Raw genomic sequence first — 144,179 nt, 5'->3', positions numbered from 1 at the left:
TTAAATGAAATATCAAAATTACAATTTCTGTGAACAGTAGTTTGTTTTGCTCTACTGCTAATCTTAATAAACACACTGCAGGTTAGTCCCATTTATACTTTTCTGTCTGATCTTCTTAAAACTCATTCTGTGATCAGTTTTGGTCATGTTTCAGCACCTAGCTAATTCTGATTAGCATTACAATCCAGTACAATAAAAGCAGTTTAATCAGAAATTGCAAATGAACCTCAACCAAATCTAGTATAATCAGCTATTTTGCTGACATTGCTTCAGCAGAAGGATAGTCAGGCACAGAATGAATTAGCTGTATGTATGAATGGCTTTAGGACATGTTTGATACTGATTTAGAAGAGAATTTGCATAAACAGCAGTTAAAACTTAATTAAAAGTAAAAACCCTGTAGGGTGCTTCTAAGGGCAAGCAATCTTTGCTAAATTTAATGATGAGGTCTGTCCTCAACTAATCCTTTCCATTTTCTCAGTCTATCATAAGCATAGTTTCTTGCATTGATTGTGTAGACAGAGGTTATAGGTCCTAACCATCACAATACACTTACAGTAAATGTAGTCACTGGATGTTCATGGTTCAGCACTTCATTACAATTTTTTTTTTAAGGGTTGACAAGTTTACTTTGGCATGGAGCATCTTCTCCTAATTAAAAATTGCTTAACACTGATGACTCATTACAATAATCATACATTTTATGATGCTCAGAAGCCTGACAAAGGAATAGCAGGCAGAAATTTATTTAGGTCTGCTAGGGCAGACTTAAAAACAAAGAAACAGGATGTTAAGCATTAAGAAACCTGACAAACTGGAATGATAGGCTAGTATCAAAAACAATAGATAATGAGTCTGGATAACAAATAGTCTCAAATAATAAAAACAAAAAGATGGCTCAGAGACTAGCCTATTGAAATAATTTCCTTCTCTTTTCTCTCTGTTGATCTAAAGAAACCAATAGTTCCTCAGTAATATTAACATTTTGGATAGATTTATTAATTCATCCATCTGGAGTCCTGAATTTGGGCTGCCAGAGCTAAATATCTGAAAGTAAAATGCTGAAGATAAAATCTTGTGACACATATGGCAAAATTCCCAAGGTCTTTAGTAAGTCCAAGTGCAGGTTAATGAATCAACCTTAGCTAAATAAACAGACAAGGATCGCTTTCAGAGTCTTATATTCTCTTTGGAGTTGGCAAAGAGAGGGAAGCAGAATGCAGACAGTACAGGCTACACATGCTTATATAAACATTACTGAAAGGCAGTACAAAGTGGACCAAACTCCCCATTCAAATGCTCAAAGCCTCTGATTGCCCTGTCATTATCATTCCAAAAAAGCTCACCAGAAAAGGCCTGAAAATAGTATTTTAATACAGGACATTTTAATGAGATGAAGAATGTATTTTTAATTGAGAAAGATAATTTTCCTACAAATAAGAATGTTAATAAATCGACATTTTAATAGAAATTCTAAAAATTTAAAATACAATAATATTCAGAAATAAGCAGCCTTTTCCAAAGAGAAGATTTTTTAATTATTTTTATAACACAAATTATACTGAAGGAATTCTACACAATTTTAAGCAGAAAAGGTATCATCTGTGCAGATGGATTTCAAAACTTACACAAAGTGAAATCCAAAATTGAACTAAAGAGCTGCATTTGTGGCAAAAGCCCAAAGGGTAATGTTGAAGTTCTTTTATTTATTGTTGTTTGTTTGTTTGTTTTCCCAATGCTTCTCTATACATTCTTTAAGCTTTTTCTCATGATCCATACCGGCAAATTTATTTATTTATTTTTTGTATTTGTACCCAGAATTTTCCTGCTGTTTTGCCTTAGCTTCTTTCATTGCCCTTTTTCCCACAGGTCTTCAAAAAGCAGTTTCTAGTGAAACACCTACTCCTACATGCTCTACAAATACTTTGTAAAGCGTGCTATGGGCTTTGCTGGTGGGGAGAATAGAAAGAAAGAGGATAAACCTATTTTGCCATCTACCAATTACACCACAAAATGATTAATTCCTTCTCTTCAATACTGAGCGAAGAGGAGCTGATTAGATTTCTGGTCTCCACACACACATTTGCAATGAAGTTTGACACAACCGACAGCAATATTAGCCACTATGCTATTAACAAAAAACAGAGTACAAATCATAATGTTGAAATGTAGTACAGAAAAGAAAGCAATTGGGTACTGATTGACTCATCCACTTAAGCTATTACAATTTGTGTGATTTTTATTTCATCTTTTAATTTCATTTTGCTAGATAATGGAACTTTGGACTTCATTTCTTCTTCCTTGCATACTGCAGTCCAATCTCTTTGAGTTTTGAAATGTTTCCTGCTAATAACAATGAACAGATCATTTTCCTTTTCATATCTGTAGTATTTATAACTGAATGTTTTTATCTCTGAGTCTTAGTCTGCCTGTCATGCTTATTCTAAAGCAGAACTGATAATTTGTCAGATAATCCACACTGCTATTGCATGATTCTGCAGAGAAAGTTTGCTGAAATTGCTTAAGTCATTAACTTTATCTAATTAAGGAATGACTTTTCAAACATTGCTATTTACTCACTTTCGGAAAGTCAAAATTTTCTCTTTTTTTTTTTTATATTTGGTTTAATCATAGATCAATAATATTTTGAATTTGAATTCAAAATAATATTTCAACAATATATATATAGATGTACATTATCAGTAATATTCATACAAACATGTCTTTACCCCCAATTTTTTTGAATGCTTATTCTATTTCATATTTCTTTTTCATTTCACAACTATTTGGAATGGAAATCTGTTTTGTTTTAGTTAATTTGTTTAGGGTAGCTGTATAAATATTCCTTTATGATTGCTATGCCAATAATCTGTTATTGATCATCACTACATGTTTCTCTTGCAACTTCTCTTTAAACGATCAAATATACAGATCTCAGTGAAAACGTTATATTACAGGCATACGCATTTTAAAGTTTCATAGTATAATGCAAATGAAGGAATTGAAGGTTGTGCAGGCATAGTCCTTAGAAAGGGGCAAGGTCTACCTTTGGAGTGTTTAATGTAAGAGCAAGGCCTAAGAGCTCATGAGGTTTGTTCTCTTCTGGAACAGGCCAAACTTGGTTTTAGTTTTATTTCAGAAAAGATTGGGTTGAGTGCATAAAAAAAATGCATCTTTTCGTTGAGAGAAATGTGAAAAGTGGAAATGTTTTTCCCACTGTGACTGTGAGACAAAATGTGATTTTCCCGGATGTTGCTATTAGAGTTGCATTTTGTTTGCACATCCAGTCCCTGTTGGTGGCCAGAAGCACAAAAGAAAGAGCGAAAAATGAGGGACAGACTGTTGGACCCACCTTACAGTACCTAATTATGAGACTTTCAGTCAGACTCTGTGGTCTTGAATGCTCATTTTCATCTCAATTATTGTTGAAATTAAATGCTACTCACATATTGAAGTTGGCTGAGGGCCCTTATTGTTAAGTAGATCTGGAAAAATGGTGAAAAAAATCAGATTTGTTAGGTAATTTATTCAGAAAGTACTGCAAGAGTTTGTCAAAAAATATTGAGTAAAAATATTTGAGTAGTTCGCCTATTAACCATATCTTGTTTTTAATGCTGTTAGGTGTAAGAAAAGCATCATAATTGTGACCTGCAAGGGATTTACATAAAATATGTTGCAAGATGATTCTTTTGTTTCTTATTGTAATACTGTTAGACAAGAAATAGTCTATTTTCCCCGGTCCCCTTCTGCATTAATACTGGAATTAATCTGGAATGTTTTAGGGTGACTTCAGTGGTAGCTGAATTTATGTATATATTTGTATATGAAATCTTTCTTTCTTTTTTATTTTCTTCTCCTCCTGAATACAAATAAACATTAGTAATATGTCCACAGGTAAACAACTAATTTTATTGAATTCCAAAGTGGAAGAAGTTGCTCAAATCCATTTGGGAAATTTGTAATCAAAACATTACCGCTACTATTGTAGTCCTTCCATGGAATTAGTCATTAGAATTTTGCATAAAGAAAAATAGATCTGAATATTTTTCTTGCCAACTTGGATGCAAATATTTTGCCTACTCACTTTTCTGATGAGAATAAGAGCTAGACAGTTTTGAAGCTTATGTGAAATTACTTGTGTGCCAGTTTCAAATGATTGCAAAAACCAGTAACTGTGTCTGGAGCAAGACATTTTATCTTTGTTAGCAATAAATCAACAAATCTAATTAAGAAAGTGTGGCAGAACACAAACTTGACAAGAAAATATAATCAACTTTTAGTTTTATAGACTCAGAATCTTTAAACAGGTAAATAAAGCAAGCAAAGTAAATTATTCCAGAAATAGTCTGTAAAATTCCATTGCAATCAGTGGAAAAGATTTGTCTGAGGAGATGAATTGTTATTCAAACTGTGCAACTTTTATCAAAAACACAGTCCTAGGCACCTGAACTCCATTGTAAGATAAATAACAGCTTTTCTGGGTTTGGCAGTTTTTGTGGATTCTTTTTTTTTTTTTTTTTTTTTTTTTTTTTTAATGATGAATAACTGTTTACCTGATGTTTACCTGATATTCTAGAGATGCAAGAATTCTATGAATAGTATTTCTCAAAACTGTGGTCCTTACATCAGAAGAAACACTGAATATTTCTTGTCCTAGGCTTAAGAACACCAGACCATACACAGTGTATGATATAGTTTTCGGAATTGTAGTAATAGGACTATGTATGACTTGAGATACATGCAGAGCAGTTTGCACTGGTCAACTGCAGCTTATTATTATTTTTTTAATCATGTCAAAAGACTCTGGAGGTAGTAGAGCTAGCTATCTTTCTTAATAAATTACATTTGAAAATATGAATAAAAGCCATGAAAATGCATGCTGTAATATGCAAAGATTTTTTATTTTTATTTTTATTTTTGCTTTTCTACCTCTGACTACTAAATTTAGAAAATATAAGTATTATCCTTTTAAATATTTCAGAGTGCTGTAGCTTACTTGCTTATAACAGGAGATAAGGAGATATATATTTAAAAATAATCTGATTTCTCTCCTACAGATTTACAATTTCATAATAAATGCATGCACTCATAAATATCAAAAGGGAGGCTTGGAGGGACAGTAGGATATAATTATAAGCTTGCCATTCCGGAGGAAAAATACAAATGTTTATGCTCTTTTTGAATTAAACTTATCCATTGTACCTTGGAGATTCTGAAAAAGTTTGGATTTGCTAAATAAGGTTCACTATGGAAAAAGCATTTAAAGAATTGTGAATTGTCTAAAACTGAAAAATGATATATATAATTGTAATGCTTTTGCATTGACCACTTAAATCCATGGGAAAACAGAAAGAGCAAATCATTTTTGGCTGTCTGATTGAACAAAAGCCCTCAGTATTCTTTTTGTTATAAACTAATTACACATTTATGCAGAGATGAGTGTAAAAATATATTTAAGAATTGTTTATTGAGGTTAATATTGTAAAGTGACATTTTTCTCAGAGTTTCTTTATTAAAATACTCTCTAGACAAGTAGAATCATATGTTATTAGGAAATTGATCATATAGAAACAGTAATTTGAAGCTCAGAATATGGATTTTGCTATTAATCTAATCAGGTGGCAAATGAATACACTAATCCCATATATTTCCTGGAAAGGTGGTTATTCTTGCAGCAGACTGAATTATTTATAGGAAATAGAGCATCTGATGAATATACTTTTTTCTTTTTCTTTTTCTTTGCAAACTGATAGCAGGTGCTACAACTGTGTTTCTTATTTCCACGTATTCATTGAACAGATTGAGGCATCAGTTAAATATACCCCTATCTACCCTACTTTATGTTCTTAAATAATCCGAGGGGATACCTGTTTTATTACCTGCTGAGCGTGGACTTTGCTCACTGAAAAAGAGATCACCGATTTTCTTAATCATGTTTAATTACTTGGCCAAACGGAAGCATTGAAGGCAGATAAATGCATTCACACTGCACCATGAAATTCTGCATGAAGCACAGAAGCAAGCTAGAGATTCCCAATGTGCTGCAGCTGTGATGCTCCCCATTTCCTTATGCAGAGTCACTGCTCAGCTTTGATCCCTTTCCTAGGCATTGCACCAGGCTTGGAAGCAACAAAACCACTTTTCTGTTCTCCTGTTGTAACTGTTTTGTTGCCTGTTTCAATAGTCTCCTCTCTTTGAGCAGAAAGATGTTGTCTAGTGACTAACAGAATGTTCAGCAAAAGGCTTTTGAGGACAGATGCAGCTCTCAGTTATTTTTGACCAAAAATCACGTATGCGAATAAACTGATCTCCACCTTATTAGCCTCTCAGGCCTCTCTTAGAATGATTTTTTCTCCGTTACTCTGATAGGATGCATGTCTTTTTTCACTTCTCCGTTTTTCTTATTATCTACTTGCTGTACTAGTAGATTTTTTATTTTATTTTATTTTTATAACTAGGACATAACTTGAAATATTTTACATAATTTTTGTTTGCATACTAATTTTATTCACCATGCAAGAGAATGCAAACCCTTATGTATTCATCTGCATCATATACTTACCTGAATTTTAGCTGTTCTTCTGGAATAAACAGATGTATTAACTCTGAGAAGTTGGGGTACACAAAGGACTTGCATTCACTAGTGGCACCAATAACAAAGCAGAGGGGTCTGGGATGTACATTTCTTCATGGGACATTGCCATTTTCAAATCAAAGCACCCCCAGACTCTATGTCATTATGTTCCTCAGAAAACCTAGAACAAAATACTAAAAATTACTAAAAAGGAGCCTCTTTTATTTTTATTTAATATTATTCTTCAATCTGCTCTCCCAGATGCCCACCCAGCATCACTCTCTGGCGGGGCCCTTTGGAGCCGGCTGATCTGACATGGGACAGCTGCTGGGCTGTGCTCACAAAGGCCACCCCTGCAGCCCCCCACTACCAAAACCAAAACCTTGCCTCATAAACCTAATACAATGCTGAAAGTACATCTTCAGCAGAACTGAACTCTCTGTAAAGTTAGTGAGGGAAACACAGCCTGTGCTATTATGTTTCTCTAACAAGACATATATAGTTTAAAAATCACCTTACTTTTATACTTCCACAAAGCAGAAAGATAAAAGGCGTTTAATTATTGAGCTTAAGAAATTGTAAATGTTACTTTAATAGCTTTCAAAAGCTTATTTTGAGAAAATTTCATAAATCTTGATGCTAAGTACCTCATCTACCTTTAAATGCAGATGGGATAACCAAAATTTATTTTCTAAGTACAGCTGAATTCTTTGTCCTTAAGGTGACAAAAAAAAAAAAAAAAAAAAAAAAAAAAGAGGCAGTGAGTGTGAGTCAGTCTTCTTACAGTGAAGAAAGAAACGATGGTAGCAGAACAGCGAAATCATCTTTGTGAAGAATTCTTGCCCTTAGACTTGAACTTTTATGAAATTTCATTGCTAAATTTATCTTTCTGAATTACCAAAAATGATTTACTGAATTTCATTTAAGCCTGGTCTCTGACTAATATTATTCTCTGTTTTTATTAATGTCAGACACAAAGGTACTATTCTGATGCTGCTACTAATGTTACGAGTATATATCTTCTATATGACAGTTATTTTAACACAGGAATAGAATCTTAAAACATTTATAGAAGAAAAGGCTTTAAGTGCTTTTGAATTTATTTAAATACAATTTACTTTGTCTCATGGTCATTAACTGTGGATAAAGCAAATGTAACATTTCTGTACAGCTAGCTCTAACTTATTACTAACTTTCAGTGCTTCATTCTTGATAAGGAAATTTAAATCAACCAGGTTGGTTAGTGATTTTTATAGTTTAGGAAGTGGTGTTGGAACACCTTGTTATCCTCTTTATAGATGGTAAATGCAACTCTCTCAGGACCCTGATACCTATTATGATGCTATCGCTTAAGTAGTACCTTGATCTCAAAAGGCTGACTTTTATAATCTGAGAAGATTGAGTTTTTTTTGGAGCCTGAACTCAGAAATTTAGGACTAGAAAAAAACTTCTCTTTGCTTCTTATTGTCACATAAATTATTTCATAAACTTAATATTGAAGACATACTCGTCTGGATGTGTGTGTATTTGAGAGTTAATGTCATCTTGTCAATTCTTCCACCCCCCCCCCCCCTTTTTTTCCTACTTCAAATGCTGATTTTCTTCCTGTACCAGGTAGCCAGTATATATATTTCCTATATAGCCTAATGGGTAGTGCATAGTAACAATATTATATTGTCTGTTATTACAGTCTATCCATCTACACATTCACAATAATGTTTTGTTTGCCTTTTTTACTGCTACTATGTTCTGTATTGCTGGTTAAAATGATTTTCCATAATAACCTTCAGATTGTTTTCCTGATCAGTGTGCTAATTATTGGGCCATTTGCCACATATTGTATAGCTTGTTTTCTTGCTCCAAGCCTAATTATTTTGCATCTTTCTGCACAACACACCTTTACCATCTGCTCTGCTGTTCATGTAAACTGTCAAAACCTGAGTTAGTTTGTACTATTCAACCTTATTTGTTCTATCTTCTAATCTTTGTATCATCTGCCCACTTGAACATAATGACTTTATTTCCATGTATCTGTTTAATAGAATGAGTCACCAGCCTCAGAAGCAACAGAGTACTAAAACCAGACTGCTACTTTCATGCTCCATTTTTCACAATTGGGAAAGATATATCAATGTTGATTGATTTTTATAATTATAACTATAATAATTATTATTATTAATTATTTTTTCTCCTTTTCACTTTAGAACTAGGCTTCCAACCACTACCGTAATGTACTTTCTCTATAAACCTTAATCTGAGCTATTACTCTCTGGGTTTTAATACTAGGTAATATGCTATATACAATATCTGAATGAGGAACATATGCTGAGTACCATTTGTCATGATATAATATCATATCATATATATCAAAGATCAATGTAAGACAGTTGTGAATGGTTCTGCTTACTTCTAGCATTCCTTTTTCTCTCCAATATTTTCTATTGAGACAATAAGGATTGAAACAGTTTACCTCTCATTTGCATATTTTCCCATGTGTGTCTTACGCATAATTGTAATAGTATACTAATGACATTATTTAATGCACCTTGACTTTGTGAGTCCAAGTACACTTGCTCAGTGGGGTGTATTTTAAATACTGTCTATGGTGAATCTATTTCAGTGATTCCATTTATTCTACATTATGTTTACATTGCAGAAATAAGGATTATTTTAAAATATTTCTTCTCTAAACCACCTAATATGTTAATATAAACTAGATCTTTTACTACTGTGAAATTTCCAGATGCAATTTCAGATATTAGAGTAAGTAATTTAGTATAGTTCTGAGTAGACTTTGGCATTTTCTACATTACATTAGAAAAAAACCAAACTTTTACTTTCTCCAATAAATGCATTGGAGAAAAAGGATGCTATAATGTCATCCTGTGGTGTTTACAGGTGAAGTGGAAATCAAGCCACCAATGCATTTAGTCTGTCACCAAATTACATTTCATTATACCCTCTATGCTGTTCCAGTAAGGCAGAAATAAACTGTGCTTTTTCATTGTTAAAGGTTATATATTTATAATTCAGTTTGCTTAAGTAAGGAAAGCTCTAGCTCACGTGGGCTTGGTAATAGAAATTTCATGTTAGGCAGGTAGCCCTTGTGTTAATCTTTTTCTGTAGGTCTCCTTGTTCTATAACCAGAACAATAATTTCCTATTCCATATTTGAAATGGCTTAAGATAGGAGAAACTGTTACATTTTGGTGAAATTATACATGCAGTTGTTATTTGGGGATTTAGAAATGTTTACTGTTTATCAGAAAATCATTTTATCTTTGCTTCTCTCTCTACTAAAAATAGGTAATTGTATGCTGTTTATCAACATACATAATGCATTGTCACTGACATAATTAGTTTCCCCTCTTGTTCACTTCTCCCTACTTTTCTTGGAATTATATGTTGTCTTTATATGATGAGTAATGTAGTTTAGGGTTTTTGCATTCAAAGTTAAAGAAATGAAAAAGCAACTGTACTTAAGTTTGCCACTCGATACACTGTGAAGGCTGTCGAGTTAAGAAAGAAGACAAGTAGTTGTGATGTCAAAATTAATTAATCTAATACAAAAAATAAATTGTTGTCTACTTGAGAAGTGCTACTGGAAAAAAAAAAATACTTTTAGCCAATATAATGAAGAACTTGGTGTGCTCAGAGATAAGACAACAGATAAGAGACAAAATTTAACAAGAGGAATTATGCTTTGTTGGAGGATAAACCATCTACTTAAAGTGATAGATGTGTGGTGGAACAGAGAATGAGGTGTTCCTACAATACAAGAGAATGTGCTGATTATAAGGGAAGACAGATTCAATCTGGACACCAGTCCCACAATCTTCTGTCACCAGTAAATAACAAAGGAATATTAGTCCATTTTCACTTCATTCAAGGCATATGAAGAATGAATGACTTAAGCCATTAATCATGGGCCTTAAAAGATGAGCTGCTGAGTACTCCAGCAAATTAACTAAGCACATCCATATTTTAAGCACTGAAATAATCTAATGAAAGATAGTCTTTATTATGCCTAATAATAAGAATATGCCTGTGAGCTTTGCAGGTTTGTGGGTAAGTCAGCATCTTGCTGGGAAAAAGTCCAAGTATTTAAAAGTAGAATGACCTATTTTATTTTATTTTATTTTATTTTATTTTATTTTATTTTGTTTTGTTTTGTTTTGTTTTGTTTTATTTTGTTTTGTTTAGTTTTGTTTTATTTTAATTTTATTTTATTCTATTTTATTTTATTTTATTTTATTCTATTTTTTCATATTTTGTGGTTCTCTACAGAATGAAGGGCCATAGAAAGAAGCAAAAATCTAAAAGAAAGCCACGTTCTTTTTAAGAATATAGACTTATTTTCTTTGGGAAGAAGAGAACAATTTTTCACACATTACCTTTGGTTCTGCAGATCACAGGATTTTTTTGGATCCGTGTGCTCCTTTATATTCTTTGATCCCTAACAACAGTCCTGTTCTTAGCTGTGTCCACTAATCCCTAACACAATACAACCCTGCTCATGGCTGATGTCACGGTGATAATTATAGAGATAGACACGGAGAATAGACACTGATTCCTTTTCAGTTTTAACAAAATGCTGTATGCTCATTGGCAGTGGTCAAATTACTAGTTTACTGTCATATTGCTAATGTAATTGAAAAGGTAATTTGTTGATAGACATTTAAATCACATTTAATATTGATTCTTTGGTAATAGTGAAGTTTTCTACTTTTCTACTGAAAAGATGTAGCTTTACTCACATTTGCTTATGGGGTCAAAATATCACTGATGGCTCTTCATTTGTGATCTATAGGGGCTACCAGCAACTTCTGCACATCCTGAACAGGTCAAAATAAAACCATTAACTTTACCACAAAGTAGCATAACTCCTGCAGAGGGGATTCCTGGGAGTATACTTCCATGGGGCAATGTTTTGAAAACAAGCCAGATTTTTAATAAATATCTGAAGCAGAAACATATTCTCCAGAAAATAATTAGTGTTATTATTCTACTTCTCCTTACATGCTGTGCTTTTCCCTCACTGTTTGCATTGATTAACCCTCATCCACTGCAGAAAAGCTTACCTTTTTTTTAATTATTATTATTATTAGCTCTCCCTAACCTCAGTAGGGATGGAACTTGTTGCAGGGACAAGTTATAAGTGATAAGAAATGTTCTATTTCTTTACCTTTTTTTATCTAGCCAAAACCAATAAAAGGTCATTTTTGAATAATATACATGCATATATGCATATACATACATGCGTATAAAATATAGTTGGAATTTTATCAGGCTACTTTGATGTCTTGGGAAAAGAGCAACTCCCTGGGACTACAGAAAAAAATGGGAAAAAAACAAAACAAAACAAAACAAAACCATCAATCCTCCAAGAGCCTCTACACTTCTCAAAAAAATCCTTCAAAATCCTTCTTCATCCCCTCAGCCTTCAAAAACTCTACAGGGGCAGCATTAAAAGGTTTAATAGCAATTAGGTATTTAATGCGAAGTCACTGGAAGTTGGTTGTCTGTCTGCATCATGCACTTTGAACACTGAGCATTTGAACATTCACATAGGGTGTTCCTGTACATGGTCTCCACCCGTCATTGCCTTACTGTCCCTTCACTTCACATTTTGAAGTTCATTATTGAAAATGTTTATTAAAATTGTTTCAAATGTTCTCCAGGCTATGTTAGACATCAATGCTACTTGAAGTTTAATGTGGTGAGACTAAGATCTTTTCCAGATTCTACACCAACTTTTTGAAGTACATTGGGATGGGAAGTACTATTGATTCAAGCTAGTGAAGAAATACATGTGGTAGCAAATAGCTGCAATGAATCAGCCTGTTCTCACTGAAAAGGACTAATTTTATGCTTTCAAATTTAAGAATGAACAGCAAGGTCTCATTGTGGAGCTTCAGTGTGTTAGTGTGATTCACCAAAGACAGTGGTACTGGAGTTGCATTGCAGTTTTCATATAGATGTATTCATGTCAACCTTGTTAAAAACAAACCAAACCAAAACAAAAAACAAATCAAAACAAAACAAAAAAAAGCAAGTAAAAGATGGTCCTTCTAAAACTGGAAGTATCTACATTGTAAAGAAATCTAGTTAAATACTAACCAACATTTGCAGGTCTTATAATTTTTACAGAGTAAACACCGAAGCTGTCAAAGACAGGTATGATAAGCATACAATAAGGGAATTGGTACATACACAAGACAAAATGCCAAGAAACATATAGCAGTGTTCAACAAATCAGGTCACAGCATAGTAAGAAAACAGAAAACCAAAGTCATGCACAGAGGTATTTCAGGAAAAGACAGCAGTGATGCATTCGTCTTTTGAAGCTGGTCAAGGACAAAAAAAAAAAAAAAAAAAAAAAAAAAAAAAGCTTGATAATAGTTCAAGGCATATCTCACAACTTTGAAGCAGGAAAAGCAAAGGCCATTTTACAAAAATTATTAGGTATCCTGTGTAATAACATATTTAGGTCAAGGTCACTTCTGATTTCCTGGAAGTGAATGCTTTTGTGAATAATGAGCCTTCTGCAGACTTTTTGAGAAAGTTCCTAAGGTATTAATGGGATGAAATAACAACGTGTGTCTGCTGGTCCAAAAGAGCCATTTTAACAAATCAGAGTGTGCAAGTGATATATTCTGGAATTGCATTTTGATACTACTGGATCATCAAGATAAAATAGGACACCAGAGATGAGGCAGAGTGTAAGTGCCACCTACCTGAAGCAGAAAACATCCTACAGTTTTTTGAATATATTCCAGGTTCCAGTGCAACTTTAGTCTGAAGGTTTAGCTTGATAAAATTACTTGAGGAACTATGAAATATTTTGTCATTTCTCTTTTGTCATTGTGTTTGAGTAGGTTAATTTCAGCCATCTTAGATGTTCTTTGCTTCTTTCATTCCTCTGGTTACAGTTGCTCCTAAAGGAAATTCTGTCATCAAATGTGCCTGGGACTCTAATTTTTAGGTCAGTTTGTCTCTTTATTCCACAATGCTTATCTGTTCCCTGTACAAAACAATATTCTGCTGGTACTGTAGCACATATTTCTCCGTAACTACTTCATCTTTCTTACTTCTCCTGTGAAAATTGATGAGCAGTATCAGTTTCTGAGACCCTTTTTTGGAACTCATTTGGTCCTAAACTTACATATACAGCAGTGATTTCATTTCATCAGTTCATCTTCCAGATTCATGGGAGCGGTCACCAGTTCTGCACAGGGCCCTACTCTTACCAAAGTGCTTACAATCATTTGAGATGGTGCAACCTGAAAAAGTGAGAAAAACAGAAAGTAATGAAACAAATTGGCCAACATGTCCCAGATCAGGGAGTCAGATGTTAGGGATTTCACATATCAGGATCATGACTGTGTCATTATTCTGAGAACCCCAGGTGCTGTATCTTGATAATCAATCCTCTCTCTTCTTTTTAACTTGGAGTTTGATTGAATATATATTTTTTGATTTGGTAAGAGTTTTCTCTCTATTGAGAGAGATTACTTGATAGAATTTCACTTTCCTAAATGTATATGTTCATATTTTAAAGAATTTTATGAAGGCTTACATATGAGGTAAAAATGACTAAATACCCTTCACGATCTTTGAAATCTCTCTTTTCATCTGCCCTAGATTCCACTGATTGTTCTTCACACATGGCTCAAAAATACCAAACAAACTCTCTTTAATTAGGAAATACCCTGCTGTCTCCTACCAAAAAAAATAATTCTCTACAGCAGCTGTTTTAAAGCAGTGTCCTCTATAAATTATATGGCATTATAAGGAAGGAAATGTAATTGGAGGCAAAAATACATATATGGTACTTTCAAATGTAAGGAGGAGAGTGAGAAATAAGATATCTCTGTAGAAATATTTTAAGAACATTTATAGTTACATTGACTTTTTAGAGAAAGAAAATGATATTCATGGTGATTTCTGGTTGGCAAACTTCATTAATTTTTAGTTTTCACTTTAGTTATATTTTGCATTATTAAGTGGTTTTATTTATTTTTTATTTCCTCAGTATAGGGAAGAAAATATTCTGCTTTGAAATTTATGGAATATGCAAATTGAATATCTGAGTAGACTTTAGATTGGGATATATGCTATTCCGCTAACAGATATTTCCTGGCAGCAATCTAGTACTTCAGGAACTTTTGTCTTCTGAGACAAGAAACGATACAACATGATGATTTTGTTCCTGAAGATAAAAATTGAATTATGTCACAAATATGTAATAATTAATGTATTTTGTACAATAGCTTTTTAGAATCAAACAAACGCTATATACACTCCAAATGTGACTTTTGTTACAATTGAATGTCAGCAATAAGTACCTTGTCAGTAATATGCAGAACTTACTGATATTTAGAATTGGTTTTTGCTCAGTCATATTTTATGTTTACATAGCCTCAGTGGTAAAATAAACATGAAAAAGCATCTGTGCAAATAGATTCAGTATCATTAAATGACTTACTCTCAAATGACACCAGAGAGAAGACTCATGGGAAAATGTTAACAAACAGTAATGTCACATCACAGCTTTTATAACTTTGTCTCAGCATGGCATACCACAGAACAAGCTGTCTGCTTGTTTCATTAAATTATTTGTAAATTGCTTTGTGTTATGCGCTAGGGTACATTTTCAGAAAATATTATGTTGTTGTTAAAGTTGAAAACTGTTTTTATTGATTCAATCACTCTACAACATGTTACTTCTAGGGAATGGTGAGCTATGAGAAACACTGGAGTTTGTATATCTTCCTACCCTTAATCCATCAATGTTTCCACACAAATGATCAGCAACTGAAGCAGTTGTCACAATAAAAACTTTCTTTGGAATAAGAACTGCAGAGAAGAAAGGAATGCTATAAATATGGGGGGGGGGGAAGGGGGGGGGCGGGGAAGAAAAAAAAAAAAGAGCAAAAAAAGCAGCAGGCTGTTGATTATATCAATGTTAACTCTAAAACTATCCTTCCATTATTATTTAAATCTTTGTATTCCCCCAAGGCCTTTCATATCTCATGCTCTTAGTATCTTTGAGTAACTTATGCTTTTACGTAATCTATCACCTGTTATTTTCAATGTGAGCAGTTGCAGATCTCTGATATTTTCTAACGCCTACTGAATACAATGAAGTTTGTAATTCATTTTGATGGACTTTTTATCCCGTGTGATGTTACTTAGATGGCTCAGTCTTTCTAAGTCTGTTATCAGACCTGTTTCACTACTGAGCTAACCAGAAACTCTGAAACCTCTATGACCGCGAAAGTGGCAAGGACATTTTGACTTTTGTTAGAACAACCGCTAAAAACTCTTTCACATCAATATGATGTAGCAAACAAACAAATCACATAGAGAACTGATATGCTAGATCTTACATTATAATTTTCTATAATCAGATTTCCACAGAACCAATTTTTAACTAAAATTCGTGTCAAGGAATCATTGCCTGCAATTTCAGTTCCTGTTCTGTGCCTTCTGATAAAAAGCATGTTGCCTTTAATATATACATTTGCAAACTCTTTTTGATGAACATTTTGAAAATCCTTTTTAGAAGCTTAGAGATCTTCAAGATTACTGACTACACAGTCATAACACAATGTGCTATACCGACAGTGTGGAACTATTAAATTGACATCACCTACGTTAGACAAATCACATATGCCAGTGCAAACATCTTCTCAGATGCTTTACTCTAAAAAAGGTGTGTGCTATATAAGATATATTACCATAACATCCTCAGGAGCACTGCAATCAGATGTTTAAAGTCTGCTGTGCGATGGCAAAGGCCACTGTTTCTAGAACTATCAGTTATGGCATATAACTTTGGACTAGTGTTTCCATTATGTGTTGAGGAATTTGACTACTAGATTTTTGATATCCATAAAAACAGCAAGGCAGTTTATCTTCTACATAAAAATCAAACGTGTTGAAAGCACAGGCCATATGTGCTCTTAGTGAATTACATAAGCAGTTGCTTTGCAGAAGTGGAAGCAATACTGGATTTGTTCTAGGAAGCAGTTGGAAGTTTGCCAGAGTGTGTGAGACAGGTCTTCCTTTATTTGTTTGAATACTCAGTGATACAGAGGTAATTTTGCCAACTCTATTGTTGAGTGAGAAAAATCTTGTAGTGCTATTAACTTTTCTGTTGTAGCTGTACAACCAGTGTAATTAGAATGCTATGGATGCATTACCAGAGGGCTGGATAGACTCATGATCGGTATTAATGCCTACAGTAATGTATGATGGAAAAGGTAAACAAAACTTGTATTTCAGATCATTAGATGATTGTTTCAACGCACAAGGTATTTTCTTGCCTCTTCACTTTCAAACATTCACTAGAGCTTAAAATAACATGATAATTGGAAAAACAATTTGTTTGGGTGTTTTAGCATGAGTTCTACTATTTACTGTGTAGATCTAAAGCAGTGCAAGAAAGACAAGAGTATGTTTAAGACACAGACTCTTGTTTTCCTGCACATATGAGCAAAAGAAATAACAATTCCAATCCTGATCTTGGATAGAAACAAAACCCTCACTGAAATCATTGTGCAAGTGTTTATGAACTTCCCAAATTCATCCTCACCATCTCCTGAAGTCTGGGAGAGATTGTACAGCAATTCTGACTTCCTTTGTGTGTTGGAACTGTCGTCACTTATTCAGAAGTTGTTCTATTTTAAAATGCATTATATCTTTTTCAACTTCCACCATCTCGAATCTTCATTTTTGACAACCTTTCTAGCGCTGTTTTTTTGACTTGTATTGGTTCGAGCACTTTGATTAGGTTAATTGAATGAGCCCTATGATAAAGCATTACATGTTCAGCTATAAATATGATGTAACAAACAAACAAACAAAAATCTAGGTACATGTAATTTACTTTCCTCCGTTCATAAAAGGTAGTGATGTATTTGAATTTTTGTAGCAGACATATACTCATATGTCTTTATCACTTTCAGCTGTGATAGCTATTAAAACCATATCTTTGCCCTACATTATTTTCCGCTGATGTACCTTTTAGGACCTCTTGCTATGACAAACAATTTCTTGACAGTGACAAAACACTTTGCTGAAGTCTAATAGGTACACACACAGACATGATGATTTTCCACATATGTTGTGTATTGACTTGTTTTCATGTAAGAACAAGTAAATGAAGTTTGACAAAGAATGTCAAAAAATGTACTTTGGAAGAGTGAAAGAAATCAAGGTAGCATCATGTCATCATAAACCATAGACTCCTCATATTTGAATTCAATCACTTGCCCCAGTAAAGCAAATGTATTATTCATGGCCTCTTATGTCTTTTAAAATGAGGTGGTTGTTTTTTTATACATTCTCTTTACCACAGTACTGAGGATGTATAAATGTTATTTTGTATTTTATTCATTCTCTGAAATACATTCTCTAGTAATCACAACTAATTTTATCAAAATAACTCTTATTTTGACGTATTTTTTCCTCTAAGAAACATTTGTGTTTCTTCTTTTCATAGAATAATAGAATGTCTTTTTACCTTAATCTTTGAAATTCCTTGTTGGATTTGATAAACATTTATAATGCTTTTCTACTTCATAAGGCTATGTAAGATAGAAGTTAAAGCAGCTTTTCTTGCAGTAGGAATTCACTTGATGACTAGTCCAATGCTACCTTGAGGGATGAATCTCCTTGGTATCCTTTAGAAACCTGAGACTAAGAATGGTTATCTGCACACTCATAGGTAGGGTAGTTGAGACACACACGAAGTCTTGTGTCCAAAGAAGTGTAGTGCACCCACTCCAGAGATGTGATTAAAACTCAGGAGTTTGGACCCTTCTAGCTCACTTGTAAGGCCATGGCTAACTATTCCATACTACCAGCACAACAAAGTTGCTATTTGTTTCCTCCTTAAAAGGAGATCATTAATAATTTATAGAGAAAAAGCTTTCTTCTTTGCCATGTACCAGTTTATTATCTTTTCCTTTCATAACCTAAATGATCAAAAAAAACTGCACATGGATGGTTGTTCCACCTTATTCTCAGAAACAGTAGAGAGAAAACAGCAGCAATACAATCTATTATAAGGAATGCTGACCAGATCATTTCTGTTTATTTGAAAATTTGTGTTACCTGTCATTTACCATGGAAAAGAAATGTATATTAAATGAGGAAAAAGGAAGAAATGAAAAAACAAAATAGTCCAAGATCTGTAGAAAATTTTGCTTGACAAATAAAGATGGGAGATTTTGAGTATTTGACATAGTAAAGACTAACTGAAGAAATACAATAAATTGATATACTTACTTTCCACTTCATTGTTTCTTTGTTGCTGAAAGGGATTCTTTGCAATAATGCAATAATGCCTCTTTTACCAATTGTGTTTTTTTTTTTTTTTTGTAGACCTTTCAATGGTATATAAAAGACATTTTATACAACTCTAAAGTATTATTGGAAATGCATTCAAATATGTTATTTGGTGTTAGAAGCGGTATAGACCTTTTAAATGTAAGAATAATATTCTTATTACAGAACCTCATTTGTAAGTAGGCCACATAAGACTGCTGTTTCGTATCTGTAACATATTAATAATAAAGCAATTTTAATTAGGTATTATGCAGAAGAAGGTTAGGTCACACATTTTAATATTAAGTTGGAAGAAGCCCATTTAAAGCTAGAGGTCATTTTCATATGTTAATAAATTTTTTTTTCATGGTAGATGTCAAGCTTTTGGCGGAATATTATTATTTTTAGTCATTACCGGAGAGTTTCATGAATATTTATTTTTCGCTGCTTATATTAATATTGTGAGAATTGATGTACTCACTCATAATGTGAAATGAAACAAGAACTGTGGATGCTAGAGGATATGAAACCAGATTTATGGTTTTAAATAGATGTCTAGAATAGCATATGTAGGCAAAATTTATTGCATAAAACTTCTCATTTTAATGAGACATTATTTCAGTAAAAGTTTACAAATGTAACTGACTACAGGATACCTGATTTGTACATAAACTAGGACATTTAAGTGTCTGAGAACAACCCCTTTGCAAATTGAAAAGCAATAGAATATGAAATCTTATAAAATATACAGTAACAACATAGACAGTGATCTGTGGGAGTAAATAGTTGTCATAAAATTTAGGTTTGCAATGATCAAAAAGTCTGCATGACCATTAAGTTGTTTTTCTTTTTAACATTCAGAAAAACTTACTTATTAACAGCCCTCAAAGAATTTTTGTTTGCAGAAGGACGGGGACACAAGACCCATTAACTAGCCTTGCTTCCTTCACAGCCACCTTCATTGCCAAGGAAGTACCGCTAGGTTCTGCCAGCCAGGCAGATCTCATTTCCATGTATTAGGATTGATTTTCTGTGGAAATAGTAACACAGTGAAAGACAGAAAATTTTTCTTCTTTCTTTTTTTTTTTTTTTTATCTTTCCCTGACCACCCCCCACCCCTTTCTTTTTTCTTGGCCCTAAATGCTAGGTGTAGATATCTGTAAATTCACCAGTAGGAATTATTTTCCTCCTAATGTCATTCATCGTAAAAGGAAATATGTAGAATTTTATCTTAAAATTGTTATCTGACAGAGATTTTATTTATTTATTTAGATATGAGAAGCAAATCTATAAATTAGGGTGAGTTTATGATACTTATCATGTATAGTAACCACTCCAAAAGTTTTTGATTGACTAAATGAAAGAAAGATTAGTAATATTATTTTAACCATTCAATGTATTTTCTCTGCTAAGTTACTGATCTCTAAATATTAGGGATATGAATCACCCACCAAACCTTTGTATTCTTAAGGTCACTGAGATAGTTGAATATCTTTCTGTCTTGTTATGAAAAATGAAATACTTTCAGCACTGATATAAAATGATGGCTCTGGAGTATGAAAGCTGTTAGGTACAGGGCAAGGGTAAAGGAAATTAAAATGGAAACGTAAGCTTTGTTCAGCATGAGCCAAAGGATTTTAGAGTTGATATGAAGGACACATTAACATCCCAGGGGAACAAGTCTGATGATACAGTCTTTAGGTCCTTTCAATGTGTAGTCATTATATGGGGTTTTACTTTTGTATTTCCAGTAAAATAGTACAAGATAAATCTTAATATAATTGTGTTTTATGATTGGATTTACCAGCTTGTCAACTTTTATCTTTTCTTTGGAGAAAATTATTTACCTTTGGTAGTATTTTTTTCTCTCTAATAGTTGATTTTAGTCTTTAATTAAAGCACATTTTTTTCTTTCTTTTATCAACTAATAAAACCCTCAGATTCTCTTGTCAGTGCCATTTCTTATTTATCTACTGTTCTTGAATCATGATTTTGCATTTTAATTAAGGAGGAGGAAGAAAAAAATATTTAATGTATTAAATGTTTTACATTGAATTTTATATTACTTAGATGTTTCATTTCTCATACATAAGATGTAAGGCCAAAAGGAAGCAGTTTCAATTAGTTTGTCATCTATGTTTTTCAAGATTATTTCATGCAACGTTTCTATAATTTCTAATTTAAGCTGTTCTCAGATGTGTGTAGTGAAAGTGCCACGATCCCTCTTTGTATTGTAGACTACACCATCATTCAGTTGCTTACACTGTTAATAACTTTTTCCTGATATCAGTCTAAACTTTTCTTAGCCTCAAGACATTGTTCTTTGCCTGTCATTTCTTGAGACTGTGAATGAGTCCCTTTCATCATGTAAACTGTCACTTTGAGGACATTTGTAGACTGTTGAAAACTGATAATATCCCCTCAGCATTCACCGTTTTAAACTATACAAATTCAGCTCCCTCAGTCTCTCATCACAAGATTTATCCTCTGGCCTACATGTCAGTTTTGTTTACTTTGTAGTTTCTGCATTTTTTTTCAAGTTTTCCTATTATCTTTTGGGGATCAGCATAGCAATGTATAAACAAAGAGATCAGTAACCTATCACCTGGGCCAACAGAAGAATGCTTGAACTAAATGAAGGCAGTAAATAAATGCTCATGTATTCAAAAGGGCACTTTATTTCTTATCAGTCTAGAAATGTCTAATTCACTTACACATATTTCTATATTTTGGTGAAATTTTGCCTTGAGGTGTTGCTTTAGCTTTATGAACACTATGCAGAAGTTTGAAACTACATTCATCTGATGATGATAAAGTAGTTCTTTATCACCAAAAATAGCTCTTCAGCAACAGTAACAATTGATGTCCCTTTCAGATTAGTCTACTGCTGCAAAGTTGAATTGAGCTAATTTCTGGTACTTAATGCTGCATCTTTAATTATTTATTATTATTTTTTTAAAACTGTTGTCTTGAAACAGCTTGCAGGTTTCTGCATTTTATATAGAAAATAAAAAATATGACAATGTTTAGATTTTAGGTTGTTCAGCTTTAAACAAAATGTAGCTATATATTTTTTAGGTTTGGCAAATTTTATGAGAGTTTTATTTTCCTTGTCCAAATAAGACAGAAGTTATTGGATTTTGACTTCCTTTTTCAGTTTCTGCTCTTAACCAGGCTTTTCCTTCTATTTACTTTAGTCTTATGCACCATCTATTCAAACGATCCACCATGCAACAATTATTGCTCTGACACATAAGGACATGAAAACACAGAGATAAACAAAATGAAGAATGGAAAGAAAACAAAGTAGTATCTATTACAGAAACACATTTATTTCCTCTAGTGGTAGACAGGTATTTATTTCACAAAGTCACCACTGTATTTTTTGATTACTCATTAAATATATTCATGTGGTGTAGGCCACATAAATGCTATTCTTGTGGCTACTACTGGATATTCTCCAATGCCATGTTAAATGCAAGTTTCTTGAGAAAAAAATACACAACAAACCCAGCATCTACGGGCAAGATCTTATCTCAGAGTTTAGAACCACTTCAGAACCAATTTTGAGTTATCAAGGTAACCGCAGGGTTATATGCACAAGCACAACTACAGGATAGTTTGTGGGAGAAAGGACACAGGAGCTCATGGAATAGCCTCTGGCTGCCAAGGTTAATAGATGCTGAGAATGAAAGTATTATTGAGATTAAATAATCTGACCTATATAATGCAGATTCTTCTGCTTTTCTGATTTAAATTCTTCCTTTGGACCCAACGGGGCTGAAACAAAATGATCTTGAAAACAAACACTGTATTCTCTGCCACTCCAATAGAAATATTCTTGCATAAACATTATTTTGCCCTGATTCTTTTCTGAACATCTTTTTTGCTCACAAGTGAATGACGAGGGCCCCAGGTTTTCAGGGGGCACCAGGAGAGCTCCACAGAGCCGCACAAGTGGCATTTTGTAAGTCCATTCATACAGTGAGTATAGATTGGTAGGTTAGGAAATATGGTTATTAAAAAATAAAATTACATTCCTAACTCTTTAGGTTCTTGGAAATGGTTACGTTGTAGACACATTATTGTGTATATACTCTTCTCCAGTTTGTTAGGAGTTAGGAGAAAAATTTTCTTCTGATTTTTTCCTCATTTTAATATCGTATCATTATGTTAGCATCTGAATGCACAAAATATTTTTTGACTGGTATTTGACAGTTCCTCTGGGCTTTCATAGAGGCACCATGTTCTCTTCTGTTCCGATCACAGAGAACTGAATTAGTTCTTAGTTTGTGCTGCCAGAACAGCTGTCCTTTTTTAAAGTTATTGTATAGGCTCATGAATTTTAGTTTTTTCATAACTGCAGAATAGAATTTATGCACAAGAGAGAAGCAAGCTAATAAAATATTGTAATGATAAACTTTTTCAATTACTTCCCATTAAAACTCAGGAGGCAATTTAATGAATTTTCTGAGTGAGACCTTACACCTACTGACATTAGGCTAGATTTGGATTTGTATGCAGTTGCTCTGACCAAGTTAAAGATGATGATTGCTCAGTCTGCCAGGATCTTTAGCTTTGTACAGAAATGAGATGCTCATGACATTTCCTCCTATATTATTCCACTGTATTTAGGAACACATAACTGTTTCTACCCTAACCTGTTTTCAGCTACAGATATGATCCTACTAAATGTACAATAAAATCACTGAAAAAATAGTTGAAGTACATCGAAGACTAAAAGTAAGGTTTGATCTTTGAAGTAAAATAAATTCAGAGATTGTTTAAAGTAAAATTAAAGATGTTTCACAGGCTTCCAGCAACTCTTAGCTGTTTTTATGGAATAGGCTTACAAACAAATGGTTTGAAATATATTTTGGGAAACTCAGAACCAGTTCCTTTTAAAATATGTATATATGATAACTAGTTATTGCATAATATGGGCAAAGGATCTTGAAAATTACATCTTCTTTGAGTGTTGCATGAGCAACTCAGCAATCACAGTAAGGTTTTAAATAAATAAACAGTTAATCTTAGCTTTGATATTTATGTATGTTGATGCTGATGTTCTGGCCATTTTCAGGACAAAATTAACCTGGGTGAAAGATAATATAGCAACAGGAGATTCAGAGAAGATGTGTCCTTGTACACATCAATTTGCCTGTTATGAATTTAATACCACAATATGAGCAATAAATGATTTTATTGATAAAGTTAACTTTACTGGACTGGATGGTTAGAGTAGTTAAAAATAAAATGCTTCCTACCCTTGTTAAGAACTTTTTCAAAATCCATCATATCCCTTTTAAGAAAGTACTCTAAATCTATTTTCTCTTTTGAAACTATCAGAGAGAAAAATAATAACAATTTGAGATACTGAGATAATTGAGATATTGTTTAAAAAATGGTGTGTAGTCTGTCATTGAAATATGTAAATCGTTGGTCATTAAAAAAATCAAAACAAACAAACTGAAGGACAAAGAGACCTCTTCTTAATGGCCCTACCTGTAAAAATGAGGGGAATAGTATATCTATGAAGACCAAGCAGAAAATTATGGACATCTCAAACTTTGAGGACTATTTGAAAACACATCTGTTTAGAGAAATGCTCTATTTTTTGTCCTACCTGCTGATCAAAGTATTGACATCAAACATAGCCCTTGAGCATAGTTCCCATTTATCAGTACCTGAATGATCGTTAAGCAATCAGTGTAACACTTGTGAATGTAATGGGTAAAGATCAACATCTGTCATTCACAGTACTTTTTAACTTCTGCTGTCAGCACTTGAATATATTCAAAGACACACTCAAATTAATTCAAGGGTCAAAACATGACCTTCCAGTATCTCTTTCAGTCATTTGATAGGATACAGTTTCAGACCATATAATGACATAGAAATTATATACTATTATTGGATTTACTGCTTTCCACAATCAGAATGACAGGCTGGAAAATGCATTAACTTTGCTGTTGAAGGTGATCCTTTCTGGTCCCCAGCTGTAAATGAAAGTGAGCATGGAAGTCTTATTATTTTGACTTCAGAAAAAGATATTAAGTAGTGAGCAAAAATTTTATGTAGAACATGGGCTACAAACAGAAATAGGAAGTTTCTTTACTCCCTAAATCAAGGAGAAAATCATCAATATTGTTTGCTTGATGAAGAAAAATGTCACTAACTTGTCAATTTATGCAACATTGTTGTAACTTATTGAAATGTAAGTTCTGTCAATGTCTGAAAATGTCATAACTTGGACACTGATCAGTCTAATATGTGCAAAAATTTACATCTACAGTTCTGCTTTAAGACAAACTTGAAAACAATGAACCCAAATCATCCAGTAGTCTTTGCATCTTTGTACACACTATACACAGGCCGTGGACCTTGTGATCTACAGTCTGTAGAAAGAAGGTAGATGGAGAGCTCTTTTGTGGCAAAATGCTTAAAAATTTCCATCTGCCCAAAGTAAAGCCATGTTTACCTGACACAAATAGGATGTAGATATTAAAATGTCAGGTTATGATTTAAGTCTGTTCAAATATTTCCTTTCATCGCATGTTACTTACAAAGCCTGGAACAAGTGGTAAGATTTACTGTTTAAAAGTGAGAAGAAACGAGAAAAAGGGCTGATGAATTTAGCAAAATTATATGAGTTATCCATTTTTATTTTTATAAAACATGACTTACACATAGCCTGTGGAATTACTGTTATACCAGAGTAAATGAAATCAGAATCGCACTTGCTCTTCACTGGTCACTAAATTGTACTTAAAATCTCAAGGGAAGGTACATTTATTGGTTCTCTAAATCTGGATGATTTTGCAATACCAAATGGTTCTTTAAACCTTTTACAGTACCCACACTATCTTGAGGAATATTTTCATTTTCTGGTTTCACTTCGAGAATCAACTGCCACAGGATATATTGTCTAATATTAGGCTGTTGCCACGTTAGCGCTTACTTATGTAGACTGTGCAAAGAATCAGACCACCAAAATAAAGTCCTGTAGCCTTCATCATTAAGACACTTGATGTACATGAATAAATATGATTTTGTCTTGATTTCTCCTTATTTAAAATCACACCTATCTACCATAAAATACCTGTTTGAAAGAGGACATCATGAAAAGAATAATAATAAAAATGAGACATCTCACAACTTCCATGAGCAAAATACACACAGCTAATACAATCCACTCACTTGAGGTTTAACAGCACTGTTGTGTCTTAATTAATTTTAAATTGTTTACTGATATTACAGATATAGCTGTGCCTGCATTATCATTTTGATAGTTGAGTCTGGCAAGAGATGCTGTATTACTGATGTTATCTCAGCAAATAGATTATTTTCTGTTGTCTTTTTTTACCCTAATTTTAAACTTTGCCCCAGGGAAAAGGTAATCCAAGTCAGAGGTTAACTTAGTTTAGCCTCTGGCTTTGAAAAGGTACTGTTGTGGAGATCTGTTATGGCAACTGCTACAGCTAAAAAGCTGTTGTCAGGAATGCAGTAGGATTTCCTGCTGAGGTTATGGGAGGGAGGAAATAAGGGAGTGCTTGGGAAAAATCAGATCTCAAGGAAGAATTATAGGTGACAATAAGTCTCAAGCTTGAACTGGTGAGGAGAGAAAAAGAAAGGAATGGAAATTGGTTATAACAATAAATGGAAAATAAACCAGTTGGGGAGTGGCAATTTTTCTTCAGTGAAAAAATGAAACATCAATTTTGACTAGATTTTTACTGAAAAATAATGTATATATTTTTTGACCAATTTTTTCATTTACTATTTGACTTTGCAATGGAACAAATTTATGTTCTCACATGTAACGTCTCTTCACAAAGCTACTGCAATGTCTTTGGTAATGTGACAGTTGACTTTCAGTGGGCAGAACAGTATTTTACATGTTTTTAGGTCAAACTGTCATTGAGACACTATTATGATTTACCTTGGTGTGCACTTGCATATGTAGAGATATAGGCCACATAAATGACCAAGCAGTGTAAAAAGAAATATTTTATTTTACATCTTTGTTTACGTCTACATTTCATTATTATTATAATTTATTATTATTATTATTTTTTGCTAGGGTGTATAACAAACATTTAAAGGGACACCTTGTAAAGAATCTCTCAAAAAATGTGATTCTTTCTGTCATCTCTAATAGCTACGTTTTAGTTTAACTTCACTTTCTTTTTCTAAATTGTTGTCATTTCGTATGTTTTACACTGGATTTGGGGAGGGTATGGATATCTGACGTTTCTGACTTCTAGACAAGAAGATTCAAAAAGAAGTCACTGCTGTTTCTGTGACTGAGCAGACTATACACTGTACATAACAAGACCTCTCTTTCAATGCAAGACTTAATATGAAACATGACTGGAGGGCAGGAACATACAGTAGCTCCATAAAGTCTTTTGTTGGAGGCACTTCTTTTTCCTTTCACATCTGTGGCACTATCAGATGGTCTTTAATTTACTCAGCCAGAAAAATTCATATAATAATATGAATGGGATCATATAATATGATTCCGAGCAAATCTTCCTGGTAACCAGAAGGGCCATCTCTGATACCCTGGATGACATGAACAATAATAGCAGACTTTTTTTTTTTTTTTTTTTTTTCCAAATCCCATGACGGTGATGGAGGAACTGTCTATTAAGAAGAGCAATTTTAGTTTCCAAAATTGCATACCTAAGGGAATCTTTATCAACAGGAATTTTTGTTCGGAAGTGGACCCAAGTCAGCAGACCATTTTCTTTAATTCTTGCCACCTTTGATGAGATAATTCCTTACTGCTTTATAATTGCTTTAAATTCAGATGCCATTTTACAGTTGCAGCAGGTTTCCTGCCTTGTTTTAAGTGGGCGTGATCAGTGAAACAAGACCTATATTCTTTACAAATAAATTATTTTCCTTTGGTTCCAGTGAAGGCACTCAAACTTTCTCTGAACATATGAAACATCTTATCCCACCAGAAACTTGAAGACCAGTGGACTCATCAAAACAAACAAACAAAGCCAACCAACCAACAAACAAACAAACACCATACAACAAAGAACCCTAAGACTAAAATCTATTTATGGTAAGAACTGATTGTATGATCATCTGAGAGCTGTGTGACTGTATAAACTCTTCTAGAGAAGGTTTATCAGGAACTGAATTAATGTTAAAAATCATGGCCTAGATGCTAGTGTCCAAAACAATACTTTCTCAACTTACAGAGAAAGAAGAATAAAAACAAATGTTCAAACCTTTCCAAAGGAAGGTGTTTCTTCTTTATCCTTTTGCTTTCCTTTGCATTTTAAATGCAAACATATTTTTAAAATTATTCTAACCATTTCTGGTGCTCATATGCAGGTATACACTTCCCTGCTCATAACTCATCAGCAAAGATTTCTCATAGACACTGTTCTTTGTGTTTTCATTAAATATCAACTTGTGAGTGTTAAAACAGTTAACTGCATTCTCTGCTGTGGTAAGAGTTTAAATCCTAGCTATCTGCTAATCTGCCATGTTCTTGTGATTTTACCTATCTTCAGTTTGCATGATTTAAATGTTTTCATGCTATTTTCCTGTCTGTATTTCTTCTGGGACTCTCTGATATGAGGCAAAAAGTGTGACATCCTCAGTGTGCTCCGCATCATGAGAAAATTCTGACAGTGAGTAGAACTGAGTTAAGTCCCCCTTCATGGAAATAGGAACTTCCAGCTATAAGGTTTTCTTTAAACAAAAAAGGAGTTAGGATAGAATCTATCTATCTATCTATCTATCTATCTATCTATCTATCTATCTATCTATTTGTTCTTTTCTAGATGTTTACTGTGATGTAAACCAAATGGCCTGGGAATACAGAATAATTTTCCCATGTATCTAATAAGTACATTTCTAGACAGACTTTGGTGGGTCATAGCTGTAAATCACTGGGTTATAGGACTAAACATGCTCACAGTCCCTTTCTGTCATTTGGGAAATTAAGACCATTTTTACAGGGATGAGACATATCCTTGTCATAACCACAATAGGAAATTTACAGCTGGATCTTCTGGGTCAGCATTTGGACTGAATTCTTTAAAGCACTGTATATAGGGAAAGAATTTTGCTCCAATATAGTGTGACAGCTACCATGCAAATGCAGGATTTTTGTAAGTATTTGTTTGATTTTATTATTTAACTCCCTCAGGAATGTTGAAGCTTATTTGCATAATGCAAAAAAACATACTGCTAGTATTTGAAATAGTTTGTTGTTGTTGTTGTTGTTGTTTTTCTTGCAATTTGAAAAGCTTTCTGTGCAATAACAAAGGAGAATTCTGTGCTCAGTGTGGTAAAGAGTATCAATATTTTCATAAAACAAAAATTGGTGTGTTGTGCAAAAATAATAAGAATATAGTTAGGAATTTGCAGTAGTATCATCAAGAGGGCAAAATATTAGATTTGACACCATAAACAAGAAAAAGAAAAAAGTTAAAAGTGCTTTAACCTTGGGAGGAGTTTATTTTGAAGTTTGCAAAAGTAAATGGGAATCTGGCAAGACCATATCATATATAATATTATTCATCTTAGAGTGCTCTCAGATGCATTTATTTATATTTGCATGTGAAGGAAATTTTCAAGCATGAAAGGTATGGCCTAGAGATATATGTTTTCCTTCTGTGGTTTTAAGTTTCCTTTTCTCCAGATGAACAGTGCTTTTAGTAAATTTGTTTGCTTTAAATCACCACTGGTATGATTTCTTTAAATCAGCTCTCTGATGTCTTATTTCCTAACAACAGACAAACTGAAACAATATAAGTTCCAGGATTATAAAATAACTCCATCTATCTATACAGAGCTTTAAACTTCACCACTTAACTCTGGCTTTGGGCATTTTAATGACTGAAAGCCAGATTCTCAGTGGTGTAAATTAATTCTCCCTTCTAACTTCAGTGACTTGCACAAATTTACGGCATGTGAGTCTATGACCTTACACTCAGTGATAATTTGTCCATAAGAGATACAGGTGGCTCCCCGAAATTAAATGCATTTAGATTTTCAGTTTTCCTCCTGACATTTTTACTCTTGTATCTCCTTTTTGTCTCCTGATGCCTTTGGGAATGAAGCAAGAGGAATGGCAATTTAGCTTGCTTCAGTGAAACTGGAGACTACAATGGTATGTTTACTACATATTCATATACCACAAATCTGTAACTTTTATCTATATATTTTGTTAGCACTACAGAGCTAAATTTATGCCCACACATCCCTATACTTTTATTTTCAATTTCCATTGCAGATGCATACTTCTATTTGAAAATAAAATATGATTTTATCATATTTTCCCAGTCTATCTTAATTTTTATATATGCCAGTGATCACAATGCATCTGCAAATTTAGTGGCATTTTCTTCAGTTTAAAATATGGCGTCACTCTGCTGAAGATATGACTTGTTTTTTACATTTTCTCTCTTTTAAATGGGTTCAGTACTCATTCAAATGCACAAGTAGGGAAATTATCTTCCATTACATTTTACAAGTTTTACATATGTCTGTATAGCAACTTTATACAACAATGAGATGTCAGTACATATGACAAGCCAGAGCACATTTCACCATCTGTATTCAAAGGACTCCAGCAAATCAATGCTTGTATCCTTTTCTCTAAGGAACAGTTATTGTCAGTTGAAATAAATGTATTTAATCCAGATACTTTCTTCTCACTTTTAGCGAACAGATGCTCTGCCTTTGTTTAGAGTCTGTGTAAGAGCATAGCCTGATGAAAATGTGTGTCTGTGAAGCAGCAGCATTAAGCAAGCTTTTCCAAAGTATATTGTGCTTACTACCTCATATATCTGTTTTCCTCTAACAGCAGACATCTTCCAAAAGACTGATTTTCTTTCCTGATCATTACTAGACAAGTTTCTCCTGGTTACATTTTTATGCAGAACTTGTAATTGAGACATTTTAATAACACTAATTTACTGATCTAATCTGTTGAAAATAGAAGTCTGTTTTCAGTAAAATATAACAAGTATTCCACTTTTATTCAAAGTATGCATTTTTACAATATTTTGGTTACAAAATCAATTTGATTAAAAGTAGAGTCCCTCAATCCATCCATACCTTCTTCTTCCCACTAAGGACATCTTAGAAATAACTACAGGCTGACATAGCAAGCCACGAAAAAGACCAAAATGTCATTGCATTTCTTTAATGAACGTAATAAACAGGATGGCAGGTTACAGTTTATGGTCACAGTTAAGCAGTCCTCATCCAGCCTCTTTGTTGGAACTGATTATGATTCTGCATGGTAATAACTGATTAAACCCACTCATGCTGGTCCTCTTAAAGATTCTTTAGAATTTCTTTTTCCAGCCACAGAAAAACAATGTTAACAAAATGTTAGCTGTCAATATTATTGTAATGAGCAAATGTTAAGCATAAGGAAGTATTCATTCAGCCTCTGAGTAACTCTGTGCTGCTGTGGGTATGAAATATCTGTACCATAGTTGCTAGGTGATGGTAAGGCTATTGGTTATGGCTGCAGCATGATCTCTCTCTCTTAGGGCATGGGTTTACTGGGGGCAAATCCTGGCTGGGAACTCCAAAAGCTAGTAAAAGAATTTCAGCAAAGAACTGGGCCTTGGCTAAATGAGTCCTGAATGGACAGTATCAAAAAATAAGTCAGCATTGGGAAGCAAAGATTTTAAAGAAAAATTTCCTTCCTCTGCTCTCAAAATTACCTGCCAATCTTAGACTGGTGTATTTGATATTTTCCAAACACATAACTTTCCAACATGCAGAGGTATTTTTATTAAACTTCCTGCTTAAAAATATATGTATTTTTTTCTTTTCTTGGAAAATTTACTGTGTTGGAAATTGCCAGGTTTCCCACTGCAGCTCTATCAACTTTTATGAAATAAAATCAAATTTTAATACATCCTAATCAGGTACACAACACAGCATATGTGACTAGTGAAATTTTGATAAAAATTATTGCCAGTGGAAGTCTGAAATTACCCATGGTTTTGGTTTCTCTAGGAAAAATCAATTTCTTGTTAAGAAAACAGAATCAAAAGTTCATAGGTTTTAAGGAAAGGATTTTGCTGGAGATCTCATACAATTTTTTACATAGCACTGTTGTATTTCTTCAAATGACTCTGAAATACGCCTATAACTTTTGATATATCTAGAACATAAATGCAAGTTTATTCTATATTCTGCCATATACCTTCTGCAATTTATTTCATGTCTGTGCTTTGGTTGCCTCACCTGTGTGTAATGGAACGATAATATTTCCTCCTGCAGAGAGGAGACATTTATTCATGGCTGAGAATTGTTTAGATGCCATGGAGATTGAAAGCATAAAAGAAGATAAAAAGTGGGAGATTGCTTATTAAGCAGTAACAGTTATTGCAAGGAAAACAGGAGAACGGAAAAGCAGTTCAAGGCTCTTTCTGGTACTTTGAGGCCACAACAGATGATACTTTTACTCTTTGCTCCTTGAATTTTTGTAGCCTTTTGGGAAATATAATCAGCTGAGCACAAATATTTCCTCAAAGCTTGAAAATGTAATTTGGAGCTTAAGATATAAACATATTAAAATCTACCTTCACATAGAATCAGGATGAAGAAGTGCACAAACAGTGATTTAGCATTTAATCAAGACGTGTGGCTTAGATTTATGACAGCTTGTTCAGAAGCTTGGTTCTTCTGGCTAAAAGCTAGGTGAATGCCTTGTTGAAATTGGATGAATTGTTCCTTTGAAGCAGATAGGAAGTGAAATTAGCTTTTTCAGCAAGCAGCAGACAAAATTGCTTTATGATGTGTTAATACCTTATTTCTATCACTCAGCAATAACCAGATCATGCCATCACATCCCACACAGTACTATTTTAAAACTCAGTTGAATTCAGAAATGCATTAATGTTTACCAAACTCTGCAAGAGCAGGGTCTGCTCCTATAGACAGGACTATAGCCCACCTACTTACATAGTTACGGTTATTGTACTTTGGGGACCTCTGAAAATCAGGGCTAATCATGATGCTCCACCCTATCATTCGTAAATCTTAAAATACTTTACAACCTAGGCCAAACATTAATGCCTTTCTTTTACTGTTGACGTAACCATAAACATAATTTTGGATTATGTCTTCTGATACCAAGTAGGTCCATCAATCATTCTATATTTTTAGTTGGTTGGTTGATTAGTTGTTGTTGTTTTTAAAGTGCAAAGACTCTGGATTTACATAAAAGCCTAGTCCAACATAAAATACCTAACTGATCTATAAATCCCATAAAATACCAGCAGTGGTGAAAATTTTCAAAGATTGTTGTGGTTTAGCCCGGCTGGCAGCCAAATACCACACAGCCGTTCGCTCACCCTCCCCCCTCCCTCTCCGGGATGGGGGAGAGAAACGGGAAAGTGAAGTCTGTGAGTTGAGATAAAGACAGTTTATTAAGACAGGGAAAAGAATAACAATAATAATAATAGTAATAATAATAATAATAATAGTATTAATAGTAATAATGTGTACGAAATAAGTGATGCACAATGCAATTGCTCACCACCCATTGACCGATGCTCAGCCTATCCCCGAGCAGCCGGCCCCCCCCCCCACCCCGGCTAGCCACCCCTATATATTGTTCAGCATGACGTCAGATGGTATGGAATACCCCTTTGGCCATTTTGGGTCAGCTGTCCTGGGTCTGTCCCCTCCCAGCTCCTGCTGCATCCCTAGCCTGCTCTCTAGCAGGACAGAGAGAGAAGCTGAAAAGTCCTCGGCTTGGTGTAAGCACTGCTCTACAACAATTAAAACATCAGCATGTTATCAGCACTCTTCTCATTCTAATCCAAAACATAGCACCCTGCCAGCTACTAGGAGGAAAATTAACTCTGTCCTACCTGAAACCAGGACAAAGATCTCGTGGAAATCAGGAAAAAAAAAAAACAAAAAAAAACATAAAAAACCATGTTCTTCAATTTACTTTGAAAGGAGTTTTGAAATGTAACTCTTCCAAATTCCAAATTGATCTTCTGAAATACAGTGAAAATAGAAACAACGTTAACTTTCTTACTACTCTAAGACAAAATATTCTTTATATTACCGTTACTTTAAAGCAAGGCAACAGAGAAATTATGGTGAGACACTAAAACAATTATTTAATTTGCTTCATCGTCATTAAGCACTCTATCTACTGTACATAACTATAAGGATCAAGATATGCAATCAGCCACATAATGTAACTGATTGGTAAAATTTAAGTGTATTATTGTAACAGTTTCCTCTCTTAAGTGGATTATGAATAATAAAATAAAAGAAAATAAAATAATAAAATAAAATAAAAATAAAAATAAAAATAAAATAAAATAAAATAAAATAATAAATAAAATAAAATTTGTAGATTTATTCTGTAGTTCACAGAAATTTTCAAACCTGCACAGAAATAAATAGCACATATTTGTTTCAACGCTACTTAAATAAGTGAAACTTAATGTTGTGGTTGCCCCACTTCACAGCAGATAATAAAATATTGAGGCCAAATGACTACTAGTCTTCCCCACATTTAAAAGGCAGTATATGCTACAGTATCATTGTCAAGTTGACGGCTTAATTTTGTGACTATTCTGAAGATATTTTTCTGTAGGTAAGAGATTAATTCTTCCAATATTCCATATTTTCCTTAAATAAGAACAGTTAGTTTACATAGATTTTTTTTTTTCCCACGCAAAATAGAAAGAAGCTCAGACCTTGTGTAGAAACAATTTTTAGTCTTTATGTTGTTCTATTGCTAGGATACATTCTAAAACATTGAATTACACTTGCAAAGTATTAAAATGTTTTATGTTAATAAAATATTAATGGTTATTTACACATGGTCTAAATTATTCTATTCTAGACTCTATTTTTCTGTGTCTGAAAAGCAATATATCTAGGTAGGATTTTCTCTATTCGAGTAGGAAGGATATAATTAAAATCCACCAAGAGAAATTCAGCTCAGGCTGGCCTAAATTGCCCCAGGGAAGAAGTTCCAAAAGAAGACCCATTTGCTCAATTTTACTGTTTTGTTGCAGAAAAATTCCCAAAACAACATCCACTGGAAGGGAAGATTTGTGGTGCAGGCCCATTACTGCTTTATTCTATTTCTCATATAAAGATCGTCTCTGTATTTCCATTTCTCATCTCACCTTTACTGCCAAGTTGGGGTGAGAAAGGAAAAACAGTTTAAAAACAGTTTGTATGAACAGGTATTTTAAGTTCCTAGGACTTGATTAGAAGCAGGTGTTTCAACACTTACCCTTTCTGAAAATGCATCACATTTGGTAGTGGTGCTTTTCTTTTCAACTCTAGAGACAAAAGCCTCCAGGCAAATTGAAGAAAGAAGGATATTAAACGATGTTACACAGCACTTGTTATAATGCAATTGCAGGGGTAGTCATTGTTGACAAGAAATGTATTTTCTTATTCAAGCATCAGCATTTTTTTTTATATGTCCTTCATATGCTATAAGGTCCAAGTGCAGGGTCCTGCACCCAGGGAGAAATAACCCCAAGCACCAGTACAGGCTGGGGGCGTGACCTGGGAGGGACCTGGGAGTCCTGGTGACCATGAGTTAACAATGTGCCCTTGTGGCCAAGAAGGCCAACGGTAGGTATCCTGGGGTGCATTCGGAAGAGTGTTGCCAGCAGGTCAAGGGAGGCAATCCTCCCCCTCTGCTCAGCCCTGGTGAGGCCACATCTGGAGTACTGTGTCCAGTTCTGGGCTCCCCAGTACAAGAGGGACATGGTATTACTGGAGAAGATTTTTTCCCTCAGAAGACTGAGAGGAGCGTTTCGAGAACATGGCACAACTGAAAAGAGACTGGCTCCATCCTCTCGACACCTTCCCCTCAGATATTTATATACATTGATGAGATCTTCCCTCAGTCTTCTCTTTTCCAGGCTAAACAGGCCTAGTTCTCTCAGCCTGTCCTCGTACGGCAGGTGCTCCAGTCCTCTCATCGTCTTCATAGCCCTGTGCTTTTAACAAAAGCCCTGGGCTTTTTAACAATATATAACATAGAATCATAGTATATCCTGAGTTGGAGGAACCCACAAGGATCATGGTCTGCTTTGTCACAGAAATTCATAACTGAGTTGGTTGTCATATTCTTTTTTTCTGCTTTCTACCTCATTTCAATCATCCGACACCTGCAAATCAATTTTGAAGATATATATCACATCTTATTTTCCTTATTGCCCCTCATTACCATTTATAAAACATTCATTCACCTTGTATTATTTAAATTCTCCCCTATAGATTATGGACTATTTTAATACAGTAACTGGTAATAAGATGGGGAAGTCTTCCCATTTTTTTGTTTGTTTGCCATTTGGGGCTAAACAGTATTTCATAATGACCATGCAGTAACTCTGTGGTGGAGTTTAAGTTGTCCAGCTGTTTCTGGATCTTTGAGGTGGGGTGAAATGCAGCAGAACTTTGACTGAGAAAACCCAACCCAATGGCCTAAATATTATTGTCATGTGATCACACAAGCATACTTGTGGGTGGATGGTGCTTTTTGGAAATTTCTGGAGCTGTTGGAGCTGTAATTCAGAATGCAAGATTTATGACTGTTTACTACCGAAATCGAAACTGAATGTTATCAGTCATGTTTGAAAACTGTTTTACATACGGTGTGTCATTTTTCTCTACTAAGATACTGGGAAAGTACCTTGAGAAAGCACCCAGGTCACTAAAACAATAAAGAACAGATGCCAAACACATAAATAAGCATCGGTGAACAAAAGAGTTTTCTGTTGTGCTTTTCTGAAGAGCGTTCTCCATGAAAGTGCTTCCACAGTAAATAAAAACCTTCAGGCATTTAATCATTTTATGTGGATGTCTCGTAAATGGCTGTGCCTCACACGGGGAGCCAAGTGATCTTACTGTAAATATCATGGCAATAAGATGATGTATCTTTGTGTCTTGATAAAATGATGACTTAGATTACCTGATTATCACTTAGGAAAGGCATTGTACAAAAAGCCAAGGTAACAGGAATATTAATGTTGACAAAAAGAAAGAAGGGTAGGTAAAATACATATCAACTTGTCCTCACTTGAAAATAGAAAGACTAAGGAGTGCTTTTGAGACAATCATCTAGGCCTGGGGCAAATCTGAATGTAAATATGTACATCTTAAGAAACATAAGTGCAAAGATAACTATTAATGACCTTTCATCCCTGTGGATTCCTGCATTTCTCTGAAATAGCATTTGAACAAACTGTATGCAGTGAAAAGCAATTACTTAATCAAAAGCAGGTATAGACTACAACAATTTAAGAGGAGAAAAAAAATCCCTTTTCTTAGACAGGCAGATTATAATGGCAGGAAACATAGTATCAATAATTTTAAGTGTTTGAATATTTGAATTGCCAAATATTAGCAAACAATTGCATCATTAGAGGTTTGCACCGTTACTATAAGAAAACATTTAGAAAACATCAGAGTCAGATTCCCTTTTGAGGGGAAGAAAAATAAACACACACACACATGCAAACCACAAGATAGCATGCCTGTGGAAAAAATGTGTTCAAAAGAAGGAAGAAAAAAAACAGATGATGAAAACCTGGCAGTGCTACCAGAAAACAAATGTGGTGAGTTTGCATTGTTGAACAGCAGCCAAAAGACCAATATGAACTTAGGCTGTTTACAGAGGATAGGCATCAAACTAGACAGCAGGGGACCTGATCTGTGTGGTCTGTCTCTGCACAGCTGACCTTGGGCAAGTCGTTTGTCATAAATGTATTTCCTTTCTCTTCTTTAAAACTGAAGCAAAATGTTCTTGCTCTAAAGATCTTGGGATTGGATAAAGTTTGTATGTAGCTCCTCAAGTCAACTAACCAGTTACAATCGGCTACTTGGCTGTATTTTTTGTTTTTAAAAAAAGTTAGATAAGGAGAAGGAAAGCTTTGACAACAAGCCCAAACATGTTTATCACCCATAGTCAGATGGTTATCTAAATCTAGCATCATTTTCAACTCTCTGCTATAATCCTTGCCAAAAGACAATTTCTCCCCATAAATCATGCATCTCTTTGAGTGCAAGCTTATCATTTTCAATTATTGTAACTTCTGGTTGCCCACTGTTCCTTCTGGGTCAAAAGTAGATCTTTCAGAATGGTAGAGCAGCTCTACCAAAGTTAGTGTTGTTCATCCACCCCTGGGAAAGTAGGAGAAAGGACACTTAAAGACATTTAATTTACATCCCATCAGTGTTCTGTGGCTGACCGAAAAACCTACTCAGCATCAGTAAGAACTCAAGCTTTTCAAGATGTAACATGTCTTGACAGAGACACAAGATCTTAAAAACACTTACTAACTCTTGATTATGAGCCTTGTCATTATGTTACGCCTGTAGTAGTACTTTGCAATTCAAATACTTCACAGATCTCACTTCAATGCAATTATAATTTATTGTACAAGCCCTAAAATGAAATACAGGTGCCGTATTTCAAAAAACAAAGGTACTGGCTGATGTGTACCTATAAGGTCAAAAACTTGTTCTACCATGATTTCAACAATTCAGCCATTCCAGTTAGTGGCAAATTTGTCCAAGAGAGTCACAGTGATGTCAGGAAAACTAGTTTTAATAAAACACCAGACAGAGCTAACCAATCATTACCAGGCCAAATATTTCAAAAGGATAACTAGAGCAAAATGATGGGATGACAATGAATCAAATGTTATCATATCCTTGATATTGTCTTTATGAATGCCTTTTCATAGCTCAGTGTCAGTTATTTGACTGATATGTGGTGCAGTTGCTTATCTGATCAACAGTAATAGAAGGCTGAGTGTCCTCAGCCACCAAATGCTTGCAATACAGGGAGTGAACACATAGCATTACCTCACAAAGTTAGCTTGATCAGACTATTGAAAGCACCTGTTAGCAGACTGCCAGGGGCTATTTTTTATATAATCAGTTATATTTAACAAGTGGCTGAGAGGTATGCAAATGACAAATTGAAAAGATGTTCTCAAGAAAATTGTGCAGCAGCATCTTCTTGACACAAGACATAGATTGACTGTTGGTATCAGCAAATACTCTCTGTGACATCAAAGCTCGTCACCTAGACCGGAACTGTGAACCACACAAGCAGTGTCATTGACAAAGCATCCTGTCTTTCCAAAGGACTGTGATAGTCTGAGGGTGGGCAAGAGATGGGGAGGGGACATCACCAAGGCAGCTGACCCAAACCAACCAAAAGGATATTCCATACCACATGGTGTAACACTAAGCAATAAAAGGTGGGAAAGGGGAAGAGGGGGGGTCTCTTGTTATGAAGACATCCATCCTCCCAAACAACCGCTATGCATATTGAGGCCCTGCTTCCTGAGCCAAACATGACTCATTGATGGGACGTAATTTTTTATTATTTTTTTTTCTCTGTGTACTTCTGCAAGGCCTTCGCTTTTTTTTTTCTTTCTTTTTTTTTTTTTTTCCCCTCTTCCTTTTCCTTTTCCTTATCCTTACCTCAACTCATGACCCTTTTTTTTTTTTTTTTTCCAGCATACTTTCTTCTTCTGCTACCTACTGAGGTAACAGTTGCGGTGGAGTTCAGCTGCCCAGCAAGGTAAAACCACCACAGGGAGATAAGCAAAGGAATGAATATGAAGGAGCTGAAGCAAAGGAGCTGAAAAGGTAGGGGGCTTATCTGAAGTACACAGCCCACCAGTTTTTGTGAAAAGCCAGTCAAAGCTGCTGACATTTTCACGTGCTTACTAGCTGCCTTTGCAGATGTCATAAGTATCTAAATTTCTTCTCCCTACAGATACTTTTTCTAGATGTTTTGCTGAGTCAGACAGTGTCCAAAACTTCACGGGGGCATCTTTTCAGTGCTTGCCTGTGCCCACAAACTTTGAAGTGAGGGGAAACCATGACTATGTGTCATTTTACTAGTTAGCAGCTAATAGTTGTTTCTTATTGTCTGTCTCATCTTACATTGCTCTGTTTCCTATGCTATGTGGGAGATGGGCTGTTTGCAGTGAATAACGGTTGCAAATTTTACCATGTTTCTCTTCATACATTATTCACTAAAAATATTCTGATTGTATAAATATGTTTGTTTTGGAATTTATTTGCTGAAGATTTATACGCAAACGTATCAGCCTATGGGTTATTCATGAACTATTTGTTTTGGTTTTTATTTTGAAGTTCTGTGTCTTTGTATCATGATTGCAGTGAATATATTATTATTTCTTCTACTTCTGTTCATAACAGGTTAAATGAGGTTTCCTGCTAGCCACATAGAGAACCGTGAACTAGGCACAGACCAATTGCTCTCTCTCTCTCTCTCTTTTTTTTTTTTTTTCCTGACAAAATAAATAGAAGAATCTATTTAGATATTTTAAAAAATGGAAAAGTTTTGGAACACTGTCAAATTGTATTCATAGTTTTTATTCAAATGAATGCATATAAGCATATTTTTGCAGTATTTGTTCATGTAGCATAGTATTGATAGATATTCTCTAAGGAGAAAATTGTATTATAACTTACCCATGGATATTAATGCCATATCTTGAGTAGAAGTAATGACTGTAGTTTCACTGTCCTGAAATTGCTGGCTGTATTTGGAAAACATTGAGATCTGCTCTTCTGTCACCAAAGGCTGTGCATCCTACTATAGAGCATGGCAGTGGAGCACAGCTTTTTGCAAACTGAGGAAAGGTATTAGCAGCCCAGTGAAGTTTCTGCTTTACCAATCCATAAACCAACTAAGTTCTTGTGCTATTCTAGTTCTGAAATTTATCTGAGGATTATATCTGCAGCTTGGACAAACGCTGAGAATTTTGCTGTCCTCCATTAACCTGTATACAGGCTTGGCTTTCTTTTTGCCAGGGGCAAGTCTTATATTTATGTTAAAATAGAAGAGGTGTTATTTCTAATAATTTTCTATTGAATTATGTAATGATTTTTGTCTATTTCAAAATGATTTTCCTAGTATGTCTTTCATGGAACAAACTGAACAGAGGCAAAGTAAACATAGTCTTGTAATGTAAAGGAAAACAGGAGAACATTTTTTTTTAACTGACTACAACCTGCCAAAAAAGTAAAGTGACTTGGAAATTGATCGGCTAAGAGCACAGATTTGCTTCTTGAAAATTTCTAGGTTGGTGAAAAATAACATCAAAAAATGGTTCAGCAAAGAAAGACATAACAAGAACATTGCCCGGATCTTATAGCCAATTTAGAAGCAGGCACAAATAACCCATGGGAAAGGTGATAAAACTTTTTAACAAACTATCAAGAGAAATGATTAATTCAATATCTTTACAAAATCAGAATGGAAAATTACCTTTCAGCTACATCCACATTGTTGGCTTCAATATAGATGGATGTGCATCTTTGTCTGCATTGCTAGAAGAGGTCATATTACATGATTTAACAGAACTTTCTGGCTTCAAAATAAATTCTGCTGTTGGATAGGTTTTCCAATAGGATGAATAGAGGCAAAAAGGAGTAGCCATGACGTACCCATGCGTCTATGACAGCTTCAATATCTTTTATTACTTCTTTGGCAGGCAGAAGATTTCTCTGCAACCACTTCTCTCTTCCTATTTTGGGAAGTCTCTGTTTCCTGAGCCATGGCAGAATTTACCATTTGAGCTGTTTGTGGAAGTAGTGTCAGGCTCATTGTGTCAGCCCTGAGAGGGACTTGTGTAGAGCCACACTGCACGAGTCTGTGGCTGACTTTATTCACAGAAATGGTTGTAGAGCACAAGCAATACCGGCAAGTCTTTCTTAAGTTAGGCAACCTCTGGATCTCTGAGAATATTTTTAGTAATATGCTGCTGCATGGTGTATCAGTCTCTTACCCTTAATGCTGCCCTTTCACTTATGAAGTAACAGCAGGTTCTATATAAATACAATTAGTATATATGTAATAGGTTTGCCATATTTAGAATATATGAAAGCTACCTAGCACATAATTTTATATAATTTGACTAAACTTATTCATTTTATGCAATTCAGTTCCAATTTGTAGTAAATCTATGAAATAACAGGCAGACTTTTAGAAAGAGGTTAGGAAAAATAATTTTTTCAACAGACAGATGCATGCTAGTTATACGAGAAATTGTAATTTATTTAAGAAACATGAGCCTTCAAAAATCTGATCTCTTTGTGACATCTTGCTTCTATTTTGCTGTGCTATGAACTTGACAGTAAATGTTAGCACAAAGTAATATAAAAATAAACCTCACAGAATCAATATATGACAACTGTAATAGTTGCTAGAGATATGTTAGAAACTAACTGCTGCCATCAACAGCAACTACATTACTGAAACATGATGTTCTAATTGTGCAGATTGGCTTCCAAAAAAGCTGTTGATGTCAGCAGTCAGTGCTCTTAGAGAACTTCACCCAGGTGCTAAGCAACCAGGACTGGTCAACCACAGATCTCTGCACATTCCTTTGCACTCCTTTAAAGAAGATATGACCAGGATATTAAACAGACCTTGTGAAAACTGTCTGTTAATGGGTGAATTTCATTTAAAATAATTATAAAATAATATTTTAGTATCACAAATAAAATATTTTTGTTCTCTTTTTAGTGCATTTTCTGATTCTTTCAAATTTGTGTTCAAGACATTTATGCCAGCTATAAACTTATGTGCTTATGCAGCACACTGCTGTAAAGTTGAATAAATATGTAACTTGGCAATGGATTACATAAATAACTAATTTCAATAATATAAACCAAAAATGAAAACCAAACAGTACAGTCTGCATGTTTGCTGAATATTTGTCTCAAAAGAAAAATTGCAAAGTAACGATCATGCATCTTTTTATTAATCCACTGCTTCTTTTAATCACAGGTGGTGGTTATGACTGTTAGGATAGAAACAAAGTGCAAAAATTAGACTAAGATGTAAGAAAGAGGTGAAGTGCTGACAAAATCAAATAACCTGATCAGCTGCTTCTAGATATGTTTGAATATCAGATGTGTGTTATCGAAAATCCTTTGCAATAATTTTAATTCTAATTAGATTCTAATCCCAAAATGAGTACAGACTGGGAGAACTCATTGAGAGCAGCCCTGCGGAGAAGGACTTGGGGGTTCTGGTGTATGAAAAGCTCGACATGAGCCAGCAGTGCATGCTTGCAGCTCAGAAGGTCAACTGCATCCTGGGCTGCATCAACAGAGGAGTGGCAACCAGGTCGAGGGAGGTGACTGTCCACCTTTACTCTGCTCTTGTGAAGTCCCATCTGGAGTACTGCACCCAGGTCAGGGGCTCCAACACAAGAAGGACAAGGACCTGTTAGAGCAGGTCCAGAGGAGGGCCATGAGGATGATCAGAGGGCTGGAGCAGCTCTCCTATGAAAACAGGCTGAGAGAGCTGGGGATGTTCAGCCTAGAGAAGAGAAGGCTCTGGGGAGACCTCATTGTGGCCTTCCAGTATTTAAGGGGGGCTTACAAAATAGATGGAGAGTGACTTTTTACACAGGCTGATAGTAATAGGACAAGGGGGAACAACTTTAAACTAAAAGAGGTGTGATTTAGATTAGATAAAAAGAAATTCTTTACTAAGAGGGCGATGAGGCACTGGAACAGGTTGCCCAGAGAAGTTGTGGATGCTCCATCCCTGGAATTGTTTAAGGACAAGTAGGACGGGACCCTGGGCAACCTGATCTAGTGGGTGGCATGCCTGCCCATGGCAGGGGGGGTTGTAAGTAGATTGTCTTTAGGGTCCCTTCCAAGCCAAACCATTCTGTGATTCTATGCGTACATTTAATTAAATGTACATATATGTACATTTACATTTTACTGGATAGTGTTCAAAAACAGTCCTGAGAACAAAGATCAGAATGCAGGAGCCTCCTTTCTAGATTTGATTCCCAAATCCCTAAAAGGAAATTTTTGCAGATGAAAACCACCTAGCTTATAGAGACTTTAAGACACCAGTGATCAAACAGTAAAGCTCAAATGAGCTAAATAAAAAAACTGTGCTGTGACCACCCCAAGTACAGTATGGCATGTAATTGATAAGGAATGGTCAAAAAGCAGAAAAAAAGCAGAAAAAGCACCTTTGCTTACGACTTCTCTGCTCCTTACCTCTAAACTGCCCTCTCAAAATAAGGAAAGAAAGAGAAAGCATCAAGATTGATGTTACTTTGTGATATCATACAGTTTTGTAGCAAATCCATACCAACCTATCTTTAAAATGACTGGCTTTTTATGAACTGCTTTTGAAGCATAATAGTATGACATAAATCACTGACTTAACTATTTCTTAAGATGCCTTTTAAAGTCTATTTTATAACAATATAAATCAATTTCAGAACATCAACAAGGCAATCAAAGACATGCACTCTGACTGCAGACATACTTCTGGGCTAGTTGGAGGCACTCTCTCAACATTCACCCAGCATATCTCCTTATTGTATTTCATTGTCATGCTTCAGTCTTGAGCTTCAAAAGCTAAAACTACAGTGAAGTAACTTAACCTGCTCTGCAAGGGACTACTCTTAAAAAGGAGTCGGAAGAATGGCTTTTGCCAAGTTTTCATTTTTCCTTGCAGGCTGTGCAAAGAACATGCAGGCCTTGTTTGCCCAGGCAGCATTAGGAAAACTAAAATTAATTGGGGTAGTCAAAAATGTTGTTGGTGTTTGGTACCTACATTATTATATTTGAGGAAATGAAGGCTGTTCTTGTAGTAAGAAGAGTGATCTCTAATAAGCTGTGTAATGGCAATATACCAAGGCCATCCTCTATTACACAGAGAGACAACAGCCTGTGATAGATTATTTCAGTATATGAAGGATACCAGGTTTATCTTGGAATATTAAAAATGAAAAGCTTTGACTTATATTAAATGCATTTATTTACAGATAAAACATTTATTTAAATGTTGTCATAATATCGAGAAACAGAGAAGTTAACTTTTAAAAAGAAACTCTCCCCCTTAAACCCAAGACTGATTCTTGTTGTTGTTGTTGGTGGTGTTTTTTTTTTTTTTTTTTTTTTTTTTTTTTTGTTGTTGTTTGTTTGTTTGTTTCTGTTTTTGAAGGCCTGCTTCGTTTGAACCTTAGGGTGTTTCTGGTAATTGTCTCATTCTCTTGCTGCTTAAGCTATTGAATAGGTTTTTGATTTCATTCCACTTTCCTGCTAGTAGCATTTTGACTGTTTCTTTACATATATCTACAATACGATATTCAGGAATAACAGTAGGAAATTCTCTTCTATGTCTGCCTGCTTTCTATCTACCAAACATGTTGTTAGGAGTCAACCTGTCCATATCCTTTAGCATCATTACTGTCTTTTCTGTCCCATGAGATGGAAAACACAGGGAAAATGTTTCTCCTCCAGTTAAGATGAACATACTCTGATTTGTTACTCCTTGCAGAGCTGTGAATGAATATCTCTTTCTTTTGTTTATATTCCCAGTAGAAAAGATAGCAGATAGGATTTGACCAAGGGTGTGTGTGTGCAGCTGTTGCCTGCTACACTGCTTCAGATGCTTCTGTGATTTAACGTACATTGTCTAAAATAACAACTTTGTGAAGCTAGATATGCTTGGATACCAGGATGATAACTGGTAAATCAAATATTTCATTGCATCAAACTTTTTGGCTGTTAGATAATTCATCTTAGAAGCCTTCTAGAGTACGATCATAACTCTAGAGGGGGAAAACCAGTGTCCCACTGTTAAATTTTAACTTTGTAACTAATCATGAAAATGCTCATTCTCTGGAAGTTTGAGTAAGCATGGCATGTGACTCCAGCAGAATGGCCTCCTGAGTTCAGAAAGTCAGTAATGAAGGCACTGCAGTGCTGATGTGACCAGGAATCTGTGCAATGGCTAGTCATCACAAACCCTGATGTCATGTTTCATACTGCTTTAGTGAATGTTTCAAAGGATTTGGTGATTTTCATGGAGTGTCTGCACTGGTTGGTTCTCCTTGATTGTCTAATTTTCACTGCTCTATGGCAGACTAGAAGGTTCATGAGTCTTGTCATAAAATATATGGAAGAACTTTGCCATTCAGTTCAGGCTCCATATTTCTCCTAACAAAATGACAAGCCAATGTAGCTAAAATTACAAGGCAGGTTATGTTGTTATTTTTTCACCCAGCAGAAATTATTGAGAATGAAATACCGATAATAGACCATAACAGCATTACTTTGAGCAGTACGTTATATACAGACCAATAGAATCTATTACTATTACTGCAGTTTAGAGCTACTGCAAAACTTTTATACTACTGCCTAATACATGTTACCTGGACTTGGATTTTTAGTGTTGGGATATATACTTTAGCATACTTTAGGTAGATGTTAAGGCTTGGGTCCAAACTAGTTCAGAAATAGAATGCTTGATACAGGAATTACTTTGTTAAGTAACAGAGCATTTCTTATGCTGCAAGTCAGAACTGATGTCTGTAATGATTCCTCCAGACCTCAAACTCTTTTAATTCAGTTTAAACTAATTAGAGGCACCTATCCAGGTTCATAAGATACCAGTTTACTACCTCTTTAATGAAGAAATCCTATAGTATTTAATGAGGATGAATCTGTATAGGTTTATGCATGCTTAATATGATTCTGCACATTTAATAATTACTCTATAAGAACCTAGGAGAATGGAAAATTGTATGTCATTTCTTCTAAATTCAATGCTATGCATTGCTGTGCAGTTGCTATGCATTGCTGTGCAATTTTCTGCTGTACTGATTATTTTTAAAAACTATGAAAAAGATACAACTTTCTTAAATGCCATTATCTTTTGATCTTGCATGTCTTCAGTAAAAGAGGTACTTAGATTTTTCTTAAACTTCTACTATGTGCAGTATGTGGAGATGCAATATTATTATTGTGTGTTTTTTACAAATGTTAAAGCAGTGATGTAAAAGTCTGAAGTCCAGAATGTATCCTTCTTATAATTGCAGAACTGTAGAAATAGTTTGACAGCAAGTCTAGATACAAGAAGGAAGAACAAATAAATATGTGTAGTCCACAACAGTAATAATGACTATCTACATGAATTAATTTGGAAATGGTTTTATATATGCGTCATACACTGCTTTTTAAATCTATACCCTACAGAACAGCTCCATATTTATGAAAATGATCAAACCATTTTCATCTTAAACAGAACGAAACTTGATTGTGTAATAAAACTAATATGCTGAAAGAAATGGCTGGTTTTGCTTTGTGTGTTATCATTCCTAGGAAACTGTGTATTCGCTTGCTGATAATGATAATTCAAATTAATTGTGAACAAGCATTTTAAGCAGATAGGACTTTTTTTTTTTTTTTTTTTTTTTTCTCTTCATTATATTTTAATCAAAAGTTTTGGAGAGTTTTCTTTTCATATAGCAGGGGTAAATCCTCTGGTTGCCACAGAATTAGATTTCTATATCTGAAATTATGCAGAACTGATTTAAGATGTGATGAAGCCTCTTCAACTTACAGTTTTCTAGTGTATGCTGTGGTAAATTTTGACCTTGTCAGGTGAAGACAGTTGAATTATGATCCAGCCCCTGTGAGAAATGATATGTCTACCATATTAGATTAATTTCCTGTAAACTTCACCATTTTGCATTACCGAACCTTGTAAATGTCATCTTTATCCATCATCATGCAATATTTTCATGTTGCTTATGGAGCAGTTCTCATTTCATTTTCAGCTTTTCTAAAGAGTTCTATTTCACTGTTAAATTATGCTTCTTATATTCTGTATTTTTATTAGTTTTTGTCTGCACAGCAGCCCTTAAAAAGTTAATGAATGTCTTAGTTTCACTGTAAATTACTTGACAGCACTTCTCTTTGAGAAAGTCTAGATGTACTTTTTTTTTTCATATTTTCTGTGAGAAAAAAGGGATGTCTTTATATTATTGTTGTAATTAAAATAAGAAATGAAATATGAAAATTCAAAGATTTAATCTCATATGCTTTCTAACTAGCTCTTTCTGTCCTGAATGCGTAGAATTACATTCTAATGTGGAGAACTCAGATCTACGAAATAAAAATAAAGTAACTTATAGAAATATGAAACTGCAAAGATCTAAATTAAATAGAAACCTGAGACCATAAAGATAGGCCTTTAAGTCTGTACTCCAGAGCACTTTCTTTTCTTCTTCTGTGAAAATTATGTGTAGATACTACTGATGAGGATGGTTTCCTTGCTTGATAAATTACATAGGCTTAGCCAATCAAAACCACAAAAGAAATATTCTATTTCTCAGGGCTTATATGAGATGGAAATTTTGGTCCATCTGCTTAGATCCTTCAGCTATTAACACTCTTAAGAAATTATGTTCCTAATGAGAAAGCAGTGTTGCAGTTGGAACTAATTTATATTACTAATTTATCTTCCTTAGCTGAATTCAGGAGATGGATTTTGTCCCCTTTGTTCTTATCCCATTAGTTAATGATTTTTATTTATCTATCGTGGGATATCCAGTCAATATCTCCTTTTATTTAAGCCATTTAAATGTGCCTGTATTTATTTTAATTTTGTTTACCTCTTCAGCTCCCCACATTTAATGTTAAGAATGTGAAGGTGTTGCCTTCAAATGAAATTGTTCTGAGCCTTACCATGTTGCTTATATCTGTCCTTATATCCACTAAGTAAAAATAGCTCATTTTTTACTTGAAAACACTTTTTCAACAAAAGTGTCTTTTGGACTATATTGATCTATTTGTTTAACCTATAAACTAAACAAACCTTGTCTAAAAGAAACTTTTCTGTTTGATTTGAAAAACTAAAAGCTCTCCCTTTTACTCCTCATGACACTTTTTTATTTCCATGAGCCATTTTATTAAAATGTCAAAAATATGGTATGCAGGAGAAATGTTTCTTTGTTTTGTTTTGTTTTGGTTTGGTTTTTTTTGGTTGTTTTGTTTGTTTTCAGTTCACATTTCTAGCCTACTGTTATGGGCTTAACCATTGCTCTACTGTCCATGCCCTATGAATACTGGCCACGTAGTAAAGCACCTCTTTACTCATCTGAGCTACTTCGTGTCAATATTTTATTTCTAAAATCCATTCATACATTTTATATTGTAACTCCAATCTGTTCTGTCCTATTTTAACAGCTTATTTGATACCTCTGCTATCCACTAATAAAGAACAGTTAAGAGAAAGACTCTATTTCTGACAGCAATGTACATGATGTTTTTGTTCACAACATTTTTTTGTCTGAAATCATACTTTTAATGTAAAACAGTCATGAAAAGTAAATATTTTTGGAAAAAGATTGATAAATATGAGTCTGTTATGATAAAGAATACAATATGTTATTCTAAAATCCTTCTTTATTTTTCCTTTTTTTTTTTTTTTTTTTTTTTTTTTATTTTCCTCCTATATGTTTCTTTATTATTATTATTTGGATTAGCTTCTTCAGTTGTAAAGAGGTAGTTCTTATTTTCTGTGTGGTTTATCCAGCAGAGGGAGCTATGGGCATATACACTTAAACTGTATACTGCAAAGGCAGAGTAATTAACAATAAATTTAATGTTTACATGTGATTCGTAATGCAGTTCTTCTCCAAGCTAATGGATATAGGTCATCTGTGACCAACATATTGTAACCTGGCAGGATGCACTGGGAGTGTGTTCAAACAACCTTGTCAGGACACTGTAAATATCTGATGTTCATGGCACAGTCCTAGAGATCACTAGTGTGCTGCAACAGTGGTGAATTTAGTATGTATATGTATCACTTTTGATACCATTTTTATATCTCAGATGTTGAACTAACTTCAGTATGTATTAACATGGTCAAGGCAGTGCTTTAAATCACTTTTTTTTTTTTTTTCCTTATGAATATGTGTGATGAAGTATTTTTGAAATGAAAATCTTTGTTGGCAGGACAGTCATACTGTAAGAAAGCTAAATGTTATTTACTGTATTTTTTATGTCAACAATATATCCAGGAATATGCTAATTTGTAAACACTTTCTGGCATATTTCAGTTTTAAATTAACATTTTAATTTCAAAGGGAAGAAGGAGTCATATCTGGGGCTCAGCATAAAGGCTGAGCACCATGAAGGAGCTCCATGTTTAATCCTCCTGAAATGCAGCAAGCTGGAGTTCAGTGTTCTTGAAAAGAGTCTTTCTGAAGAATTTCTTTGAAGGCTGTGGGGGAGATGGTGTCACTATCCATAAATGCATTATTCTGGTTTGCTTTCCTCTGTCCACATGAAAGAAATCCAAGAAGCAAGAAATCCAAGATTCCCTGAAACCTAAGGATGTTTATAAGGGCCTGCCATACTGGGTCTTTGACAATCCATGATATGTATATGAAAATACACCAAAAATCTATGATGTGATTATTTAAGCTCATTTGTATATAGTTATATGCACTGTGATATAACTCCCCCAACCAATTCCTGCTTAGACCTGTTCAGATTTACATCTACATCATGATATCAAGAATGACAGTGTTGTTCTGATAGTATTTCAATGTATTAAGACTGATTTAAAATCATTGCTTTGCCTGGTTTGTACTAGGTCACAACAGGCGATATACCATGAATGTGGATTCCTGGTTTCCTGAAGCATGCCTGACTATAGCTGTTACTGGTGTTTGCCACTTGGGTCAAAAACAATGTCTGTAATGATATGTCAAAGTGTTGGGCAAGGAGAACAGCTGAGAACTAAGTATACAAAACCATTGCACATGGATTACGTTACACAATTTCTTGAATAAGTCCTTTTTGGCACCAGACAGAGGTGCTCACCAAAGTGAGTAAGAGAAAAGGTGTAGCAGTGCCCCTGCCACCTCTGAGATTTACTCAGCAGGGCTCACTGCCTGTTTACTTTGACATGCACTTCAAGTTCCAATTTGCAGTGACTACCACGATTCCTAACAATGTGCTAATGTGTACAAAGTAATTTTCAGTGATCCAACGCTATAAAAGCAGTCCCTAGGGAGTGCCGCGACCCAGGAGTGCCGCAACCAGGACACGCTAACAGGACCGGCTTAGGCAGTTAGCGCAGGCAGTTCAGGTGGGGCAGTTCAGGAGGGGCAAGGAGGAGTGCAAGGAGGATCCTCTCTCCCCTTTCCCACCTCCCTTTCTCTTCCCCTTCTCTCCTCGGGGAACTCTGCCTCGTTGCACCTAGAATTAATTCACCATGGTGGGCACCCATCGCAGCAGCCGGTCCAAGGCGGCAACCCAAACAGAGGAGATGCTGCCTCTCTGGACTCATGTGGGCACTCTGGTGGATCCCCTGAGGGGGGAAGTGGCAGTCCAGACAGCTGACTGCGGGGAGCTCCGGAATCTGGAGACCCACCTGGGTCCTGAGGGAAGAGAGGGCTGTCATGGGTGCAGGTGTGCCGTGCTTAAGGAACTCCTCGAGGAGGTGGCTGGGCTGCAGCAAGAAATCGGCAACCTGAGGGGCTCCTGGGAGTCTCTGAGGGTGACAGATAGGAGGTGTCAACCTGCCCCTGCTGATGCCCAGCAGCCCCCTCCTAAGTTCCTGCAAGAGGTAGAAGCTGACCCAGCTGATCACATGCAGTACAGAGGGCTTGACCGCCCACAAGAGACAAGGGGCTGGACCCTCGTCACAGCTCGAAGCAGAAAGAGACATTTGCCCCCTACACCAACAGTGCCACCAACCCCCATGGTGTCCCTGGGTAATAGATTTAAGGCTCTCAGGCAGGAAAAGGAAGAGGTTGAGGGTCTGGACAGTAGTCCGAACCCGGGACACAACCCTGAGAAGCGTGTCAAGATTGGGGGAAGTACTGAGCATAGGGATCAGGGCAGGATGGGGCACTGCATCACAATCAGTGCCACAAAAAAAGAACAGAGAGTCTTAGTGATAGGAGACTCCTTGCTGAGGGGCACTAAGGCTCCCATTTGCCACCCAGATAACCTATCCAGAGAGGTGTGCTGTCTTCTTGGGGCACGTGTCTGAGACGTGACTGAGGCTCTGCCGCAGCTCATTAAACCGGAGGACTACTATCCTCTTGTCATTCAGGTTGGATCCCGGGAAGCTGCAACTAGAAAAATGAGGAATATTGAAAAGGACTTTGCATCCCTGGGAAGGATGTTGAAGGGATCGGGGGTGCAGGTAGTGTTCTCCTCTGTCCTCCTGCTGAGTGACTGGGACCCAGAAAGAAGAAGGAGAATGGGACAGGTAAATGACTGGCTGAGGGGGAGGTGTCTGAACCAAGGATCTGGGTATTTCAATCCTGGGCAGTCCTTTGAGAAGCCAGGTATGTGGGCTGCTGACCAACTCCAACTCAGCAAGTGGGGCACAAGTGTGTCGGGGAGCAAGCTTTCTGGGCTGATTACCAGGGCTTTAAACTAGGTTTGACGGGGAAAGGGAGGGGAGCTAAAAGTGACAGGGAAGGGCTGGGGGAAGTTGTCACTGCTGTCACTGTTGAAGATACTAGGGAAAAACCTTTGAGTTGTCCCATAGGATTGTCCAAGGGCTCCTCAGAGAAGGTAATGGTACCAATGCCCCGTCCGGAATCTTCTTCTTGCATCCCTCCAGGGGTAACTGCACCTGCTGCTTCCCTAAAGTGCCTGTATACCAATGCGTGGAGCATGGGAAATAAACAGGATGAGCTCAAGATCTGTGTTTGGTCTCACGGCCATGATCTCGTTGCAATCACAGAGACGTGGTGGGACAGCTCGCATGACTGGAACGCTGTCATGGAGGGCTATGCCCTTTTTAGGAAAGACAGGCTGGGGAAGCGAGGGGGTGGTGTTGCCCTTTATGTGAGGGAGCAATTAGAGTGTACCCAGCTCCACGTGGGGGAGGGTGAAGGACAAGTGGAGAGCTTGTGGGTGAGAATTAAGGGGTGGGCTGGTATGTGGGTTGTTGTATGTGGGCTGTTGTGGGGGTGTACTACAGGTCACCAGATCAGAAGGAGGAGGTCGATGAGGCCTTCTACAAGCAGCTGGTAGTAGCCTCACGATCATGGGCGCTGGTTCTCATGGGGGACTTCAATTATCCAGACATCTGTTGGGTAAGCAACTTGTGCAGTCCAAACAGTTCCTACAATGTGCTGAAGATAATTTTCTGATGCAGGTGGTGGAGGAGCCAACAAGGCGGGGGGTGCTTCTGGACCTTGTCCTTACCAACAGGGATGGGCTTGTTAGGGATGTGAGGGTTGGGCGCAGCTTGGGATGCAGTGACCATGAGATGGTGGAGTTCAAGATGGAACTTGGTGGAAGAAGTAAGACTAGTAGCAGGATTGCTACCCTGGACTTTCAAAGAGCCAACTTCGACCTCTTCCAGGACCTGCTTGGGAGTATCTCATGGGCTAGGTTGCTAGAAGGCAAGAGTGCTTGTGAGAGCTGGGCTACATTTAAACAGCACTTCTTCCAAGCTCAGGATCGGTGCATCCCTAAGAGTAGGAAATCGGGGAAGGGGGGCAGGAAACCTGCATGGATGAGCAAGGAGCTCATTGATAAGATCAAAAGGAAGAGGAAGGTCAATGAAATGTGGAAAAAGGGCCTGTCCTCTTGGGAGGAGTATAGAAGTGTTGTCAGAGCCTGCAGGGACGCGACGAGGAAGGCTAAAGCCCACCTAGAGATGAGGCTTGCAAAAGAGATAAAAGATAATAAGAAAGGTTTTTTTTTTTAAGTATGTAAACAGTAAAAGGAAGACTAGGGATAATGTGGGTCCCTTGCTGAACGAGGGGGGTGTCCTGGTAATGGGAGACGCCGAGAAGGCGGAGATACTGAATGCTTTCTTTGCTTCAGTCTTTGCTTCAAGGACTACCCCCCCGGGACTCCTCAACCCTGGCGGGAGGAGAAAGGGGCTGGGAAATGGAGGGCTTCCCCATGGTTGACGAGAGAGTGGTTCGGAAGCGTCTGAGTGGGCTCAATGCACACAAATCCAGGGGCCTGATGGGATGCATCCATGTGTGCTAAGGGAGTTGGCAGAAGTGATCGCCGAACCGCTCTCTATCATCTTTGAAAGGTCCCGGAGAACAGGAGAGGTGCCTGAAGATTGGAGGATAGCCAATGTCACTCTGGTCTTCAAGAAGGGCAAGAAGGAGGATCCGGGAAACTACAGGCCAGTCAGTTTCACCTCTGTCCCTGGAAAGGTGTTGGAACAGCTTGTTCTGGATGTCATCTCCAAGCAATTGGAAGAGAAGAAGGTTATGAGGAGTAGTCAGCATGGATTCACCAAGGGAAAGTTGTGCTCGATCAACCTCATTGCCTTCTATGATGGCATCACCAGCTGGGTAGATGGGGGCAGATCAGTGGATGTCATCTACCTTGACTTTAGCAAGGCTTTCAATACTGTCTCCCATGACATCCTGATAGCAAAGGTGAGAAAGTGTGGGATAGAGGAGTGGACAGTTAGGTGAGTTGAGAACTGGCTGGCTGGCCGAGGTCAGAGGGTGGTGATCGGTGGCGCAGAGTCCGGCTGGAGACCTGTGACTAGCGGCATTCCCCAGGGGTCAGTGCTGGGTCCGGTCTTGTTCAACATCTTTATCGACGACCTTGATGAGGGAATAGTGTCTGCCCTCAGCAAGTACGCCAATGACACAAAGCTGGGAGGAGTGGCTGGCACACCAGAAGGTTGTGCTGCCATTCAGCGAGACCTGGACTGGCTGGAGAGATGGGCGGGAAGAAACCAAATGAGGTTTAATAAGAGCAAGTGTAGAGTCCTGCACCTGGGAAGGAACAACCGGATGTACCAGTACAGGCTGGGGGGTGACCTGCTGGAGAGGAGCTCTGAGGAGAAGGACCTGGGTGTCCTGGTGGACGACAGGTTGACCATGAGCCAGCAGTGTGCCCTCGTGGCCAAGAGGGCCAATGGGATCCTGGCGTGCATTAAAAGGAGCGTGGCCAGCAGGTCAAGGGAGGTGATCCTCCCCCTCTACTCTGCCCTGGTCAGGCCTCACCTGAAGTACTGTGTCCAGTTCTGGGCTCCCCGGTACAAAAAAGACAGGGAACTCCTGGAAAGAGTCCAGCAGAGGGCCACAAAGATGATACGGGGCCTGGAGCATCTTCCCTATGAAGAAAGGCTGAGAGACCTGGGTCTGTTCAGCCTGGAGAAAAGAAGACTGAGAGGGGATCTCATCAATGTGTATAAATACCTGAGGTGTGGGAGACAGAGGGATTTGGCCAACCTCTTTTCAGTGGTTTGTGGGGATAAGACAAAGGGTAATGGCCACAAGATAGAGCACAGGAAGTTCCGCACCAACATGCGAAAGAACTTCTTCACGGTGAGGGTGACAGAGCGCTGGAACAGGCTGCCCAGGGAGATTGTGGAGTCTCCTTCTCTGGAGATATTCAAGGCCCGTCTGGACGCCTACTTGCGCAGCCTGCTCTAAGGAACCTGCTTGGGCAGGGGGGTTGGACCCAATGATCTTTCGAGGTCCCTTCTAACCCCTTCAATTCTGTGATTCTGTAAATGTCATCTTGATGCCATCTTGGCTGTGGCATCAGATAAAAGCATTACTGAAATTACAGTACAGAAAAGAAAAAATGAAAAATGTTCATGTGTTCTACTGTTCTAAGCCTGAAAACTAGCAAAAGCCTACAATGAGCAAATCTGCAAGTAAACAAAAAATTTAAAATATTTTTGGAAATGTCAGGGACAATCTCAGTGTTTCCCTGTTCTTGAATCCATTCCTCTTCATTCTCTACAAGTACATGTTGAAAGTTATTTTTTTTTAAGTAAATAAAATTTACTTTATGCTTTAATTATTTATTTTGCCAAGTTCCAATGTTATGTGTGTTCAGTTGATGTGTCTTGTGAACTACTAACCCCCTGCATCTTGCATTGCTGTGACGGGGACTGTGTAGATAGGCAGACAATTATTAGACCAGATGTCCTAGTAAACGGTTTCTATTTAATACTCGGTAAAATGCACTAAGAAACTGTCTTAATTAGGCAAACCACATTTTAAGTCCTTCATTGTCCAAATAAAAAAGTCAAACATATTCTAAGTTCACCTAATTTTCAGATTCTGAATGGCAACCTAACTCACTTGAAATGTTTCTGAAGCAGAATGCTATTAAAGGCCCTATTCTACTCAGTGGCCAGCTTATAACTGAAATCGCAGATGATAGCAACAGCACAGAACAAAAGCTCCAAACACCACTTCTGATTTAGTATTAATTTATACATAGTGTTGAAGTAATTGTTCATTAGTAATTGTATAATATGAAATCTGGTAGCATTCAACATAGGAACAATTTTTAAAGTCTGTCAAGTCTCTAGATATCATAAGATGACTTCTGAATGGCTAGCCATGTTCTTTACTTAGTGGTAAATGAATAAAAAAAATCTGTTATTATGACATATGAAGTAGCAAAGGGGAAATTTATTTCCATCTTCTTCTAGTTATGTTCAATCCTTTAGAAAATCTATATAACAGTCTTTATCTGAAATGATTAAAAAATCAATAGCACATTTTTTTGAGAATTGTGTTTTGAAAACCTTCCTGCAAGCACTGTTCTGGACATCCTTCTCCACTTGCCTGGATGCATTATCTGTAATTGTCTTTTAATAGACTGAGACTAAATTATTAGAAAAGAATTGCATCACCAGGGAGTAAGGGTTGTCAGATACCAGTGAGATGTAATACATCAAATGCTGTTGTGTACAGCCTTATCTCATAGGCTGTTTGTTTTGGAGACATATTTTAAAAATCAAAACAAAAAAAAAAAGAAGAAAAAAAAAGAAGTTGCTGACCCTGGCAACATATTCTAGTTCAGACTAAATAAAATAATGAATGCAAAACTGCATGTAACTCCACAGAATTAATGATTCACTGGCAAAAAAAACACATATCAGATAAAAAGTTCGTGACCTGAAAAGCAGATGCTGCAAAACTTCTTTTCAGCGGAGAATATGTTTTATTGCTCCACAACTACAGGTAGAGTTCAGTAAGAAATATTTAGAGGTAGAGACATTTACTTTGGCACTATAAATTATTTACCATGTTCCTCCAAAGTACTCTTCTACTTCATTGAAAAATTAATTTGAACAACAGGTGGACGAGATCTGTTTTCTCTTGAATGAATGCCTGAGTTTTATAGAACGAAACAGAACAAAACAGTTCAGTTTGAAGGGACCTACACAGTTTGTCTAGTCCAACTGCCTGCCCTCTTTAGGGTTAACCAAAAGTTAAAGTATAATTTAATGAGTGCATTGTCCAAAAGTCTCTTGGACGCTGACAGGCATGGGGTATCAACCACCTCTCCAGGAAGTCTGTTCCAGTGTCTGACCACCCTCATGGTAATGTTTCCTAATCTCCAACACAAGCCTCCCCTGGTGCAGCTTTGTGCCGTTCCTATATTATCAGCAGGAAGAGGCCAGCACCTCCCTCTCCCCTTCCCCTTCTCAGGAAGTTGCAGAGAGCAATGAGGTCACCTCTCAGCCTCCTTTTCTCCAGACTGTACAACCCAAGTGTCCTCACAGGACATACCTTCCAGCTCTTCTGCCAGCTTTGTTGCCCTCCCCTCTGGATGCTTTCCTTTTGCCATCCTTTTTATTTTGTGGAGCGCGGAACTGCACACAATATTCAAGGTGTGGCTGCACCAGTGCAAAATATAGTGGGAGAATCACCACTTTTGACTGGCTGGCCACGCTATGTTTAATGCACCCCAAAATGCAGTTTGCCCTCTTGTTGATCCTCCTGTTGACCAGCATCCCCACACTTATTTCTGTCTAAGCAACTTACTCACTTTGTCATTAGAGCAAATATTTAATAGTTTTGTGCAGTGTCATATCACCTACATAAAACTATTAATAATTAAAAGCTATGTATAGGTTGAAATATTTAATTAGAGAGGGCATTTGGATAGTGTTTTGAAAAAAAGTTTCAGCAAAAGGTCTGAGAAATGCATGCCTTCAGTGAAGAGTTTTAATAATTGCCTCAGAAAATTATCAAAACCAAGAGCTGGATGACAAAGTCACCCAAAATTCAGCCCAGATTTGTCAGGAAAAGGTAATTGGGCTTTATCATTACTGTATATTGAAGAAAGGAGTGATGTCACAGGGCAGATCAGGGACTGGTCAGTAGAAAAGAAGAGGACACCACCTCTGTATGCAGATGGTAATTAAGTCCAGGGTCACATAGTGACATATATCAGGAAACCGGGCACAAGAGAAAAGAAATCCAGCTTTCATATGAAATAGTGTGCTTTGCATGTATAGTTAATGGTATAGTTAATGTGCTGAAGAGCCGAGAGTGGTAGTAAGGAGCAGCTGCTCAACCAATGACCATGTGTCTTCCTTTTCTTTATGAAGGTCTCTGAATAAGAAAATATAGGCAACTGAGGAACAAAGGTGCATGAGACCAATGCAATTTCTTCTTTAGCAAAAGAAATAGAAATTATTTGTTTCACAGAATGGGAAATGTGCTAGGAGTGGGACAGTGATGTTTCTTTGGCACTAGCAAGATAGTTTCCTTTGCTGACACAAGAAGCTAAGCATTCCTTCTAGTAGTCTATTTCATGCCTGTGTGCATCAAGACAGTTAGGAAATTTACCTTGCTGCTACTTTATATGGGTGAAATAGAAGGGAAAATCTCTGAATTTGTTTTAGGCCTACAGATATATATATATATATATATATATATATATATATATTTTTTTTTTTTTTTTTCATTGTGGTGCTTACTACCCTGTGCTTTACTGATGATACACTCCATAAACGTACTCCCTTAGTACCTAGTCTGGTCTTGACTTTAGGAAAGAATTAACATCAGAAAAGATTTCTTGCATGGACAATAGTGTGATAATAAATTGATACGTGCAACAGAAAATACAGTAGCTGATTCTCTGGGATTTTATCTGTGAGGAGAGAATCTAAATTTCAGAAGCTGAAGTCTCAGGGATTTCAACTATGAATCTGAATGGGAATATACATATTTTGAGGGAAAAAAAAAAAAAGCTTAATATGCTCACTACTTCTTACCAATAATTATTAAATGAATTTAACACTGTTTAGACTTTTCAGAGGCCAAGCTGTTTGTAACCTCAAATTCATTAGTTGTAGAAATGGAAAAGTACAGATATATTATTTGATAACTTCTTGAATATTTTCTTTGCTTTTGAAATGAGCTATTTGCATAGTCCTGAATGAAATAAGGGGTTTAGGCCTATTGCTACACAAAATATTACCACTTCGCCCCAAAAGCAGGGGAAGTAATGTAGATTCTTCCATTGACCTGAGCTGTTGTGGGACCTGTCTTTTCAAGCCTTTGAGAAATCTGTATGTCTCTGAAGACTTTGGAAAAGCAAAATTAATTAAATATACCTTCTTTATCATATCTTTTTGTCATTTACTGTCTTAAGGCCAAAATTTCATCAGCTGTGAAATTCCCTGCATGTTGCTTTTGTTAGTACTTTAGAGAAAATGAAAAATGTGAAAATTGACATAATTACATGCTGGGACATTGGGCCTGGTGAAAGCCATTTTGCAAAGCTGACACAAAATATAATTGTTATCGTTGTCCTTGAAAGGCATTAAAAGATGTGTACAGCATTTATATTTTCTCTGATTTGGTAGTTTTTGACATTGGAAAAACACGCTGCAGAATAAATTTTGTGGAAGTCTTATTTGTTTCAATAAATTAGAAAAATCACACAGTAAGGTGGAAAAGGCTATTTTTATATTAGAAGAAAGAAATAGTATATCGGTTATGCACATTATCCACATTGTACTTGTACAACACAGCTTAATTTAGAAACTTAAAAAACATCTCAGAGCTCACAAACAAGTTTTGAATAACCTTCAGAAACTTATAGTTTGCCTTTTATCTAGATACTAGAGTCAGAAATAATGAGAGAGATTTAGTACAATTAGGATTTTTTTTTATTTTTTTTTTTTTTACCAATGGAAAGGAGAGACTGAAGCCTCAAGCAGAATAAAACTTGCAGAATTAAGTCTGAGGTAAGCCTTGCAGCCAAATAGTCTGGAAACTCTCTCTCCTGGATATGAACACCTGATTTTGTTGCTGAACATCATATGAATATTCCACTACCAGGAGCGGTTGAAGACTTTGCCTTAGACACTCCTGCAAGAACTATTTATAAAGAAAAACCCCTTGGATTCACATAATTAAAATAGCTATGGTCTTAATAGGCATTAAATGTTCCTATACAAACTCAGAAAAAAATAAGTCTTTTAATCAAGTTCAGAAAAGTTCTGTGTGTCTTAAACATGGTGAACTGCCTTGAAGTCTATCTTTTTCTTTTAATCAGTAGCTAGTTCATTGTGTCCTTGAACTCTTCATGACTGTAGTTGCTGTATGTTGACTGTTCTACTTGTTTACATTTTGAGAGGAAATATCCATTAATTTTTTTAGAGTAAAAGACAAAATTAATTTATTAGGCAGTGTAATTCCCTATCTAACCTGCAGTATGTAAACTGTACATTAAAATATTTGCTTCTAGAAAAACACCAAAATTGGTCTGAAGATTTCTAGACATGGAGAATGTATGGAAAGTTTTACTTTCCTATATAGGTATTCCATATACTAATAACTTTCTTAAAATGTGTGCATTATTTCTAATCTGAATATGATTAGCTGTATTTTGTAAACAGCTTTTTATTTTCACAGGACTCAGCAAAGCAGGTATTTAGATATGACTCTTTCTTCAAAAGATCAAGAAAAAGAATTAAAATGAGGATTGAGCACATGGAAAGGAACTAAATAAGATTACATAATCATTGGATTCATTATTGTTTACATTTCCACAGCTTAAAAAATTGTGCTTATATGTATACATATAATGTTATAAGATTTGTATAAATCTTTTTAGAAGTCCTTTTTTAAAAAAAATCCTGTAGAAGTTAATGTTGGAAAGTGCTTTAAGAAAGTATGAGTGATGGCTTGATAAAAGAGAAAGGTTTTTAGATACTTTGAGATTAATAGGAAGAAAGGTAAGATATGTGAAGAAGAGACAGTGGTGGAAGTGTAGGCAAGTCTTAAAGTATTTAGGATCTTAAAAATGAGGTAACAGAGTCAACTTTATAATGCTGCTGCCAGTGGGAGAATTAAAGCTGAGGATGAGTTAAAAGCAGGGAGATTAAAAGCAGATATTACAGTGAACTCAGTGAGAATACCAGAATTTCAGTACCTGCCACTGAAAAGAAATGTTAATATGATGGGGAGCTTTTGTTGAAGGTTTGGGCATACACTGCAACATAATCTACGAGAAAGAGCAATGAAAAGGCAAAAATAAGGTGACTGTCACAGCTTGTTTACTGGAGGAATCTATAACTTGTGGGTTGCAGGCCAGGGTCATGGGATGTAATGACTAGCTAGACCTAGATTGATGAGAGAGTTAAAAACCAGGAAAGTTTTAAATGATGTCACTGTATTTACAATACAGAACTTACACCCTGTGTAAAAACTCAGATCTTGTGGAGTTCTGCTGTTTCTTTCTCTCTGAGTTTAGGTTTAACAAGGTTGGATATTTGATGAGATTTGGGATATAGCACATAGTGTGTTTTGATCAAGACTTGAGCAAGCTACAAAGAGATTACTGCATATTTTATAGCTTTATATTTTTTGCAGGAGTTGCATTTATTTTGGTTCTTGTAATGCAGAAGCTCACTATAGAAAACAGGCAACTGGAGATCAGTTTATGTAACCAAATCTGCATGAGTCATAAGACAGCTAGAGACTTTTTTCTAAACAACTGAGATCTGAAAGAATGTGCTATAATCCTATAAGTAAATCCTATCTCTATGACTTGCACATATCTGTGAATGAGTAAGATTTATTATTTCACTTTTGTTATTCAGAGTTTTCATGTCCCATTTTTATAATCAGAATTTACTGCGATTTTCTTTTCTGTGGAATCTCTCTTTTTTTTTTTTTTTTTTTTCCCATGTATTCTAACCAGATTCATAAATTCAATGAGAACTTCCCTTGAAATGAAGTCACTGGTAGTGATTACACAACATTACTACTTTCCTATAACTGCATGGATAACACATCATTACTTTCTGTCTCGCTCCCTCTCTTCATGGTAAAGTTTGTTGTATTTGTCAAAGAAGAGAAAAGCTGGAGACTGCTGTAGAGTTGAGAATGGCAATGCTGTGAGAGTGAAGGGTGGTGTACAGTTAACAGCATAGGCCAATAAAAGCATTTATTCTGAAGCGTGCAGTTCCACTCAATGTGAGAGCTGGGCTGCTGCTATTTCTGTTTCTGGCATATCTTTTCCTTTTGAATGTTTCCTGTATCAGGGCAGGCTGATGCTGCAATAAGAGCAGTAGCAGGATGCTATCACAGCAAGAAATGAACTGCTGGTGGAAAATATTTTCCATAGATGATTACAAGTTGTTTTTTTTCAGGCGAGATTTCAAGTCAGGTGTCTAATTTCCTACATTCCTTAAAAAATTCCAACCAGAAAGAGAGCTGACATAAGCAGTTGATATTTGTGCCTAAAAGAGAAGGTGAAAGTATATCTGCACAATTTTTATTTATTTATTTATTTATTTAAAGTGATAGTATGATGATTATCAGGCAATGTTTATACCTGGAGCAATTATATAGTGAAGGCTAAAGACTTAGGACTTGTAATACTGTCTATTATTCATTGAACGCCTACATTGCATTCAGGGAAAGGTACAATCCATGCTCCAAGGAGCTTTGCTGTCATGTTCATGATTTATGATTGTGGCATTCATGCGGACTTGGGCAGCTCTCAGTTTCAGAGAGCTGTATCAGTAAGTTTGATATTTGGGGGGTGGAGGGGGAGGGAGAAGGGAGAGAGAAAAGTAAAAGTACTGACAATAATGTTTTGTAGCTTCTGTGGTTTAGCTGAGGTTTGTAAAATGCATGTCATCCAAAATCATTTTTTAACAGGAGTCTTTTGCGACTGGGTGAAGTGCTGCTGAATTCTAGACCAGACATGGATTCTGTTTCATTTTTCAGTCATTATGGTAGACATCTACCAGTTGTGCCTGCTTCCTTGATCGCTGAAATGCCAAGAGACAGGTAGTCCTGGGAATTCCATTTTAGTGGTCTTCTTGTTTTCACCTGTGTGCAGAATCACATTTCTTTCTCAAGCCCAGATTCAAGCTAAGCCTCCTCCTCCTTCTCTTTGGTTGACTAGTTATGCAGACGGCTGCAACTGCACTGATAGATGAAAATTAAACACTACATAGTTGTGAATTTTAATAGTTATTTTGCCCGGTTCTTCTTTTCTTCACCCAGCCCAGGCATTTATCAGTGGATACATTTAATACAGTTATAAAAGATGCAGTCAAGCAATGTATAAACTTTACTGTGTTAAAATGACAGAAAGGTTCAGTAGTGACACAAATCTTACATTCCCAGATCACAGAAATGGTGATCTGCTGTACAGTCTCTATCACTTTTATTGAGTCCATTAGATACTTCCAACAACAATTATTAATAGCAACCAGTATTCCTTCATGAATTAAAAATGCAACATTCCTTGTGGGTATATCTTTAGTATTTGGGTATAAATAACTACTTCTAAAACAATCAGTGAATATTAAACAGAAGAAAAAAAAGAACATACAAATAACTTGAATAAAAATGACAGGTCTTGGGGATAAGTGTTTGCTCCTATATCCTGCTAAGTTGGGAAAACAGGTTTCAACAGGATTCCTGACTATTTTTGGCAGGAAACTTTTGACTTTCAAATAGCTCTCAAGGGGCATTCTCAGTTTCTTCTTCAGCTAAAAGCAGACAGTTACTGTTGTGGCAAGGGTGGTGGAGGATTACTTTTGCTGTTTCCTATTTCAGGTGTACTTCACAACAAAAACTTAGTGTTATGTCTCAATTGCACCTGCATACATAATGCCAAGTAGAAACAAATCAATGTAATTTAATTCAGAACAGCAGCTAAGGAAGTGTCACAGGAATGATATTCAGACTGATCAAAATTTAAATGAAGAAAGATATCAAGACTCTCCATTCATGAAGCACTGTTCTGAAGGCAACTCAAAGCTTGTGCTGAAAGGCTGGAAAGAGATCTGAATGAATTTAATGAGAGATGGATTTCATTAAAAGAGAATAACTTTTAAAAATATCAGTCAAGAATGCTTGCCTCTAAAACCATTTGACAGATGTTTATGCAGTTTAGTGAAAAACCTTTAATCATCAAAGAGCAGTGGTTGCCATCATTCTCCCCTTCATGCTCTTGGGTAGATAATTACACGGTAGGTGGTGCTGGGCACGGCACAAACTTCCCTTCTCTTGCGGTTTGTTTGGATAGCCCACTGTCTAGTCTGAATACAAACTTGGGGTTGTTTGCCTTTGTTGCTTTGGAGAGGAAGGAACAAGGCCAGAGGGTGGAGAGTCTCAAAGCTGGAATAGGAGACAAATTAGTTTGGTTGCTGGAAGGGGACGATCACTTCCTGAGTAGAACTGATGAGCTGCCAAAGATTGTCATCATGAAGCATGCCAGTGCCTCCTGGGGGAGCAGGCTGCAGCCTTTCCTTCCACCATGCTTTCCAAGGCATGTTGAGCAGTCTGATACCGGACAAATTGTTATTGCACTGTTTTTCCCCTTCCATTGTAAATGAGGGAGTTATTTATTATAAATGGCCTAAGACTGTGACATCTTTCTAATGTAAAATGAGGTATTTTATTTCCTATGAATTGACATTTTACGTATGTCTTGAATTGGCAAGGAAGCGTGTGAGACTGCAGTGTTGTCCCTGACTATCAATTAGTCAGACATTAAAAGCAGTTTAAGCAGAAAATGTTGGCTAGGTACCATGACCAGTGGAAATAAGTGTTTATTTATTTATTTATTTATTGCTTAAATCAATGTATTTTCTATTTAGAGACACATCAGGAATTAATTTGCCCCAGAATTTCACATTAGCTGGGCTATTTCTGTTTGCTAGAATCTTTTTTAAGTTCATCTGTAATTAAAATAATAAATAAATTCAGATCTTTTGTGCTAATGTTGATGAAACCTATCTGTCATATTATTGTAGATATACTATTGACGCAAAGTGTCATGTTTCTTGGAGGTTTTGTCTGATTATTTTTCCCTTCTGTTTTTAAAATTCATGCATAATCTATCATGTATTCTCTGGTGGCAGTGAACATCTAGACATTTTTCCCTCCCCAGATTTCTTATCATATTATAGAAAATCATTTTCCAATTCAAAGTTTTGATAGTTTACCTAGGCACCATTTTATATTCTGGAAAATAAGTCCATAATGGTTTAGAAAGAAGATGGAAGGTTAATTTATTTTTTAGTGGTATTTAGACTAGTATTTTGGCTGGAAATAAGTTATTTCATCTAATAGATTTGGTTAAAAAAAAAAAAAGTGGAAAATAAAATGTTCACAGTACTTTTTAATTTAAAGAGCTGTTAAAGATTCTAAAAGATGGGAGAAACTACTAAATTACAAAAACGCACAAAGTAAAGTAGATACTGAAGAGACGTGGTGTACAATGACATAAAAGTATGGCTTCGGTTTGTCTCTTTCTTGTAGCTTTACACAAAGCTTTATGTAGTCAATACCAGAGACAGTTTCAGAGAATCAGTTACTAAAATATGGCAACAAACAAGTTTTAAAAGCATTCTTCAATTACAGATTCGTTATTAATTCTACTATTTCTAATCCATTACTAATTCTACTAATCCTATAAGAATGGAATGTATCATCCCATTATAAGCACCAGAAACAAGCTGTTTTATATCTTTGCCATCAATGCATAAGCTTAGGCCTTTAGATGGGACCTTGATTATATCAGAGAAACAACTTTTTTTTAAGAAAGAGAGATTGGAAATTAAGCTGAATATTCCATATTTTATATTTTAATTTTCTTTTTATATAAAACATAGCATTTTTAATCATAGAATTAAATATAGGGAATGTAGAGTTTCTGTGCTTACATGTGAAACAGAAAATTGAACATATGCAATAATAGTAATTATATCTAGGAATTGTATCATATTGTATTAGTGTCAGAAGTAATGCACATACTTTACATTCATTGCAATCATCTTGTTGTTTATTTTAAAATGTTCCTTTCTGATATAACCTGTAATTTCCTTTGATATTTGATAAAATGTTGCATACTACTACTGTTTAATAATTCCAGAATGCAAGTGGCTGTTGTCTTTACAAATATGTGAAAACAGGAGAAGACAGGTCTATGGTAGGTTTTGTGGGTTTTCTTGAGTAAGTTCATTTTTTATCTACTGCTTCACGAAACTAGTTTGATCAAATTGTTCCTAATTGGAATGAGATTTTTTGTTGTATTTTTAACATTAAATTGACATTAAGTTAACATTAAGTTATGTTTAATGTTGCTTTGCTTATATACTAGGCATATTAGCTAAACTGGTGTCCCCTCACTCTGTTCATTGCTTTATTTTCATATTAGCAATTTCAAGTAGTATCTGCTAGAGTGCCAGCAAAATCACTTTGACCATTTTTGCAGGAATGGTTTCCTATAGGAAGACTTCTAATTCCTTGTGAAGTCCCCCCACTCTCCATGACATCCCAGGAGAGCATCCGCAGAGAAGCCCCTGCAGAGTAGCTCTGTAAAGAGCAGACACAGCCTTTCCAATGTCCTTGTCCTCTCCTGAAACAGGGTATATATTAGACTGACCAATGCATATTGCTACATCCCTCTCCTAGGAAACTGAGTTTGCTATAGCATATTTCAATTTTATGAAAAGTGTACATTCACCATATTGGTTGCTTGTATGGACAGCATATAATCAAGCCTACAGCAAAAAACATTTATTAATTAGAAGCATAATACATATGTTTATACGTAAATATTCAGTTTCAGGAACTCACTCTGCATCAGTCTTTCACAGCTAACAGAATTAGTATTTTTTTAATTTCTGTACCAGTTCCATTGACTAATATAGTCTGAGATTATATATCACTCTTGCAGAAAGACTGCTATAATAAATTCAGAAAGCAAGTATCAAATCATTTGAATGCTTTACACTGTCTAAGTATTTCTGACTTGAGAGATGACATAATTATTCTAAATTATTTAAAATTTTCTGTTTCCCTCTGAAATTTTTAAGCTAACCAATTCTTGTTCATGTGCCCATTTGTTCAGGCAAGTTTTTTTTTTTTTTAATTTTTATTTAAACTTTTATAATCATGAAATGCTTTTTCATAATCAGGTGACTTGTCCTAGTCACCTAAGCCTAAGTCACCTAAGAAGTAGGCTTCTTAGCACTGTTACTGTATCATTCTCCTAAAAATATCGGAGAATCTTTCTTTCAAGTGATTGTTGGAATTAGATCTAAAAAGACATAGCTAGGTCTGCTTATATTTGAGAACCCTTTCCAGTTAATGAATCTCAGCATGTGATAATTCCTGTTTCTATGAAGGTGTTAATAAATAGTGCATGTGCTATTGATGTTTTATTCATTTTTTTATGTCTAACCTTACTTACCTAAGGGTAATTTTGTATTTAATCTTATTTTTTTTCCTGTCTTTCCTGAGTTGTTTTATGAGAGAAAAAGTGATTCTGTAAGTCACCATAGATGATATCAGGAAATATTTCAACATTTATTATTATTCTTATTATTATCATCATTATCATTATCATCAACATTAATTTTTATTTATTTATTTATTTTGGTCATCTTCTAGAAGTTTTCATTTAGTTTCAGAAAAATTCTGCCCATTTATAAGTTTTTTTGCTGCCTCCTCTGACATATTTAAATCTGTGGGATGACTTTCTGGCTTTATCCCAGGATGAATGCTGTAGTTTCCCATGAGAAGGAAAAGTTTAGCATTTGCCAGCTGCTATTCCAGAAGGGAATGAATTTTCCATGGATCCTGCACCATATCAAGCTGATGTTTCATCATGTCTGAATCCAGCTTTTGTACATGGTTTTGTTTTATGCTCCAGGAAGCTGAAGTCCATGATGATCTCTATGCTGTGAATTTGAATAATTAAAAGGCTTGTATATCCCCTCGGTGATGAGTTCAGTCATTTCCTCTATTTTCTCTCAACTACCAGCATAACCATTAATTTCTACACACTAACTGTGAAGTCATTGCTTTCACTTACACAGCCAGAATTTGTTAAACAAGCAAAATCAGCATCCAGTTGTCATAAAACAAAGCATTAGAGTTTCATGTTACAAATTAAAAGTTACAAATTAAAAGGAAACTTTGCTTATGCAAACTAGCAAATATCCTTCTTATATTCTTCCTGTTTTCTACTACAGTACTATGAAATCAGTTTTGTTTTGCCTTAAATGATACTGAATTTTGGTAAAGCCTGCATTTCCCTTACAGTTTATCACCTGCTGCATTGAGAAAACATGATCATTTCCATCAGTTATTTATGCTTGAAATTTTGAGTAAAAGAAATACTTATGAGTTTCACTTCATTAGTGAAGAAGCTAGGGCTATTGATCAATTTTTAGTAAGCTATTCTGAATAAGCTATGTAGATAAACCTTTAGAGATACTTTCCCCTACCTACACATCATTTAAAACCTTGAGCAACAGAAATACATTTTGTAAATGAATTCTGTGGAACAGAGTTATGCAGCCATGTTGGCTTGTGTGACAAAAAACTCACTGCTGCGTTTATACTCTGTCAAATAAACATATATATTTTAAATCCTGACATTCATGTTTTTTTCTGAAGAGAAAAAGGTTGAATAAACCCACTTTTCCGTAGAGAACAGGAAATGCAGAGAAATGTTTTTGGTAGAGGCATTCATTTTTCTAGACAGAGACTAGACAAAAGCATGTTTATATTTAAATAAGAATAACTTTCAGAAGCCAAGAAAAAAAAAACAGATGTAAAACCTCATTGAGAGAGAAAATGAATATAGGCTTACAGGCTGTGGTAAGAAAACAGACACGACAGACATGGTAAATCTTGAGAAACGAATGTTTCTTAATTACATAACACAAGTTGAAGAAAATTCAAAATTCTTTTTTTTTTTTTTGGCCTAAAAGCAACTTGTTTTTCTCTTTCTTCTGAATAATCTCACTGACAATTTGTTTTTTACAAATTTAAGGAATATGCAGGAATTTGCATGTCATTTTCAAATGGTATCTGCAAGCTAGATACACTATGGAAAAATTAAGTAAAAAAAATGGAGTTTAAAAAAAGTTAGTTGAATTCTTGGCAGAAAGTAAGTTATTTGAATTCTTTGCAGAACAATTCTCTTATGAGAAGAAATAACTCTTACTGCTCTGGAAAAGCAGAGTGAAATAAATGTGTTCTCAAAAATATTTGTAAAGAAAGACTACATGTAAAGGAACTCACTGTCTCTTAAATGACTGGGCAGTAATTTGCATCCTAAACTGTGGTAGCCTAAGTTTACTGGAAGAAACTGAATGAAATCAGTAAATGTGTTTCTTCCTATTTTTTTTTTTTTTTTATTTTTAATTTTTTTTCTTTATTTATTTTTTCTTTAGGGTAAATGAGACTGAAAGCTATAATATTCCATGCTTTGGGGACCATGCCTAAATTGGTCAAAGTCTAAAGATTCTTTTGGGGAAAATTAGCTAACTTTTCCCTACTTAAGCCTTTTGTACCTGACACACACAGAGTATGTAGCTTATTTAAGAAGTGACCTGTATTTTGATTTATGTATCCTATTCTTTTCAATCTATGCCTATCTTACCTCCATTCGTCTGAATGAACATCTATAATCTATTTACATGCTTTAGAGAGTTTCCTTATGCACTCGATGATGATCAAAGGATGGATTTTTCATAGTACTTAGGCTCGTGAAGATGCAGATAAGCACCAATGAGAATTAGATACTTAGGTTCCTTTGAAACTCCTATTTTATGTCTGTTGGAATGAGCTGTAAGTTCCCTTAAAAATCTAGTCATGTATACTTAATACCTATCTGTGTTACTGAAAGGGACTGTGAATCTGGATTAACGTGCTGATATTTTTTCAGCTGATTAGTAGGCCTTTGAGGATAGATCAAAATCCACTTTGATTGATTTTCCAAATGGACATTGAATCATTCTTTTATTACCCACTTAGTATCAGCTGAATAGTTGGATAAGAGAAGAGGTATCCCATTCTTTTATTATCTTAGACAGAAGTGGTAAAGCAGTAAAGTGCTGAGAAAAATGGCACAGAGAGGGGATAAAATTGTAGTAAAGATGTTTCTAGTCTTGTTACTTATCCTCTATTGAATGCAGACTGCTAAAAACAAGCAAGGGAGTTATTATACTATAGGAAGTATATTATTCAAACATAGGAACAAAACTGCAGTGTAAACAAAAATCAAAATATTTCTTCTTTTCTCCCCTTTATTTCTACTTCCCAGCACCCTAACAGCAGAACAGAAGGCTGAGCTGTGCATCCATCCTCTCCTGTCTATGCAGCACAACTTTAGGTTATGTCAAAGCTATGTTTGCACTAACTTTGCACTTGAAAAGTTCAGGTCCTGTGGTGAAGGTCTGTGCTACCCATGGTGTCACATACAGCTGTTGTCACTGTGAGAGTTTCCTTGTGCCTTGTCACTATCCCAGTGTCTGAATGAATGTGTGATGACCAAATAGCAAACTGGTAGCTGGATGATTGGGTTTTGTTGAGTTTACTGTGCAATTTTAGGCACCTCATAAAAGGATCTTTTTCCGAACAACGCAGTTCTCTGGGAAGCATATTTTTTCCCCAAAGCTACATGTTTGGATGCTGTGCCTTTCCTGTCCCCAGACAGTGGTCTGTGAGATTTCTGAAACAACTTTAATTTTAAAGTAGCTTCTAGGCTGTTTAGAATTATGCTTTGGTTCATATTGGCTTCTGTCATGGCAAGCATTAGAAAACTGGAAAATTAGATTAAAGCTAGTCTTCCACTCCCTTTCCTAAATGCAGAAAATTTGTATCTGTAGTTGAGGCTCTGGTCTCTGTGTGTTTTTAGATTACATACATTTAAACAGTTTTCATTTTTAGCTTAGTAGCAGCCCCAGAGAATGGAGGCAAAATATCAGAGCTGCAAGTTCAGCCTTGTTAGGTTTTATTTCCAGAATCATTCCTGATCTGGTCCAGTGAGTTCTAGTGGGAGTGTCTCTTCCCTTTCCCTTTCCCTTTCCCTTTCCCTTTCCCTTTCCCTTTCCCTTTCCCTTTCCCTTTCCCTTTCCCTTTCCCTTTCCCTTTCCCTTTCCCTTTCCCTTTCCCTTTCCCTTTCCCTTTCCCTTTCCCTTTCCCTTTCCCTTTCCCTTCCCCTTCCCCTTTCCCTTTCCCTTTCCCTTTCCCTTTCCCTTTCCCTTTCCCTTTCCCTTCCCCTTTCCATTCCCCTTCCCCTTTCCCTTTCCCTTTCCCTTCCCCTTCCCCTTCCCTTCCCCTTCCCCTTCCCCTTCCCCTTCCCCTTCCCCTTCCCCTTCCCCTTCCCCTTTCCCCTTTCCCTTTCCCCTTTCCCTTTTTCCCTTCCCTTCTTCATTATCTTTAACTCTTAAGTGCCTTTTTAGCATTTAAGAGCTTCTAGACTCTTTGTCTTTTCTACAGAATGTTGGAAATATATAATGTAATGAATGTAAAAAGGTTCAACCTCACCTTTTCTAAAAACAAGATTTTGTTTGCCCTTGTATGGAGTGTTAAGAAACCTACTAACATGTCTAGATCCTTAGAGAGGGAAGAAGAAAAGAACCACACGGTTAGAGTCACACTCACAGTTCAGGAATTTTTTAGTTTCAAGCCAGGCGAGACTTGACCCTGACTTCTTCCCCTCCATATGACACAACTGGTCATGTCTGTGACCACCCTGTCACTCCAGTACCACCTGGTATGCCAAACCTATTCAGATGGGTTTTTCTAACTCTTGTTACAGAACTTGCGGAATGTACCATAACAACATTCAATTTTTTATACCCAAAGTACTCAGATTGAACATGGAAAAAAAATTACTTTTACTCTAAATCAAACAGTTAGAATTATCAGGTACTTGGAGTAACTGGTACTGGTACTAGGTATTGAAGTGGAAGAGCAAAGTGTTATTACTATGCAATACTGACATCAAAAACTTTTATAGTATACATATATTTGTACTGAGTCTTGTTGTTAATTTTCAGACTGGAGATAACAGCTGTTTTCTTTTAATTTTAACTACCTGTTTCAGTCTTTTGGATTACTGAAAGTCATAAAATTATAAAGACACATGTATCAATAATTTACACAACATAAAAATTGAAGAGAAACAGGAGATGGAAGACGGAAGGAAACAGTCCAAAACACTAAAATAATAAACATTGATTTCCTTTCTGGTTGTTTTTGAACTTTGGCAATCTTTTGTGAATACTAATTATGTTTTTTTGTTTTGTTTTTTGTTTTTCTGGGAATGTTGAATACAAAAGCCATTGTATTCAAAAGTCTTCTTACTATTCCTTTTTCATTTTAGTGGTGGTAAAGCCTCTGAATTCCTAAAGCTCAAAGTCGATTCCATCTTTGAGCAGTGATGCTTTAAATATATAAGATATCCAAATTTATACTGCCTATTGATAAAGGAAAATCACTAACGAACATGCTTTATATACTTTACTTCATGCATTCCAGTGTCCCCACCTCAGTGAAAAACATCAAAAATAATATTTTACTCTTAAACAATTGCCTGCTTTCAGGAAAGTTAAGGAAACTATCATCTATAATAACTTTTTGCATGATCTATCTTGCCACTCTCTAAAGATTTTATAGAAAGCACTTGACAATAATTCACTCTGGAATAGCATGAGGATGCAACATTCTCCCTCACTGTTTTTTTCCTCACAAATTTATGTTTATTTTTTTTTTTTTTTTTTTTTTTTTTTTTTTTTTCTGAGCTCTCAGTCAATCTATAATAAAATAATATTTATATAAATATATGTGTATGTTAACAAAAATAATGTTCTTAGAGGAATAACTGGGAAATATTTTCTCCACAAACTGTAAGACATTCAGGTGGAGCAACTGGAAAATTAATTTCTGATACAGATTGTGCCTTAGTTTTATTGTTTATATTTGGATGCCTAACATTTATTTTTGGCATTCATGTGCAATATGTATCATTTAATCAGGAATACGCTATAGAAAGAATCTTCTTTAAATGAACAACAACAAAACCCCCAGGAGAAATCTAGAAGTCTGTTCAGTTGGTAAGCTAAGCAGCCTTTCCTATTTGTTTTTGTTACAGTCCATTGCCTTTTATCTGCTCATATCATTATCTTAACTTTTTAATATAATTTCCTCTCTGTTTGTATTACGAAAATTCATTTATCAGGGTTATATTGTATTGCAACCTGTATCAAAGAAACATTGGCTACATTTAATGTAAAAATACCAGATTATTTTAGGATTAATGATTAGTTCAAAGAAAGACTTCTGTGGGGATCAAAGACATTCACATGCTGTTAAACAAAAGATCATTTATTTGTCTATTTCAGTTTTGGAACTGGATTTCCAAATCTGTCTTTTTGGCAAGAGCACAGCCACAGTGGCTAATATTGCAGGAAAGCCTTATCTAAAAAAAAATCAGAGCATGACCAATAAATCTGTGCTGCAGGTAGACAGTGGACCCAGTTCATCCTTGACATAACTTCATATTGGTGAATGGGAAAATTGTGGTTTTCGGTATTAGTACGATATTTTTGTATTTATCTGATTAATGAAAAATTAATCAGATAAATTTATATGATTAGTTTTAATTAATTAATTAATTAATTAATTAATTTATCTGGTTAAAGAGAAACTAATTTGGGATTAAGACAACATTTTCTCTATGAGTTCCAAGAACAATAAGCAGCAGCGACTCTACTCTCCTGACAGACTGGTGCAATATATCTGAAAATATACTTTTAGGAATGATGTATGAATATTACAAGACATATATGAAATCAGAAGCTAGTAAAAGGTTATACTACATATTTACAGTAACGCATGAACTCAAAATATATTGTTTGCTTTATTTTTTATTTTTTGTTTGTTTGTATGATTGTTTTTGCATCTGACAATATTCTCTGGTATAGCAATCATTACCTACTTTCTCAAGAGCTAAAATACAGAAAAAATTAAATCTATGTTGCTGTCAAAAAATTACATAAAGTGTACCACATACCTGTTTCCATTAAATAAGGTTGCTAACAGGCTATGGTCATGACAAGAGTGACATCTGAAATAATTTTTTTCATAAAGTGTTGTGGGTTACATTTGTAAAAATGTAATTGCTTGTACCCATGACAGACATAACATTGTAAAATGAACAGAACTTTGTCCGTCCATTCTAATTTTTACAGACCAGTTATCCTCTGATATTGTCTCAACCTGATTTAGTCCCATGCTGTAAGAAGAGGCACAACATGTTCCTCATGCCAGATTTGGGGCAGCACTGGTTGTAGTGTAACTGGCATCAGAATCTAGTTCTGAGTGCTTTGATTCTCACTTATTTTATATTTTATTACTGCATTAAAATCATGCAACCATGAAAAGTGTTTGTTTTATTATACAATTACAACCCCTCACTGAATGTCAACTAACATGTACTAAATTTTCAAAATCAGGAGTTGGCTAAAGGAGGGAGAGACAGAAGGAAATGTGAAGATAACAAAGGTTGGATTCCAGGAAGAAAGCACTGGTATTTCTTGCATGTAAAAGTTGGTGACTTGCTAGTAAGGGTGAAAGGCCATAATTTCATAATTCACAGCTTACTTCTGTTTTGTTCTGAATTTATTTATTTTTTCTTTCTTCAGAAGAAAATACTGTGCCCTCTGACTGTTTTGAACTGATCTATATTTTCTGCAAACACTAGATCAGTATGCCAGAAATATGCAAATCTCCCTGCTTTGCAGTCCTAAGAGGAAGATCCTCATTTTCATTCTCTCTGCTCCTAAATGTTTCACTCTCATTTGTTTATTGTTACTATATGATTTCATAATATTGTCCCTATGGTAACACTTTTTATTTATGTCTCTATACGCTTTATATTGACCATTATCACATTAATCTGTGTAACACATTTAAATTTAAATTTAGTTGCTGAATATTTCATACTGGTCATCTCAGTAGTAGATTCCATCTTGCATCCCTTCCCTTTTCTCGGTGAATTTCCATGGGAATTAAAACCCCTTGTTTTCCTACAGAAAAAAAAATGCAGTACTGACAGAAAAAGAAAAAGAAAAAAGAAAAAGAAAAAAAAAAAAGAAAACAGACCCGCTTTTTTGTTTGTTTGTTTGGTTGGTTGGTTGGTTTTTTTAGCTGTTTTCCTAAACTGGAATGACCTTATATAGGTTCTATGCCAGGTGTCCCTTTTATTTTCTGCCGTTGCTACTCCAGTGACCTAACCCTGCCATTTCTTTATCAGTAGACTTTTACAACTAGATGCTGTGAGCTGGCTGACAGCTGCAGTATCCTGGCAGGCTGCCTGGGATGGTCAGTCCCACCGGACCCAGGCAGCGGTGCAATACAGCTGGAGGGGCTGCCAGGAACCCTCTCTTTCTGAGCCCATGTTGAGCATTGGTACACGATTCTCAGCAGCATTGATAACTATTTTTCCAAAAGATAATAGATACTCTTTCAAAATATAACTCTTGAATATAATAAACTAGAAAATAATTTACTGTGTTTATAATGGAGGTGTTTTAATGCCATTTACATACATCTTCAAATTGTATTGTATTGCCAGCTATACCAGTAAATAAGATGTATGCTGTGAGGGTTAGTATCAGCCTAACATTGTGTATAAGTCTCAAGTACTGTTCTATTGATATTTATCTAATCATGTTGCATAGCACTTACTGCTCTATACTTGAGATACTTCCACTAGTGTGTTAAATAACCAGGCTGACATCTGTTGACTGTGGCTTCATGCTGTGGAAATCACTGAACTGTTGAACTCATAGTTTTTATTTAATGTTTGCAATATTAAGTCTCTAACCAGCCTTATGATGTAGTTGTCCTATTTCTTTTCCTTATTCATCTCTATTCACTGATAAGTCTGAAGAATTCTATTTATTTCAGTTGTCATTGTAACTTCCTAAGTTCTGGTACCTCACAAGTAGTTTTACTCTCCTGACCAGTCTTATTATTCATTGTTTTGGTTATTTGTGATAACCTTTGTAGAGTTTGTTTGTTTACTTGTTTGTGTTTTTTAAATACATTCATTTATAACAAAATAAATGTTCATCTCTTAAATTCAATATTTGTAAAAAATTCCTAAATTCTCTCATGAATTACAACATCCTCAAAATGTTCATATTCATAGACTTTTAAATATCATTGAAGTTCTCTTGTAAATTAATAAAATACTTCATCTCCTTCCCTTTTTGACATATGAACTTTTAGCTGATATTTTTCTTAGAACTCAGACTTCAAACGCTATGATCAAAACATAGATTTTGTTCATTTGCTCATTTTCAAATAGGAAATTCTCCAGACCATTCCCTTCCAGCACAGCACAAGACTGTAATACCAGCATTAGCTGCAGTTGTGTTTTGGTTTTGTTTTTCTTTTTTTCTTCTTCTTTTCTTTACCCTTGATCTGAAGTTTTCTATGTAGTGCTCACGTATTTTTTTGAACTATTGTATCCACCCTTTCCAATTTTCTGATACATTCCCTTCAAAGCTTAACCACTTCGTGTGAAATTCATCTATCTTCTGGCAAAATCCAGACCTTCACTTTGACAGTTTATTCTATGTGTTTATTATCTTCAGTATAAAATTATTCTCTTCCTATTACCCTTACATATTTTGTTTACTTTCTTGGTATTTATTATTATTATTATTATTATTATTACCTCTGTCTTTAGTGTATTCAATTTTTTTTTCTGGTATATGTTAAGTGTACATGCAATACCCAATGTTTCCTATATTCTCCCATATCTGTAAAGATAGGCTTTGTAACAGAACGCACAATACATGAAAATACAAACACTAACATACATTCTACTTTACTTCATAATCCTAGTTAGAAAACTTATTTCCAGCAGCCACAATAAACCACATTCCTTAAAATCACTAAAAACACTTTAGAGAATGAAAATGCTGGGACTTTATTCTTAGTGTTAGCGTTTTGTTTAATTGTACTCTCTGGACTGCAGAGAGTTGCAAATAAGCTTTAGAAAAGATGTTTTGTTTGGAAGGGATTATCTTTCTTTGGATTAAGACATACAAGAAATGAAGATTGGTCAGCTAGTGGGTCCAGGAAGCTATACGAAAATTTTCATTAAAAGATATCAAATAGCTAAGACAATAACACAACATTTCATTCAGTGAGGGTTTTTTTTTTTTTTTTTAAGAGTAACAGCAGACTATGACCAATCCCGTGGAAATTGTTTTGGTAGTATAATAAAACTGAATATCAGACAGAGTTTCAAACTTAATATTACACAAATATATTGTCATAGGAATATTTATATATTCATAATTCTCCCTTCCCCGCTCAACACATTTAGTGGGTAGATTTTTATTTTACAGATGTTGTTCCTAAGATTGGTAAAGACCAATTCTCATTAAATTACAATGTTATTATCTTAAAATACCTTTAAGAAGGTACTTACCTTCTTAAAATCTAATGAAATCTTTTTGCTTTCATTTTCTTCCTTTGCGTTTTTGAATATGACATCACTGACAATTTACTGCCTTGTGTTGTCTTTTGCAGAGACTAAGTATAACACTTAGGCTACAAATGAAAAATAGTAGTTTCTTTTCTTTCTCATTATTGTGTTAATTTTTTTTCCTCTTGGTAGGGTGTATTTTGGATGACATATTAGCCTTACTGAGAGCTGCGGGATTCTGTAAAATCTGTTTGGATACCCATTTCTTCATCATTATCTCAGTTCTAACTATTCTTATAATCACTAATGTGGCAGGATTTCTGTTGCAGTTTTTTAAAAATGAATAAATTAATCTGAAGTGAGCCATTACTAAAGGTGAAAAAAAAAACAGCTAATTTTTTTTGCAAGTGTAAAGTAATATCCCATGTTCTGATTACCAGAATAAATTAATTAATTGATAGTAAATGCATGCTACCTGAAAAATCATGACTTAACAAAGTGTAGCTACTTTTTAGGTGTGTTTAAGGAGATAAATCACCATCATGTCTGCATATATCTCTCTTCCATATAACTCATCACAACTCCAAACCAAATTAAAATTACATAAATCTGACCATCACCTTTAAGTCTACTTATTTTTTGCAAACTAGTGAAGAGTAGTACTCTTAATAAAAAAAAAGTTTGAATTAAAGATATAGCCAGCACAGTGGAGTTGATTCCTGGTGATGATACCTGTCAATAGCATCCTGCTTCTGTTGATGTTTAAGTTGGAGAGTGCATTTTTGGGGTAGCAAGGAGTGAGATGCAGTTTGAGTCCCAGACTGTGTAAGCCAGGAATCTGCGTGTATAAAAGCAGATGACTATTTCCAGTGAGCAAAATGAAGAGCATGCTCCAGGGATGATCCAGAGCTCCTATTTACCATGATTCTTGCCTTTGATTTATGCACAGAAGTTTTTGTGTAGAAATGACTGCATGACCTAGTAAATATAAATTACTTAGCAAAGCATTTCTTCCCCTAGTTCTCTGCCATTTAAAACCATGGTATCTTACTTGAATATAATTTGCATTATGCACTAATAACAGTGTGTTAAGTCTGTCTACCTTTAACATACACTTTTTTCCTCAATTTAAAATCTCTTGCTGCTATAATCATAAAAATATTTAATACAATACTATTCACTCCATTATAGAAACATATTTTTATTCTGTTTTGTGTAAACATATGCTGTAGGGTACATTTATGCACAGATGGTTAACAAGTAAGACTCTATAAGTGATATATATTTACCAATATTTCTTCACCATTTCTCTTCCATTTATTTTATTTATTTTTTATTTTTTTTAATTTTATTTATTTTATTTTATTTTATTTTATTTTATTTTATTTTATTTTATTTTATTTATTTTCTTTTGTCCTTATGAAAATACTTTTACAGAAAATAAAGAGACCAGTTGCTTTCTTGTCCATTGCTGCACATTGAGCAGAGTACTGGCAATGAGGAACGACACAGGCTTTAGTATAGACAGTTTAACTTAAAAGGGTAACCAAGATGTTGCATGACTGACAAAGGTGATAAACTCTTTTTCCTGCCTCCTGTCTCATCTGGACTTTTATCAGAGTGTGAATTTCCTTAGATATTGAAAACATTTACTTGTTCCTCTCTCCTTCCATCCCAGGAAGATGCCACCAGGAAGTCACATCACCTGAATATCATGGGAGAAAGGAGGACATGTTCTGCTATGTCCATCATCATGTTGATGTTGAAAGACAGGTGGTACCAGCAACACCTACCCTTCTGGCAAAAGGTAAGAATTGTTGCTGAACTAGAAAATAAACCAGAAGTGAGAGTAAATTTATTTTTTTTAACCTCAGTTTTAGCTGTTTTTTGTTTTGTTTTTCTTTTTGTGACTATGAAAAAAATGCATTACCTGTAGTAAGAGACAACTCTACTGTTAGGACAGTTATAGTGATGAAGGAAACATAGACTATGAGAAAGGACAACTTGTCCATGCAATTGCCTCCAAAACCTTGAGAGTAGACATTGATTGATGCTTGGATTGCTTCCAAAGTTTTTAATCTATTTCCCTCTTTTTCTTTGCAAAACAGAATACGTTTTCTGTTCAGTACCTGCATAGAAGTCTAGGCAAATCGGAGATAATGATTAATGTTTTTGGGTCCATATCAGCAGCACTCATATACTTTCTACGAGTATTTTTCACTTACACACTTTCACTTAAAAAGACATGCCAGTTACTGAGTCTGTTGATCTCTTGATTACTCCCAAAGATAAAAACAGAATTACATATAAGCTAGTAATGATTATTTCACAGTTTGTTGTGTTTGTAATTTCAAAACAAATAATGCAATTGCATTTTTGTTCTCTGACAGAAGTAATTAACTACCTCCGCACAGTGTTTCCATAGCACGTATCTGCCAGTGATTTAAATTGTTTGTCTAGTCATGTTACAACATGCAAGGGCCCGGGGGGGGGGGGGGGGGGGGGGGGGGGGGGGGGGGGGGGGGGGGAAGCCATCTGTCATTTAATTTATTTGTCACTGCATTATGTATATAAAACAAGTGCTGGTTATGCATTAACATTGGCTAGATAGAGTATTTCTCTGCATATTTTTCTGTTTCTAAACTGTCATCATTTTTATAGCCTTATGTTTGGAAGATAAATAATGCCTTCTGTTGCCTGTAGTATGAATTTCAGAGCAATGTTAGAGGGAAAAAGTTAATAGAGCCGTGTTCAACGTATCTATGCTCTGATGGATAGATTTGTCTTGTTTGTAGTAAGTACAGCATGCAAAAGGCTTTATTTATTCACTTGTCATGGGCAAGTAGCTTATATGTGATTCTGTCTTCCAGTCTGTACAGAATAATCCCAGAATTTTTCTCTGACAGACACCTACACAGAATCATAGAATCATAGAATGGTTTGGGTTGGAAGGGACCTTAAAGATCATCTTGTTCCAACCTCCCTCCCACTAAACCAGGTTGCTCAAAGCCCCATCCAACATGTCCTTGAACACTTCTGGGGATGGGGCATCTACAGCTCTGGGCAACCTGTTCCAGTGTCTCACCACTCTCATCCAGAAAAATTTCTTCCTAACATCCAGTCTAAATCTAACTTTTTTTTTCAGTTTAAAACCATTACTCCTTGTTGAGTCACTACATGCCCTGGTAAAAAGTCTTTCTCCTTCTTATAAGCCCCCTTTTACACATTGAAATCATTCTCAGGCATTACCCAGTTAGGAACTGATCTTTGACAATTGGGATGCCCTTTTCATTTGACTTTGTTCCTTCAATAAAGTTAGGATGTTGATGACTAAAATTTTATTTGCCTTTATGTTTTCTGAAGTTTCACATTATTTCAAGATGATCCTTTAGATGATTCTGATGTGTTCCCTCTGACTTCAGTTGAGGTCTGATATCCGTTTCCATCCTTGGCTTGGTGAAAGAGAATATCCACACCAAAATTTTTGCTCCTTTTTCTCTGAGGCTTGAAAGGTATCTGCCTTTAATTTCTCTGTAAGAAAATGAGCAGTGAACTTTTACTGCCACAGGATAATAGAAACATTTAATGATATTTACAGGACCTTTGTTTCTTTTTATCTCAGTATGCTTTTAATTATGGCTTTTATTTATATTACAGAAAAGCTGAAGGATTCCAATTAGGAATGGGCATCTTCTGTATTCAACATTTTATTAAAACAGAGTTTTGCCATGCCCTGAGGAGTTTACAGTTTGATTTAAGACACAAAAGAGAATTAATTAATTAATTAATTAATTGAGAAAAATAATTCTTATGAAGAAAAAAAAAAATTGTATGACCTTGTGTGATTTTAACACTGTTATTCTATGCTTCACTTTGAGATCAAGCTTTTGAAATCAGATGGCTGAGCTGTGAGTCTCACTTTTTGCTCATTTTTAATTTTTTCTCTCCCCCAAGAAAGGTTTAGTTCTTCAAGTTACGGAAAAATACTTCAGAAAGTGAGCCCTCATGGCTGCAGTAAAATACAGAAAGAAGAAAACTTCCTGATACATAAAAAAAAGAATAAATGTGAAATTGGAGCCTTAATAATAAACATTCAAAGATTGTATGCCAGCATATTCTCAGTGAAAAATTCATAGCCGAAAAAGTTTGTCAGAGTTATATAATACCTGATGACATAAATGTGGGTATTTTTGTGTTGAGATTCACTGGCCAGTTTAAAAAGCAAGTTCTTATAAATACTTAGAAAGGTGGCATATGAATTAAGAGGATATCCAGGCTGTTTTTATTTTTGAATGTCATTCCTATATCATTGTCTTTACGAAGGGATGCACCAAAATCCTAGTGTTTTTTGTTTGTTTGTTTTGTTGTTGTTTTTATTTTATTTATTTTTTTAAGTCTCTGAGTTACAGTATGTATCGGAGAAACCTTATGAGCAACAGAAAACATATGTAGGAAAAGAAACAGTCCATACAAATCTTCCTTTTATTACACAATCATTAGTTACTTCCAAAGACTACTGGAGTCTTGTGTCTGTTTCTCTCCCAGATTCCCTAGGATGTCTGGCTAGTGAAGGAGACAGAGTCATGACTCAAAACACATCCAGATGTCAAAACATCTTGTCAAAATGGTGACCAATTTTAGAACTAAATAGTCATAGATAATAAATATTGTGCTACACATAAAAAAAATAAATATAAAATACACAGTCACTAATTCTTAAGATCTCAGTGATCTTAAGAATTACTTTCATGTTATATCTGGGTCAATGAAGAGTGATATTATGACCTTAATAAAAACTATGCTATTTTCATGTAGCATACTAATTTTTCAGATTCCATGCTAATGATTTTATATCACAGTTCTGTTATAATAGAAAAGAAGTAGAAATAGAAAAAAAAAAATTATTCAAATATTTCTATCCTTCACATATATATTTACAAAAATCTGTTTATGACTAAAACCAACACTCCTGACATTATTGCAGAAGAAAATGCTATTGTTGTTATCATAACTCATATCTGTATTACCAAAAGCCCAGTTACAGACCAGATTTGTACTGTTTTAATTTTCCTATGAATGCCAAGTCTTTGCAAACTAGGTATACAACCAAGACAACATATGCACAAAGATGGCAGGAAAATACAAAGATTTGATGAATGAATGTTAGCTTAAAGTGCAGTGCCCTCAGCACCTTTTTGCCACTGCATGTGTTCTATGTAACAACATAATTTAAATAAAACTCATCAGATCGTTATAAAAAGGAAAGGTGAATGAGTTTCTGATAGTGCTGAAGACTATAACTGAATATTGAACTGTCAAGAAAATATGATATGACATGGATATATCTCTTACCAAGCAAATGACTCTAGTTCAAAGGGCAGAACAGATATTTTTCTGTAACTGTCTGCCTCTCTCCTCTGGTGAAAGGGCTTGTCACTTCTGCTAATCCACTACAGGCCATCTATGGCCATTTTTTCGGAACAGCAATATAGGTTACTATAATTTATATCTGGACAATAGCCAGAGACAAACCAGTACAAAGTTTTAGAAAGTGCAAAACTGAAATTTCTGCATATACCTTATAGCTTAATTTATATTTTGGGCTACTCAGCAACCTGTCTCTGTATCTGTAGCTAGGAAATAAGTGCAAGTATCTTCACTTGTACATCTTAATGTGTTATTGAATGCTTCCTGCTGTGATACAATCATAGAACTGTTGTACATAAAATGTATATAATCAGTTATCACCTATAATGCTATTATCCCCTTTCTTTTTTCCTCATTGAGAGAAAAACAAAAAAAGAAAAAAAAGTGAGGAACTTGTGCAGAAGAAGAAAGAGAAAAAAGCATCACACACACACACAAAGAATTGTTAGCTAACATACAGATTTATCTTTTTTGGTGTTTCTCCTATATTATTCATTTTTATGCTTTTCACTTCTGTTTGTCTCAGCCTTTTAGAAATACTCACATAACCTGTTAGTCTGTTTTGGGAAACTTTGCAAAATTGCACTTCATGGTTTGCTGCTTCTATTTATGGATATTTAACATTTATTTTCATTGAAAGATTATAATTTTATTTTTTCTTTTACATAAAACACTCCTTTTGGGCTTTTAGGACACACTCCAGGTCTATTTCTCTCCTTCCTCCTTTCTTTATCTCTGGTATATATCTTCTAATTTGTGGATCAAATGTTGCTTACCAGACTACCACTCTAAATCTTTCATGAGTTAGTCTGGATTTACACTGATGGAATGGAGGGAAAATTGGCTTCATGCCTCTTATCCACTGTAGCCTCTTTTGCCTCTAACAGCATCTCCAAATATGTAGCAGATACAAAAGACACTGGAAGTGCTAAAAGAGCTCCTATCCATAGCAGATGGTTTTGGCCAGAACCTCTTACAAAATTATTTCTCTCTTTCTTGACCACTGTCTGTTACCAGAATCCACCTCTTTTTTGTTTCAATCCTTCCCACCAAGATGTTTGCATTTGTATCTTTCCTTCTTTCCTTGCATTTCTTTCTTCTCTTGTCCACAGGGTGCATGTTTTCTGTAAGTATACTGAATCAAAAGATGGGGTGATTAAATAGTTATGGTGGCAATCACATGTATTTTTCTCCTAATCCTGAAGATGCAACACTAAATGAATACTAAATGCAGAAAAAAATAATTAATACAATCAATATGTTAATTCTTATTATTTTATTATTTCAAATTACCCAAATCTACCTTTTTCACAGCTCTGTTAAAAATACATCTCTGTTACAAGCTGCTTCTTCAGCTAATAGAAAAAAATGTTATGTATGAAATAGAACTCATGGAAAGCTTAATATCCAGTGAGATCAGCACAGAAAGGAACACTTTTCTGCCTTCTAATAAATCTTGCAAGTCTCCATTAGTTATGTGGAAGCATATTCACTTGGAACAGAATGTGTTACTTTATACTGGAGGCAATCATTTACAAAGAGTAAATTGTGGCAAGCTGAGTAGATTGCCAGCCTTTTGTATTGTAATGAATCAGAAGGATTGGCTGTAACCCTTGCAACTAGAGATCAGGTGAAAGACTGGCAAGGTTCAAGTTCCAGTAGCACTCACTGCCTAAAGACAGCACTACTGGCCTTTAGTATTTATTTGGGTGTATGTAGCCCAAGCAGTCCCTAGTTTTTGAGTGCCAGCAGACTGTGGTATTTCACTGACTACAGTTTTCTTCCCCTCCTCGTTAATCCTGTCCACATGGCACTCTAACAAGTAGCTCTGACTTTTATGGTCAGATCTAGCACGGTAAATCTTCAAGAGAAACTTCTTACAGCTTATTTCTCTGAAGCCATAACAAACTACTGGAGAATCAAAACTGCCCGATATTTGAGGCTTAAATGATTAAATAGTATTTTAGTGAAGCCACTCCTTAGCTTGCAACACTCACCAAAACTTTCGGTCCTCTGACTTTTTTTGTTGGCTTGCAATGTGCCTTTCACTTAGTAGTAACTCTCTGTAATTCTTTTCTCTTACCTCATTCCCACTAAAAACAGAGAAAAAGAGAGACATTCTGTTTGGTGCAAAGCTCTTCATTTAACTCACCTAAAAATTGCCCATTAATGTATGAACCTGTAATAATTCAACAGATATTTTACACTGAAATCAGGTGCTGGTGAATATTTTCCCTAAAGGAGACCAGTGGTCTTTTTGGTCCTTTTTTTTTTTTTTTTTTTTTTTTTTTTAATACTCTTCATCTCATTTTCTATTGAACTTCCTGGGAAACCTGCTCTAGGTCTCCTTGCTTGAGCAGGGGTTTTGGACCAGATACAGATGACCTCCAGAGGTCTCTCCCAACCTCAACCATTCTGTGATTCTGTGAACATACTTATTGTTCAAATATTGAACTTTTATTAACTAGCTTAATATAATTACTTGTCTATTTTTAAAAGGAAAAACTTGAAATTATTAAACATTAAAAAACGCACTGTGCACTGCTTTTCTCATGAAAAAAAATAATAAAGAGTAGTAACAACCTGTGCAAGATTAGACTAGACTAGGCTAGACTAGACTAGACTAATTCAGTTGGAAGGGACCTGCAAAGATCATTAGGCTAACCAAAAGTTAAAGCATATTCATGAGGGCATTGTCCAAAAGTCTCTTGAACACTGGCAGGCACGGGGGCATCAATCATCTCTCCAGGAAGCCTGTTCCAGTGTTTGACCACCCTCACAGTAAAGAAATGTTTCCTAATCTCCAGTCTGAATGTCCCCTGGTCCAGCTTTGTGCCATTTGTGCCATTCCCATGTGTCCTGTCATCAGTTCCCAGGGATCAGAAGCTGGAACTTCCCTCTCCCCTTCCCCTCCTCAGAAAGTTGCAGATAGCGGTGAGGTCGCCTCTCAGCCTCCTTTTCTCCAGACTGGACAACCCAACTGTCCTAAGCCCCTCCTTATAGGACATGCCTTCCAGCCCTTTTACCAGCTTTGTTGCCCTCCTCTGGATGTTTTCAAGGACCTTAGCATCCTTTTTACATTAAGGGTACCAAAACTGCATACAATACTCAAGGTGAGGCCTCACCAGCACTAAATACAGATGGATAATCAATTCCTTTGACTGGCAAATACCTTTTTTTTGATCAATAATCACCTCTTTTGACTGGAAAATATTTTATCTTTATCAAAACATTAATGTAAAATCCAGCTTTTATAACAACTGATGTATGGGTGCAGTCTCTGTTTTAAGCTGCCTTTGAAACAGATGCAGTGGGGTGAGGGAATATGTTCAAACACTGTTCTGGAAATGAGAACACCAGGGTTCCACACCGTGGTGCATGACCTTTGATTAGCTATACAATGTTTTGGTACAACACTTTGCTCTTCGTAAAACAAAGGTGATAGCATTTATTGACTCTTTATAAGTTTTGTCATTAAAAAGGCATTTGTGAAAGTGAAAATGATCCAGAAGTTAAAAAATAATCAAAGTACCTTCTTAAGAGAGAAAGAGTCTTTGTGAACTGAAAGATCTGCCCTGTGATATGTGTCTTATCGGGAAAAAAAAAAAAAAAAAAAAAAAAAAGCAAATTCTGACTTAACAGAGAAAGAAAATATTTTTTCTGCTACAATTATATGTCCAAACTGATGTAGATGCTGAGCTGTCAATAACTAAGACTCTGTCAAAATTTTCTCCTTTTTTATTTTTATTTTTCCCATATGAGCAGGAGAGAAAACCATACTAATGTAATAATTTTCTTATTTTCTTGTTTAAGTGTGTATTTATAAAAGTGTTGGAAAATGCTTACTTACTGGGGGGAAAAAATGTATTTACCAGAGGAAAAAGGAGAAGGGACAGATAATTAACCTCTTCTCCCCCTCTCTAATGTTATTGGAAGACAGACTCCAGATTACTGCAGTTCTGTAGAGAGGTATGTTCTAAATATTACAAATTATTACATGTAAGTCTGGAGTACACAAAATGACTAAGACTTTCAGAGGCACCTAGTGAATTTTATGTGTTCTAGAAAGCATGAAGCATTTTCTATCTGAAAATATAACTAATGTAATATGTTTTAAGTATTCATAGGAATTTGACATAACAGGATTTGGTATATGTGCTGCAGTATGGCTGTTTGTCTATGTGCTCTTCTCTGTCTTATCCTTCTGTCAGCATGAGGTGGCTTATCTCTCTTTTATGACAGACTAAGAAGTTTTGAATTTTCCTTTTCTACACTTATATTTGCATAACTTTAAGATGCAAATATTTCTTTTTGCAGATATGCACTGTTGTTGCAATTTTGATCCAAGGAAGCAGAAAAACATATATTTAAATGTATTAACTCCCCATTGAATACAATATGGAAGATCTTTCATGACTCAGGCTCTTTATCATTAATTAATATTGGATTACCCTGGTATTCATGAAGATACTGATATTGAAATCCTTAGGGTACATGTTTTTCTTGTGTAAGTTTGGGAATTCAGAAGGCAGCAAATTGTGAGGAAGTTCTTTCATATGCAATTACATGTTCAGACAAACATCCTGACTGTCAGGTCTCTTGCCCTACCTGGGAAAGCAATACTTCTATCATGCAAGTGTTTTTTCTTTGTTGGTGTTGTTGTTGTTGTTGGTGGTGGTGGTGATAGTTTCTTGGTTGTGTGTGTTTTTTTTTTCCCCCCATTTAATAGGGTAATATTTTAGTAATTTCTACAAAACTGACGAATAGAATCTGGAGCCTGAAATTTACTGTTTAGTGGTTTTCAGGAAATAAATGTTGTTTTCCCAAATTGCTTTCCACTTTAGAAAGGACGTATTTCTTATCTTGCATTGACTGTGTTTGTCATTGTCAGAGAAATTCGTCTGCACTACCTGACCCCACATGACCATCTGTCTGTTTTGGCTGGGCAGTGATGCCTGTAGGCTCAGAGCTGACCTCAGCCACTGGGACGCTGTGACCAAGGTCACTAATCCAGCTGGAAGGCTTGCAGGAGTCATTCTCACTCATGGAAAAGTTTTGATACGTTCTTTCCCAGGAGCCCTCTTGCCAGACCAAAGGGCTGGTGAGACTGCACCACCAGTAAATATGGGGAATTTTGAATGCTACTTTCCTCTGAAAAGTAATAGTGGGGAAAAACAAACAAACAAACAAAAAACTGTTTTGTATTTTTTTCACAGTGACAGTTTATGGTTGTTCATTTGAGTATGTATAAAAGCCACTTTTCACAACAAAACTATCCAGGATCTTGGATCTATAAAATTAGTTCTTGTTAGTCAGTAAAATACACAGAGTTAATTTGAACTGAATTGCCAAAGAAGAGCTGATCTATGTTCTTATAGTGTTTTTCAATTACTAATAGTTGTTTTAAAAGGACTTTTAACTGTATGGATGTATTTATAGAGTGAAAATGCTGAACTAAAAAACAATCCAAATATTCACTCATAGTTTTTTAGTTCTGCTGCTTAGAACTGAAATATAATTCTACTAAAACTATAAAGAATCATGCTGCTTTATGTTATGTAACTGTTACAAATCCTTTGTTTTTTTTTTCAAGTGCAGCTTACAATTGAGGAATATATGAAGCCAATAATTTTAGCTTACTTATTTGCGAATGTAGTTTTAGAACAAAGTTTCTTTGGACAAGTATAGTATCTTTGAATTTTTGTGTGATTATTATATATTATAATAATTTCTGTATCTTGAATTCTTACTGTCTCACAGAGAAAATATGTTCCCCATTCTCTGTAACAGGACGACTTTATGAACAAATTGCCCTAATGATCTCCACACTATTTTTTTCTGAATTCTTTAATTAAGAATGGGATTTCTATCTCCTTGAAAAAATCCTCTCTCAAAACCTGCCCCATGTTACTGTGGATACCTGCAGTATTTTCAGGCTTATTGACACACACACATGGTATTTTATTCTTGACTGGCCTAAGTCCTAAGTGATTTCCCCTGGTCTTCTCAGCGGAAGCTCCTTTAGAATTAGTTTTTTTGTTATTTTGGTTCTCCTGAGCCCATATTTTTTCCCACAGGAGAAAGTTAATTCCTCACCTGAATGGAATTTTTCTCTCTTCTGGCTGTTCCACTGAGGGATAAAGAAGTGTGCTCTCAAACAACCTCTGATTGACGAAGGACTTTAATAGAGGGAGAAGAAAATTCTAATGGAGACAGTGAAGCACATAATCTGTAGAATATCCCCTAATAGAAGGAAATTGAAAATCTGTCTTTCCTAGTGAGCTTAGTTACTGCTGGTCCTTCCATGAGAACTGGTACTGTTTTTTTCAAGTGTTTAAATCCTTCCTGTTTTAATTATTTTGGCTGTTAGAAGAAAGTTTTTTCAAAATTCAATTAAGTCTTCAATATGTCCACATCAAGAAATGTTATAAGTAGTGCGTTATATTCTGGAATTCTCTAGTCACAACTTAGGCAAAATATGCTTTATCTGCAAAACCAGGAGGAACGGTAAAATTTCCCCTTATCTCTGCTTCTTTTCAGATTCAAACAAAGACATTCAGGAAGTACTGCAGATATTTACAATTACCATCATTACCTCCTCTTTCTGTGTTTTTTTTTTTTTTTTTTTTTTTCTTTTCCTCTGACATTGCTACAGGAAGGAATGCTTTTCCTTCCTGCTACAGGAAGGAATGCAATTCCTGGCTACTAGGAGGAAAAACTTTTTTTTTTTTTTTAAGTGAAGAAACAATGGACATACTAGGTCAAATTTATACCAAAGAAAATTTTTACAGAACTGAAGAAGAGCTATGCAGTTAATTAATGACTCAGTGAGGGATGATGCTGGAGTTTGTTGTCACTGAGACTCAGTTGTGGCCCTTATCCACCTGTCTGTGTCTCTCCCCTAGGGAGCTCTTCAAACCTGTATGTGCTTTTCTCTTGAGAGCAGAACAGCAGCATCATGTACCTGCATGAGCTGATGTCCTGTGGGTGGCTGCTCTTGAAGGCACAAAGTTGTTGAGGATAGTGGAGTGCTCTGTGCCTCAATGAACCACCTACATTGTGCAACTTTTCTACCTCAAGAACTATTGACACAAGAAAAAAAAGCACTTTTCCCCCATGAGGTTAAATGACGCCTTTTGACAAAGAAACCCAGTGTCTGTTTTCAATAGAGCTTTGTAAGGTCTGTGGATCTCCAAACCCGTGGATGTGTGGGATGAGGTGTGAGGAGAGAAAGGGACTTTTGACTTCTATGACATTGATACTCAGCACGTTCTTTAATCTAAAGCAATTAAAAAATAAATGTCACCATGTAGATTTTAATTATGTTTTGAGTTCAAAGAATACCTAGGATTATTTTTTTCTACAGAAAAAAACTGCTGTATTATACTGTTGTTTTGTAGGGTTTTTATCTTCCCTTTTTTTTTTTTAAAAAAAAAATATATATTATTATTATTATTATTATTATTTTTTACAATCACAGTTAATGTTATTTCTTTTTACTTCTTTAAGGAGGGTGTTCTGGAAAAAGAATTACATTCTGTAGTGATCTTTGTTTTCTCCTAACACGATGTGACTAAAGAGTAAAGGTGAGTTTTATTCTCTTTCTTCTGGACAGAAATCAGGGAAGTGTGAAGGTAGCATTCATAGGGATGACTATATATATAAGTCATTTATAAATTTATAAATAAGAAGAGGGCCTACCTATCAGAGAGTGTGTCCCATAGGAGGAATGAAGTGATGACAAAAAGCAGATGGGAATTCCTGAAAGCAGCATCAGCAGGTCAGTAGGTATTCTGACCTCCAGGAAAACATTATCCCCCCACTCTTTGTGGAATACAATCTCAAGAGTAAACTTTTCTTATGAAAACTGATGAGTCATACCACACCACCAATCTCCATCACAGTGGGAAATGTTTAGCTCTGCATTTGTAAACTAGGTCCAACAGCAATGGTGTAATTCTTTGTTTAATAATCCATCCTTCACTCTGCCAACCTTCTGCCTATCCTGGCCTTAATTATATGAAATATTTCCAATTTTTTTCTCTCTGATCCATATTCTTCTCCCAGGGTCCCTTTTCCCAGTAATGCAGGCACAGTTAATTAAGTCTTCAGTAGAAGTCAAGTAGAAGTCATGAGCCTATTTAACTGCTCTGGGAACAGGAGGGCTAAAGGGAATTGATCAAGAGGGCTGGAGAGCCATGGAGGAAGTTAAGAGAGCTGAATTTACATCCCTTCTTTTGCCAAGCATAAAGATAGGGAAAGGTAGCAATGTCTCAGCCTATAAATTTCTGGATGAAAAGTATTATTCTTGGATTTTGCATATCTTCTAATGAATTTTCTCCTGAGTCAGCAGACATCATCTCTCCACTGAGTTTCTCCCCCTTTACCCTCTTGTAGCAGCACCTGCTATCTTGACTTTCCAAAGCTTTGGAGAAATTAAGCAAATGGGTCTCTGTCCTTAACTGTAAGGTGTGTGCTGTGCTCATATCTAGAGGTATTAATTCCTTGCAGTTGGAAGAGCACAAGCCTGTGAATCAGTCCTAATGTCAGAGCAGAAAGCTCATTGGTCCTTCTTACATGGTTTGGGAATACACACTATAGTACAATAAATCTGGGAGAAAGCCCTGTAACAAGGTGGCCAAATAGTTTCTTTCCATTCATGGGTTTATAGGGAAGTTTCTTTCTCTGCAGTGCCTAGGAGCGGAATCATTACAGAGGAACAGATAACATATTCCGTCTGAGATGGCCTCACAGCCATTTTTTTCAGCTAAGTTATTGTTTTCCAATTCACTTGTACTGTGCACATTCATCAGGCAAGAGTAGCTCTAGGTGTAAGCCTTGCTGATGTCAGTGAATCTACACCAGCAAAAGTTTGGCTAAGCTCCTTTTTCATGCTTAGACAGAATGGCTTCAACAAGAACATGAGAATTAGGACTTTCTCTCATCTCTCTGTTGCTCAAGAAATCAAAATAATGTCTTCAGTAAAATAAAAGGTTTTAAAAGAAACACAGGAAAAATACTCCATGCAGTAGCAAACAGAAGCAAACAAACTACTTTTAATGTCAACATTGACTGATCAGAAAACATTTCATTTCATATGAACAGTAATAGCTGACTATTAACTCTGACAAACTTCTAAAAATGTCTGTTTTTCTTCCTGCTCATATTAGCACCCATTTCACTAGCAATACTGAGCCCACTGTGTCTGCCTGGCATGAATAATAAGCATCTGTCAGACTATCTGCAGCTACAATTAAATACTGAAACTGCTGTATAGTTTCTAAACAAATAGAAGCTGAAAATCTGGCTGTTTCTATCCTGGGATTTCAACTGCATGAAGTCCACAGGGGACTTAACTTTCCTCTATAGTGAATTGCAGAAGGCAGTTAAGTTGTATGACCATTAATTTAATCATCCTGAAGTTTACCACTGGGAAAAAGAGGGCAGGAAGGGAAGGAGACCTAAGAAGTGCACAGTAGTGATCAGTTGGTTGTTCACTCTGCAGAAGCCATCATCACAACAGGCATTAATCGACTCCCTTGTTGGCAGTCTCCATGGATGACTGAAATCACTCCAAGCCTAAGCTGGTCTAATAAAAGTATTACTTCTCTCCATAGACCTTGCTTCATATACTGAAATAGGCTTTCTCCAATAGGGGTGGTCCCTCTGAGGTAGCCCTGAGGCAAACTTCTTTACAGGGAGGTTTAATGTGTCTACGCATACAGTGGGGGAATAAATGCCAAATTTGCTTACCATGCTTGTCACCTAAAAACCTTTCATGGCATTCAGTTTGTATACCAAAACGTCATCATATATATATATATTTTCTTTCAAAATATATTTCAAATTTAAAAAGAAGTCATTAAGAGAAAGAGCTCTGTTTAGGACCTTGATACTAATTATGTATTTGAACTACTGTTAACTTTAGTTATTTTTTAATATCACAATGTTATTCACTCTTTTCTTCTGAAGTGTGTACCAGATATATCTTCTCACACTTTATTCTACCTAAAGAGCAAATTTTCAAAATTCGGCATATAACACCTGGCATATAAATAAAAGGCTGTGATTTTCTACTGAGAGCTTTTCATAGATTTGTAAACCCTAAAGGGTGGAAATGTCCGCCTAATCTGATGATATATCCATATGCCACACATTTTCTTCCAATTACATTTTTGTTAAACTGCCTCATTTCTGTTTGGCTGTGTAGTGGGTTTATGTGGCAAGGTTTGGTAGCAGGGGGCCATAGGGGTGGCTTCTGATAGAAGAATCTAGTAGCTGCCCCATGTTTGGTAAGGGCCCCACTGCTGACCAGAGCCGAGCCAATAAGCGATGTTGTTTTGTGCCTCTGTGAGAGCGTATTTAAGACAGGGAAAAAAAAACACTGGGCCACACAGCAGCTGGGAGAGTGAGAGGGGTGAGGAACAGCCTTGCAGGTGCCAAGGTCAATGAAGAAGGAGGGGGAGAGGTGCTCCAGGCACCGGAGCAGAAGTCCCCAGCGGCCTGTGGTGAGGACCATGGTGAAGCAGGCTGTCCCCCTGCAGCCCATGGAGTACCACGGTGGAGCAGGGTTCCACGCTGCAGCCCATGGAGGAGACCACGGTGGAGCAGGTGGACCTGCACCGACGGAGGCTGCGGCCTGTGGAAGACCCCTGCCAGAGCAGATTCTGGGCCAGACCTGTAGCCCGTGGAGAGGAGACCACACAGGAGCAGGTGACCTGGCAGGAGCTGCTGCCCGTGGGGGACCCAGGTTAGAGCAGTTTGCTCCTGAGGGATGGACCCCGTGGTACGGACCCATATATGGAGCAGTTCTTGAAGAGCTGCTGCCTGTGGGCAGCCCACGCCGGATCAGTTCAGCAAGGACTGCATCCCGCGGGAGGGACCCCACAGCACAGGGGACGAGAGTGACCGAGAAGGAGCAGCGGAGAAGAAGCGCTATAGACTGACCATAACCCCCATTCCCCCGATCCCTGCGCCACTCGGGGGAGGAGGTGGAAGAGGGTGGATGGGGGGTAAGGTGCTTTTGGTTTCTTTCCTTTGTTTCTCAATTCTCTAGCTTGTTAGTAATAGGCAATAAATCTTACTATCTCCCTATGCTGAGTCTGTTTTGCCCGTCACAATAATTACTGAGCGATCTCCCTGTCCTTATCTCAACCCTTGAGCCCTTTTCATCGTATTTTCTCCCCATTCCTCTTTGAGGAGGGGGAGTGAGAGAGCGGTCGTGGTGGAGCTCGGCCGCCCACCCGAGTAAAACCATCACAGGCTGAAATATATTTTAAAGAAAATCAGTCAATCTTGAAGTCAAGAAATGGAGAATTGCTGTTTCCCTCAGTAATTTATATTGAGGGCTGGTAACTATCCTAATGACGTGTCTGTGCCTTTATTTTAAATGTAAAATTGCATGGATTTAGTATCCAGACATTTTAAAATATTTCTTTCAATTAAAATATTATTTTTCTATTTTTAGTAAGGTTGGTATTATATTTTCTTGGAGGTGTTCCAATGTTTTAATCACATAATCTCAGTCTTTTTTGATGAACTAAATGGACTTGACTCCTTAATTATTTCCTTTTTTTTTTTTTTTTTGTATTTGTTCCTCAGTTAAGATTTTGGGGTTGTTCTCTGATCTCTCTTCCATCTGTCAATATCCCTCTCAAAATGCAGATGTCAGAATGCAGACAGAGTGCAGAGATGCAGCACTCCAATTTTGTTTGCACTGTGGTTGTAGAGATATATAATGCCCACTTTTTTTCAAAATCATTTGCTGTTCACATCAACTTTCCTGAGTGTGTTGGTTTGTCATTCCTTCTGGAAATTGTGCCACTTCTATATAAATGACTTGCTTTAGGCATACGAAGTTGAAAGTACTGGTATTTGCTCCAAGAAACTAATCCAAAAAGGAGCTTGATGTGGACAGAATCTAGTATGCCCAGGGACATCTATTGACTTTAATGAGGCTTTATACAAGCCCAAATGTGTTCCCATGTGGAAATCCATGAATCAAATTTGAAACTGTTTAGGACCAGTAATGGGAAAAAATAAGAAAGAAATAATAAGAAATAAAAGAAATAAGAAAGAAATGCTGATAAAATCCTTGGATAGATAGCATTATGATTTTTCTAGTTTCAAGATTAAATTTTTTTTCTTTCTTTTATTGTTCTTTTTTTTCTTTTACATGTGTCTGACTAGTAAATAGATAACTGTTAACTTGTAGTAAGAAACCGTACAATAGAACTGGAAGACAAATTCTATAACAAAAATGTATGGTCTTGATATTTGTCCCATTGATTTCATTTCATGAAGAATATATGTCATCTAAATCAAAGGATTTAACAGTAGAACTGTATATTCATTTGAAACTGTTTTAGTTGGAAACTTCATTTGATAGTGGAATTTAATTTGAAGAATAACTCATCTATTCCTCTCACCTTCAATTCCCCTGGGAAAAGAGAGCTTAGAAAAAATAATTTGAGATCACGTGGAAACTTTAAATCAATTTGCCAAACATTTCAGAACTTTTACAAAATCTAAATATAAAAATTAAACAAAAGTATTCTGAAACTGATTTTAAGCTACAGTTCCTATGGCTAGAGGCAACTGAAAGATAGTAAGCAAAATTGTTTTTCTATGTCATGTCTATCATTCTTACTGCTTCAGATATCATCAATTCTATATGTACAGAAGACAGCCTGAAAAAAACAAAGTACAAAATTGCATTTGCCTCACAAGATTTAAGTAGTTGCTAAGATTCATTAGTGGAAAAAGGAGCAAGAATGGACTTTGAAGCAAGTATTTGACTTCTGGAGTAAAGCTGTTTTTGTAGAGTACCTTTTAAAAGCTTCAAGGAACAGATTCTTATTCTGAAGTTTCAATTTATGTCTGCCACAGATCCACTTTTTCTTTTTTCATGACAAATGAAGTAAATATTGAAATATCTATTGAGTGTATTTTTCTGATACTAATAAAGGGAGCCAATGCTATGAATATTCTTCTGAAATTGGGAACAAATTGCCTCTGTGTTAAGATTCATTCATTTGGCAAAACCCTCTGCTTCAGCCAAAATACACTTAGTGAACCTATGGATTAAGTGAGAAAGTACATTTTCTTTCCCTTGATTTAGTACATCCCAGGATATTTGGCCAACTTGTACCATAAGTTAAAGTTTGTTTCCATCAGTCAAGAATGAGGTACTCAACAACTCTACTCAGTCAAGAATTGAGGTACTCAGCAACTTTGCCTCAGTCTTCTCTGGCAGTCAGGAGCTGGGGGAGCAAAGTCTCTCCACTGTAAGCAAAGAGCAGGTTCAAGACCATCTGATGAAACTGAACAGATACAAGTCTATAGCGCGTCATTACATGCATCCCAGGGTCCTGAGGGAACAGGCTGATGTAGTTGCCATGCCACTCTCCATCATATTTGAAAAGTCATGGCAGTCTGGTGAAGTACCTGATGACTGGAAACATAATTCCCATTTTTAAAAAGGGTGAAAAGGAAGACCTGGGGAACTACAGACTGGTGAGCCTCACCTCTGTGCCTGGGAAGATCATGGAACAGATCCTCCTGGAAGCAATGTTAAGGCACATGCAAGACAAGGAGGTGATCCACGACAGCCAGCATGGCTTCACCAAATTGTGCCTGACCAATCTGGTAGCCTTCTATGATGGAGTGACTGCATCAGTCAACAAGGGACAACATACCAATGTCATCTACCTGGTCTTCTGAAAGACCTTTGACACAGTCACACATGACAACCCGATCTTCAAATTGAACAAATATGTGTTTGAAGGGTGGACCATTCAGTGGATGAGGAATTGCCTAGATGGCTGCACCCAGAGGGTTGTGGTCAATAGCGCTATGTCTATGTGGAGGCCGGTGATGAATGGTGTCCCTCAGGGGTCCATCTTGAGAGTGGTACTGTTTAATATCAATGATATAGACAGTGGGATCAAGTGCACCCTCAGCAAGTTTGCAGATGACACCAGGGTGAGTGGTGCAATTGATACAACAGAAGGAAGGGAAGCCATCCAAAGGGACTTGGCCAAGCTTGAGAAGTGGGCCCACATGAACCTAGTGAAGTTCAACAAGTCCAAGGGCAAGGTTCTGCACCTGGTTGGGCAATCCCAGACATGAGTACAGACTGGAAGAATAACTCACTGAGAGCAGCCTTGCAGGGGCTATAGGCTAATCAAACTTTCAGAAACAGAAAGAGAAAAAACACCCAGAAATTACTCTTGCAACTGAACAGCTCTATTTTTCTACATGAAATCTGAACAACATAAAGATTATTTAGAATTAATTATAATAGCTTAAAATGAGGTAGCAATATTGTAAAGCTTTGCTTGTGGGAATAGGTTTTGCTTTTGGGGGATAATTATTTTACTGTGAAAATGCTCTCTTCTCACTTCTGCTACTCACAGTTGCTACTCTAAACAAAAATTCACTAATAGAGCTTATCTAATGAATAAGATCTATTATTGTTTTCAGGAGCTGACCATTAGTGATGACACTACTACATTTTTAACAGAACATCACAAAAGTATGAGATCATTTCTACAACAAATCAGAAGCTGTCGTGACCACAGAAGGGCACCAAATTACTGCAGAGCTGGAATTAAGAATAGAAATTGGGCTTTCTGATAATTTCACATTAAGAGTCTGGGATCACCTCTGTAGCACTGCAGAATAACACATTACTACAACATAGCTTTTGGTTCTTTTGTTATATGTAAATAAGCAAAAGCACTTTTAAAATCATCAAGAAGACAGGCTTTATAATAGCAGCTTGTACTGAAGTTTTTGTTTATAAACGTGTTATGTGTTAGAAGGAGTGAAAATTTGTCACCAAAACTGTCAAATTTCTTCTATACCACTTCTCTAAAGATTTACTCATGAGTTTTTTGTTAGGTATTCATGTGTTTGCTGAAGGTCAGGTGCTCAAGAGCTTGGGCACGTAAGAAATGTTTTTCCAGAACAGAATAATGATTCAGTGATTTCCATATCCTGTTCTAGCAATGGCCAGTGATGGAGGTTTCATATCTACTTAATGGAGCAATAATATATCATGCAGATATGATTGTCCTTAAGCAAAACAACCCTGGCTGAGGAATACTGAATAATCAGAATTGTTGATACTTAAGCTGTTTCGGGAGTTGCAGTTTAGTGGTAAATCCTTTTTTTTTTTTTTTTTTGGTGTGCATTTCTGACTCTGCAGTGTTAGTCCAGTTTTAGGAAGAAATAGCACCGCTAATTTCAAAATAGTTGCACCAAAGGCACAGATATAGACAGCCAAATTTCACTTTGGGAACATGTGATTATTCTGGTGCATGATTTCCAGTGTCATTTCCAATCACAGATTCTGAAAGTGTCAACAGGAATGCATGATCATCCTTCTAAAAGCAGGAATAGATGTACAAAACTGTCTCAATATTTTTTCTGTTTTATCTTTATATAGTCCTATATCTTTCAGAGTGTTAATGTTGGCAAATTAGAAGTTATATAGTGGTGTAAAATATCAATTATAAACACATACTTGACTAGACACCTGGAACTCCCCCTTTGTTAGATTTGTTATTTGTGGGGATAAATGTTTTTAATGCTAGATTTTATTTATTTATTTATTTGTGATAGACAATGTAAAAAATCTGGAATGCTGGAAAAGGCAAACAGCAGAAATTAGATAAAAGCATAACTAGAATATTAGAAAAGATGAATGTTTTTCAGCTATTTGGTTATGTTCCTAATTCCCACTGAAAGCAAATAAATAGTTTCTACATTTTAGTAGAAGAAAACCAAATTCTTGTTCTAATTATATTGAACATGAACAAACCTTCTTATTAAGCAATGTTCCTAGCAAATGGCATGCTATGTCAATAGCTGTACTCTACACTTAGAGCAGAGGTAGAACATCAGTGATCTTTTAATTGCTTCATTACCAGACAAGGTGTAAGAAGTAGATTTAGATTTGGTAAAACAATGCCAAGCAAAATGGAATGGAAGGGAACTGCTAGTCCACTTTTCTAGGTGTACTTATTTTCTTTCTGGCAGATATTCATCTGGCTTACTGCTGGAAACCTGTAAAAATGAAGACTTCCAGACGATTTATTCTGTCTTGCTGTCCTTTTCTTTCTTTATGCAGTCTGCCTTGAAATCAACTCTTGATCTTGCTGCAGTATACTTTTTCTATCTTGTAAAAGAGAAAAAACTTTTTTTTTCTTCTCTTTATGTCTACTTGTATGCTTTGAGACCATTGATGTTCTACCTTTTCTCTCAAAGCTGGACAGGCTTTAACCAGTCCAATTCTCTTTTGAGTTATGATGTCTGATGACTCTCGTGCTCTCTTCTGAACTTCATTGAAGAGATTCATATTTTTTTTCTGAGCTGACAGCTCAAAACTTGGCAAAGCATTGCAACCAAAGCTCGTCCAGTTTTGAAAAGAGAAGGGGATTCTTTCACGTATCCTTTGGGTTATCTTTGCAGGATGATGTGGGTATTTCTTGAAATTTTTGACCATGCCCAGGCTTATGTAAACCTTAAATCATTTTAATGATTTAGATGCACAACAAGTTCTCTTCTTAGATGCATAACAAGTTCTCCTCTGTTCTGTATTTCTACAGTTAAGCTCCTAAGAGTAGGCATTGCACATAGTTTTAGTGGTTTTTTTTTTATTTATTTTTTCTTAACTCCTTTCTTCAATATGAAAAAATCATTTTGATTGCCAGTGCCTGTTCCCCATGATATAAAATTAATTACATTGATTTGACATGCGTTTTTCTTGACAAATCTGTCCTGGCTACAGTTATATCCTTGTGATCGCCCACATTTTTAAGATGTGGTGGTGATTTTTTTCCTATAAGCTATGATACTTCTTTCTTATTTTATTAGCTGTGTTAGCCACTTATTCATAAGTGTCTCCTCGTTTGACTGTTCTAGATACCCACTAGTCTACATTTTCTATTTCTTTTTTATTAGACTCAAATGTTTTAAAAGGTCTAATTCCCTCTTCATTTCAGCATTTTTAAAAAATTCTTGACATTAAAGGCAAATATTTTATTTTCTCCTGTCTGTCTTTCTTAAAGAAACTCTATCATTCAGTCTTACATATTATTGCACAAAGATTTTGGAATACCATCTAATTCATAATCTTATTGGAGAATAAACTCTTCCTTTTTATTCCTAGTAAGTCTTGCATCTAAGAAATTCAGCAGTTGACTGTTTTTCTCCTCCTGTCTGTCCTCATGACCTGACTCATAAATAACTTACTGCAAAAATAAAAATGAAAATGGCAGTGTATCGTAGTGTGACTCGACTGTCATATTTAACAAAGGATTCCAGAAAAAAAAATAAAAAAAACATACATAAGCACGTCTGTAGTAATATATACCAAGACAATTTGATATATCCAGGACATGTCAGCTTTATTGGGCAAATTTTATGGCCATTTCTTTAGGATTTAAGGTGCTGGTGACTTTGGTCTGAATGCCCAATGAATGTATACTATCTTTTTGGAAGGGAAAAGGCCCAAATGGAGGGAAACCTTGGTGCTTGGTAACCCTGGAAGTCTACAAGTCTGCTGTAATAGCTTAGTAACGCTTTAGACAACATCCATCCTCTGCTTAATAAAGCTATCCTCTGCTCATAAATTCCATCATCTGCTAAAAGTGGTTTTATCAGAGGGTTGGAGCACCTCTCTGATGAAGAAAGGAGAAGAGAGCTGGGGATTTTCTGCCTGAAGAAGAGAAATTTCAGGGTGACCCCACTGCAGCTTTTTAATACTTACACAAGGCTTATAAAAAAGATGAGCAACCTTTGCTTGGTCAGATAATGACAGGACAAGGGGGTTGGGGGTGTTTTAAACTAAAAAAGGGGAGATTTAGATGAGATGTAGGAAGAAATTATTCACTTAGGGGTGAGGAGGCACTGGAATAGGTTCCCAGAGTAGTTGTGGATGCCCCATCGCTGGAGGTGTGCAAGACCAGGTTGGCTGAGGCTCTGGGCAACCTGATCTAGTGGGCAGCATCTTTGCCCATGTCAGGGGGGTTGGAACTAGATGATCTTCAAGGTCCCTTCCAACCCAAGGTATTCTATGATCCTGTGATTTTCTGTGATTCTGTGTATGCTGATAAATGTAGGCACTACATTTTTTCCCTTTCTAGAAAAAATAGCATATATTTGTTTTGTCTCTTTCTACTGCTTGACACCCCGCACTTTGTACTTCTGTAAAGAAATGCATACATGTATTTAAATAGAATTCCTTTCTAATTTATGCCACTCTCTGTGCTGAATTCTTTAGGCACCTTTCTTTGAGGATGCATTCTCAGGTTTTGCTTTGAACATTGCTTTATGACGCATTGTTCTTGCACACAGTATTGCTGTACTTTCATAACCCTTCATCTTTAATTCCTTTCCTCTTCATTCCACCAAAGTAAAGCCCTGATGTAGTTTAGGATAGTCAGTGAGATTTAGAAATTAAGTCCTCTGTTTTTGGTTTAGATTCCAAACAAATCTAGATTTTACTTTATATAGTGCTTGTGTGTAATTATTGTGTGTCCTGTGTTGAAAGTTTTAGCCATCAACCTGAAAAATTAACCCTTTTCTGAACATTGTAAATGGAAAAAAAAAATAGCTTATACTTTGATTACATACATGAAATTATTGTTATACCTTTCTTTTAAAATATATGCAAGGGCCTTTTGTCAAATTCTCCTAAGGTTGTCCTAGCCAGTGGAGAGAGAGGAGATAAATGTGCAGAAGGCAACCAACAGATAACAAGAGTTCAAGGACCCAGAGGTAGGTTGTTTGTCAGATAATTGTACAGGTGACACCAGTGTATTTATTAATTGTTCAAATCAACTGTAGATTTATTTGCAAGGCCAGGCAAAATTTTCTTGATGAAATAAAACCTCTGTAGGATAAAAATTTATTTACTTTCGTATCAGCTCTTGATCTAGATCCTTTTCAGAACTCTCTGCCCAGCTGTTTTATAACAGATGATACAACTGTATGTATTGACATTTGGTTTCTGGGATGCATCTAACACTGATCATTAAAAATCCCCAAATAACAAACGAATGACCATTACTCTAGATTCAACATTTTGTACTTTTATGTGTGAATTTAATTTCAGACAGACTTCCAAGTTTTTATTTTCCCTTTTTCTTGCCTTTAGCATTCTGGAATAGATCTGTTTCAGTTCAATGCATTCTTGTGTGTATTTTGCTCTGTGTTTAGGAGAGTACAGATACAGCTGAAATACGTTTAAAAGTGATTTTTATTTTCAACAAAAATCATGACAAAATTTTCATAGTGTTTTAACTCAAAGCTTGAGGACTCAAAATATTGGTTTGCTGATCCTTGTTATACTTTTAGACAACTAGGGCAGCAGTAACAGAGATAGACTGATTACATGTAATGCTCCCAGAAAAGCTGATGGGAAGCTGCCCATAGATCAAGGACCATCTGATGTTCTAAATACATTTACATGACACATAGCAAGAAACTCCAATACTGCAAAGATTTATACTGTATTTAGCCCACTGTTTAACTTGACACAGGTGCTGATGGATTACTCCCTCATAGTGAAAAGAAGTTGTATCAGCTGTTTGTGAAAAATTGACTTGTTTAAGGAAGAAAAAGAGGGGAAGATATTTTGAAGTATGGAAGAGAATAGGGGGTTGCACTCATCAACAATGTAAAAGCAGCCCCTACACATGTATAATGAATTAGAATGCCTTTCACTCAAACCATTTTTTTTTAAATTATGGCCTAGCTCACTACTAAACTGAAGTGTATTACTTGATACATTGATTTTAATGGAAACATGGTGATGCAGAGCTGACAGAAAATTGGCTTTCCACTGTGACATTAGGAGTCAGGGCCTAGAGCCAAATCAGCATTTAATCAGCTAACCTGTAACTCAGTGGAACTTAGATGGCTCAGCTCTTTAGACTGAGCCACAAAATCTCTGCCTAACTGCTTAGATTCATGAGGTGCCAGTAGACCTCACTTGTTATTAGTAAGTTAATTAGCTCCCTAAATATGTATGTATGTAGACTTATTGTTAAGCCAGACATAACAACGTACTAATTGTCTTATACCTGAAGCTATGAAATCAAGTTGCATATGTAACTAGAAAGATTTTGAGGGAGGAAAAAAAAAGAAAAGATTTATTTTCATAATTCAGCATTGAATACAAAATTATAAAAACTAAAGATTCCTTTCCAAAAAGGTCCTTTAATCCAACCTTCAAATGGAACAAATGACCATTTGCACCAGCAGGGAATTTGGCTCATACTGAAGAAACAGTGACCCATTTCTTTGGTTCTAATAGGTTTCATGTATGCCTTAAAGGGATGGTGGACATCATTGTTTTCCTTGAAGTCCCAGCCAACAAATATTAAAGGAAGTTCAAAAAATAATGCCCTTAGCAAGCAATTAAAAGAAGCACAGACAATGCTCTAGTAAGGTACATGTCCTTCCTATTTCTAAGGAAGGACAAGTTGTTAACAGGCTGAGAGAATTCCTTGATAAACTCAATCCTGTATAATAACTTCAGAAGCCTCTACTACATTCACAATTTATACAGCTTTTATACTGATGAGTAGAAAGGGAAATGTTTTCCTATGTGTTAGTCAGTAATAAAATGGTAAAAACAGAAATATCAAGGGGGTAATTTTTTATCTGTTGGCTTTGCTTCATTCTGACCATCTAAATTGATATGAAAATCAGGTTAATTGCCTTCTGTCCCAGACAGCCTGCCACCAATCTTTTTCTCTGCATGTAGGTGTCACTATGATCTTTGGGCTTAAGTCAAGAGTTAGAACATTTCTCTGCCCACCAAGCTCCCATATTTTCCTAGATAAAATGGAGCATGTATCCACTTATTCCACAGCAGCAGAGACGGGAAGTTTTTGACACCCATGTTTTATTCTCTATAGGGGTAATGCTTCAGATTTTCTTTGCATTTCATCTCTCTGTAAAGTGCTGTTGTGGTAGCTGACTTGCAATCCTTTGTCATACTACCTACCAATTGTTCAGGTGTTTTCCCTAGAGTTCTGAAGTTTCATTTTCTCCCAGTTCTACATATGCATTGTCCATCAGTCTTCTAAGTCAAAACAGTTTTATTGCTCTGGTTTCCTCTGTTGCCATATTGTCTTGATCTGTGATTTTATTGCTTCTAGCTTCTCTTATTGGGTCAACTCCTTATTAGATATAAGGTGTGTACACAACCTTCCTCCCCCCCCCCCCCCCCCCCCCCCCCCTTTTTTTTTTTTAAGCTTCATTCTGTTGTTGTAGTATGTAGATGATAACAACATAGGGGGAAGGCACTGTTTAGGGAGTCCATACAATACAATGGCAAGACATTGCAGTACAATTCAACTCAGAGTACAAGGAATCCATGCTACAGCACAGTATTCACATCTCTCAATTTCACCTCTTTCTATTTTTTTTATGTTGCTGAGATTGTCTGCTTATTGGAGCTAAATGTCAGCTAAAAAGCCAAATTATAAAATGCTTCATTTTCATTCACATCTGTGCTAGAGAAATGAGCTTGGGAAAAAGGCTTTTCAAGGAGCTGAGAAGAAGTGCTTTAAAAAGCAACTGCAAGTCATTGGGGGCAAAGGGGCATATGTGGGTTGGAGAAAGCAGAGAGATATTTTGTTACTAATGCAGAATGAGAGAGAAAAAAAATCAGCAGCACTGCCAATAAAGCCTGTTATGTATGTTCTCTATAATAAAATTTGAGAGACATTTCACATTGTATTCCATAGCTTCAAATGACTTAATTGTACCATTAACTCTATAACCTTGTTCTAAAGGTACCTTATGGTTCATGAAGTTCCTTTGAAAGAAATAATCCTAGAAACTTTTTGTATGAGATGGTTTTCAAAATTTTCCTCTGGCTATTAATTGTTATTTAGTTCATCAATATATATGACATGGCACTACATTTAATTACATTAATTATATGCAATAATTCTGACAAAAGAGATACCATTTCCTTTACCTGACAAAGAAGTCACTTCGACTAAGAAATGAAAAATTGCAAGGTGAAAGAAAAGGACATCAAAGAAAAATATGGAAAAGACAGGAAAGAAAGAAAGTGGTGAGGAAGAGAGAGAAAAAATGAAAGGAAACAGCCAAGACAGAGAAACAGATCTTGTTTTTCTTGACTTTTAAAGCTGTCCTTTTTGTTTAGCAATATTTTATTTGTAGAGAACCACAAATGTATGCTTTCCATCTACCATTAGTATAAGGAATTCTGCTTTCTATGGACTACATTGATAATGTGTCTCCATGGATGTATTCCAGAGTAGAGTCATTTGGAAATCTACTGGATGTTCAGCTTTTCTAAACTATAAGGTTAGCACCAAAATAAAGCAAAAGAATAAATAATGTTATTATGGAACACAGCAGAAGTTTTATCTTCTCAGCCATTTTTACTGCAGTTCCAGAATAAACATGATAAATGTCACTACACTGATAGGCACTAGGAAGAATTTTTTCACAAACCTTGAATGCACTTTTAGCACTGATGTTCACCAACAGGTGTCTCATTACCTAACAACTCGTGTATGATGAAAAATGGCTTATTTGTTTGTAGAGATTCAAGAAAATCTGTCATACAGAAAACTCTAGTCCTTGTTTTTCTCTAATGATGCAACATAATATTTGAAATTATGCTGAAATGAATACTTTGGGTCTCCAGTTTCCAAGTATGCAGTTGAATCTCATTGCTGTGTTTCCCTACAACTCTTTTGCTTTCCATGACACGGCCACTATCAAAATTAGCTGCTGCTTCTTTAGATGGAAGTACATGTGTATACCTTTCCTTCATTTTTATTTACAGTTTTTCATTTTCAGCAATATGGTGGAGTTTAATGATACAACTATTAGTAACAACTTTCTACCAGGATATTTAAAGTAATATGGACTACATTTGCCTGAAACATACATTTGATGGTGAAAATTAGATACATGACAAATAAGCATGTGTTTCTCTGAAAAAAATAGGACAAATAGGCATATTTCCTCCTCTTATGCAGGAAACAGTGGCTTTGCACTTAAAATTCAGGAAAAATGACAGATTATGTTTTTTGACATTGGTGCCAATAATGGGACCTCCAAGATGTCTTCCTCAATGTGTGCTCCAAGAAGTAGTGAGTGGTAGCTGGTACAAGCATCTTCAAGGAATGACCTGGGTTCTTTGAAATTTGGAGGGCCTGTCCTCTCTCATCTTGATCTAGGCCTAGGGTGATATTGAATTTCATTTTACATGATCTCCAGCCCTCCTTTTGGAATTTGATAAAAGGAGCTTAAAAACGTAGATTCAGACATAGATTCAGAGTTTGCTAGGAGCAGCAGGTGTAGGTGCCTACTTTACAGAGCCACCAGAGTCCTAAAGAAGAAAGAAAAACATAAGCTCCTTAGTTAAGCTATGAGTATTTTTCTTCAGAAGTGTTACTTTTCATTATTAGTTGTATATGGAGACAGGTTTTGGCGGTCATATGAGGTATGTATCATGCATCATTCATTGCTGCTTTGAGTCTGAGCAATAAGCATTTTGAAATAAAGACCATAAAGGAAAGGATAACCCAAGAAGAGAACATCTAGTTCTGTGTCAACAGCCTGTTTTGATGCTATGCAGAGCTATGCGCAGTCTAGCTAGAGTGGGTGAAAAACAATTTTGTAATCACATTTAGTAGGAACATTTCATGGTAACCACTGGAAAATGCTGGGAAGTACATTTGACATGTTTTTGTTGCATGATGTCTGAGCCTGATGCCTGACTAGTATTTGGGGAATTTTCTAGTGATGGGCAGGTAACAGTCGCTAAATATATGAAGCTTGGGAAATCTCATCCCCTCTACTCCTGTGATTCTCAAACTGCCCTCAGTTGCATGCACACAGAGGGGGATAATCCATGATGCTCACTAAAGCCACTTTTTCACAGTGGGTCTCCCTAAGAGACATTTCAGTTTGACAGAGTTTCTTGGGTAGAAAACTGCACCTGTCTTAACATGAATAATGTATGTGGTTCTTTTTCCATAATCCCTGATAGGATCTCCCAACCTTCACCTTCAGTGACTTCATTTATCTGCAATCTGCATATGCGCTGGAGCAAAAGAACTATCAAGAACTATGACAAACCATGATGTGGTATTAGAGACACAATTGTCTACCGTCTCCTTGTAACACTGAACCTCAGTGTTGAAGCTGATGGCAGTAGATCTAAAGGCTTTTGGACAGCACGATGCTTTCAATCAGAGTTTTGTGAATAAGAATGTGAAAATTAACTTTGAGCATTGACAGAAATGTCTAATAGACATAATAATAAAATAAAACATTAAAATTGATGAATTTGGAAAAATATAATCACAGGGTTTCTCTTCATTGGATGCTGTGGTAGCTGCTGCAAAAGAGTAGATAAGAAGGAAGCCTGAAGATATTATTTAATATTGAAATAACCTATTTATGTGTGTTTTTCACATTTGCAAAACTGAAAACATGCAGTGTATTTTCCACCTGCATTTGAGAATTTGAAATAGGCCTTTGGCAGTACTTCTGTGGGAATTAATACTGGGTTTTCTTTTTTCCTTTTTGTTTTCTGACAGTTGTTTTTTTTTTTAAAAAAAAATCAACTCAACATTATATTGAATAGGAGCTTTAATCCATTTTCTGGTCTTTCATGGTTAAAGAAAAGGTGGTGAAATATTAATAATTGGTGAGATGTGTCCCAGCATAGTAAAAGCTGTTGTTAAACACCATTTCATTTAATGCTGTTCTCTTTGTGTTATTGTGAAACTTAGATGTGTTTAGTGATGTGATATTAATAATTAAAAATTTATGAAAAAAAATTATGCAACTGGAATTGAAGTTGTAAGGAGATGCTTTAAGTTCAAATACGAATATCTGTCTCCTATTCCTGTTTCAATAGCTGGGAGTCAAGAGCCAGAATATTTTCAGTATCCACACTCTCTTAATGTAATGTTAGCATAAAATTGGAGCTTATGAAATTATGACACCTGTGCCACCCCTCCATCTACCTATTTCTAAAAGGATTGCCTCTCAAGCAGAAAGACACTTTCAAACATGATTATGTTTATCCAGACTGATTACTTTTAGAAAGAAAATACCTGCTCTGTTAATAAAAAAATCCGCCACTAGACCCTGACAACTGATAACTATACAAAGGATAATTTCTTTATGTTGTCTATAGAAATTTTAAACTTGCTGTCTCCTAAAGAAATTTTAATTGGTTTCAAGGGCCAATATTTCTTTGCTGCAGATTTCCTAACTGTATTTTCTTTTCTTCTTTACGCCAAATGACAGGGAGATTCTGCACTGAACCCTTACCCATGTATCTGACCAGCTTGCTAGATGGCCAGAAGGGACAGGGCTGGAAAAAAGGTAATTCTGTATTCTTCTGGTTGTACACCCATAGGCAGCTTATTTGTCCCCTGTCATAAATCAGAACGATGTCAAGGGTACCTTCACTCACAGCTGCCTGGAAAGATAGTGAACTGCTTTGGAAGTTGTGGTCAGGAACAACCAAGGTCCAGCATGATTTCCTTTCTATATTTTCTTCTCTCATATACTGTTTTTGTTAGTTAGTTAGTTAGCTAGTTCGTTTGTTCGTTCGTTTGTTCGTTCGTTCGGTTTGTTTTTAAGGATCCATGTCAGTTGGTTTTAAAGTTGGCTACATTAGTTCTACTGCGATCACGTCCTCTGCTGCTAGGATCCTATCTGTGCTGGCAAAATGTCATGGTTATGGCCTAGCTCCATTCTAAATTTCCTTCCATTTTTCTGAACAAGTCTCTCATTCCCTTTATTGCTTGTGTTTCATCATCCAGTGGTGGAATGTCTCACTCCAGTAAACATACTTGTACTAGTCTTCCCCTCAGTAGTGCAGGTAGCAGTGACATAATCTTTGGCTCATACTGACACCCAGTGACTCTGGCTGGCTATTATAATGTGCTCACAGTCACAACATGTTTTGTTGTTGTGGTTACTCTGAGCTTGCTAAATCATAGTTAGTTCAGCTTTGCCTATCATGCTCCAAAATGTTTCAGTAAATGCACTGACAGTCAGGCCTTGAGCTACTGTATCTTGTGTATCAGCTACCCTTATCCAATGTGTCCAATTGCATTTTTGTCAGCAGTTTTTGGCAAACCTTGAATACTCTGTGACCAAAAGCGTCACATAACACATCTTTTCTTATGTTTTTGTACTTTTTCTCTGAGCTGGCATAGGGTTTTTTTCAAATCTAACACGGCTGCAGAGAGGTGATTTATCTTGCATATCCTTATATTGCTCTTTTTTTTTTTTCTTTTTTTTTTTTTTTTCATAGTAGTCTGTCATAAATTAAATGAATACTTTCATGTAACATCTTTTTTCAGTGGTCACATGACATAAGTCAGCAAATGAGTTTACATAGCACTCAAAAAAATGTATAATACAGCTTTTTGAATCTGCAAAAGAGTACTAGTGGAATTAGGAGACTAGCTTCTCTCATGGACTAGGAAGAAACAATCATGAGGTCTAAAAAGTTCAAATAAATTCTCATGCAAATCCAGCTAGGGTTGGTTTAGACACAGTGTAAGAATAAAGCTTATGCTTTGTTGATTTACTTCATTAGGTCTTAATCAGAATACTGAAATACACAACCTAAAAACAAACAAAAAAGCAAACATAACAAATGAAAATAAAATAAATGCAAAACCAAAACCAAACCAAACAAAAAAAAAATCAAAAAAATGTTATATATACAGTTTTTTATGTTTGGGGTATGAGTTATTACTGAAAGGATTTGGTAGTCACAAGGATGAAATAAATGAATTTGAAATGTAGACCCATGTCTCTGCAGGTTAAAATTAGAAATTTCTGAGAGAGATGGATGAAATGGTAAACCAGAAAGGGTAAAACAGAAGCTGGGGATGCAGATTTAAGTCACTTGTTCACAGGACTTCAGAGTAGGATTTTACGTTATCTAATGCAACACATCTGTTAGCAGATTGAAAATCAAAGTGTAACAATTTGAGCTAATAGTAAGGTAGACAGTACAAATAAAAGACAGAAAATGGACATCACTCACAGTCAACAGAGACAAGGACAAAAATTCCAGATTAATGCCACAAAAATCAAATAAGATGAACTACTCCAAAGCTGCCAGACAAAAGGTTTATTGTCAAAATACAGTATAAAAACTTGAATAGAAAATCTCAAACAGTAATTCTCTGAAGGAAGCTTATAGATTTACAAATTATATCAAAATATAATTTTCCTGCAGTTTTAAAATCTGAACAAAATTGAACTGCTACATTTAGAAAGGAAAACAACAGTTTTAAAACTTCAGATAAATGTTTGCAAAGAGCTAGATGTTACCGTATCTTTCTGTAGGTGCACAAGGATTTAAAAGAGAATTATGTGGAGTTGCTTTGGAGGTGCAGAGCAAGGATTTGGAGTGCTAGATGGGATTGAATTATTTTCCACTGAAGAAGTTGTGAGATGGCAAAAGGCCAGAGAATGGTGTTCCTCAGGGAGGTGAGAGTTAAAATGTAACTGAGATTTATTTTGTCTTTGCTCCAACCAAAAAATAGTTTTGATCATTTCAGAATGACTTTAAAATAGAAGTGAATTTAACAAATAGTTATAAGGGTTAACAAGGGGTTTCTGCCTTTCTGGTTGGAGTGAAGAGGGGAAATCTTAAATTCAGCAAGAAAATGACATTCCCATTTTATCCCCTACCTCGGTTTAGCTGGTCAGCAGAGAAACACATTCAGTTTCCTTCTTGGACAGTGGGTACAGTACTTAAATACATAAGCATTCCACCTAACCAGACAGTGGTCCAACCAACAAAATTTTTTGTCTCTCTGGCTGAGTGGTAGATGGTAATCCATGTGTTTCATTTTGCACATGAACACTTGACCCAGTAGGATAAAGAAACTGTCTCTCTATTGTAACGACTGTGTAAACATTTTATATAAAATAGAAAAAGGTCAACAGGATGGAAAAAAAAAGGGTGAAAGTGAAAGGAAACCCTGCCTATGAGTTACCACATCACCTTTTTCTTGGGAAATGAAAAATATGCATTCATGTCTTCTGAAACAAATTACTCCTGTAGATGTGTACACAAAGTGATAGTTTATTGCATAAAGGAGAAATAACTTCATCTTCTTCTCTTTATGCATTGTTTTTAATCTAGGTGATTGATTTTCTTTCTTCTTTTTTTTTTTCTTTTTCTTTTTTTTTTTTTTTCTCCCAGTATCCAGGAGAAATTTGCCATGTGTCAAACAATTTCACTGATACAGATCAGTTTGATTTTCTTTTTAGTGAGAACAGTTTTTAGTTTCTGTTATGCCTTGCTTTGCCTTCCCACTGAAAATAGGGTAACAGAATGGGGATCTTCCATTAGCAAAAGCCATCTAGTTTTGTAAAAAAAGCTAATTTGGTTTTAAATCCCTTTTTTTTTTTTTTTTATAATGAATTAAAGAGTAATAATATTCTCAACCATTTTTTTTTGACTCTTATTGACTTCATTGATACAAGCCCAAACTTCCCACAGACTTTTCTGGAAGTTCAGTACTCAATGTAATTAAGGAACTGGATATGTTTTTTTCTTCTTGATATATTTATATATTTAAGTAGCAAAATATTAATAAACGAACAAATTAATATAGTGAAATTTCAAATGTGGCATAGTAGAATATGAATCTATCATTCACTTTGCAGAGGGAAATTCATAATGAAAAATGCAAATAATATTGTTTACAAACCAGTATTAACTTTTTTATTACCTTAAACAGGGTAATTGGGTTCTATTAATTCAATATATTTTGGAGAAAAGGGCTAATTAATATGCTGGAGTTTAATGTTTGACTTTTGTTGCTTCTCTAGAAAATGCAATTAGAAAGTTTCAAAATGTTTAATTATAGTGCTTGCCTTGATCTGTAGTTTGTGATGCATGCACAGATTTTTAGCTTGTAATATGAAGTCTTCAGCAACCTCTTCTCTGTCTGATACTGAAAGTTTTTCCCCAGATCTTTTCCATTCTCCTATGCTATGACATTAATCTATGAAATGTCTTTATAAAGAAAAAAAAAAAAAACAACAAAAAGTTTAATGTATTAGAAAATGTAGTTGTTGACTATTAGTACAATTAAAGTTACTCTTTCTCCCCCCTCCCCCCTTTTTTTCCCCTCAGAGTTATAAGAATGGTCTATCATACGAAAAAAATTAGAGGTAATCAATACCCAATTTTTTACCTCATATTTCAGTTTTAATATGGTATGAAAAGGATAGCCTCCCACTGGAAAGGGAACAGCGAGAAAGGATTTTCATTCTGAGAATAAGTAAGTTTTTCTTTGACACCAAGACCTGATTTAAATCCATCCAGTCCATCTGGTCTCAAGCACAAGGTAATGCTGAATGGATTGCAGATTAATCTAGAAATCTAAATAAGAGGGGAAATAGTTTTGAAACTGCAGCAGTTGAAGAAGTCAGTGATAAGGTCAGTACACCTCATGGTTTATTGGATAATTAGAGCATTCTTAGTATTGGAAAAGCTTAAAAATATTCAGGTTGCTATGGTATTGGTGCTCTCAATCTACCAGTTTTATTGGTAATCTAACTTTCATACAGACAGTGCTAAATACATTTCTATCCCATCTTTTTGTTTGCTTGTCTAGAAAAAGTAAATTTCCCCTGGATTTTTTCTGATCCATGTGTAGAAGTGGACATATGATGTCTGGCAGCATTCTGGAGGGTTTGCTGTCTTGAAAAAAGGACAAAATTCTAAGTTTTCTTTCTTGTATTTGTAAATGCATTTATTACACAGAAGATTGGTGGCCAAGGTGCAGAACTGGTACATCAATATTAGTTATTTAGGGTGCTAGAGAGGTCTTCCTAGATGTAGATTTGCCGTGCTTTTACACATGAGTTGATACGATACTCTCTGAAGCACATCATCAGTGACATCAAGGTGATTTCTCTCCTGGTGGAACAAAAGCTGCAGCCACATACCAGGGTTCCAGCTAGAGACACCCTCTTGAAATGCAGATGCAAGACCATCTAGAACCTCTGCACATGAGTAATGTTTATGGTTGGCAAGATGCAATATATATATGTGTTACAGCTCATTCAGAAAATGTAGACTTGTGGTCTTGCATAACTGCAGTAAATTAAACCCTGGTCCCTCACTCTTTGCTCTGTGTCAACTGGTAAGGCAAAAAACATCCATTAACTGCTGTGTTACATCTAGCACATATTTTGTTGTTCAAACTCCAAACAACCTGTGGAGTGTTTAAAAGAATTCTTCCCAAAAGTGTGATTGTTGTGGTTTAGCCCGGCTGGCAGCTAAACACCACACAGCCATTCGCTCACCCTCCCCCCTCCCTCTCCGGGATGGGGGAGAGAAACGGGAAAGTGAAGCCTGTGAGTTGAGATAAAGACAGTTTATTAAGACAGGAAAATAATAATAACAACAATAATAATAATAATAATGATAATAGTATTAATAATAATAATGTGTACGAAACAAGTGATGCACAATGCAATTGCTCACCACCCGTTGACCGATGCCCAGCCTATCCCCGAGCAGCCGGCCCCCCCCTCCACCCCAGCTAGCCACCCCTATATATTGTTCAGCATGACGTCAGATGGTATGGAATACCCCTTTGGCCAGTTTGGGTCAGCTGTCCTGGGTCTGTCCCCTCCCAGCTCCTGCTGCATCCCTAGCCTGCTCGCTAGCAGGACAGAGCGAGAAGCTGAGAAGTCCTTGACTTGGTGTAAGCACTGCTCTACAACAATTAAAACATCAGCATGTTATCAGCGCTCTTCTCATCCTAATCCAAAACATAGCACCCTACCAGCTACTAGGAGGAAAATTAACTCTGTCCTAACTGAAACCAGGACAGTGATGCAACTGATACAAACAGAACCTGACCTACTCTTTTAAAATATAGACTTGGAAAATTCTCTGTGTCTTGAACACTAAGAAGGAAAATCAAAGCATGTACGAAAGAGTAAGGTGAATTTGTCAGCCAAGTTTCTTTGTAAAATAAAGATGTACAATACCATCCACAATATAAATTAATTAGCATAACAGTCAAAACTTTTTAGAGATTTTGTTATTTGATGTCAGACATAGGAACTGGGCAGAGGAAGCAGTTACAATTCTTTTTTTTTTTTTTCCTATTTCACCATACAAAAATCAATCAGTCTTCTGATATTAGTGATGTTGTAATGACAGAAGATACAGAGAAGAGGGGAAAGAGCACAATCCTGTAACTGAATTTCAGGAGTTGAACATCTACAAATATATGTAGGCTCAAAAAAATCAGATGTACTGAGTTACAATGAATGTGTTTCATTGTACAACTCTGACAAAAAGGGATATGACAGAGAGTTTATGCAGTGATGTTTGCTGTATGCCTGCCTATTATCAGTCTCCAGTTTTATGAGCTGAACTGATTTACAGAGTTCAAGCTTCTATCATTTATGAATAGAATGGGTAAGAGATGAACCATGCTGACAATGCTTCTCTATAATAGATGATAAAAAGGGTGAATAGAGTACAATGTTGCCTAGTAAAATAATAACTCTTTCAGATGGGGTTAATTACCTATCTTCATGATACAGATAAATGGTCTTCAGGAAGACTTTCTCAGGTTTCAAAGACATAGTCTCAGGGAAATATATGTCTTTTTTTGCAGCTTTTCTATACAAAAAAAAGCAATCACAAGAGTTAGAGAGCTGTAAACAGGTTTTCAATATTCCTCACTCTTCTTTGGAAATATTCAGCCTAACTTTAATGAATAACAAATGCACACCTTGTAATTAAACCCTAGTCTCAGGTCATGTCATACAATAAGTGATTCAATTTCAAGACCAGGCAAGCCTCATTATAAGGTAGCCAAATCTTCCAAGATTTGGTGTTTCTGTACAAATGTCAAAAGCTACTTGTTATCTTTTATAATTTCCTACCTTCAGGTGGAATTGAAGACCAAACTTAAACAGGATGAAGCATAATAACAGCATCTTCAGGAAAAAATAATGTCATTGTTCAAAAGCAGGGAAATATGAAATTGAAAAGCGAAGATTATGATGGTCGCCATCAGATCGTTAATAGCACTCGTGGATCTAATCAGACCTCTAAATTGCATGAGGAGCAGAAGTAACACTACCCCATCTTATTGTTTCCTCTGACCTACAGGTTTCATTATTGTTTTACCTGAACTGTTTTGTACCTATCTCTGCTACCAATATTAAGGTCATTGAATAGGAGTGCTTGTCACAACAAAGGGAAAGAGCTGGTTGTAAACATGACATTAGAAAGGACATGGCCTCTAGATTTCTTGTAAAAAAACTTTTTACTAGTTCTGGGTTGCACAAGTGGGATAGGATGAGAAAAATCTTGATGCGGTACCCAGAGGTCAGAAAAAGAAGAATTGATTAATGTTAGCATCTGAGAAAATATGAAAAGGAAGGAACAAAACCAAGAAACAAAGTCTTACATGGCACTGTCATAAGAAACCAGTGCAATATATATGTGAATGAATACCTGAACATCACCCACTGCAGACAGAAATTCATGAATAATGAAGCAAGTGTAGACTTGGTATCTTACACAAATTTGTGTAACCAGATTAACTAGTAAAATGAAACCTCTAGTAGAAAGATTACCTGCAAATCTATGGCTCCGTACTAGACTATGCTACATACTTGTGTAAGAACCTTTTCCTTTAGAAATTGCTAAAGAGTTCACATGTCTACTCGACCATTTGACAACTGAATGAGATTGGCAAATACTAATATAATTTGCCAATTTCGGATTGGAGAAGCTAAGTGTCTTTCTCAGTGTCATAGAATTAAGTCATGTTAGTAGTGTAAAGAACAGAAGCTGCAACTTCAGTCTCTTCTTTAAGTTTCAAACTGCTACCTTTCATTTACCTCTCACCTGTTTGCTGATGACAAAAGGAAAAGTGTCACCAGTAAGGTTTTTCAATTTCAGTTACAACTTATTAATAGATATTTTTTATTTTTTTAACAGCTCAAAATTTCAGCATTTGTCATGGAGGACTACAAGCTTCTCATGACAAATAATCAGATTTTTGTTTTTATTTTTTTTCATAATGGTCAATGTGATAATACCAACAGACTAAGGTGTTCAGCATCTAGTGGTCATATAGATGCTGATAAGTTAGGTGCACATTTTGCACATCAGTTATGTGCACATTTCAGACAAGTTAGGTGCACATTAATTCAGATGAAATAATTTATACATCTCCTGTACCATTAGTATTTCCTAAAGAATGGTTATGTTACAATAGCAAGAATTTTCTGTGTATCAGCAGAAAGATATTCCTTGTGTAAAGCAAACCTTATGTGTAGAAAGAGTCTCTGGTCAAGGGACACACATATGCAGATATTTAGATTTTGTAATTGCCATCTCAATTTGGTTCCAGAATACAGGAGATGCCTTTACAAAACTTATTAAAACATATTGAAAATTTCAAATTATATTTATGCACCTGATCACTTCTCTGAAGATGTAAATCATTGCCATGCATTGTTCTCTGCCACTGTGATTCGTAGGTATTTCAAATAAGACATCCTAAATGTTAAAATTCTGATTTTAACTGATCTTTTTAACTGATCTTCTGATCTTTTTAAACCATAATCACATACATGGAAAATTTGCCCTCCTGCTGTAAGTATAGTTCCCATAGTGGTAGATGATGTTTTCTAATTTGGATTTGGAAGCTTATTTCAGAAATATATAGTTGTAAGGGCTAGAGCTCACAGTGAAGTTGCTGATTTCTTTGTACAGGTTGATGCTAAGATACACAAAAAAATTATAAAGCTTTAATTTTTCTTTCAGACAATAAATTTTCATATGGGCATAGGACAGCTTGTTTTGTCACAAGTGCCATGACTGTCACAGAAAAGAGGCCAATATATCCAGTATCGGATATAAGCATTTATGTACCTGGAGCATTTTAGTTCTCATGTCTTTGAGGCAGGATTCAAAATGCAAGCTTTCAAGTCCAAAGAAAGAATATCTGTGATCTTCTTTTTTTTCAGGAAATTGCCCTAACAAGCAAACTGTGAGTAGGTGCAGTCTCTGTGATTTGATTCTGATGACTATCTCCAGGTAAGTTTCTAGTCCTATTCTCATGTGTGTTTGTGGCTGTGAGTCTGGATTTTAGATCTCTTTTTTTTTTTTTTGTAAAATTAATAAGGAAGTTATTAAAGGGAAAATCTGCAAGAAACATTAGAAAATTAAAGAGGAAGAAATAAGAAGAATGACAAGGCTGGAATGATTCTTCCAGACCATCCTAATGAGCGTCAGGTCACTCTGAGTATATTAATGTTTAATGAGCAGAGTGTAACTCAGAAATAAGATGGTATGATTCTGAGCTCTTTTCTTTTGTTGTTGTTGACTTGGATTCCTTTATGTAGTGTAGGACTGATCTGTTGGAGAAACTAAGCCTTAAGCAGGTGAAATATAAGAATGAAAGATATAGAAGAAAGTGTTTCAGGTAAGAAGTTGGACTCTTAGCTCCTGGGTTACATCTAGTTAAATTGCTTTGCACAACATCAGAATGATTTTGTGGTGCCTCAGCTTCTACCAATCACAGCTGTAGATATTGCTTGTGTAAGCTTACCTGAACTTAATAATTTTTCTACTGAAAATACTGCAGTCATAGCAGCACCTATCTCAGTATGAGATTTATGCAACCATCCCTTTACTATGAGGAGCTAAGCTAAAGTAAAGCTCTATAAGTGCTGCGCTACTTGCCGTACAGATATTCTCACAAGGATATTAAGACCATGTGCTTGATTGCTTTATAATGACCCATGTTCTTTTACTTCTTGCTCCTAGTACTACTGTAGTCAATAAGTGCAGGTGTCTTTCCTCTTCATCTTTAGTCTACAGCTGATTGTCTTTCACTGAATAGTCAACCACTCTTCTGCTCCCTGATTTACACCAGGTGCTGGGCTGTCATTTTCCCTTACCAGGAGCCTGGCAGGCTTTCATTGTATGAGAGTGCCTTTTAGTTCTGTAGAGTATCATTGAACTTTGGAGTAAAATATTTGATTACAGAGTAACATGCCTAGGTTATACTTGCATAAAAATGAAATAATCTGGTTCCTTAAACTTCTTATAAGCTATTTCTGTGAAAAATCACCAGCTCCTAAATTCTTCAAAGCTTCTTTGAATAAAATCTGTTCCAAGAGGGTGGCTGTTACCGTATTAACACTAGATAAAACCTAACATCTCTGGAGCAAGGTTAGAATGAAAGAGTGAACAGCCCAGCAACATGCTGGGTCGTTTTTGTTTGAAGTTGTGTGGAGGACAAATCTTTTCATTAACATAAAATTGTCCTTAATAATCTTGATGGGAGTTTTTTTGGCTTCTTAAGAAACAGAGATGGGAAAATAATGGAGCTGAGTAAATGGAGTTCAAGTGTAAGGTTATAATAAAACATAAAATTCATTCATCCAATTTCTGGGTTAATTGTAAGGCTTTAGCACAGCTCTGAAGCTAATGGGCCAAATTATTTTTTAATGTGAACAGAAATAAGTTTGAAAAATATGAAATGTAGTTGCCTCAATATCTACATGAGACTGGAGGTAAGTCCAAAACATTACTTTTGTGGTTTAACCCAGCTGGCAGCTAAGCATCACACAGCTGTTTGCTTACCCTTCCCCCCGGTGAGATGGGGGAGAGAATCAGAAAAAAAAAAAAAAAAAAAAAAAAAAAAGTAAAATCTTTTGGGTTGAGATAAAGACAGTTTAATAGGACAGAAAAGAAATAATCATAATATTAGTAATAATAGGTACAAAACAAGTGATGCACTATGCAACTGCTCACCACCCGCTGACCAATGCCCATCCCATCCCCTAGCAGCAGTCACTCCCATCCCAGCCAGCCACCCCATACTAATTGTTCAGTATGATGTCATATGGTATGGAATATCATATGGCCCCCAGTTTGGGCCAGCTGTCCTGGTTCTGTCCCCTCCCAGCTCCTTGTGTACCCCCAGCCTCCTCACTGGCGGGGGGGGGGGGGTGATGTGGGAAGCTGAAAAGTCCTTGGCTTAATGTAAGCACTGCTCTGCAACAATTAAACCAGCAGTGTGTTATCAACATTATTCTCATGCTAAATTCAAAACACAGCACCATACCAGCTACTAGGAGGAAAATTAACTCTATCCTAGCTGAAACCAGGACAATTACATCGAAAATAAAATGTATATAATTGAGATGTGGGGAAGAAAAAAAGTACCTGTCCTGAGAAATCAGGACATCTTCCACCCTCAGGCTGTATATTCAGCAAGTTCCCAAACATTAATGTGATATATGGAGTAATAATTCGTGTCAAGAAGATGGTTGATGTTAATAAAGAAGGGGGAGATGTGGGAGTGTGGCCATGGGGCTTGACAAGCCCCATGGTTGATGATAACTTCGGACTCTTGACGATGAGGCCATCAGGAATGTAAAGAGTTTAGAGGCCACAAAGAAGGGTGATTCAGGAGACGCCATGCCTTCTCGGGTTGCTTGTTCTCCAGCCATTAAGGCATGGAAGTTGCTGGGGGTTTGCTGGTTGCTGGGCAAAGTTGTTTGACCAATGAAGAGTTAGTGGAAAAGGACTGCTGTGGGGCGAATAGTATAAGAAGGGAGCCTGTCCTCAGTATGGAATGCAACACGATATGATGAAGTTCTATCAATAAAGTAGTAGCAGTTACTGATCCTAAAAGAACCCTGGTGTCCGTGTGGTCGTTACACCACAAATGGCACCCGAATAGGGACCTGAAGAAAACAAACAGGAAGAGGGACATGAACAACAGGCACGGGGACAGGCTAACAGAACAGGGACCAGGACAGGAACAGGGACATTGATGCCTAATGAAGATAGGTTCGGCCAAAATCAGCAAACAGCTCAAAGAAGCTCGTATAGAAAGTCGCTGGAAATAGGCGCACCGGAGCTGGAAGGAAGCTCAAGCTGAGAGAAGCTGACCCGTGAACACAACTGCCCCTCGCTGGCCGAAGGTAAGCAGTTGCGTGCTATGGGGAATCATACGTCCTTAGAAGCAAAGACTGTCCTGGTAACCTTACAGCTTGTTCCCTTTATTAACAATCAGACAGTTTATGATCCTGAAACATGGACCAAATTGAGGTCAAGGTGTGGGACTCTGCTACTAGTGATGACGGGGTTGCGGTGGGATTGCTCGGCACCTGGCGAGCAATCTCTGAGGCCTTAAAGAGCCACGTGCAACCACAATCAGAAACGTGTGGTTTGCCAGATAGTGAGGGAGCTGCAGGCTCGTCCACCGATCCTTCTGCTACACCATCCCCCGCCGCTACAGCCATCGCAGGCCTTTGCTGTTACGCCCCCTGGTGACCTGGACGTTCCTTTTGATCCAGGCCCTATAGGCCCTAAAAAGGAGCCGGCTCTGTTTCCCTTCGATCTGGGAGGAAGAGGATACATAAGGCCCGAAGGCCGAGTTGCTTAACAACTTAAAGCGAGACGTATTGTTCCCACGACTAGTCCTGGAATTCTCCGGTGTTTGTAATCAAGAAAAGGAATGGAAAATGGAGACTGTTATATGAGCTGAGAAAAATTAATGAAGTCATGAAGATATGGGAGCACTTCAACCAGGATTACCAACTCCAGCTATGTTCCCCCAGTCATGGACATTAATAGTAATAGACTTAAAGGATTGTTTGATAAACACTTGCCAGAATTCGGAAAACTTTGCCATGTTTATGTTTCAATTGATACCTTTTCTGATTGTACATATGTATAGGCATGCTCAGGTTTCTTATGAATATGTAAAAACAATGTTCTATATATTTATGAAGTTCGACGGTTGTGTATGCGTGTTGGTAGAATGTAGACTCCCCGTGCACCCAGTGCTGTTTAATTGCCTTTTATAAATATGCAGATTGAGTTATATCTTCATTTATAACACATTAAGTTGAATTTTTAAATATCTCGGCCCACCCACTCCGTTCAAGAAATACAATCTTAAAGATGTGGTGATAAATTACATAGTATTTTATTATGCATTGTATTATTGACTCAGTGGTATATGTGTTCTTAGCATCGTACAAGTAAGAGGAAACAGAGCTTACCCTAAGGACTGCACAATGTAGGTCAGACACAAGCAAAACAGCTCAGGCACATTAAAATCTGATTAACAGCACATACACAAGGTGGTGAAGCGATTTGGGAGTTTTTACAGGGGTTAAATTTGAAAGGCTTTGCAGGGAGGAAATACTTTAAGGAGGGATTTGAGGGAGATGGATGGACTAGATAATGTAACAGAGATAGTTGGTAGACAGGTCAGGGACCTGATCCAGTCCTGCAGTGAATGAACCTATGCTGTCAGTTTCAGGTATGGGTATTCAACAGGACAACAATGCAAGGGCCTATGAAGGAACAATGCCAGGGAGGTAGAAAGGAAATTTGGACTGTAGATAAAGTAGCAAAAGAACGATGATGAGGCAATTATGAAGGAGTAGGATAAATGGTAAGGACATTCTAGAGATTTTATAATCCAATTAAGTATGGCTGCAATACCAGGTATAACCTGTTGGCTCTTGGTTTTCTTTCTGTAAACATGAAACATAATAAACAGAGATGAAAAGGACAAAATGTGTTGCATTTTGATGGGAAAAAGCATTCTTTTCATCAACCTTTCATCTGTCTTGTCTCTTCATGCACTCAGCAATGAAGCTAAATGGAATATTAAGGTTCATCCTACTATGCATAATTTTCATCTTTTTTTTCCTGGGCTATGTTAGTATTAAGCTGTTCTAAGTCCATTTGCTAATCATCTGTTAATAACCTTGTGACATCAGTTAACCAAACCTTTTCAGAAATGCTGCTTTTTCCTGCCAAAAAAGATCTTTGCTTTCTTGTGCTTAAGTAACATTTTTTATTCAAGCTGTTAAAACTTAATCAGATAATTTTTTAATTCCTATTTAATTTTGAGGCTTCAGAAATTCACCATTACTACAAGATTTGATAGCAAATGCTAACACATAACTACTGGTAGGTATTATTCAGAATAATAGTTTTTTTAAAGAAATGAGACCAATCTCCTTCAGAACATGAACATATACTACGTTCAAACCAACTGTCCACCAAAATTCAGGCCTGACTAAAATAAGAATAAAATAGAGAAACTAAAGCTACCTAAAAAAGGCATGTTTTAAGAGAGAACATCATTTCCTAACGTGTAAAGGATGTTTACATTTGCAACATAAAGGATGCAGATTTACACCTCAAAATAACTCAGTGGGAGTTTACACACCCTTCCCATCACCTGAAAATCTCGGGGGAATGAGCTGCAAAAATCAACCGGCATAAGATGCATGGCTCCAAGAGAATGCCTCCATGAGTCATACTTGCTGGAGGCTGTGCTGACCTTGCTGGTGGTGGTTAAATCCCAGTCCTGAAATACCACACTGCATCATTGTCCTTATGTTGAAATCTCTTTATTCTTTCCTTTTTTTTTTTTTTTTTTAAATCAAAATACTAGCTTGATTGTTTGTTTTGTTGTTGTTTATGGGAGAAAAACAAACAAATAGATATACCTGCTTTGTTTTCCAGTGTAGAAAAGGCAGCATTGGTGAAACTGATAACAGTCTGAGTGTAGCGAACACAATGAGGCTTAAAACTCTTAAGTATGCTAGAATATAGACAGATGTGTGTAGTTGGGTGTCTTGGATCATCCAGATTTGTTAACAGAGACATTTTGACACTGCTGGAAAGTACTGCAGCAAAGTCACAGTCTCTATTGTCTTCACTGCTGATGAAAGGGCAAAGAACATTTGCCATTCTGCAGTTCCTTGGTGGGTTGTTTGTTTTTACCTCTTGAGACTCAAAGCTGGTAAAGAAGTTGTCACCCTAACCTGTGTCAGCACTCTGCTAGGCAGTGCTCAAAGATGTTTTGTGTGGCAGTTGTGTCTTTGCCAGTGCTGTAGATCTCAGATTTACTTCGCTCCAGCTATTGCCTCTGTTTCCGCAACCAAAATCAGTGGAAGCAACAGAAGCCTGAACACTTCTGTAAATGATAGTGGCTGCCACTCCATTGTCATTACAGGCTGGAGAGAAAGAAAGTTCTTGCTCTAAAAGAGACAGTCTTCAGATTTAGTAGACCTCCAGAGGCAGTGTTGAATCTTTCTCTCTCTTACTGCAGTAGTGATTGTAAAGCTAAGTGAGACACTGGAATGAGATCTACTGTACGTACGGCTTGACACTCCCCCTAGCTCTTTCCCTGTGTGAAGATCTTTCAGAATATCCTGTCCCTTGCCCTAATTACAAACTGAAAAGGGATGAAACCTACTTTAAAGTTGTTTGTTTAGTTTAACAATCTATATGTTTCGTATCTTTCTGAATTAGCAACTGTGAGCTGTAGCATCCACCTCCTTCTCTGTGTTCTCCCTTTTTCTCTCTGCTCATTATAATTTGCTGACCAGGAATGGTTCATATTAAATGTCTGTTAATAGTACTAATAGCCACTTAAAGGAAGCCACTGACAATTTCCCATACTATGGGAGCTGCTAGCTGAAAAGCCTCTATGGCATGTTGTGTGTGAGCGATGGCTAGGGCATTCTCAAGGTGGACTTCAGACAAAATGTCCGGAATCTCCTCCAACATGAGCAGAGATGGGCAAACATGGACCACATGACAGTTCAAGTTAATTGTACGCTAAAGGCAGTTCAGGTACACTGGTAACTGAGTCATGTATCATCCAAATCCTGCCCTGAGCACCTAAGAAAGCAACAGAAGAAGCAATGACTACACACCAGGTGGTGAAGAAGAACACTGCTTTTGCTTACGTAAATGAAACTTGTCTCTCTTTTCTTAAACACTGGGAAGACATGCAGCTGAAATATTGCTTTTGTCAATTCCTTTGAAGTTTCTACTATTTTCTAAATCTTTTACTGATATAGTCAATCTCTTAAAGAGAACAAGATGTGTAGACAACAAGAATATGGTTAGGTAATTTTTTTTTTAAGATTTTTTTTCACTTCTCTTTTCTGTCTAATTTCTTCTTTTAATTACCTACTGGCTTGCTGTTAATTTTTTTATTATTATTGTCTTTGAAAAGTCAGTCATGATACTAGCAAGTTAACCAAATAAAAATATGATGACACCAGTTTGTGCTGTTATAAGCTGTTCTCAAACATGAATTCCTTTAGTAACAGCAACACATAACATTAATAAAGGGTAATGCTACTGAAAAGAAACTAAGGGTGGAGACAAATGGCAGCAGGCTGACATAACACAAATATGATTTCAGGAATGAGAAAAGTGCGACTTAGCTGAGAGCGTATGAAGGGGTATAAGATGTCAAAGACTAAAAAAAGGTGTATTAGGCTGAGAAACAAGGTGGATATTAAGAGATTACAAGGTTTGATGAGAATGGGAGAAGCATGATGAAAAATATTTGTGGGAACACTCTAGAGATGTTTTTAGTGTTACCCAGCAGGAGGTAAAAATCAGTGCTAAGGACTGTCTAGACCAATAAACATAAAAATACAGAGTCAAGCTTTATACAAGTAAAGCAATCATTTTGGGAAAGAGTTAACCATTTAATAGAAGTGAAATAAATGTTAACATGTCAATTCCCAGAGATTCTAGGAAGTGCAGAATTTATACACTTATGTACATGTGCAAGAAGGTTCTGTTATGCACACTTTTACACTACATTGAATGTGAAGATTTAAGAAACTACCCAAGTACAAAGCCAGGAGTTTAAATCATTGAATTTATTCTTTCTAACAGTTTCTATCAATATTGCTTTCTACTTTTCCTTATCAATATATTCTAGTTTAAGTAGAAAGCAAAATCTAATTAAAAGGACCTTCAGGACTATACCTCACACTGCACTTCCCATGATCAAAGCATATATGATTTTGCCTGTAGGGAAGTGTTAGCAGAGTCCTTAGGAAAGGTTAGAAGTCATGCTGTGTAAGAGGGCATTATTTTTCTGATTTTCTACAATAATATCAAATGACTTTACAGTCTGACAATCCTCTTTCAGAGAACTTCAGACTTTATATAAATAGGTGTTTTAGGTGAATATATAGTATACACTGTGAACACTAACAGACAGCAAGGAACTGGGTGTGTGTTTTTTAGGTCAACGTCCAAAATCGAGCTTTTGAACTTCCCAGACAGACCCCGCTTCTTGCTAGATGGTACAAGCTGGTTGTAAATTTTGGAAGTGTGTAGGCAAACAGAAGTGCCCCAGCCAGTTTTCTGAAATTAATACATGTGGTGGTTTTACCGTGCTAGGCAGCTGAACACCACAACTGCCCTCTCACTCCCCCTCCTTAGATGAGGAGGGGAAGAAGTAAAGGAAAGAACAACTCACGGGTTGAGATAAGGATGATTTAATTAAAGGGAAGAAAAAAAAATAATTATTAAGGAAAGATTATTATTAATTAAACAATTTAACTAAACAATTAACAATTTAACTAAAGGGGAAAAAAGGAAAGGGGAAAGGGAGGGGGAAAGGGAAAACTAAACAAAACAAGTAAAGGCTATGTGGAAGTGCAGAGGAAAGAAATTACTCTCTACTTCCAACAAATGAGCAATGCTTGACCACGTCCTTGAAGCAGGGCCTCAATGCATGTAGCCGGTGTTCGGGAGGAGGACAGACGTTTTCACAACGAGAGCCCACCGCTCCCTTCTTCTTCCTTTTTCCACCTTTTATTGCTGAGTGTGACATCATATGGTATGGAATATCCCTTTGGTTGGTTTAGGTCAGGTGCCCTGGTGATGTTTCTTTTCTCACATCTTTGCCCACCCCTACGGGGGTTAGAGAGAGTCCTGATGCTGTGCCAGCGCTGCTCAGCAGCAGACACAACACTGGTGTGATACCATTGCTGTTTTACTACTAGTGCAGAGCACAGCACTGTATGGGCTGCTTCAGGGAAAGTTAACATCCCAGCCTGACCCAGTACAATGCAAAACCAGGAAGCAGAACCAATTAGGAGTCTAATTGTATTCCTGCATTTAGGCTGCTTAGAATAGGAAAACCTAGGGCTTGCTTTTCTGAAAAGAAGAGCTGGTGACAAAAAAAGAGTTGGAAAGATAAATCTGAGAAAAGATCTTGGAAGTGGGTGCAGGTCCTAGGGGATCTAGGAGGTGCATGAATACATTGTGCAGGGGATGCTCCAGGATCCTGGCTGGTGATGCCCATGAGGGGTAACTGAGACCAGCAGCAGAGCAGGGACTAGCAAAACGTAAGGAACTTCAAGAGCTGGGTAATGTAGTGCTGGGGAGGGAGAGTGAGTGAAGGAATGAGGTAGATAATCAAGTAGGTTGGTTAAAAGTGCTAATCTCATTGGTTATTAATTAAACCCCAGTACCAGAGGCACATAATTAATGGAGTCTGAAAGCTGTTATGAAAACCTTTGGGAAAAAGGAATGTCAGAATATGTTAATGGGATATATCTTTAAAAATACATCTGATTCCTGTGAGCCTATATACCAATTTCATCCACCCTTCTTAGCAACTCCAGTCACAGTAGAATAGATTCAAGATAACCATTTAAGAAATTAATTCCTTTGAATCTAACATGGCTTTCGTCATCTACAACTAGTTGAAAACATCATCCACGGTTATAGATTAAAAGGGAACTCTTTGGATTAAATGTGAAACTTTTTCAAGAACGTCCTTGTAGTTTGGCAATGAGCTTTGAGATTAACCACAGTTGGGACAGATTCATTGGGAAAATGGAATGGGATAATCAAAACTATTTTTTTTCAGAACTGTTCTCTCAGTACGAAGTGTTTTCCTGCTGATGAATGAGCCACACAGTTTAGTAACAAACTTTGTAGATGCTGTGATACCATAAAGAAATCCAGGCAGCCTGTAAAGGGACTTACATGCCTCTGCCTTGGCGTTTGTCTCTAATAGCTGAAGCAGTCTCAGACTGCCTTTGTTAACAAAATACAGAGGATTGCATGAGAGAATTATTTTTTTTTTCTTGGTCTGTGGACCAGGTTATTAAAAGTAAAATCCATGGGAATTAAGAGTCTCAGTGTTTTTTGATCTCTCAGAGGAGTTATCATCTGTGGAGACTTAAGCACCTTAACAAAACAGACACTAACTTTTTAGTCCATAGTCAAATTGTCTAGGGCAAACACTCAGCAGGGGTAACCCGTATGATGATGACAATGATGATAAAAATTTCTCTTGTTACTGTTTGTGCTATTTTGTAGCACCTGGATCTGTTACGCCATGGTCAGTAAAAATCACATGGGGCAAGAACAATACGTTTCCACCAGCAGATTTACATGTTTGTGCCTAGGATAATATTGCTTATCCTGCTTGATAGGAGGGTTCAGAACAAATGCAGTCACAGTAATCAGTTCTGGCTAAACATCTGGCAAGTTATGTTATCTCCGTGTCTCAGTTGCAAACAAACATTTTTAAATGCTGACCTGAAGTGTTCACTTCAGGCCATACCTGAACTTTTTTATCTACTTCAAAAAACTCCATACTCAGAAAGTGAGTTTCAAGCTATTTCATAAATCAAATAAATTAGACACTTAGCACTCTGTGATACCATCTGGCTACTATATAATTTAAGAGAGAATTGAAAACTGTCTGATGATAATACTGTAGGGAGAAATAATTAGTGTAAATTTTCTTTTCTGCTTTTTCAGAGACCTGTGATCGCTGCATAGCAGATGAGAAGGTTTCTGAAGAAAATCCTCAAAAGGAAATCAGATTTGTTTATTGTCAGAAACCCTCAGTGCAGATCTTTGTGTCAACACATGTTCTTTCAGTTTAGTGGCTACAATAACAGGGAGGTAAAGAGGAAGGGAGGGGAAGGAGGCTAAAAACATAGGATCCTCTTTTCTATATGACTTCTAGTGAAAAGGCAATAAGAAATCGGAAATGTATCTATGAATATGTAAGCAAACCGTATCTTCTGCTAAACATGCACTCACAGACTCTCATGTTGAAGCACCTATCAGGCTCTATGTGCAGATGTGATGAGGTTCAGTCTGTGTGGAGCAGAGGAAGCAGATCACACCTAAGAGACAGCTAAAGTACATTCTTGCCAATAGTTACAGACATGCAAATCTCAATAAAGCTCTGCTGTTGCTGTTCATGCACAGACTGAGATTTACTTCAAAGTTGATGAATTTATATGCATTATTTTAAGATTTCTGTAGCTCTGACAAATTGAACATTATGAAGTCAATGAATTTTCCTTGGTCCATAGTTGTAGGGTACTAAACCACATCTGTTTCCTTTTTTTAATGTTATTATGTTTTCCATTAGTCCCTTCTTGGAAAGAATTGATCTATTTTGGCTGAATTGTTCCCACAAAATTCTACATGAGGAAGCCATAGCTAAGTAAGATAATGTAACTCGAAAAAGGGGCTTTTACTGAGATATGTCAGGTCACCTTATATATATTATAAAGATGCTGAATATCTGTAACACTGATAATATTTAAGCCAGGTTACACCCAGTAAAGAGATATTGCTCCACTTGCTTCACTCAAATTACCCACTGACAGATTTACTATTGGCACTTCCCATGTTTTATTAAACTTTTGTCAGGTATTCAGAAAGATAAAGATAATGCATTTTTTAATAATTTTCTACTAGTTTCAGCATATTTAATGATGTGAAATCAGTATAATTTTGGAGTGATTTTGGAGGATTTATAGGGATAACAAAGTAAATCAATTTTGTATGGAGTCTTATTTTTAGAGTGCTAGTAAAGTGAAGGCAAAATATGAGAATAACATAAATGCCAGTCCCTTATATTTTCATGACATTAAATGTTTCCAAATTAATGAAGGAATCGAACATTTCTAAAGTACTGTAAAAATTGCTAAATGGTTTTGTAATATGTCAACTGAGTTTGATTATTTTCAATTGCAGAAGACTAGAATCAACCAGCTAAATAATCCTTTTACCTTAGGCTGTTTTCCCAACTCTATTTGAGGGATAAGAGTCTGGGAAGATTGAAATGGAGAGTGAAAGCATTACTTTATCCAGTCTGCAGGCACAGGGTAGGTACAGTCAAAAAATAAATAAATAAATAAAAAAGAGAGAAAATACAACTTCAAACCAAGATTTTTTAAATGGGCAGATGAAAGAATAAATGTGCTAACAATAGCATTTCTAATTCTTTAGGTACGTAGATAGTAAATATGCATACAAATTGTGAAAAAGTTAATCCCCTAAATCCAATGAATATGCAGTTTTCATGTTGCACAGAAGAAATTAAATGTGTAATTCTAGGCCTCTGTAATTGGAAAAGTTAAATTCAGTTACCTTTGCTAAAGAGAAGTTATCCCACTTACTCCTCATATTGTGCCATCCCATGCCACTGTATACTTTAGCAGCATAGCACCACTAGTAAGTTAGGAGATATGACTATGCAATTGAGCAAGTCAGAAACATTTTTTTTAAAAAGCAGATATGATCTTTCTGTAAGTCATCCTCAGATAATAAATAAATATTGAAACATTAGTATTTGTCTGTAGCCTTGTCAGAAAACAGGTTGAATAAAGTGCTTTAAAACAGATGGAAATAAGTGCATTTCTACCTTTCTAAAAAATGTCATGTCCACAGTGATCTCCTACCTGTCTATAGTAAACACTTGTGAAGCAACTGTTAAAAAGTGAAAGACAACATATATCAGAAACATTCATTTTATTCCTGAAAACATTATACTTATTACATAGAACTCATTAACAGGTATTATTAAAAATATTGAAGAGTAAATATATTACTAAAGCATTCAGAAGTGTCCAGGAGGTACTCTTAAAGTCCATTGTTAGGTCCATACCTAACCAAACTTCATTATTTTCTATAGTTTAAGTCCAGATAACTTATCATTGTTATCATCATTATAAACTCCTGCACTCAAGACCATCAATTCTTACCCAGATTAGTGTACAGTACTCCCAGTGAGTGAAAGATAGGTCACTTGTGCTTTATTGGTTTCAGAATATCAAAGTTGTAGAAATAACAAATGCTGGAAAAACTCATGACGGTTAGAGAAGACAATAGTGATCTAGAGATATCACACATGTCTTCTGAAAAGACAGGTATTCTTGTCAAATCCAAAGAGCAAGCTGACCATTTCACGTATGTGAAAAGCACAATCAGAAAGAACACCGCACCATTTTGAGATCACTTAGTGAGGAATAAGGTAAAAAGGACAGAATGGAGCAAAAGAGAATGGCTGTTGTCCCAGCAACCTCTCTTAATATGTAGAAATCAGCCATACGTAGCATAACATCCCACAAAGTTATCCTGGCTCATATTCAGGTCTTTATTTATTGAAGCACAAAGTGTGGGAATGATCACTGATATGAGAATGAATCGACCATAGATTCTGCGCGCATTCATCTCTGTAGCATGGAAGCAACAGCTTAGTAATGTGTAAGAAAACAGTAGATTTGAAAGGCATATGTATCAAACCAAATGGATTGAATCAATTTGAGTTCTTGTTTTTGTTTGTTTGTTTGTTTGTTTGCTTTCCCAGTAAATTCTTTCTGATTTCAAATGTTATGTACCATATGTTCCTCTATGTCAGACAACTGAAATAACCAATTTCTTTACAGCAATATAAATGAGAATTACTGAGTTAGGCATAGTTAATACAGCGCTACTTAATATGATTACTATTATTCTCTCAGGTCTGTAACCCCTTCTAAGGCATTTGCTTAATTGATCAATGTGACATACACTTGAAGCTTTGCTCTCCCAATATGCTTATATCTTTATTTAACCTTGTGCCTGTGATTAATGAAATATGCTATTTCTGCTTTACTGTAATGGATGGTTATGTTGGGACAATACACAACTTAGTAATGACATCTTGTTCCATGAAAAAGATTATAACAAAAATATATAGGTGAACGAGAGCTGACAAATGCATTTTTACTCAATATTTTTATCTCTCTTTCCCTTTGACATATCTTTACAGACTAAATGGTTTTTCAAGTAAAATCTCAATGGTAACACTTCTTCTTGAAAGTTCACTTCTGACCACCACAGGGATTACATTGCCTCAAGAAGTGAGGAGAATTTGTTGGTACATTCACAGACTGTACACTGAAGTGCAGATTCAAATGTACAACTCCTTCATTTTGAAGGCAACTGTGCGCTTCAAAGGACTATGAAAAGTATGTCATATCCCATGGTTACTAAAATGTTAAAGCATTTTTTTTTCCTGAAATGAAAGAATTATTGAAATCCTTTTGCCTACGTGTATCAAGCATTACAGAAAGATAACGTGCCTTGTATCTGTAGATTCTCAGCTTTTGTAATAGTGGACAAATTTACATAGTTTCATGAATATAAAGAGAACCACACTGCCAAGACTGAAGACTAAAGTTAATCTTGAATTCATTTATGAATTTATCTGTTGCCAGAAGTGTTTACACTTGAAAAAAAAAACATGCTGGTCAAGGCTAAATATAGTTTCTTCAGGTTTTATTTACAAATATATAATTGATTTGCTATTGGATTAAAATAAGGTACTTGTAAAACAAACACAAACTACTTAACTGGTCCTAATTATACAAATATGCAGTTCTGGTCATCTCACCTCGAAAGGATATGATAAGATTGGAATAAGTTCAGGGAAAGATGGATAGAAAGTCAAGAGTGTCCTGTAGAGCTTCAAAAACTTTTATTTAAAAATATTTTTAAAAAATCAGAAAAGAGATAATCAATTGAAAACTAATCTATGCTTCTTCAAAGGTATAGGGAAGAAGCCTAGGGAATGAGGATTCCACTGTTCTAATAGCACAAAGGGTTCCAAAGGAAATAATGAGGTATAAAATAAAAGGAAGGAAATACCTTCCCACACAACACATATGTAAATTGGGAATATGATTGTCAGGGGAATTGCAAAAAGCAAAATTACAAACAAGTTCAGAAATGGTTTTGTCAAACTCATGAAAAATAGATCATTTGGCAACTGCAAACTCAAAAGTCCTAGATGAAACCTCTGAAACAGCAAGTCCCCTAAGTTGGGATTTGAAGATATTGGAAGGGAAGTGGAGATAAAAGATAAATTATTTTTCCCTATGGGTACACTTCGCTTTCAGTTATGGTTGACAACTGTTATTGGTTGTCATCAGAAAAAAATATACTTGTGTAGAGAAATCCTGTGTTGACCACATGTAGTCAGTCTTCAGCCATCCCTTCCATTGCCTGTTGTACTTACCTTTCAGATTTTCTGCTCATTTAAAGTTTTTCAGCAAAGGCTTTTTTCTTAAAGTTGCCCTTGGAATTCATCCTGCAATGATCACAGCATCGATAGTGCCAAACGTTTGGAGAGTAAGATTTAGAAAAACATATCCTACATAATGAAGTGATTACTTTTATGAAGTGAATAGAAGATCAAAGTCCTAAACATATTTTGGACCTTTGAGGATAGAGCAATACATATAATAATAAATACATCACTTTTTGTTTGTTTGTTTGTTTTCAGTAGGAATATGTTCAGGCTTTGCAGCAAACTATCTGTTAGACAGCCAAAATCAGTTTTGATTGTATTGATGCAGACCTATTTTTTTCCATCAGAATCTCCTTGAAACATAATGCTTTATAAGAATTGTACTTGTCATTTTGATTACACTCAGCATCCTTCACAAATGCTTATGTTAGTCTAAAACACTCAAATGACAAATCTTGTGTATTGATTATTGTTGACATTAATGCTGCAGTTAACATCAAAATATTATAGAATTTCTTCAAGATTTTTGAGGGATTTTAAACAGTTTTAACTCTTTTCTGAAGGTCACAGCTGCTTTTTCTATGTTACAGATATTTGTTAGGTGAAGTTTCCAAGCAATGTCGCTTTTCTTTAAGAGATGGAAGCAGGACAACAAAGTAAGAAAAACTGAAACCTCAGTTCAGCTCTGATTTGGTTGGTAATTACAAATAATTTGCTTGTCATGGTCATGAGAGATATGGGGATGTGCCCTAAAGGATTCTGGAAGCTGTCAAAAATTGCAAACATTTTAATGACCTTTAAAGTTGTATTGTGAAAGAGCTATAGTATGAGGTTATTTTCCTTAAAAACAAAATTAATTTGAAAGATACAATACCATTCCTCTCCTCTCTTTTCTAGCATGCATTATATTTTATAATTCATTAGTCTCTGTCTGCAGAAAATAGAAATTGCTGTAGGGAAATTTAAGATAAATGTACACAGTGCTCACTTTTGTTGTTGAGACAGTGTGTGAAAATGCTCTCTGGGGTGTGAAATTCTCTAACAGAGCCTATCAGAATATAAACTTACTTGCATATCATCACAAAATAAGTGAAAAATAGATTTTTTTGGATGTTGCTGTTGATTTTTTAAAATTCTTTGTGTTTATTACAAGTAGAAGTATTTTAGAAAAGCTCTAATGTATTCCGATAGCTTCTATTTTGTGACAATTGAGATTATCTTCATAAATGCATACATAGTCTAGCGTTATATCACAAAAATACGTCAGCAACCTATTATGAATTAAGATGGTGCGTAAGCATGAGTATTTTGAGTCTTTAGATGCCTTCAGGTTTAGAAATAAATTTATGTTTTGAGATTAGTGTCTTTCTCAATAAAATTTGTTTCATAAAGAATATTAAGCAATATCATTTTCCAGGTCTTGTGAATTAGCTATCAAAGATGCAAAGCAAAGATATATATAAAAATTAGTACTAACGGCATGCAGCCTTTCCATGGGCAAAATCTCCTGAAACATATTTGTAGTGATACATAATTTCTTCAGTGGAAGGCAAGAGTTAAGATTGCTGCTTTAGATCAGCTGAAAACTACCTTTGGTCAGCAGAGGATTAGAACATATGGACAAGATATATGTAGGACATCTGGTAGGATTTTATTTTATTTTACTTATTATTTTAGTATATTTTATTTTAAACGATGTCTGAATGGATGTTAAGAAACTACTCTTCTTAATTCTATAACACACCAAGTCAGGTCTCTGACAGCTACATATACTGTCAGGTCTTTGCTTCCTGTTCCTGTGTTTTACCTGTTCCAGAGACTAGGAGTTCAGTTTTGATGACAATCTACCGGGTTTTAGAAAAAAAAAATTAAATTTAGGTTGTCATTTGTTTCCCAGTTCTCACTGTTGCAGTGAGTCCAGAATCCTTTATGTTTTATCTGCTTAACAAATACCTTCTCAGTGCATTTGAGAGTAGCACAGTGATACTTGACAATCATTTAAGAATAAATACCTGAAATTAATCTATTTATTCTTTCTAGAGAAATATTCTGCTTCCTTCTGTTCTTTTAAATAATTAACTTACTATTCAAGTAAAGTTTAACTAAAGCCTTACTTCCCTGACTTTCTAATTACAGAGACCCAACAATACACAGAAGCCTTTCAGTTTTACTTCATGAATAAATGCATGTTCTCTACTCTTTCAGATAATCCCAAGATTTACCACACTTTGGTATAATGATTTCAGTGAATATACTGTCAGTACTGATGGCATAGATGATTACAAAGTTTTCTCTTCAAGATACATAAAAGGCAGTTTGGGTTCATGATCTGTCAGTAGCTTGTATTTAAGGTCCCCTCCTGTATGTTTCCTTCATGCATGGCTGATTTTGAAGCATTTTTTTCTGTATGTTATTAAAAAGCAAATGTTGCTGCCATTTATTCTCTCTCTCTCTGTCTCTCTCTGTGTCTTTCTCTGTGTCTCTCTCTCTCTCTTTGTCCACTGTATATAAATCAGCTACTATGTGAGGGAGACAGGCTGTGTTTGCAAGTTAAAAGCTTTCATGCAGCATAAAAGAATGACAATGTCACTTCTCTAGCTGGAAAGACTAGTAAAGGACATCAGTTTTCAAAAACACTGCATCTATTTTCAAATAAAGAAACACATCAAGACAGATTTATAAGACGGGGGAAGAACATTCGTACCATTCAAGTGTGAAAAATAACTTCAAATGGTATCTTTGCATCATACACAGTACATCTAACCAGAGCATAAAACTTGCAATGAGCTTTTTAGTTAAAAGAATACAGCTAAATATGGGTATATTTAGGGGTAAATACATTTGAGGTATGTGAGGGAAGTAGTTAACTGTATAGCAGGAGTAATGTTAAACTGCTGTTAGCACTATTTGCTTTTACTCCCAGGAATACCCCTGTGACTATAGGGTACCTTGCTGCCAAATGCCCCATCTCAGTGATCACTGGAGTCTGCGTAGTAAAGCTGGATGTGTAGAAAATGCAGAGTGGTGTAATTCTTAGCCTGAAGCTAAGCACAGCATGCTGTATACATTACTGTGCTGCCCTGCCTAAAACAGAAGAAATTAGACCAAATACTAAGTAAAGGCCCTAGTTTAGAACAGCAAAAAGTGAAAAAGCCTGAAGTGCCAGCTCCTGACTATAGCAGTGCAGTTGTGATGCAGTAGTGTTAATATAAGCAGGGTTATCTAAGAATATGAGTGACATGAGGGAGAACATTTATTAGACCAAATGATGTAGCTGGAAAATGATCCAGGACACACAAGTTTTTCTGATGTTCTTACCTAGGAATTCAAGCAATACACAGAACCCGAGGCAGGAATCTCAAGCCCTCAACTTCATTCCAAGCTCAGTGCCTTTTTAGTGAGATCTGTTATAATGTGGCCACAGCACCGACCGCTCTAATATGAGAGCACACTGCATACATATCCTGTGGAGAAACATGCAGTGTCGTTGTGCTCTATGATTCATGTTGACTCCAGGTGAACCAAGCATTTACACAGGTTAATGCTCTATGACCTGTTAGTTTCTTTTATTATTCTTCAAGGGAACTTTCTACCAAGTAGCATATCCACAATTTTCCTTACCAATGTTTGAGCTCAGTTTTGGGAGAGGGGTGATGTGTAAGATGTCAATAGATACCAAGTTTCCTTTTTAAAGTTTTCTTTTGTTTGTTTGTTTGTTTTAGAGGAGAAGATGAAAGGCAGTAATCTCTGACAACAGAAAGAGAGGATTTTGTTGCTGTTGTTGTTGTTGTTGTTTTTTTCTTTCTTTTTTTTTTCTTCTTCCAGACATGCAGGAATGTCCAAGATGCATGACTCAGCTGTGTTTCTTTGCTTATCTTTCTAGTTTATGACAAGCCAATTTATTCACTGACAACCAGATTATCCCATCACAGCAGTCTGTGATGCTGTTAAGTCATCACTGGGCTAGCAAATACTGGTTTAGCTCTTGCTTGCTGACCTATTTACCTCTATCCAATTTGCCTCAGTTTAAAAAGAAGACTAGGGTAGTAACAGCATCTGCTGCCCTGAACAAGAGGCTGTTTATCCTGACTGCTAATTCAGCAGAGGAAAAAGTGATGAAAAAAACTCATGAAAACATTTTCCTAGAGATTTGTATGTACTAATGAGGAGCTTAACACTGGAAGAATAACTTTCCAGAAAGTCCATTACCAATACAGAAATACTGAAGCAGGGAGGAATAGGAATATTGATAGGAGTGGGAAAATGTTGGACTTTTGTGGAATTAGGAAGGACTGAGATCTGTAAATGGTCACCTAACTAGAAATGTGGTAATGGGAAATATACTCTTTGCTTTCATAATCTCTTAGGGAATTTATATAAGGAAAGATGGCTGTGATGCTGAAAACAGCTGCTGTGGGAAAGCAGACAAACCTGATTTCCCTTGCATCTCCTCCCAGAGTTGTGCAGTAGCCTCATGCAAATATATTTAAGCTTTCCCCTTCAGCTATTGTCTGAGGGGAGGAAAGCTCTTACACTATCACGCTTGCATGGGTGAGACAGGCACAGACTTTGGGTTATCTCCACACAGGTTTCTGTTTTCTCTTTCAGTGTCTGTTGGCTGTCCTGTTTTCTCAGAAGCAAATGTTGTGGTTATGGTGGTTGACTTAGTCTTGCACAGTCAGACAATGCTCCACCTCATTTTGACCTTTGATAAAATGAATCATGTCATATGTTTCATATGTGCCCTTTGTAGATATGTTGTGGCTATCTATCTGACAGAGACATGGAGAAAAGGACAAGACAAAATAATAACTGATGTTATCTGCAACACTAGAAAGAGAAGATATATATATATATTTAGTTTTTCCATCTACACATGATTTTTTCTGAGATAGTAGAACAAATGTTTTGCTTGTAAAATACACAACCCATTTTTCTTTCTGAAGTAAGTCAAGCAACCAAAGGAAAAACTTATAAGCCATGATACACACTATCTCTTTTTTCTATCTCCTTCCTATATGTGCTGCAACTAAGACTTTCAGTGGTTCAGTTTCTGGAAAATTCATTATCTGGTTTGAATAAAGCAGCATAAAGGCTTCTCAGCAATTATTTAAGACCAGATTGCTGAGTTCAGCTTTTACATAAACAACAGTTCTAAAGTTTGTATTAAATGGAAGCAGAAAAAAAAAAAGGCATAAGTATAACCTAAGAACAATATTTACATCACTTTATAAGAAAAATGATTATAGGTCAGCAACAATCTGAATTCTTCTGTGCTGTTCTGGGAGAAAATTTGCCAGTTATTTATCCAACAGTGAAACAAATGTTTCTACTAATCACTTGAGCAAAAAGGCATCAAGTTCTTTATAAATCTTATTGTTAGTGTAAGTTCAGTTGGGTTGAGTCATGAAAAGAATAGCTTTTCAAAGGTAAGCACAAAGCATATGTAAATATGTGAATTGACCTTAATAAATAAGATGCCAAGTATCTATTCAAATTGGTGCTTGCATTAGTAGGATTTCTAAGGTACTCTGCATGTTGCACACACAAGTTCATGTATCTTCCATGATGTTGTGCTTGCATAACTGTCCATTAAAAAAGAAAAATCATTTATTACGTCTATACAAAGTGGTTCCAATGCTTTATCGGGTCTGAGTATGTGTATCATCACATCTCTGCTCTACATTGGGATATGACTTGCTGTGCACCGGGCTGTCTCTAGCTGTTTAGCAGGCTTTTCCTCCTTTACCTGTCATTTTCCTGGAAATAAGGCTGGACACTGGAAAATATTTCCTGGAAATAAGGCTGGTGTTTGTAGAAACATGTACCCACTCTGTCTGGAATTAACTTCTGTATTTCAGAAAGGTGTTCAATTTTAAGAAACTTTCCGTCATTTTTAGAAGATAAAACTCTCTGGTCCAGTAATCCAAATGGGGAGACTGATTTTTCCTTTAAAGAAGAAACTGTAGTAGATGAAAAGACACAGTTTTAGTGCTGCAATCATTATGTGTCTCACTAGACAACTTCTTATTGCCTTCATCACCAATTGCCACTTCTCACTAGCTGAAACCTGTGGTCCTGTTTAACATGAAATAAAAAATATTCTGTGCCTGCAGGATATCCAGGTGATGACTTCTTAATTCATAAATGGAATACAATGTAAATGGAATGTCTATTTTCAGACTTAAGCTTTAGATTATTTTTTGGTCTTCAGTGTCTTAAAAACGTCTGTGTCTTAAACAACTAAATAATTTAAGTTTGAAATGGAACTAACCTCCAAAGCATGAGACATATGGACTAACAAATAATAAAAATCTAATTATTGTAAGCACTGTAAGCCGACAGAACAAGTTCTAAAAAATTGTTTTCTGTAATGTTGTGGTAATAACAACATCTGGTATGAATATTTTTCATCAAGGGTCTTAGTGCTCCCACTCCTAATCTCAGATTGAATACAACATTTCTTTTGAAAAGAACATTATATAACCTTATTTATATATTTATTTATTTCCCCAAGAGAGAGAAAAAAATAATTTATTTGCCCACTGTCAGAAAGGAAGCCTAAGGAAAATCCAGAGAAAAACCCTGCTCTTGCTGTATAACTTGGCTTTAACAATTCGTCATATCTTTGAACAAACATTGAAAAGTTTGCTTGGGTGCTAACTCAGAAGTGGAAAGAATGTTTCTAGGAAAGCTGTATTTTGACCCAGAGAAATTACTCTATTTTTTTGTAACCATTTAAAACATGGTGGTGTATACATCCAAACACAGAAAGTGAGAAAGTCTGCAAAATGATCTGTTTCATAAAGGTATGTATCCTAATATATGTAGAAAGAAACATGTGAGTAATGCAGAAAAGCAGGATTGGATTACTCTAGTTTTCTTCATATCAGAAAGAAATAAAACATGTTCAAATAGGTATTGCACTTGACTTTTTTGTTTTACAGGTCATATAGGTTAATTGCTGGAAGAAAGGGATATTTAGTGAATTTCAAGCAACAGTAGACAGAAAAAAGCTTCTTAGCTGTGGAATGGACACTCTGCAAAACAGACCAAGCCACATGCCTCTCTTAGCCAGGGGAAACCACAGATTTTTGCCAGGGTAGTGGACACTAAAGATATTGCTAAAGCGAAAGGTATAAAACCTGGCAATAAGTGAAAGAACTGACCAGTTCTGTTTCTTTTGAAGTAGGAATGATTATGTGGAGTATGGGAGAAGACTAAGTCTGTGACAGATTTAAAACAGGTCCCTACAAGTATTTGGTATTTTACATGAAAATGGCACAACATTAGGCACATTTTTACTATCACATCACTAGTATTTTTACAATTTGATATATATTAACAATTCCACTGATATTTTCACTTAATGTCTTTATGATGTATGAATCCTTTCTTCATGGAAGCCATCATATTCTTAATGCTATATATTCCATATCGAGAATGATTCTTTCATGCTAATAACAGAAATCTACCTAACAATAGGTTTTTATGAATTATGAATTTCTGACATAGCATTTAACCTGCTCAGCTTTCTATTTTGTGTACATTTATGAGCCCGTCAGAGATTTTGAGTAGTACATTAATTAATGCTGAATGTCATAAGACCTTCTACAACTAATGGTTCTTTTCTTGGCCATGGAAAACAGTTTTAAAATCAAGACTTTATGTGGGTTGTAAAATTCAGGAAAAGCTGATTTGGGCTGATAAAGAGGCTTTGATTTATGCTCTGATATGAAGGAGTGATATGAAGTAAGTGAGCAAGTATACACAATTTTCAGTGGTTTTAAAGGGGAAAAATTTTGTCAGCTCTACTTGAGCAATTACTTGCAGAACACAATCTCTTTTTTTTTTTTTTTTGTTTGTTTTAGAACACCACCTAGAGTATATTTGCACATAACTTTTTCTGAAGTGAAGAACTGGAATTATATCTTTTAACACTCTGGACCCCCTTGGAGAAACTTTAATGTAAGTACCTCCAACATACAAAAAGTGTTTTAAATCATCAGCAACCAGTAGAAAAGATAATGTGCAATATACAACTTCTAGTACCAAGGAAATGATCTTAGTTCTCTGTCATCTATAGTAACATGTTAATTTGCAAAAAAATTTTGGTGCTTTTTCAACAAACATCATTATCACAAGTAGTAATAAGAGTAATGATGATCTTTGAGAAGTTAAGCTAAGAAATAAGGAAGCTAGTTTGTAAAAATAGAACTTAAACTTTTAAACAGTTGATTTTATTCTGCACACAGCAATTACTCCTGTTGTCAGCAGGATGAAAATTTACTACCCCAGGAAGTCATAAAGACTCTGATGCATTCTTACAAAACACAGCGTGAGCTGCATCCGAATGAGACTCTTTTTCCAACAGCTTCACCCTCCCCTATACTATGCTGCATTAGTGCTTACATCTGCTACATACTGTTGGGGGCTTTCGCACATTGCAGAGCCAATGAAGCGAACACCAGCCCTCTCTATTATTATTTCAAGCTTTGAAATATTTTCTATCTATTTTAATCAAGGGTATTTTTCACTGTTTTGGAAAACACATTAAGATGTGATTTTGGCAAGACCATTTTTCTCCAATGCCAAAAATAGCCAATAGAGCAGATTAAAAGTTTTACTATGTCTCTTATGAATAATCTGACAAAGCTATGAAACGGAAGCTCACTTGCCTCCCATAACCATAACTACTCTTCCTGTTAAGGTGAAGAATAAGAGAAAATACACCATCAGGATGTTGAAAATTCGGAGTGATCTGTCTGCAACTATTCAATGATGCTACTCGCTGACCTGCTTCTCAGGCTCTCCAAGACACTCCTTTTAGTCCTACAAAACGTCCTGGGCACATAAGCCCAATGGCAGCCAATTTGGACCAGATTTCAGAGGTACCATTATTAGGTATGGATGTCATGTCTGCTGACTGGATATTTACTCTCTGAGAGATTTCGGTTTTAAGTACTTTTCACTCACAGTCTTCAAACGTCGTGCATGTGGACCAGCACTTGAAGACATTAAAAAAAAAAATGTTCCCATTCCTTGCCCTGTATCCATTCTGTATCACATTTCTGCAAGTTCATGTGTATGGAGAAGCTAAGTTGACAGAACTAAAAAATAAAATTCTTTTAAAGTATTCAAAAAGACGTACAGAAAAAGGTTCTGTGAGCATGAAATACAATCATTTATTTCCTTTCAGTGTCAGATGAATGTTTCGTATTGAACATATTTTAGGATGCTTTTCTGTTCTGACAACAGAGATTAGTGATTGATCTCTTTGAATTACCTGTATAGATAAACATTCTTGCAGGTTCCAGGAGATCAAGTCAGAGTATTCTGGTATTGCACATCATCAAAAGGAATTATAGATTAAACAAATAGTAATGCAGTCTTTTTTTTTTTTTTTTTTTTTTTTTTTCTGGCCTTTTACTATAGAAATGTATGTTTATTCAGTGAAATCTTCTTTTCTGCTCATTGATTGTTCAACATTTCTTGTAAACATGTTTTATTTTTTTTAAATCAATAAAAGCAAAAGTTACTCATAAATTCATTAAAAATAGCACTGAAAAGGAAGGAGAGAAACATTTTGCAGATACTGTTTTTAAATCTGTAGTGTCATACAGAATAATTCAGAATATGGCTGCAATTTTGAGTTAGAACCCCTTGTTTAATCAAAGTTCCATGGCTGTCTCTAAAGGTGAATCCTGTAGATACTCTGCAGACTGCAAGCCACAGAGTTTTCCAGATCTCTCAGGCTGGTTGCTTTTTGAATTAATTCTGGGGCATATTTCTTCTATCAGAATATGATCAATCAGATTGGCCAAGTTTGCACTGTACAAAAGAAAGATGACTGATGTGTGGACCTTGGAGTTGCACATTCTGCTTTATCAAACACATTTCTACTTGAGGCACACAAAGAAAAAACAATAAGAAAATACATCCTGCTAGAGATCTGAGGACTCCTTCACTTCCTCTTCTACCATCAGGGTTCATCGACATATGAATAAATTTGCTGACTTTCTCCATCCTACATGCTGCAGTTTTTAGAACATTTTGAATGTTTCTCTGTTTGTACCTTTTATTCTGCTTCTTTTTTTTTTTTTTTTTATCATTGCTGTACCCCCAGCATACCACCCAATCAGCCTCCTCTTGAAGAGTCCATACATCATTTATATTATTCATCCCAAAAGCTGATAATAGTGACCTGATCATATCTTCATCAGTCTTCTTGAAACAATTCTGTTTCTTGTAGATAAACATCTACCTCCATGTAGCAAAAAGTATACTTTCTCCTTTTTAATGCTATCTCAGTTCTGTGTTAAAATAAAACAAAACAAAAAACAGATGTGCTTCCTCCAGCCTTGTGCCTTGTAACCATTTCATTCATAGTCAGTATTTAGTCTGGTATGATTTGGATATTGTGTAGCATATCCTAAAAAAAAACAAAAAAACAAAAAACACCTTTTCACTTCTTCAGGTACATCATATAAACAATCTGGTACACAAAAATTGATCCATCTCTTTCCATTAGCAGGTTGTCATAACTTACTTTATCTTATTTTTAAATAATTTTCTTCTCACGTTATTATGAAACAAGGCTAGTTACAGCATTGCTGATTTGAGATTAGTGTGGCAGGTTTTACCTCATTGGTGTCATTTTCTCTTTGAATCATATGACGAAAAGCTATCAAGGGATAGCCATGAAATCACCAGACAACTGTACACCACCTTCCTGCTGTTTTGGGAACTGTCAAACTTTACATTATATTGTTGCACAGTATTAACACTGAAAATTAAAAAAGGTCACGAATAACATCAAAACAAACTTGCAGCTTATATTCAAACTAATTATTTCTATGATTATTTCTGTACTGATCTTTCAGTTCACCTCACATAGTTTTTCCAGCTCTGCTAACCCAGTAGTTTGTAATCTGAAATTGTTTCCCCTGTTATCAGATTGATTCTGAAATGTCTTTAATTTACTTCACTAAGATAACATCATGACCATCACTAGTTAACACCTTGTATTCAGGTTTTATCTCAGATTCCCAAAATGTTAAATCAAAGTTTTGAAATTTATTACCCACTGAAGGCAGTTCAGCCTGAATCTTATATGATCTAACAACAGCTGCTAAGTTCTCAGTTAAATATAATTCGAAAGGATGGATCATACCTGTAGCATCTAACAAATTGTATTGGGTTTATGTGGCAAGGACTTGGTAGTGGGGGGCTGCAGGGGTGTCCTCTGTGAGCAGAGCCCAGCAGCTGCCCCATGTCAGATCAGAGCCATCTCCAGCCGGCTCCAAAAGGGACCTGCTGCTGGCCAGAGCTGAGCCAGGGAGCAACGCTGGGTGGGCCTCTGGGAGAACAGATTTAAGAAAAGGAAGAAACTGCTGTGCAACAGCAGCTGGGAGAGAGGAGTAAGAAAATGTGGGAGAACCATCCCTGCAGACACCAAGGTCAGTGCAGAAGGAGGGCAGGAGGTGCTCCAGGCATGGAGCAGCAGTTCCCCTGTGGCCTGTGGAGAGGCCCCTGGTGGAGCAGGCTGTCCCCCTGCAGCCCATGGGTCCCACATGGAGCAGATCTCCATGCTGTAGCCTGTGGAGGAGCCCCCGGTGGAGCAGGTGGATGTGGCCTGGAGGAGACTGCGGCCCATGGAGAGCCCCTGCGAGAGCAGGCCCCGGGCTGGAGCTGCAGCCCGTGGAGAGGAGCCCACACAGGAGCAGGGGGTCTGGGGGGAGCTGCCGCCCGTGGGGGACCTGTGCTGGGGAAGTTTGCTCCTGACGGATGGACCCCGTGGTACGGAGCCACGTTGGAGCAGTTCCTGAAGAGCTGCTCCCTGTGGGAAGCCCACACAGCATCACTTTGGGAAGGATGGCATCCTGTGGGAGGGACCCCCACGTGGAGCAGGGGCAGAGAGTGACTGTGAAGGGTGAATGGGGGGGCGGGGAGGGGTGTTTTTAATTTGCTTTTAGTTTCTCACTGTTCTAGTCTGCTAGTAATAAAAATTACTGTAATAAAAATTACAGTAATCTCCTATGCTGAGTCTATTTTGCCCATGACAGTAACAGGTGAGTGATCTCCCTGTCCTTATCTAAACCCATTAGCTTTTTTTCATTATATTTTCTTCCCCTGTTCTTTTGAGGAGGGGGAGTGGGAGACCTGTGTGGTGGAGCTTAGCTGCCCATCAGCGTGAAACCACCACATAAATTG

This window comes from Cygnus olor, chromosome 4, assembly GCF_009769625.2.
Source record: "Cygnus olor isolate bCygOlo1 chromosome 4, bCygOlo1.pri.v2, whole genome shotgun sequence".
NCBI lineage: Eukaryota > Metazoa > Chordata > Aves > Anseriformes > Anatidae > Cygnus > Cygnus olor.
This window is presented reverse-complemented; position numbering follows the sequence as displayed.